The sequence below is a fragment of the Alligator mississippiensis genome, chromosome 10 (assembly GCF_030867095.1).
Source record: "Alligator mississippiensis isolate rAllMis1 chromosome 10, rAllMis1, whole genome shotgun sequence".
Taxonomy (NCBI): Eukaryota; Metazoa; Chordata; order Crocodylia; family Alligatoridae; genus Alligator; species Alligator mississippiensis.
The window spans coordinates 2,070,509-2,209,188 of record NC_081833.1 but is presented as its reverse complement, the minus strand read 5'-3'; the positions used below and the strand labels follow the sequence as shown (position 1 = coordinate 2,209,188).

Here is a 138,680-nt window from a genome sequence, read left to right as displayed (position 1 = left end):
TCTACAGAAGAGTGCCCATTGCAAGAGGCAGCCATTGGACTCCTGCCAACAGTAGAACTGAATGAATGCTTTTAGTGCATGAGTGTAAAAATCTTGACTTTTCAAAATTAATTCTTCAGGCTTTTAATCTGATATGTAAGCAGGCAGTATATTTCAAATAGATAGAAAGTGTAAGAGGTGAAGCTAAGCCTGACACCTCAGATTTTGTTTAAATCCAAAATTTGAGCAACTCAGTTTACTGCTGATGGTTTCATATTCCAGCTGTAGACATCCCATCCAAGTGTTCTTCTTTAATAGCTTATCAGTCCAAAGTATTGTTCGCTATTTTCTGAGTGTTCCAGCTCTAAGCCATCCACTCCCCTTTCTGCTCCACCCCTGTTTAGTGCGCAACACTTGCCTGAGAAGAAGAATGCTATGAGGTGATCAACACTCGATGTCTTCTGCAAATCTCCCTTAATTAGAACAACAAGTTACATCTATATGTCAGCGGTTGCCCTAATGCAACTATATAGCCAATGGCAGCTTACAGCCCAGAATGACGCCGGTCTTCACGCAGGTGGCATCATCACAGTGCTCACTGCAATATGATCTTTATTGAAAAACATCTCACAGAAGAGAAAGTGGCCTGAATAAAGTCTTCAGGGTCAGGATCCCTTGTGTTTAATCCAGCAGAGACAGAGAGAGAGAGAGACTTCCCAGTGCAAGGGTGGCACTCTGGAGTCCCAAAGTAGGACGGACCAGCGACTGAAGTAGGGGCCTGGATCTCAGGGGGAAGTCCTGGCCGCATTCAGTGGCGTCGAGAATTTATCCCAGGATTCTACTCTCTGTGCCTGTGTAACCCTGGGTAGCCATTTACCCTTGCATCTCCTTCCTTTCCCATCTGTGTTATTTAGACAGTAACCTTGTCAGGGCAAGAAACATTTCTTACCACAGGTTTCTACAGCTCCTATAAAACAAACCCTCAAATTTACTTGAGGCTTGCTGGCACAAACATAACAAATCAAGCTTTCATTTTTGTATAGCTATCCACGTTCATAAGAGATAAAACAGGTATCATGTGAAATAAGCTAAGTTTATTAGAAAAAGGAGTAAAATTCACCATGCTTTACAATACAGCCTAAGTGGCAATGACTCTAGCCAGCAGAGTAACTGCAGGACACATGTAAGACACATTATATATGAGGCAACTGATAATAAAAGCAGCATTGATCTGAAACAGCATGTTAGAAATTGTTTATTAAGCACCAGCTTAATATTGTTCACTTACAGGATTCAAGGGTCCTTTTGCTCCACCTCCCCGCATTGACTGACAGCTTTCCCTCATAAGCACTTATTCTTCCTTGGTACAAAACATGTATGAAGCAAAAGCAAAATATTTTTTACACCTTGCTGTAGACTGCTTAACCTTGTTGCCACTCCTCTTTGCTTCTTTACTGTCCTGGACCTGACAGGCTCTTATTCATGAACTGTCTCTTCACAAAGCAGATCCACCACTAAGAGAGAAATCCACAGTGAGATGATATACCAGAGGAGTTTCCAAGTAAGCAGTCTACGTAAACAAAGCAGGACTTGTGTGTTCTGCCTGACACCCACTATGTAAAAACCCAACTCTGCACAGACCAGGGATCCAGTTTTCAACAGTGGCTTTAACGAGTTTTAGGCACTCAAGGCAGGCAATACAGGATAATTCAGATTGTAACACTGGGACACTTGCATTAAAATACTCTTTAAGGTGGTTGTTTCAATGTTAGCTTCCAAGTATCTTGCTTATTTGGAAAAAAAGGAGAGACATACACACCTCAAAGTGTACTGCATGCAGTTCCAGTCTAGATCTGGAAGCTAAGCAGTATTTGGGGGGGGTGGACGTGGTCTTTAAAACTCTGAAATCTTTTCAGTTATTTCTTTCCCAGAAGTGGCCATTTAAGAAAGCCCCATACCAGTTGCTTTAAAAACATGACTCCTTGCCTTTGATGCACAAGTCTCTGGACCAGACTCTAGACATCAGGCAGTCAACACTCATTCTGAAACATAACTAGCTCAATAATATTGAAGTTACTGTTCAAAACTGGCCTAAGCATCTGAGCAAATATGCAAAATGCATCTACCCTAGGCTGTAACCTCTTCTCAGAAACGACACACCAAGGCAGGCAGAAATGAAAGGAAGGAGTTAACTCAGGGATGAGCGAAGTCTGGCCCATTCAGACCCATGGTGGACTCCCTTTTCCCAGCAGCCTCTGACTGCCTCACTGCAGCCAGTTTCCATGGAGACCCCAGAAGCAGTGGGTCCAGGGTTTCCATGGAGACCGCCAAGCAACACTGGCAGGGCAGTGGCTGGGCAGGGAGCTGTTCCAGGGCCAGGAGCTTGTGGCGATGCCTTGGCTCCAGCCCCCACTGTCAGAGCGGGGCATGCAGGTAGTGAATCATGGCTCTGCCCCAGTTTGGACCACGCTGTCACCACTGCAAAATCCCACCCCCAGCCCTGGAGCAGCTCTCTGCCAGCACTGCTTGGGCCGTCTGCATGGAAACCCTGGCCCCACACTGGCACAGCCCTGCCGCTCCCAAGATCTCCATGGAAACCGGCCCCAGCAACACTGGGAAATCTACTGGCCAGATCCACCGTATGGCCCATCCCTGCGTTAACCGATACATCCGTTAGCAAAGTGCTTTTCCCCACACAGGAAGAACTGCATCGCTCACTATGGAAGAGGCCAAGTACCCTCAGTGCCAGACGCGTTCTCTTCTATGCAGTTGAGTGTGACCAGCTGGGACCTAGCACTTTGCAGGACTGACCAACAAACAGACTGTTGCCTCTGTGTTCTTGGACAGGATGCTTCTGCCTGTGCAGCCTAGCCTGGCTTTTGCTACCATCTCACTTACAGACTCATCTAAATCACAGGGCGCTACCCTCCTATCCATCTCCCTGCTGCCTCTGACTTCCGTTCTCCAAACACATGCCTTAGGGAGCAAATCCAGAATTATTTTCTTTTCCCCTGAAGCTGACATTCCCCAAGTGTCCACTAATCAGGAAAAAAAATGGAGGCCAAAAAACTGGGATTAAAAAAAAGAAAATGTATTGACCAGTTTGTGAGAACAGCATCTTACCTTGCTAGGTTTGTCACTTTGGGGATCAAACACCTTTTCACAAAGCCTAAGTCCAGTTTCTTGTCTCAGCTGCTGTAAGTAGGCCCTCATCACCTCTGGAAGAGAGCATGGACCAATACAGATTGGAGTGTGCAGTGTTAGATACTGTCTAAGAATAGTTCTGGCAGCCAACAGCAAAGCCATCTGATGTGCTGGCTAAAGAGTGGATTAGCAATGTCTGCACCCCTAGCATCACCTTCTGTTTTCAACACTTGCTGAGCCAGGGTTGCTTAGTCCTGAGCACAGCAGGGTAAATTACCACAGTTTAGTTTCCCGTGTTGTGGGATTGGAGCAGAGCTGCTCACTTGACAGGATTAGCAGGGATACAGCATAGTAACTCTGTCCCAAACTCAGTCAGACTCCAGGTACACAGAGAAAGCAGGACCACTGATTCACAAGGCAGTTTGACAGCCACAGAAATAAAGCAGGCTGTTGGATCCATGCTGTAGCCTGAAGTTAAGTGACAAGGCTGCTTTTGTTCTTACCGTCCTCTTGCTTGTTGGAAGGTTTGGCATAGATGGCATTGAGTGGAAAGCCAGGCTCCCCAGGTATCGGGAAGTTAGTGATTCCCAGCGTGTACATTTCCTTTTCTCCTTGGCCTTTGGAATTACACTGGAAAAGCCAGGAAAGAGACCAGTTCAAACATACCGAGAGAAGCTGTACCACTTTAGATATAAAGTATGTAGCTTAACTAGGATATTGATACGGGACTACCCGTGGGAGAAAATACTGAAGGTGTCTTATGTATTTGTCCCTGATTAAATGAGAAGTTTCTTTACACAGTTTGGGGGCCCTGTGCACTTACTACAAAACAAAAGGTTTTCTGAACTACCAGGGGCTCTGGCAGTCGGGCCTGAAGCCAGCTGCACGTATAGACTGTACCGATATAAACCCTTCTTGGTTAGTAGTACAAAGTACTTTCTAATAGATGCACCAGTATAACCCCCAGTGTGAACTGTTATACTGATATAAAAGGAGCCTTATACCAGTATAGCTTATTCCTTTATCCAGATAATACCAGCAGAAACATTCTAAGGCATGTTTATAACTACGTATACACGAAGGGCTTGTAATGGTTTATGTATATTGAGCTAGTCTGTACCACAGAAGTTTTACTGCCTTGACAAGCCATAAAATCTAGTAACTTGCCCGAACACCAATGTGTAGCCTCTCTGGCTTACTTTGTGGTGTGTACAGACATATCCAAAGGCTAAGTGCAGCATGCAGAAGAAAGCAAGAGTAGAATATCCCCAGTGAGTCTTGAAGAGGAGCCCAATACTTTCAGGCTTGATGTGGGTGAGGAACAGGCAGAGAAAACCATGGTAGAAACTGATGACTAACAGGGTTATTCTGGACAGATGGGTTGGGGGGGAGGGGGAGGAGCAGCTGAAGAAAGGAAGTCAGAAGAGTTGATGAGACCAGAACTGATGATCGCATCAGAACTTCACGCTGCCTTTTGGCCCAACAGGGAAGGGATTTAAAATGAAGAGGAAGCTATGAGCATTTCCCCCCTTAAAGCAGCGCAGCGCAGTGCGGGCAGGCCCTCCTGCAGACACACGGCCTATGTCAGAATACTAAAGATTCAAGAATTACCACACCTGCAGGATGGGGTGGGGAGCACAGCACTTGGTCCCCACAGCTCCTACCATTCATTAAGGCTTTGCCCAGCCAATTACCATTTTTATAGAGAAGATAATCCTAACTAACCCATAGCCGAGAAGGGTGGTGAACATTTGGTGTCCAGGCACTAACTGCTAGCCAGCAGCATTTCTGCTTATGCAAGTTTTCCAGCTGCTTTAGGGCAACCAGCAGATCAGGCACGTTTTTGTTGTCATTTATTTTATTGCCCTCCTCCAGCTTAGCTCTGGGATCTTACCTTCTGCAGCTTTTTCAAGCACTCGGAAATGTAGAGAGTTATGTAGATCAAGGTTCTGTCGGCCTCATTCTGCAAAATAAAAAGCAGGCACAAGCCACCATTAGACCAGGGGAGGACTTTACAGTTGCCAGGAGCAAGACTAACATGCTCAGTCCCTAGTCTCTCACAGAGATGCACTGACAGCACTCCTGAGGAGTTTCCTCACCCAACTTCTTTTAGAAAGGAAAACAATTGTTTCTTTGCATTTTTACCATACACAAAAAGATATAAACTCTCAAGGGGGTCACAAGTGCTGCAGTGAAACAGTTCTATGTTTAAGTCAAGTCCCAGCCTCCACAAATGTGCACAATACCTTAAAGGTACATTTCTTACCTTAATTTCATAATTTTTGAAGAAGACATTTGCTTTGAAGTAGTAGATTGCTTCATCAATAATATCTGTGTCCTTTGCTAACAAGAAAGAGAGGGAAAGTTAACCAAGATGCAGGTGTACAGGACTGGCCGAGATGCACAGTAAAAATTCCACTGTTTCTTTTCACTAGTCTGTAGAAAAATAAAATCCTTACGAAATATGATGCTACAGATAACTTATCCCAGTTCTCAGCAAAGATTTGATAGCAGCGGTAGTGCTGTGGTCATGCCCCATATGACTAACGTGCCTTTATTTGCACGAAGGAGCACAGGCTACAGCCACTCACCACTTGAACAGCAATGAGTTCAAGCTTTGTACTTGCCCAAGTAAAGCAAGCAGCTTTGTTTTGTCCATTTTTGCCGTGATTGCTCGGTAATTCCCAATGGGTCTTTCAGTCGTTAGTGAGAAATAACAACAAGTCTACTATCATTACAAGAGGATGTTGGTTATAGCTATCATTATAATGCCCTCTGAGATCAGGTCTAAGGGAGGAGGGGAAGAAAAAGACTAATTTAAAATTAATCAGGAGAAACATAATCCTTCACCTTCCTCATTTAAAAAAAAAAAAAAGAGAGAGAGAGAGAGATAACAAGCAAGCTCATAACATTAGATCCAGCAGGCTTTGGGTTTCACCAGTTGACACAAACCACCTAGATCTAGAGGTTGGTCCCTTTCAGCATTGAAATGGTATAATGCTGTGGAGCAGTTGTGGAAAACAGAGACACAAGATAATGAAACAGCATTAAAACAAGCACTAAATAAAGCCTTCCCTGTGGTTTTTGAACAATTTTATCTAGACACCACCACTTCCGGGTTCTCAGTTCTACTTTGAAGGAAGTTACAACTACAGGGCCTGCCTCCCCCATTTCTCACTGTACAGAGCAGCAGAGGCACTCTTCAGCGTTGCTGCTTTTTTAGCTGAAGACTATGCTAATTTTTCACCCTCTTAATCTAAGATGCATTTCTCTAACACGACACATGCCACTCATCAGCTACCTAGTGAAAACCACACCCGAGAGGCCACAGCAAAACTTGTCCTCCTGCACGACACAGCAAACCTAGCTTGAAATGAATGAGAAGCTTAAAATACATTTTAAAAAGCAAAGCAATTAGAGAACCGAGAGCTGGATCTCCTTGGAGACCGTAAGCTTTGGGTCTTTGAAGGCATGAAGAGAGAAGACAAACCAAAATGGTTTGAGCATTTAAAAGACAGATGAGGAAGTCACTGCGTTCACTATTAATCTAGACCGAGAGGCCCCACTCAGTCAGGGCGACCACAAAGTTTGTTTCTACCACATTATTCATGCTGCCTGTGCAGCACACCTTGTTCCTTGCCGTCTACATCTACTGCAAGCTCCCTGGGACTGTGAATTCTGCATTTAAGCACCGCCTGGCAAAAATGGGGCTCATCTCAGCTGATCCCTAGACCCCACTGGAATAAGCAAGCGACATTCTCCCCCTCACGCCCTGATGCTACTCATGGTATAAAAAATACGCAGTTGTGGCCCCTGTCCCAGGGAGCTGGAAGGCCCCAATCCACCAACTGATCTGTGGAGGCAGAACCGTGTGCCTATCCAGACCCGTTAACACAGACGGGATTTCACATGGATCTGCCCACACAGATCTAGTTACAGCAGCAGAGCCCTGCCATCACCAGACACACAGACAGCCTGACAGAAGCCAGGCTGCAGCCAGATTTTGACCTGTAATTCCTAGAGGCAAGAAGTGGGCCTGAACAAAGACAGAGGGAAAGGAAGCAGCCATTCACGGGGAAAGGAACAACCCACGACTGCGGGGGGGAGGGGGGGTTTGCAGAAGAGTTAAAGCAAGGGGACGGTACGGGGAGACAACGCTCGAGCTGACAGCTAGACGTGAACGGGAGCTAAAAAGAGAAGTCAGATGAGCTAGCTCGCTGGTTGGAAAAGGACAGACTGGATCACCACCAACACACTGGCCCACGTTCACGTGTAGGGGGGTCATCGGCACAGTTCTGCTCCTGTTGTCCGCACACAGCGTGCGCCAAACCCAGGCATTCAAAGCTCATCTCAGTTTGCAAAGCAGCGGTCTGCTCCCTCGGCAGCTCCTGGCATCGATGAGGTTTCTTGCTGGCTTACGAGGCGCCTTGAAGGAGGCTACCAAGCGCAGCACCCATAAATGACGCAAGTCTCCGTGATCTCTCCTGGGTCGCAACCAGCCTGGAAAGGCTTTGCCCGGCGGCGGTTCCCCAGGCCGCCGAGCTTTTCCAGAGCCCTCAGCCAGCCCCACCTCCCACAAGAGGCTCGCCTTAAACCGACGCAGAGCGAGAGAAAGCAAGGGGCCGCCGCCGACCCCGCCGCAGCGCAGCGAGGGTCCAGCAGCACCGGGGGGAGAGGACGGCCGGCTTCTAGCCGCCTCTTGGGGGGCGCAAGCCCGGCTGCTCCCCGAAAGCCTGCGCTGCCAACCCGAGCAGGCCCGACACCTACTTTCCCGGGGCGCCGGTCCCTTGAACTGGCTGCGGATGGGCAGCAGGGCCATGTTGCCCACCAGCTTGGTGTCCGGGTCCATCAGCGTGGAGTGGTAGGCCTGCGGAGAGAGGCAGAAGCCGGGTGTGGCGGCGGCGGCAGGAGAGCCCGAGCCCGAGCCCCAGCCCCAGCCCCAGCCCGCCGGGGGTGGGAGCACCCGCGGCCCCCTCCCCGCACTTACCGGCATGGCGGGGACGCGGCGCTCGGAAGCAGGAAGTGCCGCGCCTGGAGGGCGGCCGTTTCCGGCCCCGCCCCGGAAGGGCGAGGGCGGATGCAAGCCCCGCCCCGTGGGCGGAGCCAGCCCAGGAGCGCGGGAGCCGGCGCGTGGGGGAGACCAGCGAAGGCTTGGGGCAGTCGAACAGAAAGAAGACAAGCAGGGTCCTCGGCTCTCCACAGCCAGAGAGACGAGCCTGATGTAGAGAGAGCCCTCATCTTCCACATCTAGGAATATAGTTCAATAATAATTACATTCAAAAAAAAAGTCTGGGTGAGACCTGGAAGCAGAGGGGCTGTTGGCCTGGCGGGAAGGGAAGGAGCGCGCTCTGGCCTGGCGTGGGTGCTGCGCCTGGGATGTGTCCACGCAGAAACCGTGGTTTAGTTTGTGTTTCTAGACAGCATCATGCTGCCGCCCTGAAGGCAGCCCCGGCTCTGGTGCCCGCACCTCCAACAGGAGGGGGAAGAAAATATTCATCGACGAGCGGAGATTTAACTTCTTCACGTTCCTGCCAGAAAGGAAACTAAGGGTTGCAACGGTGTCCGAATCCATCCTGGGAAGTTATCAGCACACCAACATGGACATGCCCGTGTCCTTGCATTTACAGTGCATAGACTTCATATTGGAAAGGCAAATGCACATTTATATTACATTTTTAAAAAACCCATTGGACTGCTGTATAATTCAAATTCAACATTTACTGTTTATTTGAATGAATGCCTTATCATTTCTCTCCTGGCTGACTCTCAGCAGTTTGTCTCCTGGAGATTTGTATCTAATTCCTGGAGACTCCAGGGCAATCCTGCAGGGTTGGCAACCCTAGGAAGAACTAGAGAAGGACAACAAGGATAATGAGCAGAAATGGAGGGGCTGCCTTTGAGGCCAGGCCTGCTCCACTTAGGAAAGAGGCTTGAGGGGGGCCAGGAGAAGGGTTTACAAACTACCACATGGAGAAGAGGAAGTGAATAGGGATTTCTCAGACTCCATCACCTGACAAGACATGGGGGTCACAACATGAAACAAGGTGGAAGTCGGTTTAAAACAAACACACATGTTCTTTTTTACACAGCGTGGAATTGAAGCGTACGCTCATGGCCACCAGATGTGGAAAGTGATAGTCTAGCTGAATTCAAGAAGGAACTGGACACGTGCTTCAAAGGAAGGGGCACTGGCACTGTTGCGCACGGCAGTGAGGGGCATGGCCTCTAAGCAGACCTTTCTGGGTCTTCAGTGCTGGAGATTGCAAGAGAGGAACAGAGGAAAAAACCTGGCTCAGACCCAGTTCAGTCTCTCTTCCAGCACCCACTCTCTGCCCCCGTGCAGCACAGGAGACTGGGCAAGACAGACCTATGGTCTGACCTGTTGTTTGCAGCTCCTATGTACTTAATCATTAATGTTAATATTCCATGCTTGTGGAAACACCATCCATCACGACATTGTGCAGTAGTCACCAGTATGGAAGAGGCGACCCAAGAATGATCCTACAGAAGCTGGAGAGGCTTGATGGGCGCAGTGGCCGGGGCATACAGAACCTGCATACAGGAAAGATGCACGGCCCATTTCTACACACTATGAAACTCTTAAGTCACTTTTAACCTGAGCAGTCACTGAGTCTAGGCCACAGGGATAAAGTCTGCTGCATACTTACATCTTTTTAGGATAAGGCCCTGAGATCTTATTTCTGTGCAAAGGCTCTGGAGGATCTGTTACACAAGGTTAATACAAACACCAACAACTTAAGAATTTTTATAGGGAGAATGATATGCTATAGTTTACCTTATTGGCTACTGACTTCCGGTCTACAAAGCACACCGTCTGCAGCTGGGATGATTAAATTATTTGAACAACGCAGTTTACCTTTTGGCAAATAAATTGTTTTATGCCGATTCTTCCCTCTATCATTTCAACTGTTAGTGGAAAGTTACTTTAAGCATTACCTTATTGGAGGGTGAGGGAAAGGCTGCCCAAAAGTGTTAGCATTACATACAGCTAAATTCAGCAGCTCCTATTCAAGTAGCATATGCATTGAGATCCATAGTCCTCTAAGGATTAGTCTGATCCTTAATGCATGAGGGAACATGTTAGAAGGACCACTATATACATAGAATAGGTCACTGGCTGGATTAAGCAATTTAAAAGTGACTTATAAAGGTCCCCTGTATGGATTTTAAACAAACACCAACTGCTACTCTATTCCTCATCCCCTGTTAAGATATGCCCCCGAAGTCTGAAAATAAGGGTGAAAACCTGGTCCACCAAGCTTCACAGCACAACTGCCATTATGAACACCCACTGTCCTATCCAGTTCTTTCCTTCCTCTCCCTAATGCACCTGACACTGGCAGAGCTGATTTTATCTAGCGCCTCATATTATATACAGATTCAAACATGCAATTCTAGCCTTCTTCCTACAACCTCCCTTAGTGAAGTGCAATGCATCGAGATGATATAAAGCAGGGGTGCCCAACCTGCAGCATGTACCACAAATGGCATGGGAGCCACTGTCTGTGGCACGCAACAGATCAGGGAGGAAGCAGGGAACACAGTGGCAGATGGGGCAGGGAGCAGAAAGTAGAGCAACAGGTCAGACAAGGGAAAGGGATTGGGGCGGCATCCAGGGAGGATGCAGAGCTCACTTTTTGGCAGATGTATCACAAAGGTTGGTCCCCACCCAAAAAAAGATGATCGACATGAATCTGAGGTGACTGAATTACTCACAAGTGGGAGAGCCACAAATGAGTTATGCAAGTCTTTCCAAACAAGCATCCCTGTCTCTCACCTGCTGGGCTCTACACAGTGCACGGGGCCCAGCTGGACAAAGGGTTTGAAAGCAGGGGGAAACCTGACTGTGATCCAGCAATCAGTGATGTGATCTGAAGCTCTAATGTTACACCCCAGGTAAAAAGTGTGAAGCCTAAATAACGTAATAGTATCCCTAAAAACATACCAGATAAGACTTATAGCTGTGTTAAAATGTGCAGAAAATTGAAATCTGAACATGAACAGCCGTAGTCTTACAAAACAGGTAGTTAAAAGGAGAAACAGCTATCACTATTTTTCCTGTACAAACTATATATTGTACACAACAGTATCATTATTCAAGGAATGAAATTTAGGACATCCCAAAAAAATCTTTTTGCACATCTACATATTTTACAGAACGCTACGGTCTCCTGCAGGAAATACTGCTTGCAACTTTCGGAACGGCTCCATAAATTTAAAATATCAAGTCAACTTTTTAAGCCAGATTTCTCTTGCAGAGAACTTACCATTAACTAGGGAATTTCAGAACATCTGGAAGATAGAGGAACACTGTCAAGTTGCCTAAATCTAAAATGTAGATTGTTTAAAAGAATAAAACTGGTGATGAATTAATAATATTCCATGGACCAACCGGCACCTGGTATAACCAGGGACAGCAATGTTGACTTCAACAGTTACATCTATTCATGCAAGATAGACTGATCACCAGACTCCTATTAGCTTCAATATTTTCATGATGTTTATTAAAAAAATGTTATTGGGGAATTAAATGCTTCCCTAAACTGCAACCCAAGAGCACTCAACTGATTTACGACAAGCTGAAGACTGAGAGAGACAACTCCATTCTAAGTTGTCTAAATGTAGCGAAATACAAGCATTGAACCAAAGGCAGAAATGGTTAAACCAATTATATTTTTTCATCCCTTGGTACAAGTAATTAGTTGGCTTGATAGAAGCTATTAAAAAAAGTCTATGTTTTTTTATTTTGACAGTGCTCCTTTACAACCACTATACTTTTCAAACAATTCAAGATTCTGTAAGAATGTTATTTATGCCAAAATATGTACATGCAAAAATGAAAACTACTTATTGATGTAATGATGTGGAAGATAAAGGATTAATTTCCAGCAGATTTACAAAAGTTTTCCACCACATATTTATATATTTAAAAAATAGTCTTACAAATATATTCTGAGATATATTTTTAACTTATATTTTACAACCAGGCGATTCAACTCCTCTTTTCAAATGCACTCTCTCTACTCGTCCACTTGATCTTGAAAATATTCATCAACAAGAGAAGATTTAACTTCTTCACAATCCTGCCAGAAAGGAAATAAAGAAGTTAACATTCAGTTCCATTTCCTTCTGTCGCTGCAGTAAATCCTCTGTTCCATGACATTTTTCCTGCAGTAGGAATGAATGCACTAACACAGTTCCACACCCCCACATTATAAGGAGCACTGAAAAGCAATTTGGTTTCAACAGTCAGCCTAGAAACACCTTGGTGCTAGTTACCATGGATCCAAATCTAAATTCAGGGATTCTATGTATTCAAAGAGTGCGGAGCAAATGGGTTTTTCTTTTGAGCGGAATAAGGTGGTAGGAAGTATTTGTTCTGAATAACAATGCAACTAGATATGGCTTTGGGCTGAGTCTAAGACACATGCCTTACTGTGTTTCGTACCTGGTTCTTCTTATTCAACGTCTCAGACAGAACTTGATGGACTTGTGGCAGAAATGATTGGGCAAGGTTGTTTGACCAGAGTCATGCAGGCAATCAGGAACAATGGCCACAGACTGACAGAGAGCAGATTTAGGTCGGACTTCAGGAAGAACTTCTTTACGGTAATGGTTGCCAGAATCTGGATTGGGCTTCCAAGGGAGGTGGTACTCTCCCCTACCTTGGTGGTCTTTAAGAGGAGGCTAGACATGCACCTGGCTGGGGTCACCTAACCCCAGAGCTCTTTTTTTCCTGTCCAGGATGGGGGTTGGGGGGGGGTGGACATGATGATCTACTGAGGTCCCTTCTGACCCAAACATCTATGAATCAAAGTACATGAACCTAATGGCCTCTTCCCTCTTCTGGCTTAAACATTATTCTGTGAACTTTCAAGCCCAGTAAAATGCAGTTTTCAGATCTGCAGAACGGTGTCAAAAAGAACGTATTTATATCCACAAGTGTTCCAGAGACCAAACGTTACGGTTAAGTGACTACATTCTTCCCTACTCAATGCTGAAAAATACTGGTCAACTTTTCCTCTATTTCCTCACCCCTTCTTGCCACCATCAGGAGCCAGGTTTTAAAATAACACCAATGCCTTTTAAATGCATATAAAAAGGCATGTTTTTAAATTTCAGATCTTAAGAAACAGATGTCCTTTACCTTTGGCTCTTTGAATTCTAGATCTTCCCCATACTGAATAGTAAAGTCTATGTGCTGCAGCACTATATTTATGCTTTCCTCATCAGAGCGGTCATAAGGTAAGAATCGGACCATGCTGTAGTCATCAATCTAGAGGAAGGATTTCAAACGTGTGGTTAGTAGAGGATGTGATGAATTGATTATTCCCTTAGAACAGTCAAGAACAACTAAATGTTATTTGATCCATGCGCACCTCTCTTAGGTAGGGATGCTAACGCAACAACCTTACTGGGCATGGAAACAAGATTCAAAGCCACATAGCAAATCAGTGGCAGATTCAAGGTGAAAATTCAGGAGCTCCTGGGCTGCCAGCCCTCTTTTCCATCTACAATACCATACTGCCTCTCAGAACTGTTTAAGAAATGAGGATCCCTGACACAACCACATTCACGTTGAATTGATTACCACATACTGGATGGAAACTCTGGGGCTGAATGGAAACATGCAAGAAAATTCAACTTGCTATTTTTATTCAAGAATTTGAGAATCCTCTAGAGCCCAGCAATACTAATACATCTGATGGGCTAATACATCATTTTAGAGAAAGACCAAGACAGACGTTCTGAATACTGTACATTATCTGCAGGGAGACAAGGGGTTGTATAATATGGGTTATAATTTTCAGCCCTTCACTATTGAAGAAGTCCATTTGTCCCAGTTAGGACTAAGAGAGCCCCCTGCGCTTACCAATCCACATATGGCGGTAGTCAGTTTCTTGAACATTTTGCTTTTTAGTATATTTGTGGAATCTTCAATCAGAGGATACATATCTGGATCCAAGTACCTGAAACAAGTACCGACATTAACAAGAATATCTGTCAAGGACTCCAAATAATTTGAGGTTCTTTCAAAAAACTGCCACCACTGTTTATGTTTTGAAATGTTAATGACATTAATTTTAGCAAGAAAACTTACCTGCCACCGTTATTTAAAAAAAAAGAAAAAAGATTTTCACACACACACAATTAGTTTAGATTATGATTTCTGGGAAGAGACTGCTGATTGTTTTCCCATTTCCTCCTTTTTCATAGCTTAGATTATGATTTTAAAAGTTTTGTAGAGAACTGGGAGAGAAATCTCTCTCTCGTGATTTTAGCTTAAAAACGATCATTGGCATTTAAACCTAAGGACTGTACTGTCAGCCGTATCAAAATAGCACAGAAGAATGACCTCTAGCTTTGCTTTGAACTAGAGGAGCTCAATTCAGAATGATCTTACTGTTTGCCAAGGCAGTTCTCTATAGAACAACACATGCATGTATATACCAGAAGTTAAATCTCAGAATGTTGTGAGACTGTTTTACAGTGTCACAGCCATTTAAATACAAGGTTCAATCTAAAATACCTACTCCCCACAGCATCCCAGGAAGGTGGATTTTAATGGTGGGAAGACATTGTCCCAAGACATCAAAACAGAGGACAAAATCCTCAGAACTTACTTTTCAATTTCTTTCTTAGCTTTCTTGCTTAGCAAATCCATTTTGGTCATGATGTTGACTTGTGGAATCTCCAACGATATCATTGCACTGAGGGCTGCCAGGACACCAGAGATAAACTTAAAAGAAAAAATGAAGAATGCCTCATTTAGAGACAGACCAACTCAAATTTAGCATGCAGCAATAACTGAGGGGTTCGAAAAGCATCAAGCAAGCACTGTGGTGAGGATCTTGTTCTCACATGCAACTAATAACCAACAGACTTAAAACATAGAAGGCATCTATTAGCCAGAATGAAGACATCTGCATGTCAAAGTCCCACATGTAAAACGACTACAATTTGCTCCTCAGAATATCCTACAAGGGCTGTTTCTTCTTTTCGTTCATTCTTCCTACACCCATTTTCCTTCCTCCCTTTTTCAGTATTGCATTTTAACCTCCTTCCCCATAATTGCTTTCCTTTCTAATCTTTTCCTACATACCCAGGCCGACATACATACATGCAGGAAACTTTAGTGGACAGGCAATAAACTATCATATGGAACACAGCAGGGGAAACAGCATCCAGGCACAGAGCCCAGTAAGATGAGTGTCTTTACTGGGAGAGGGAGGCATCTCCCAGGACCATCCACATGAATCAGCCTCTAATGGGAGCCTAATACATCTGAAGTTCTCCATACAAAACTCTCTCTCTCTGGACTTTTTGAGCACTAATTTTCTTCAGGTTACAGAAGGGAAGTGACTGACTTAAGGCCACATGGCAAGTCAGTTTGAGATGGGGGACTAGCACCCCCCCCGAAAAACAGTTCCCAGACACCCACTCTAACTCCGAGGCCACACACAATATTCCAGGCACAGGACATTAACAAAGCAGAAACACGCAGTTTTTCTCTGACTGAAGAGATTTCAGATTGCTTTGCAACATGGCAAGTCATTCCCTCAGATTTCATGGTCTTTTATTATTATAGTAGGGCTTTTTTCCCAATGTTTACTATAGATTTGAAGCCAATACCTTAAACGATTCCACCATAAATTGGGAATCAACAAGAAAAACTCCACAGACACGGAATTCCCACTGCTGCAGCTGCTCCACCAGCTGTTTCATCACTGGCAAGTGAGTATAGAGCTCAATCTGACCTAGGACACACAGTCATTAAAATGCAGGAATGTAACTCTAATGTAGAGGCACAGCAAGGACAAAAATACATGTCACGAATTATGTATCACATAAGCAAAATGTTAGCTTACCTGGGCAGTCAAAGAGTATATAGTCATCCTCTACGTGTCCAAGGGATTCCTCCAGCCAGTCAAAGTTATTGGCAAAATATTCCATGCAAAACACTAACCCTCCATTTGGACCAAACCTTAGAGAGTCGTCTTCCATAACATCATCCACTTCGATCAGCTCTCGGATATCTGGAACAAGAGCTATGCATCAAGGCTTTCTGTATGCTTACTACACTAAATGCATAAATTCCAAGGTAAGTTACTACAACACACGCAATTCTTAAAATGAACTCCAGATCTCATTGTTTTTAAAAACCTGAGTTAAAAGTAGTTTGGGACACTATAACTACCCCCTCCTCCCCCAGTCACCCTACATATGTTTCTGATTTTAAAACACCGCTTTTTTTTCCCCAAATGCTTTCCCCTGTGCTAGCACATGGAAAACCCCACCAGGAGCTCACTGACTACACCAGGAAAACATAGAAAACCAATTATTTCCAAGAAGCTCATTAACTGCTGCGCAGGCTCATCAGGAAAGCTAGTCTTGCAAATGATGCCTCTGTATCCTTAAGTAGGTACATGCACACCCCCCCTGAGAAAGTACACTTAAATTAAAACCGATTTAGAATCTGGAAGGCGATATCAAACTAGAATAGGCATTCACCCTCCCTTTCAGCATCCACCCTCCACTGCGTGACACACGTACTGGGCAGGATGGACCTACGGTCTGACCCAGTAAATGGTAATTCTTATGTTCTTATATAAAGCAAATTCAGGGCACTGAATGGGACTTATGCCTCATTAAAAGGTGCAAGAACTCAGTTCTAGTGAAGAAGGAATCAGTGAGTCTTGATTGTTTTTGGTGCTGCTGAGAACAGAGGAAAGACATGTGTGCCGCACAGCTCACCTGCCATGACGGGATAGTTGAAGTATTCTGCTGCAGGATCGAGATTAACCACTTGGACGGAGCGGTTCAAGGCTTCGCAGTGCTGGACCATGGTCGAACAGTATGTGCTCTGCGGGGGAAAGTCATGAACCGCTGTGGCACCCAAGACAGGAGGCAAGAGCATGATGGCGAAGCACAGGACAGCGATGACCATGCCCAGGCCCCACGTCTAGTGTCCTGGCAGCAACCAGTGACCAGTGCTTGCTTCCCCTCCATGCCCTGCTCCTGCTGCTGGGCAGTGGGGCCGGTGCTGCCCCTGCACTGCCCTCCGGGCTCTGCAGAAGGAAGGAGCTCGCCAGCCTGACTCAAGGGGTTCTCTGGACGAGAGCCGACTCCTTGCTCTGCTCTGCTCACCGCTGGCGCGGCCCCCCGCGTGGCAGCGCAGGCCTGCCAGAGGCCCTCACCCCTTCCTCACTGCCCCATTCCCCACCCCAGACACCCCACGCTTCCTCCCCCAGGCACCCCAGTCCCAACCCCGTCACCCCCAGGCACCCCACACCCCCATTGCCCGCAGACACCCCAACCCCCCACGCCTCCCTTCACCCCAAATACCCCAATCCCAACCCTGTCACCCCCAGGCACCCCACACCCCCATTGCCCGCAGACACCCCAACCCCCCACGCCTCCCTTCACCCCAAATACCCCAATCCAAACCCTGTCACCCCCCAGGCACCCCACACCCCCATTGCCCACTGACACCCCAACCCCCCACGCCTCCCTTCACCCCAAATACCCCAATCCCAACCCTGTCACCCCCAGGCACCCCACACCCCCATTGCCCCCAGACACCCCAACCCCCGCCTCCCTTCACCCCAAATACCCTAATCCCAACCCCGTCACCCCCAGGCACCCCACATCCCCATTGCCCCCAGACACCCCACACCCCCACGCCTCAAGTACCCCAATCCCATCACCCCCACTGCCCCCAGCCCCCCCACGCCTCCCCTCACCCCAAGTACCCCAATCCCAACCCCCCCAGGCACCCCCCTGCTCCTCCATGCACCCCAACCCCATCCCCCCATTGCCCCCAGACACCCCAACCACAGTCCTGCCATCCTCAGACACCCCGACCCCCCTCACCTCAAATACCCCACCCCCACCCCCATCACACCCAAACGCCCCCCCCGCGGGGCCGGCCCCACCTACCTTCCCGCTGCCCGCCGGGCCCATGACCAGCTGGGCATAGCGGGGCATGGCTGCGGGCTCCCCGCTCCCGCGGGCTCGCGAGGCGAGACGAACAGCACAAGTATGACCCCGCCGCTCTGCCGTAGCAGGCAGGACCCGGGCGACGGGGCGCCGCGAGGCTCAGAACGGCCGGCGCACGGAGCGCGCTTCCGAGTGTCAGCGGTCCGCGCCTGCGCAGACGCGAGGAGCACGTGCGCCCTGGTCCTCGCGCCTCCGGGGGAGCAGGAGCGGGGCTGGTGTGTTTAGAGCGCAGAAAGATGGAGCCGCCTGTTGCACTACTGGGTTTTGTTCCTGCAAAACTGATGGCTACATTTGCACGCTCTCTCTCGCCAGAAAACATTTGTAGGAACTGAACTGAAGTATTACATTGAGAAGTTTCCCCACGAGCACGCACTTCGGGAATTGGGCCCGGGAAAGCTTTGTTCGAATACGAACCGCCTGAAAACAGGAACAGCTCCAAAAGTTGCCCCACGTGAATTAAATCAGGGGAGTCCAGTGTAATCTCAGTGATGAAAAACAGTGCGTCCCAACCAGTGTTTAGCCAGGGGGATTTAATGGGCTGTTTGGGAATGATGGGCACCGCCTGCTAAGCCTGGTTTTGAAGACTGACAGTAGGACGTAGCATTACAGGTGGTGCGTCACAGGGCCTCACCGGCTTTCTTCGGTTACAGGCACCGTGCCAGGCTTCCTATGATATTTTGGGCAAGTCACATAGCCTAAAATTGAAAAAAGCATCTACTGGCGTTGGGTGCCCAGTGCAGGACGCTTGATTTTCAGAGGAACTGAGCACCCACAGCTGTGAGCGAAATCAATGGGAACTGCTGGTGCTCAGCATCTCTTCAAAGTCAGACCCAAGTGTCCTGGGCTGGATACCTACAGTTAGTGGACACTGCGTCTCAATTATTTCTCAGTTTAATGATCTGAACATGCAGCTAGCAACAGTTATCCATGTTCTACGGTGCTTTGAGATCACTGGATGCGAGACCATATATACCTGCAAAAGATACTTATTATTTACTGTAAGGTATAGGGCAGCCTCTCATGAAATCAAACCTTTACACCTTTCCAAAAGTAAAAACTATTTTGTGTATGCTACTTATCATACTGGGAGAAGCGTAAGATACGGATCTCTGGAGTCTTCTCACGCGTCGTCTCCGTTTCAGCATCCAGACCTCACAACAGGGCGCAAGCGCTATTTGTGCAGCATTGCAAAAATCTGCCACGTTGGTTATACAAGAGCATTAATGAAAAGACGTTGCTTGACTATGGGACGTCATCAAGCACAGGGAAGGGTACAGGTAGGTGTGATACTCACAAAGAGACACACTCTTCCAGGTGTAACTCAACTGAAGTCAGCGGAGTTACACAGCGAACTCTGCGTCCCCTGTTCTCTGGGAAGTTACTCCGTGTAATACTGATTTCTTGCGTGCATTGAAGGTCACCTGTCTTCTCAAGAAACGGCTCAAACAACAGCAATCATCGAGGCAACGTTAATGATAACGAACAGCAAAATATCCATTTAACAGTTAAATCAGCACCTTCTACACATCGAGCTGTACAGATGCCTAAAACCAAAGCTCCAAAATGGACTGTTCACGCACAAAAGGAAGAAACAAAGGACTTTTTATCTCAGAGAAAAATATTTGCTGAAGTTACCGGGCACAAAGAGTGACGGCTTGTATATGGCATATACACAATACACATTAAAAGATGTTAAACCACTTAATTTGACAGAGCAGCTTAAATTTTGCTGAAGTATTGTCTGGTAAAAGGTGGTCATAGTTTATGTGTAGGGTCTGATAATGACCTTGAAAGGAACAAGGGGAGAAATGTTAAATTTCTCTAGGATTCAGTAAAATGTGGGGCCAAACCTTGAAATCTTTACCTAGGTCTTAGGCAAAATTCCCATCAAAGCGATCGGCGCTTTTTTTGGAATGAAAACTGTTAGCACCTCAGGGTCTGAGTCACTGGACCCAATTCTTGGTACACTTTCACAGGTGGAAATCAGGATGTCTTCCACTGAACTCACCGGAGTTGCACTAACGTACAAGTAAAGCGTGCGACGGGAGGGTTGCACTCGATCAGAGGTAGAAGGGAAGCTCTTTTGCTGTTGTGCATTAAAGCCTTTTCCCCCACTGCTCTCACTGGCTCAAATCACCCTTTTCGGAGGCGAACCGAGCGACAGGCGGTCTGCGTCATACGACGAACGCGAGAGCATCCAGCGTCGCGTCCCACCTCGTGGTGAAAACCACGCGGCTAACGGAGCTGATCAAAATTTGAATCCAGAGTTTTTTTCCTGTACAAATGTCTTCTCACCTAAACGATAAATGTAAAGAAAAACCCTCCCTTTTCATCTGTCTCATGGAGACTTGAAACATTTCACAGAAAAATGTAACGTTTAATTTTCTAATGACTTTTTTTTTTACGGGGAGAAAAAAACCCTCAGTCATTTCCCAGCTGCCTCTGGCAGTGTCGCTGTTCAGGAACGACGCGTGTGCAAGCACGAAGGACTGCTGAAACCCGTGGGCAGGCGCTTTGTGGACCTGGGCAGACGAGGCTCTTCGGGGCAATCCGATCTCTTTCATTAGACCGACTCAGATAATTGGAAAACTTCTTCTTTGCAAGTTTTCGGGTACCAGTTGAGCCAAAGACACTTGTCTGCCTTTGTCCTCAGGCCCACACGCTTGCAGAGCTGGACCTCACTTGATGGACATGCCCCGGGTCTCAGCAGTGGCATGGAATTCCCTGCCTCAGTTTCCATCTGTAAAATGGGCACAGCCAGAGTTTGCTTGTGGGGCATTTCTCAGGGAGGAGCTGCACGTGGACAGGCTACAGGCAGCACGAGGGGCCCTGAGGGTCACCCCGCCCGCACTCACTGCAAGCTGTGCCCGGGCCTTCTTGAGGTCTCCCCTCCAGGGGAGGACCCTCCGCGACCCTGCTTAGCTTCATTTAGCCTTTCTTTTACGGCGGCCGCGTAGGCTCAAAACAAACCTAACCCAAGCGCCCTCAGCGCCTCCCCGAGCAAGCCTCTCGCTGACGTCACCCGGCCCCCTCCGAGCTCTCGCGAGAGGCCGCTGCTCTCGCGGGACGTCGCATGTGGTGCGGCGGGGTCCAGGCAGCCGCTTCGTCCGGTCTCACTGCGGCCTGAGGGGCCGCGCGGGTGAGCAGCCTCTGCGCGCCGGGCTCCGGCCTGGGACCCGCCGCCCCGCTCCCTGCCTGACCCGCTCTCGCTCCCGGGCCCATGGCGGCGGACGTGGCGGAGTGCGCGATGCCCGACGGCCGCGGGGACCCGCGGAGCAGCGCCCGGGCGGACGCCGACTGCCCCCTGCGCGTCCTTTACTGCGGAGGCAAGTCCGGGGGGGAGGCAGCTCGGCCGCACCCCACCACGTGGGCTGCTGCCCCTGGGGCCGGGGCCGTGGGTGGGCGTCAGGGCCAGAGAGGAAACGGGGCTGGGAGTGAGGTCATAGTTCCATACGTCGTGACGGTGGGAGTGAGGTCATAGTTCCATACGTCGTGACGGTGGGAGCGTGGTCATAACCAGCGCCTCCTGTGGCAGACAAGGGGGCCAGGCCCCCCGTGGGACAAGGCCCAGGCGAGGTGGTCAGTCCAGAGTTACATCGCCGCGACTCTGCGCCTGAAGGGGAGTCCCGTGCTCACACTTCTGGGTTACTTGCTCTGGCTAGGCCCGTGACACGCCAGGTTTCAAGGTGGATACCGTGCGTATAAAGCTAAGTCCAGACGAGCGAGGTTGGAGCTGCTGAATTCGTTCGGAGGAGACCCCCCGAAGTGAGGTTGCCAAGACTCGGATCCCGACTTAGTCTTACGCAGACGTCGAAGTTGTAGCAGTCTTGGGTGCCGCCTGCGCGTGAGGAAACCGACACAGCGAGGCTCGTTCCTGAAAACCTTATTAGCGTGCAATTAAGGAGGGCAACACCTGCCCGGGTCTCGCCGTCCCTTCTTGCAGCGCGCCGCTCTCCGTGTTGCAGTGCGCATCGGTTTCTCTGAAGGCTGAACTTAGGACCGTCAGATTGAGCAAATGCATTTTCATTAGAGCAAAATAGGGAAAGAGTTGCAGAGCACAGATTGTATCATCGCTGTCACTGGTTTTTTGCTCCTCTTACCCTGTGCTGCTACTACTGGGCTCCATCGACAAGGAAAGGTAACCGCTTGAATGCAAAAGACAGTGAAAATTGATGCTGGTTTGGTGAACACCTTGCAACACGAGTCTCATTCTCGTCAGGACGTGACTTAGTAGATGGTAATTCAGATAACTTCAGAGGGGCGTGAACTTGGGTAACTTGCCTTTTCCGAGGTACGGTCAGTACCGCAGGCCTGTGCTCTGCTTCGTTAGCAGCCCAGTGTGGGTAACGTGAGAAGGGAGAGGTAGGTAGTTGTGTTCAGTCCGACGCAAGTCGGAAGACGGGGTAGGTAGCACAGCACCTGGTGACGTGAACTTGAGTTCGCAAAAGCTTATGCTCTGCCTATATATCTTAGCTCGTAAAGGTCCTTCTCTGCCCTGCCTTCGAGCGTAAGAAGTCATGGTAATGGCGCGAGAAGCTGTCCAAACTAGAAGGATGAGGGGGTTGTTCTTAATACGCAGCAAGGACATTTCAATTTAACAATCTCTCTCTTCCTTCCCCAGTCTGCTCGTTGCCAACGGAGGTGAGTTCATTCAGTGTTGTTTGAGTTTGTTTTCCCCTCGGTGTCCCGACAGCGCTGCTTTGCCTACCGTACTTCCTCTTGATTTCCATGCCACAGCTGGTATCTGGTTGAAGACCATACAGATTTAGTTGCTGCTTTAGGTTTAATCGGTTAGCAGAGAGGCAGCTAAGCTGGCTGGCAAATGGACCTCTTGGTCTCTAAGAAACTCTCTGGCTTCCTGTGAGGTAGCACAAAGCCCCATCCCAAACGGGTTGGAGAAGCCCCGTGTTGCTAGTTTCTGTTTCCCATCCCCACATGCAGTCCGGTGAGAGAAAATGCTACCTGTGCATCATGCCGTGAGCCTGCTGCTAAATTGCCCGCTAACAGAACTGCTGCGTGTTTGTGCTGCGTCCTGTAGTTTCCTAGTTCACCATGTGCATGTGCCCTTTCTTTCCAGTACTGTGAATACATGCCTGATGTGGCTAAATGTAGGCAGTGGTTAGAGAAGAACTTCCCAGATGAGTTTGCAAAGCTTACAGTAGGTAAGAACATCTTTCTTTGTTTTCCAGGTGGGGTAATGACAATCCTGTTAGACTGTGGCACAGCCTGCTGCTGGCCCTGAATATTTCACTGCCTTCCTGTGATTCGCATAACTGTGCTGCAGTAACCTTGCACGTTCCTCACTGCCCTATCTCTTTCTATCACGTCTAGTCTAAAATACAGATCCTCTCTTTTGGAGACTGTAAAACCCCTTTTGGATACCTTACAAATAGTAGTTTGGCAACAGATGGGAGTACTTTCATTCTCTCATGTGGTCTCCGGAAGGGTTAGAATTTTCCTATTGCTGTTCATCATCTGTTCAGTTAAGGTCACATCCCTTAACCAGTAAGGGTTATTTAACCCACTTTAAATGGCCTTAGGTGGGAAATGGGAAATCCAACCTGTCTAAACAGGCAGGATTACAGAAACAGAGGGGTGTTTAAGAAGTGGTCGCATTTGGAATGACAATAGTGAACTTCTGTGTATCTGCTATATGAAGAGGCTTTTGGATTGGTGAATTTATCCTGAAGCTGAGGTGTGTCTTGAACATTGAGAATATAATTTACACATTATATCTAAAGCATCAGATAGCCCCAGTGTCTACAGAGGGGGATGCTGAACTAGTAGAAGAGGAATGAACATTTCTTACAAGACACACAATCCTCTTGCGGTTGCAGAATTTCAGGTGTGTGTTGGTCCACTATTAACTTAGGTTTTTTCTTTTTTTCTTCTTTTTTTATAAAGAAAATTCCCCTAGACAAGAACCTGGGGTAGGAGAAGGTCAAGGAACAGCAGGAGAAGAAGAAGAGAAGAAAAAGCAAAAGAGAGGCAAGGTCTAAGTAGCTGCTTGTGGTATTGCTTTATATGTGGTCGGGGGAATTCTGTCTACCCAAGGATGATTTTTTTGGGAGCTTCCCACCCTTTGGCCATTTTCAGACCTCACTGGGGCTGAGATGCACAAAGCAGATTGGAACCCCTGGAACTGGATAGCAGAAGAATTGTCTGCACAGTGTTGAGCATCTCAAAATTAAGGTAGTGACAATATCAAAAGACTCAGGCTGGCTTTCCTGACCATTCAGGCCAGTGCTATGACATTTATTCAGAGAAGACTGTTATTTAATATGTTGCCTTCTCTACTGGCATCTTAAGAATGTGTCCTGAAATATTCCCTTTCTGCTGGACTGTGGCAGTAGCTGAAAAGTTCTTGTGGAGAGTACAGCTAAACTCCAGTGTTGTCAATTGAGCTGTTTTGTTCCCAGCAACTTTATGGGATGCTTAGTGATGAAGTGTATGTATTAAGGATCCTAAATCCGTTGCCATGTACAATACTTGGGGAACTGTCTAGTGCCAGTTTTTGATTACTGTGGAAGGTCTGCCTAGCAACAGCTACCGCCTTCTTGAGACTTGCTGGGCAAACGTCTACTTTCAGGAGTTGGCAACGCTGCCAGCATTGGTTTCCTCCTCCTATGTGCCACGCAGGAAAAAAAATCCCAGCACACAATTCATATGTGCACATTGAATTGTTTAGCTTCCTGACTCGTTGACGTGTAATGGAATTACTTCCACTAACTGCAGTGTCCTTTTTTGGCAATACTAATAGCAGGCTCCCAGGGGCATCTTTCACACTTGAATTTGCAAGTGACTTAGACACTGATCTATCTGAATTGTCTACCCAAAATAATTAACATTCTTTCCATCCCAGATCTGAATAGTTATGAATACATATTTGCTTGTGAGGTGCCCATTATGGCTATGGCTCTCCATAAATGACCGCTAATCGCTCAGTAAGCTTCAGTTTTAAGGCTGAATCTGGTTGCAGATGTGTTGTTGAGTTCTCTGTCTTGCTGCTGTTAATGCCTTGGTAACCAGTCATGTTTGCCTCTTTAGAAGGATTTGTGGAGTGAAACAGTCCTTTGCGTTATGCAGGCTGGACTTTTCATCCACAGATTTTAGAGTACTTCTGCCCCCTGTATTAAATGAGCATTCAAACAATAGGGCCGTATTGCAATCCAGTCTTATTTTCCAGTGTGAGTGTTTTAAAATGCTTAGTTCTTTTCTTCTAGAATTTGAAATTTTGCAAGGAATTAGGATAATTGAGCTTGGGTGGGTCGGGCAGTAAGAATTGTTACTGGGAGTTAGGGGGACCAAAAAGAACCAGAAAAACAGAGGAAGAAGCAAAAGAAACCCCCCCGATGCGTGACACCTGGCTAGTTATTAGTCACTTATTATATGGTAACATCCCGAGGACCCCTGTCAGGACGGCTGCTCCTCTGTTGTGCAGTGCTGAGCACAATGTAAGTGGTTGGCAAGCTCTGGCCCAGAGAGCTTGGAGTTTCATAGATTTCATAGACATTAGGGCTGGAAGGGACCTCGGAAGATCATTGAGTCCAGCCCCCTGCCCAAGGGCAGGAAGTCAGCTGGGGTCATAGGATCCCAGCAAGATAAGCATCCAGTTTCATCTTGAAGGCGTTCAATGAAGGCGCTTGAACCACCTCCGGTGGCAGGCTGTTCCAGACCTTGGGGGCTCGGACAGTAAAGAAATTCTTCCTTATGTCCAGCCTGAAACGACCTTGAAGTAGTTTGTGACCATTTGACCTCGTCATCCCTTGGGGCGCTCTGGTGAACAAACGTTCCCCCAGATACTGGTGGTCACCCCTGATAAACTTGTAGGTGGCCATCAGAGTTAAAGAAAAAAAGAGCTAATGTGTGAGCCTTTGAGGGGAAAAAGCTTCAGAGACGCTTCCAAACCAGGGTGGTTTTTGTCACTGCTGAAGAGAGCAGGGCTGGGTGTAAAACCTGTTAGTCTCCCTCCCTCTCTAAGCCCCACAGGTTTTGATAACAAAAACCCTCTTCTAAGCCTCACCTTCTCTGGGCGGGAGAACTCCTGGACTCCAAAGACTGTAGCTACCTTGGCTTTGAGAGTCTGACTGAACCTGATTATGCTGGTGTCAAGCAGAATAACTCATTCGTGGTTGGGCAGTCGCACTGCGGTGGGTGAGATCGTACTCTGGCCCCAGGAGTCCTGATGGGCGGCGTGGACATCGTGTGCATCACTCAGCACCGTTAATGCCTGATGGCTCAGGTCTGACCTAAAAACAAACGGCAAATTAGTTGTAGAAGCCTGTAAAAGTTCAGCTGACTGGTAACTGGGGTCAGTTTTGAAGAGATGCAATGCTCTCGCTAATTTGGATTGGCGTCGGGTACTAGAATCCTGCACAGAAACATGGACCTGATGCCTGGACAAATGCACGCTTACATTGGTGTAGTTAACTTTGTTTTTTTCCACTAGTTTTCTCACCAGAGCAGATGGGCCAGCAGCTATCGGGATTACCTGCTTGCAGCCAGTGCTATTATGGTGCCTTGGCACAGGGGGAACAAGACATCTGTTAGAGCAGGGGTGGGCAAAATGTGGCCCGGGGCGTGGATACAGCCCACCAGGCCCATGGGGCCCCTAAAAAATTTAGAAAATCAATATTTATCTGCCCTGGGCTGCCTGTCATGCAGCCTTTGATGGCTTGCCAAAACTCAGTAAGCGGCCCTCTGCCCAAAATAATTGCCCGCTGTTAAGTTAGAGGGAAAGCCTAGGGATGCAGAGTCCACAGAAAGCTTACCATGGAGATGTGTTTTGATTTAAACTACTACTTAAGGGAAGACCAACATTAACCAGGTCTATTGAGTGGGAACGTGTAACGTTCCAAGTGACTATATGTGCCTGTAATTCACGGCATTTAAAAAACTGAGTAGTGGTGGTAGAAGTCTGCTCAAATCCCATTGTTAGGAACACCACAAATTACTTCTCAACTCTAATATATTTCAGCCACTGCACTGCTCTGAGTAGAAATAAAAAATTAAAGCTACAGCCTTGTTGCCATGTATATATTACTGTTTCTTATAATATTGCAGGGTTAAGAGTTGCCCATCGGGTGTCATACTATGCACACATACACAGTGAATGTAGATTTACAAATTCAAGTGAAGGGAGGCAAATTCTTTCAGCTCCCATGTGGGAAGAAAAATGGCATCTCAAACGCCTATTGTATTTAATGCACATAGAGCATTCTGTAGATACTGACCTAACTCTGTGTGATCTCAAAGGTGGCAGAGGTCAGATAAAGCAGAAGAAGAAGACTGTTCCACAGAAAGTGACAATAGCAAAAATTCCAAGAGCAAAGAAAAAATATGTCACGAGAGTGTGCGGCCTTGCAACTTTTGGTGAGTTGATTTTTGCCAGCTGGACACTTCCAGCGCTGCTGGCTTTGCTGTTTGCTTAGATTAACTCGGTTCTTCATGCTTTGTGAGTTAATGATGTAAGGGAAGAGATGGGTAACAGCTAAGCCATTTTCTCCTTCCCCTCTTGGTACCACCTCTTTCTGTACTGCTGTTTTTGTTCTCCTCTTGTCTCTGCTTCATCGCAGCCCTCCTTAAACATCAACTGCAAGCCAAATATTCTCTTTTATCTACGATGCCTGAACAGCAACATTTGCCTAGACCTGTCATGTTACCTTTTATGTTGACTTTGATCTAAGTGCTATGAGCATTTGTATGCTATAGAAAAGACTTAGTGTAAAGGGAACTAACAAGCCTTATAGCCTGCAGCTGCTTGCAAACAGGGTCTAATGTACAATTACAAAATCTTAGCAGAATAAAGGGTGTTGTTAATAATAACCTTAATTAAAATATTCTCCCTTCTCTTGGTATAACTTTAGTCTGTATAACAGTTTCTTTCTTCCTGAGATAACCTTTGTCTGTTTTAAAAGTCCTTATTTTCTTTGTGATTGTCTTTAAAAAGCTGATAGAAACAAGGATTCAGCTTCTCCTTGATGCACTTTAGTAAACTCAATGTGGCTCCCTTCTTGTTAAATAACTTGGTTTATGAGGGGTCAGTTTAAGTGAAGGTGACTCCATGGTAACTAAACTTCTTAGAAATGAATTCTTTGCTGCCACACACAACTGGTATGTCCCCAAAACAGGAACATCTCAAGGCCACCTGAAGAAATGTTGCATTTAAAATAGGTGTCTCTTGAAGAGCTAGGCCAAATTTGGGAATAAATGATCTTATATATGGGTGACGGAGTGTGGCTCTGCTTTGACTAGAAGTGGTGATGCAGGTTAACTCCAGAGCTGCCCCTGTTGCCTCCATAATTAAAGCAGGGTTTATATTTTGGGGGTTAAGCTCGAGAAGAAACGTGTATGATGCTGACTCTTATTTCTGCCAACTTTCTTATGTAAACAGAAATCGATCTTAAGGAAGCACAACGGTTTTTTGCTCAAAAATTCTCCTGTGGTGCCTCAGTAACAGGAGAGGACGAAATCATCATTCAAGGAGACTTTACAGATGACATTATTGATGTAATACAGGAGAAGTGGGCTGAGGTAAACAAGGATCTTGGTTTATCATTTTTCTTTTTTTTTTTAATCCAGATCCTAGTCTTCCATTCTGTAGCTGTGAGGCTGCAGCCCATGACTTTGATATATGAGTCTGAAAATTGTTTTCCATCCCCGCTTAGCCACAGAAATGTCTGATATCAAAGTAAGAGCCCGCGGTGGAGACTGAGAGACCACTTCTACGTTCATTGTAATCCTTCATAGACGCATGAAACCTAAGAATCTCCCCCAGCGTCCAAACCCCCCCAAAACACCAGCGCTTCATAATTTGGTAACACAAAGTCCTTTGGAAACTGCAGGGATGAGGGTCACTCCAGTACCTGGATAGATCTCCTAAACATCTCCCTGGTTTCTTTCATTCTGCTCATTAAATGCCAGTCTCCCCCTAAGTGATCTATAAGGTCATGCCCTATATATGACACGCTGCCTATCCGGAAAGGAGCTCATCTTCAGTTACTTGGGTAGAAAGCAGATGATGTGTTTTCCTGCCGCTTAAAATGCTTCCTTTGTCTTAGGTGGATGATGACAGCATTGAGGACCTTGGAGAAGTGAAGAAGTGATTTGAAAGACTACCTTTATTTAATTACGTGGTTACAGGCGACGTAGCCAAAGCGAAGCTCCCAAATGCAGGTACTCTGCAGTAAAGCTGTGGGGTCCTGTTGCCCTTGGCGTTTTCACCATTCTGTGTAGACTGCTTGATATTTTTTGTTCTGTTGTTGTGATAATTTGCCAAAGTTAAACTGGGGGTTCTTTCATGCTTCTGCATGAAGTAGAATTAAATAAAGTTCCTGTTCCTCGCTGGATAAGACTCTTGCTCTTTCTAGAACCGTCTTTTATCTTCTGCAACATCTTCTAAAGAAACGTGAGGTCTGAATTCCCACAGGGACTCTCGTCACTTCCTTTCTGATGATCCAAGAGGAAGTGAAGCCAGGCTGGCGTGCTGTCACTAGTAACGCTGTTGAGAGAGTTGAGACAGCCAAGGAGAGTCATTCCTCCCCTGCATTCATCTTTGCCTGGGGATGGGAAGTCAGACGTGGGCTTGAACCTTCCCCAGTTGGAGTGCTGGAACCTACCTCTTCTTCCACCTCTGCCAGCAGGCTAAGGAGGTGGGGGATCTTCCTGGATCTACCTTTTTAATAGCAGGTACAAAAACACTTTTTGTACCTGCAAAAAGTGTCTGTTGGATGCAAGATACCAAGCCCATAGCTGTACCAGCCACCCTTTCACCCAGATGTGGGTCCAAGGTTGGGCTCCATGCCATCCTCCTTGGCAGAAGTTTCAGCCCGTCTCCTGGACACGGAGCCTGTGCATTTACCCATCGTTCTACCCATTTCTGCAGCTGGTCCCAGAGCCAATGGTGGACTTCTGCTTCCTTAGGACTGAGAACAGCAGGGGGGGAAAAAAAGACAAGGCCCAGGGCAGTGGAGTTTGCAGGTTGGTTTTATTACTAAATAAATAGGTGTGTACAAATGTTGTGCAAAACGTGTGGCATCACCACTGGCCTTTGGGTACGTAATGGGTAAGGCTTTGATTGTCCCGGCTCCCTTCACACAGCCTCCCTCTCGGGCTGGGGCAGCGTTGTCTCCAGGGGACTGTGCTCAGGGCCAACAGGGTTTAGGGAAAGCAAAGCAGCTTCCTAAAAGCTTTGCAATAAACTCCCTGGTTCCTTCTGTACTTATTGCAGTGTCATAGACATCATCTGCAGGGCAGTGCTGCCCACCACTGGTCTCTTGCTGCTGCTGCCCGGAGTATCCAGCTCGTGCTAGCAGCCTTTGTGAAACACATGTCTCGCATCTCTCACTCTCTCTGAGCTATGGCTAGGACTTGGCCTAGGGGTTAGGGGAGCCACTTGTCCTGCAAATAATGCTGCTGCTACTACTGACCAACACCCTGTGAGACCTTTTCAACTGGGTTGGATGAATCCCTGAGGAACACACGGTACAGAACAGTCCTGCATAGGGAGCTGTAAAGGATTCAGGAAAGGGGCGGCAGTGACAGTCACTCCTGGGGTTGGGTGAGAGGATTTGTGATTTCCACAGAACAGACAGTACTGGCCGGGGCCGAGCGCAGAGACTTGCTGGGCTACTGCTGGCTGAGGGACTTGGCCCATTCATGTGGTGCCTTGCGCAGGACTGCAGCCCCTCAGGAACATGCACAAGCACGGGCGGACACGAGGACCCCGGGAGAGGAGAAACATGGTGCAAGTTCTCATGAGCAGCTCTCTGCACACATGTATGGGTCTGCCCCAGCATTTGCTCCATTGCAGGCCTGTGGGCCAGCTCCAAAGCCCTTTGTTGGTGGGGGGAACCATCCAGACACAGTGGAGGTAACGCCCGGTCAGTGACTGAGTGACAGTGGGAATTGTGTGTGGGGAGCCCCTTGTCACAGCAGGATGGGACCGGGTTGCAGGAGCCTTCTGGATGATTACAAAGCTGTAAACAGCCATCTGCTCGCAAGGAAAGGGGCTGATGTGTCCCTGCTCCCAGCAAGCAGTTCCTGGGAGCAGCGGGGCTTGGGAGGAGATGTAGCAGCAGCTGCTTGCCCTGGGATCCCACTGCTGCAGTGTGCAAACCTGGATGGCCTCCCCTCATCAGGAATCAATGAGGTGGCAGAGAATGGGGGATGTTGAGACCCTTGGCAGTGCCCTGTGATGCCATGTCATAGTGGGGAAAGGGGCAGCAAATTGCTGGAGGCAGCGAGCTGCAGCTGTGTTGCACGGCAGAGCCCAGGGTGGCAGGGAATGAGCAACAGGAACCGTTCCTGATTTGAGACAGAGTGGTGGGAGATGGACACGACATGACAGGGCTGTGCTGAGAGCTGGCAACATGCCTCCAACAGCAGCACGGGAGTGAGACGACTGAGTCTGCATTGGACAGACTGGTCCCTCCAACTGGAGAGCCCTGGGGTGGAGGGGTGAAAGCTGCTTGGGACAGTGGGAGGCTGAATCGGGGCCTGGCACAGCTGGTTCACTGGCTTGTGCCCTCCACAAGCAGGTGGAGAGCCTCAAAATCAGCAGCATAGTGCTGTGGGTCTTACCGGTCAGGTCCCCAGACACCATCCAGAACGGGCTGTGATCTGCAAGCTATCCTGGGAGTATCCAGGCCCCCAGCACCAGCTGGGCACAATCCACATGAGTTTTCCAGGAGTGCCCAGGGCTCAGGTCTGCTGGTGCCTGAGCCTTTGCAGACAGGGTTTGGCTTGAGTGCACATGCGTTTGCTGGTTGTCAGCCCCTGGCCCAGCCGTGCTGGTACCCACGAGCCAGCTGAATGCCGAGGAGCTCGTGCAGCCATTGCGTCCCAGCGGGCAGGCGCCAGGTTCTACACAGCTGTGGGTCTCGGCTCTCCTTGGGTCAAATGGTTAACTCTAAAGAGGACACAGGCCCTCAGAGATGCATTGTCGGACAGGCCCCTCTGTTGATCAGAGGCCGCAGCCTCACCCCAGCTCTGCTCTCCAAGGTGTCCTGGGTCGGTGGGCACAGGTGGGCAGGACTGTGGGTCCTGAGGTCAGACTCACTTCTGTTGTTGCTGCTGTAGCAGCCCGGCTGGCTGAGGAACCCATGGCCCTGGCCAGAAAAGCCCACTGTCCTTGCCTTGGGTCCATGCCCAGGGCTCTGGGAGATGCTGGGTCTCAGCTGCCTTAGTGTGGGGGCATGGGGTGCAGGGTGGGTGTTTCAGAAGCCCCCTCGCTGCTTGGTCCCTGCCGGACTGCTGTGCAAATCAGTTGTGCTGCCCAAAGGGGAGCCAGGCCGCGTGGGCACCCGCAGCTCCCAGGAGGCAGAGGTGGAGGCAGGCTTCCCCTGCACGCATGGCCTGCGTTAGATGTGGCACTCTTCTTTCCGACCGTTCAGGTGTCCCGGCCTCCGGTCGTGCTGGTTGGATGCCCCCATGCCCTCCAACGGCACCACCACCTCGTCTGGCTGGCAGTTCTTGTTCAGCTCCACCACGCGGGGCACCACAGTTGACCAGCGATCTGCAAAAGGGGCAGGGGGGGCATGGAGCAGGGAGACTCATAGCTCCCACCCCACAGCTCTGAGCATTGCACACAGACATCCGTTGCAGAAGCAGTCGGGGCAACTGAGCCCCTGGCAGGGAGGGTGACTCCAGGAGTCACGTTCTCTTTCCCACCCCCTTGTCCAGCCAAGGGAGCCCTGGGGTGACCGCAGGCACCGAGCAGTACTCTCACCTCTCCGCAGCCGGCCCACCGTGTGGGAGAAGCCGTAGTACTGGTAGGTCTCGTTCTTGCCTGGGTCCTCATTGATGATGCCCAGGTTCTGATTCCAGTGTGACCAGTTCACCTCGTCGACCCTGTGGGAGATAACGCACTCCTAGAGAAACACTAGAGCAGACTGGGGGTGTCCCATCTACTCCCCCGGAGCTGCCCACAGGCCCAGCAATCCCACGAGGTACTGAGCAGTGGCCCCCAAGGCTTACCTGAAACACCACCTCCGGTCCGGCGTCCCGTCGATGCCCTTCCCCACCGTGACCATCTCCCCCGAGCGGAAGGCTTTCCTCACGAACACTGGGAAGGACCTCTCAATATCCAGGATGGTGGTGGCCCACTGCAGATGGGAGCAGCTCAGTAGGCACCACCGGACCCAAAGCAGTTCTCCCTTGGGGGCTGGGCACCCTACCCTAGCTAGTTTTCCATGGGAGCTGGGCCCTAGCCTAGAGCATGGCCAGAGGCCACACTGGCTAGGTGGGGGTCATGGACTAGGTGGACGCAGACAGGCCTTTCCACATCCAGCCCTGAGCCAGGGGAAGGGATGTGGCGGTAAAGTGCCAGAGCCCCTTCTACACTACAGCTGAGCCCTAGTGTGCAGGCTGTGGACTCTTAGGAGAGGCCCAGAGCAATGGGTCTCAGCTTGAGGGCTCAAGCCCCATGAAGGCCACCGGCACCTCTGTGGGGAAAGGGCCACGAGCTACTCTGCTTGGGGATGTGGCACTGGAGGTGGAGCAGGGGGCCCTGGCGTGCGTGTGGGGCGCCAGCCTCTGGTGTGATGGCCCTGCCAGCGCCCTCGGGCCACGCCTCACCTGCAGCTTCCAGATCTGCTTGCTCTCCTTGGACACCTGCCCCACCGTCTCGCCCATGAGGGCGATGAGCATGTTAAGCAGCAGCACGAAGGTGAGGATGATGTAAGTGACCAGCAGGATGATGAAGACGCCGGGGTACTTGGCACTCTCGATCATCTCCAGGTCGCCCATGCCAATGGTGAGCTTGAAGAGGTCCAGCAGGAAGGTGCTGAAGGTCTGGCTGTCCCGGCAGGAGGGGTAGGCTGGCATCGTACAGTTGGACTGGTCCTTGCCGCAGGAGCAGGGGTTCAGCAGGGAGACCAGCGCTGGGGCAGGGCGAGGGCAGAGGCAGGGTGAGAGATCGAGGCAGTCGGCTGGCTCCTGTGAGCCAGGGCTCTGCTCACTAATACACTATTCCACTAATCCACGATTACATTCATAATGCATCTCCAGAGGATGCGTTAACTTGGGCACAGGCAGTCACAACACCACCTTCCCGGGACCTGGGACAACTGGAGAGGAGGGACCCCGGCCCCAGGCCCAGTTCCCCTTTCCTGGCTACGGAGCTGCCCCTTCTCCCAGCCTGTGCCCCCCACCCTGGAGACCGCACCCTCATCACACAGCTGGAGCCTGACAGTTGCCAAGGCAGATTTTTCCCAGATTTGTTCTGCAGCGATGCCATGGCAGAGCTGCTCAGTGCCACGTTCCCCACCCCCTGCACTGCCCCAGGCACCGGGCTTGCAGCTCCCCAAAACCCCACGCGGGCTGGGGCCTACCTGAGGCATAGCCAATCATGAAGAGCAAGTAGACCAGCAGGAACCGGAACAGGTCTTTGAAAAGGATCTGGACACCAGAGGCAGAGTCAGCACCTTGCCCCGCACAGACATCGACCCCACTGCAGCAGTATAGCTGCCAGGCTCATATCCACAGCCCACCTCAACCAGCGCCCTGTCCGACTGGAGCCAGCACCACCAAACCCTACAGTAGGTAGGAAGGGGCAACCTGTCTGGGTTCATCACTCAGTAAGCCATTGCCAGGGACAAGTCCCCTCCTTGCCTGACCTTCTGGATCATGATGCTGTAGGTCCCGGTGAGCTTCAGCCCCCTGGTGAAGTACAGCGCATTCATCCAGCCCAGGACCAGGGCAAAGACCATGACGGCCAGGTAGGCTTCGATCCCTGCCACATACAGTCCAGCTGTGACGATCACCAGCACTGAGTAGATGAAGCTGAAGGAGACAGAAGGACGTGGTTTAGCCTGGACAGGCCCAGCAAGGGGACGCATCGTGCCCTGGGCCACGCACCGTGCAGCAGGGGCTGTAGCCACATGCTCTGCCAGGGCAATGCCTCCAGCCACCTCGGAGGTATTTGAAGGCAGCAGCTAGCACATATTTGTCTGACTATGGGCACATGGGGCAAAGCCGCTCCTCCCACAGGCAGGGCCCCAGGGTCCGTGGGGAGCAGATGGGGCCAGAGACCCCCCCAGGACTTGCTGCCCTGAGCAGGGGATACAGCCAGGGCTCGCCTGACTTCTGCAGCAAGAGTGGGGAGGACAACTGCATTTCCCTTCTGCTCCTTGCACAGGGCATCAACTCGTGACCCCCCAGAGACACAGAGATGGCACTTGGTGCCCATGCCTGGGGACAGCCCGGTCAGCAGGTTTCTCCCCACCGTGAGATGGACAGGTCCAGTGCACACTGTTCTCTCGCGATGGGGGTTTGCCTCCCTGGACACTCCCAGGGGCCACAGCTTCAGTGCACCTGGCAGGCATTTGTGCTTACTAGAGCAGCTGGAAGGAGCCGTCGATGAAGAATGAGTTCACGCCGGGGCACTTCTTCATGAACAGGTCCTTCACCTGGGGGCGGCAGGATGTGGGTGGAACGGGAGTCATTTGACTGGGGGGTGAAGAGTGCAGGCCACGGCCCCCAGAGGACACAGCAGGATCAATCTCCCCCAGCTGCCCCTTCCCCACAACCCCATCCATCATGTACCACCCCCATACCCAGCACCCCCACAGAGCCCCGCGTCCACTTACATTGGTGAAGAAGAACAAGACTCCGGTGAAGAGAGTTATGACCTCCCCAGCCAGGCGCAGATAGTCAATGGTGGTCGTGTAGGGGTACGGGGGCTGCAGGGCAGGACAGGCCAGCACTGAAAACTGCATCGGGACCCCCCTATCCCATCCCGAACCTCAGCACCTACCCAGCCAGACTCCCCTGCAGAAGCCAAGCAACTGCTGTAGTCACAAAAACCTGCCGGCGCTCAACGGACACGGGGAAGCCTATGTAGGTACCCAAGCCCATCTAAGCCTGGTGCTAAGGCCACAGGGATACTCACGATGCCCTCCACAGGGCGGTAGTAGGCGATGAGGGTGAAGATGATCATGGCGCAGAGGTAGGAAATCACGCTGATGTAGAAAGAGACGGCCCCGAACTTCCGCCACTTGTCACGCAGCAGCTCGTTGATGGGCTCCACGGCCAGCATCTCGTGGCGGTTCTGCGGTGAAGCCAAGGGAGGGACCGCTGTGAGCTGGGGGGGACTGGAGAAGGGCACTGAGAGGGCTGGGCTGGCTGCAAGCATGCCAGGGAGAGATGAAGAGGGGCCTGGGCTGGGCTGGCCACCCCAGCGGCAGCTGCGTCTGCTTCCCGCTGAGATGGGCAGGTGCTCTCAGCCCCATGCTCACTGAGGCGTGCTGGGGACCGCTTCTCCTAGCAGGGGCTTTGGGGCTGAGAGCAGCAGGGTGTATGGCCGTGCAGCCCTGGGGCCAAATCCTGCCAGGCGCTGAGCACCGTCAGCAGCCTGAGGGAGCTACAAGACAGGTCCACCGTCTGAAGCCCAGGTCTGCTCTGCACAGACCCCCTGCCACGTACCGCAGCCCTCCCTGGCCCCCCCCGTGCTCACCTCCATCTTACTGTTGTACACCAAGATCTCCAGGACAGACACCTCCTCCCCACAGGTGTCCAGCGAGGACAGGTCATAGAGCGAGGAGTAGACGGGCCCATAGGCCCAGTCCTTGAACTTGCGGGAGAGGTGCCGGGCATCCTCGTCCTTGACCTCCCGGCGGATGATGTGCTGGAAGATCTGTCAGCAGGGCAGGCAGGGTGAGCAGGCGGTGCCACGCAGACCCCGCAGCTCTCCACGCTGCCAAAGGCAGCAGGCACAGGCGCTCCTCTGGCTTAGGGGCTGCAGGACCCGGGTGCCCCATGCAGGGCTGCAGCAATGAGACAGCCAGGCAGGGCCGGGGCAGCGGGGACGGCACCAGCTCTATTGCAGCAGTGCATGCGACAGGCTCCACACTGTCCTCTTGTCTCACTAACCAGAGCCCAGCTGTGTAAGCACAGCACAGCCCCGCTACCCCCACGAGGCAGAAGGAAAGGGAGGCAGCACAGCTAGGATGCCAGAGAGGAATTAGCCCAGCCTGTAAGAGCGCTTGTCTCTTAATGCTTCCTATGAAAGGATCCTAGCGGCTGCCTCACTTAGGCTGAGCAGCGCGCTGTGCAATCAGCTGTGGCCAGCAGGTGGAGAGAGCCACCAAACCATCAGACAGCGCCAGAGACCGGAGCAGCCGGCTGAGGGCTCCAGCGTGCCAGGATGACATGGTTTCAGCACTGACAAACTATATCAGCTTTGAGGAACCAGACCGCTGCCTGGGTGGTGGGTGGACAGCCCACTGGGGGTACAGAGACAGCCTTAAATTGCTCACACAATAACCAATCAGGACTTGTAGTAGAGGTGATATCTTTTATTAGACCAACTGGATTTTTGCAAAATAATTCTTTAATTGCAAGCTTTCGGGCACAAGCACCCTTCATCAGGCATTGGAGAAAAGAGTGTCAACGTTCTCCTGGGTAGAAATGCCCAGAAATACCCAGGAGAACTTTGACAATCTTTTCTCCGATGCCTGATGAAGGGTGTTTGTGCCCGAAAGCTTGCAATTAAATTTTTCTTTTTTTGCAAAAATCTAGTTGGTCTAATAAAAGATCTCACCTCTACTATGAGTCCTGATTGCTTTTTCCTTTGGACCGATACGGCTACAACCTGGATACCTGTCACACAATAACCTGCACACCTGAGCTGGGATTCTCATGTGCAGGGCTCCAATCTGCCCTGAAATCCCAGGCACAGGACCCCTGCTCTGCCTGCTGCTCCACCCATCTCCCCTCTCCACCCTCCTAGGAGGAGCCGAAACTCACTGGCAATGTGCAGCCTGACCCCAGACCCACAGTGCTAACACAGGAACAGGCAGTGCCTCCCCCCACCCCAGGTTGTCTCCGGGTCTCTGCCCTCAAGGTGCTTCACACCCATTCAATCCTCCATCCCTTCCCCCTCAGCTCCCATGAGCAGGGTCACTGTCATCTTCCCCCTTCCTGGATGGGGCAACTGAGGCACAGTGCAGGGCCACGGGGGAGTGAGGAGCTCTGCCTCGGGGGCCCCTTCCCCACCACCCTTACCCCGATCTTGCCGGTCTTGGCAGCCATCATGAGGGGCGAGAGGCCATCGTTGTTGAGCAGGGCCTCGAGGTTGGTGTCGGGGAAGAGCTTGGCACACTTGATGAGCAGCAGGTCGTACATCTTGGTGACGAACTTGGTGTTCTCCCGGGTGTTGTCAGCGATGGCGACCAGCGCGTGCAGCACGGTGTTGCCGCGGGAGTCCTGGCGCCGCAGGTCGGCCTTTTTGTGCGCGTTCTCCGCCAGGTAGTGGACTATGTGCGGCTGGTTGGTGCAGGCGGCCAGGGACAGGGGCAGCTCGCCTGGTAGGGGGAAGACACAGTGCCAGGCTGACATCAGCTCTCAAAGCCCTGCTCTCAGATCTGGGCACCATGCAGGAGGTGTCAGGGTCAGCAGGCTGAGGTGGGGGCAGCCCTCAGCTCCCACCGGGCCGTGAGGGGCACAGTGGGGAACTGTTCCCACGGTGGCACCAAGAGGGAGGTGTTGTCGCCTGCCCATGTCCCAAACCTTTCCTCCCACATAGTGCCTGGCACCACACCTGATGGGGACAGGGGTGTGATGGGCTGGCTGGGAACCTGGCCTGGAGCAACCCCCTGCCAGAGTGCTGGCACTTCATGCTGGGACGGCTTTGGTGGCATTGTACTGGGGGGCTGGGGAGGCTGGGCAGGGTGTTTCCTCAGTGTGTGGGTGCCCTGGGGGGTGCTGGCACCTGAGGGGAGCCATGTCCTGTCCCCTCCACAGGGTGAGGAGTCAATGGAGGTGAGCCAGGCAGGCTGGGACATCTCTGCCTGCTTGCCATGCCCTGGGGCAGGGAGGGGATGTCCCCCACGCACCGAAGTAGAAGTAGCCTCCCTCGTCCTTGGGTTGGAAGAAGCGTCCGCGTGCCTGGGCGTGCACGTCGGCCCCTTTCTCCACCAGCAGCTCCACGTAGTGCTTGCAGCGGCGCTCAATGGCGATGTGCAGCGCAGTCTGGCCTGGAACAGATGTAGCCCGTCAGCGCCCTGAGTAGCAGATCCCCACCTGGACACAGAAGCACAGCTGGCCCTTCAGCTCCCCCCATGCCTCTGCGGGGCTAGGCATGGCTGGCCCCACTCCCCGCACCTCGGTAGTAGACATCTCGGAAGGGCGAGTTCAGGAACTCCCGCAGATTGCCTGTCCTCTCGGCGATGTCCATCAGCAGGGGGATGGTGTCGTTCTTCCCTCCGGCCAGGTTCAGCAGTGCCTTGGGCAGGCAGGTCTTCCCTGTGGAGGGCTCTAAGGGGGGCAGGGGGATGGCAGGGCTCTGAGGGCTGGTCAATGGCAGCTCCAAGGTCTTTGCAAACCTCAGGAGGGGAGGCCAGGCTGGGCTGCAGAGGGAACCCCACTCTGGACCAGCGGTGGCCTGTGACACCAGCACCAGCTGTGGTTTGGGCTGGGCCAGAAGTACCAAGGCTCCCCGTAGTCCGGTCATGAGCCCAGGGACACCCCAGACTCAGCAGGAGGGGCCACAGCATCACCCTGCTGTAGTCCGGGCTCCCCTCCAACGCCGCGCTCGAGGCTCACCTCGGAAGTCCTCGTCCGTCAGGCGCTTCTTGTGGCTCAGCAGGAAGGGAAGGAGCCCATCCAGGTCGGCGGTGGAGCCCCGGGACACGATGTCGAAGAGGATGGGCCGGTTGAACACCTTGAGGATGGGGGGCGGGTTGGGGGCAGGCCCCTTTGAGCCCTGGCGCTGCTTCCTGCAAGAGAGGGAGCTGCTTTAAGGACGAGGGTGCCTGAAGGCAATACCCAGAGCACCAGCACCAGCACAGGGCAGAGCACCAGTGTGGCCTGACACTGCTGAGAGAGGAAGCAACGCAGCACTGTCCTGCCACGGGCATGGGGACGGGGTAGCCTAGGCTCCTGGCCCTAGTAGTCCCAAGGGGGAGCCACTCTCTGTCCCCTGGGCACAGCAGCGGTCCAGGGGAGACGGAGACACTGCCTCTGAGACCAGGAGTCTCAGCTCCAGGCACAACCCCTTCCAGCAAGTCAGTTCCTCACCCCCCTGCCTCAGTTTCTCCACTGATCAGACAAGGGTGACAATGCCACACCCCTGCCAAAAGTGGGCTTCATTGCGGACAGGAGGAAACCTCCAAGCTGTTTGTGCCCCCAATTCTATGGCAGCTGGGGACTTCATGACAAATCGGTCACGGACGGTCAGCAAAGGTGCCATGTAAACCGTTGTCATTCGGTTCAAGAGTCAACCTCTGCCTGGGAGAGGGAAGGGCTGTTCTGCTTACACACACACACACACACACACACACACACACCCTGCAGACCCAGCTGGACAGGACAAACCGGACAGCCTGCATGCCCCTGGCCAGAGATCCAGCCATGTGGGTGTGGGTAGGGCAGCTGCTGGCAACTGAACACAGTCCTGGGGCCCTGCAGGCTAACGGCATCAGAGGGCACTGGACATGAGCCACACCAGGAGGAAGAAGGCAGCTCAGCCCTACACAGCTGGCTGGGTTCAGCGAGCCCTGAGCTGCTAGACTTGCAGGGCCAGAGCTAGGGTCGCAGTCCCGGTCGAACCGGTTGGGGAAGTGGCTGTGTCAGCAAGGTGCACAGGCGCAGACAGGTTAGTGCCCGGCACTCACGCTAGCCGGAGCGGGCAGGCAGCCTGGTGGAGCCCAGCGTCACCAAAGGAATTTTTATTGCACTCAACTCCACGTAGGGAAGTAGTGGGATGTTTGTTCACTGTGATCCCCTCCCCAGGGCATGATGGAAGGGGAGGAGGAAGAGGAGCTGCCTGCTGGGATCCCAGCTCCCTGGTCCAGATGATGGCACAGCCCTCCCTTCCCACCCACTCCTGGTCAGCAGCCTCCCGGACTTGGGAGTGCATGCAGCCCCCTCCCAGGACAGAGCGGGGAGGCGGGCACCCTACGTGATCTGGAGGGATGATCGGTGACATGGAAGGGCAGCAAATCGGAGCAAGGTGGGCAGCGGGGCTCGGCGTGGACAGCCCTGCAGCTGCCCGGCTCCCACCCTGCTGCTCTACCCACCTGGGACCTTGCCCTCCTATAGCCGTGGGGAGCGTAGCACTCTGCCCCGGGTGGGAGACACTTTGCCTGCTCTCCGTGCCCGCTGGGAGGTGCCTGGGGAGGGGCCTCAGCCTGGCCAGTGCCCAGGTCCAGCACGTCCTGTGCACAGACGGGCACACTGTGCCCCGTGGCCTGGGCCTCTTGCCCCCCTGGGGGCTGTTTCCTGGCACAGGCAGGGAGGGCAGGGGTGGGGCAGGCTCCTGAAAAGCCCATTCATGCTGGAGAGAGAGCCCAGCCCCGCTCCCACCGAGGGGAGCCAGACCTCCCTGCCCGCAGCGGAGGTGAGACGCCACGGCACAGAGCCCTCTTTCAGGGGAGCCGCAGGAAGGGAGCAGGCAGCCGACCCGCCCGGCACAGCCTGGCCCCAGCAGCATGAGCTCACCAGCACAAGCCGACTGCTAACGGTCCAGCCCCGCCAGTGCTGCTCGGGAAGGGGAGGGCTTAATACAGTCATCCCTGCACCCTCACCCCCTTCCCTGATGCACACACGCACTTACACACCCACACACCTGCATGGCTCCCTGCAGTCCCAATGGCTTTGCCTGCCCTCCACTCAAGGAAATGCACCGAGACATATCCATCCCAGACGGTCGCATGCCCGGGGTTCCTCCCCATCAACCCTGCCCCCAGGGAACCTGTCCATCCGACGGGCCAGGCTTGCAGGTGGCTGGGCATGGCATACTCACTCCACGACCTTCTTGCGCCGGCGCTTGTTGTCGCTGGGGTGGTGGTGGTAGGTGCCGTAGTCGAAGAGCGAGTCCATGGGGGCTTTCTTGGGCGCGGGCACGACGGAGGACTCGTAGATGGTGGACTCCAGCAGGTCCATGGGGTTGGGCATGCCCTTGCGGAAAGCCCCCTGGAACTTCATGCGCAGGTTCTGCTTGCTGTCGCCCGACGCCGGGGTGCTGCGGGCGGCCTCCGGGGGTGAGACCCCCTCCTCGCTCTCAAACAGGTTGGCCAGGGATGAGAGGGGGAAGGCATCGTCCCCCTGGCCTTCGCTGGGCTCCCCGACCTGGGGCTGGGGGGGCTCCTCGGGGTCTGTCATGCTGAGGGCTTTACGGGGGCTCCCTGGCACGCGTTATGGGTCTGGAAGAAAATGCAAAGGCAGTATGAGGGAGCCAGGGGTGAGGGGAGCGCGTACATACGTGGGACGAGCATACACCCAGGGCTGATTCCCACACCACTGTGCCCTTGGGGGAGGCGCTGAGTTTGGGGCTCAGCGAGGAACGGCTAGAGCCCAGACCCCATGGCAGCCTTGTTGCATATTTGCCACCACGCTGGGTAAGGTGCAGAGCAAGGATGAGTGGGCTGCAAGCCGGAGGGCACTTGAGGTACACCATGCCCAGACCTGGGGATCTCACACTTGTGGGCTTTGCTGGCAGGCTGGCAGGACCCCCCTACACAGGACCCAGAGGCAGCTGAGCCAGGACCCTGTGCCACATGGGTCCCCTCACATCTGCAGATGCCCTGTCGGGCCCCATCGCATTGTGTTTCAAAGGGCTGCTATAATGACAGGGGCCGGCGGGCTGCATGCCCTGCCCCTCCCACATGCGGTGGTGCTGGGACCCAGCCCAGCACCGAGGACAGAACAGGCTCTTCTTTCACCAGCCCTATAAATACTGAGAAACCCTCAAATAAACCCCTGGGCCCTGGCTACATGCCCCAGGAGGCAGGAAAATCCAGGCCAGCAAAGGCAGGAGCTGCAGCCCTGGCTGGCAGGCTAGGGCTGGCCCCGGTGGGTGAGATGCCCTCTTGCATTAGCAGGGCAGTCCGGCCCTGATCTTGACCTCCTGATGGTTTCACCCCAGGGTGATGACCTTCCCCTCGGGTGGCCTGGTGTGAGCAGGGGAGACACTGCACACTGGCAGGGAAGGCAGCTGCACCCCTGATGTGAACGCAGGGGGTGGGCCATGCCACCCCTCCTAAGCAGGCGGGGTATCACAGGGAGAGCAGGGACCTGCGGCGAGGGGTAAGGATGCAGCCAGCCCTGCAGTGACAGAGTGACAAGGAAATGGCTCCCTGCAAGGGGCACCTGAGCGTGGGTTTTGCAGCAGCTGGAATTTCAGTCCCTGCCATGGGCCTGTCACAAACTTTGCACAAGACAAAAGGCAGGAGCGTTGGAGCAGGGGCCTAAAGCCAGGGACTGGCCGCGGAGGCCTGTGTCTGCTGGGATGCTCCCCACCCCTGCTGCTCTCCCCCAGGCCTGGGAGGACAGAAAAAGCAGCTGGAACATGTCATTTTTGACTTGGTTGCAGCTGTGTATAACAAGCCCTAATGTGGGGCTTGGCTCTGTGGCCGGGCTGGGCTCTCTGCTGGAGAACGTGCTTCTAATTATGCAGCATGTCATTACAAAAGAGCAGCCGGGGCCCAAGCCCAGCATGGAGCGGCCCTGTAATTTGCCATGCAGTGTCCCCCCCCTCCATCCGACTTTGCTCCCAGTGTGGGTGAGGGATTATCCCAGCACAGAGTGGATTGGATGAAGGCATCTCCATGGCCTCCAGGGCTGGGACAGAGGGAAGCCCCCCAGTATAGCCTGGAGATAGGGATGGGAGTGCAACCTCCTCTGCCTCCTCCCTTCTCCAAGGCGGTCCAGAGCTGGCAAAGCCCCCCAGCCTAGGTATTTGCCTCTGTGAGGCTCCCCCTTCTCATGCCATCTCCTGGCTGTGCCTTCAGTCCCGTTATACAGAGGGGAAACTGAGGCACGGTGGCAGGGGGACAGGCCTTGCCAGCTTGGCTCTGAGGGCAGCACCCACCCTTGAACCCCAGGGACCACAGAGACAGGCAAAACCCATCAGGATCCACAAACCAGGGAAGCATGGCCCAAACTCAAAGCTTTGGGGGAATTTGCAGAGGTTTGCTGCACACTGCTGCCCTTCCTCCGCTGCCTTTCCCCGTGCTAGAGAAGCTGAGCAAAGAAGTGCTGAGCCCCTGGGAGACAGGTGAGGGGTGTCCCAGCCCGGCAGGGATCCCTGCCCCAGGCCAAGCAGTAGGTGGGTGACAAAGGTGGAAGCAGAGCCCGGGGCTGCCACTGCACAGCTGCCTGCGCCTGCACCGTCCGTCCCCCACTCACCAGCACACAGACAGTCTCTGTCTCCCTGCTCCGGATTGTGTTTCTTGCTGCTGGCGCTGTCCGCAGAGCAGCCTCAGGTGCGTTCGACTGGATCCTGCTCACAGGTCAGGGCTGGGGAGCAATGCCAATGCTCTGGGAGAAAAAGGGTTAAGTTAGCATCTGCCTCCAGCCAAAAAGTCTCTGCTGCCTCGTTCTCTCTCATGCACAGTCCTAGACCTGTGAGCCGCCGGGTCCGGGGTCTGACCTCCTGCCTAGCACAGGTCATCGACTGTCCGGACGCGGTGCCCCCAGGCTCCTGACTGAGCCGCGGCACTTCTCCCCTCTAGACCCGAATGCTCCCAGGGATGGCGTTCGGTTGTTCTCATGGCCAACACCCTCCCCGCTAACAAACCACAGCCTGAGTTTGTCTAGCTCCAGCACAACAAATTCCACACGGCACCGCTACCCTGGCTTCAGGAAAGCACACACCCTCTGGTGAATGAATACGGGCCCTCCGCAGACCTGTTTGCACTGAGGTCATGGACTATGGGGGGGCTTCAAGGGGACCAGTGGGTGGCAATGCTGACTTTTAATGGGGCATAGGCAGCTCGCTACCGCATGACCGAGATCCCGGAGCCCCGGCACCTTCAAACAACATCCGAGCTCAGCGCTTTCTGTACCAAGTCCTGGAAAACTCAGCCGCTACGCTCCCCACTTAACACATCAGCTGACCCGAAACCTGCCAGTGTGAATGTAAGCACCCAGCCAAATACCACTGAGGGTTTTACAGCCCCCGAGCAACCTCACCTCCCGAGCATCTGTCCAGGAGGGACCTGCGGGGTGCAGGACAGGGGCTGCCGCCTGGATCACAGTCTGTTCTTCCATGGAAAGACGGGGCTGTCGGGTCAGTCCATGTCTCCCCTCCACAGTCAGCCACAAGCTGCCTGCCCCGCTGCTCATTAGAGAACTGAGCGGGGCTCCCTTCCCTCTGCGTGTCAGAGGAGTTGTGCGACTCTTTCCAGGGTCCTTCACACTCCCACTGGTTCGCTTAAAGGGAATTGCATCAATGTTTGCAAGCACTGTGAAGCAATCAGGAGAAAACCCTGCGTGCAGCATAGAAATGCCCTAAGAAAGCAGAAGTGGCCTGAGCAAGGGCACGTGGTGCAACAGAAGATGTTACCAAACACATCGTGCTTCCCTGGACCGTCAGGGCTACGACTGCGGTGCAGTGCCGCTAAGCAGCCGCAGCAGGAGCAGAGGACTTGGAAAGCACCACGGCTCCTTCGTTCCCTCCAGGCGGGAAAGGGCAGGCTCCCAGCTGGACAGGATTGGGATAGGACATGACCCAGACACATGGCAGCAACCCGTCTCTAATGGCCCAAGACTTCCCCAAATTTCAGGCCTCCCTGGCAGAAAACCATCACAGGCCTGGGCTGCGGCCCCAGGGGAAATCGCACGATTAGCAGCACCATTTCCACACGCAGTAAGAGCCACTGGGCTAATGGCTGGAGTCGGACTCGGGGTCCGAGTTTTGACCCTCTGGTGAAGCCAGTACCAGAGGGCCTTACCCAGAGGGCCAGGGCTCTGTTGTCCCCGGCCCCTAAATGCACGGTGGCAGCTGGGTCTCTCTGCATGACCCAGGCGGCTCGGTCGCATCCGTGATGTGGCAAGCGCATGCAGCAAGTCAGCCCCGGGCTCCTCTGCCCCCTCGGAGGACAGTGGCGCAGAGGGAGACAGACTAAACTTAGCGGCACCCGGCACAGAGACTAAACACAATTACGTCCCATAATCACTTGGCCTGGCAGAGGGAGCGGGCTTGTCGTGGGACACCGAATGGCTGGATGCATCGCATTTAAGAAGAGAAAACCCTGCTGAGACAGAAGGGCCCGTGCCTCCCCAGGCCGGCCGTGTTGCCCCCCCAGAAGAGATCTCCAGATGCCCCAAGGCAAGGCCATGAGATCAGGTCCCACCAGCTAATCACTGAGTCCCCTCTGCCCTGCTTGGGGTGAACACACATCCCAGGGTTACCCAAAAGGCCCTCTGCACTTCCCTGGCACCCCAGGGTGTTGCTTTGCTAGGGAAGTACCTGGCTCCTGCTTGCCCTATAGGCATGGGCAGGGGGGTATACCAACGAACCCCGCAGCGAGCCCCTGGGGAGCATGGCCGAGAGCCAGGGGCGTTCCCTCGTCGGGGGGCACGGCGCGGCAGGGACCGTTTATTTTCACAGCCCAGCCGCGCCAGGGCAGACAGAGCCCTCATTCAGAGCAGCCGCTGGCGGGTGCCCAGGGGAGCAGAGACTTCCCGCCTCTGCCTGCTGCCCCGCAGGTCTCCTGTGCGTGCCTGGGAAGCTCTCAGCACCGTGATTCACTCTGTTTCCTCTCCCTGCTCCCTCTCAGCTCGTCCCAGCTTCCAGCTCCTGTCTGGAAGGGGCACCTGCCAGCCCTGCAAAGACCCGGCCTTGACACCTTGGTTTTAGGGACCGTGGCAGAGGCGTGGCTGCTCGCCTGTGGCCTCCTCCATGCCCACACCCCAGGAGCCTCCCTCCTGGCATTGTCCGCACAGCTATGCAGGGCGCCCATTGTGGACGCTGCAGCCGCCGTTCTGACCCGAACGCAGCCTGACCACAGCCACGCAGCGAGTGGCCATGCCCTAGAGCGACGGGGCGTCATCCCAACACGGGCGTTCCCGCGACCCCCCCACGGCACCACACCGCACCACGGGGCAACCCTGCAGAAGCACCTGCACCAGGGCAGAGCATTCACGGTACCTCTCCTCCTGCCTGAGCTCCTCTGGCCGTTCACGGACGCGCCAGTGACCTGCGCGCTCTTGCCACGGGCACAGGGATGGGGAAGGGCCCGCTCAGTGCTGTCAGGCTTAGCTCCTTTCCTGCACTGCTGACCCCAGAGCACAGAGCTCCTTCCTCCTCTCACATAATGGTGGGTGCGGGTGGGAGGAGGCAGCAGCCTCTGCCTCAGGTCCCAACCCTCTGGTGAGTCACAGCCTCCCATTATGCAACCTGGAGTCTATCCTGCCCGCCACGCCCAGCTGGGGATCCAGGGGTCTCACGGGAGGACGGACCCCATTGTTACTAGCACTGGGTGGGTGCCCAGAGAGAAGGGCTGCAGTGCTGAGGTCACTGGCAGGGAAGTTCCCACTGCTGCAGTGGGACCTGGTCCAAGGGCAGGTCCTCCTATGGAAACAAACAGCCCTCCCAGGAGAGCAGAGGCAGGAGATGACAGACCCCCGGGTGTGGGGTGTGGGGCAGTGGCTGCGGGGCAGCGCAATGGTTCCTTGCTCAGGTGTGTGAGGTCCCAACAGAGTCCCCACAGGTCCCCTCTGTCCAGGGAAGGGGAAGAGCTGCCGTGCAGGGGCAGGATGAAGTGGGAGCCAAGAGTGGATCAGCCAGGAGAAGGGAGTCGTGGGAACATGCAGCCCGCCAGGGAAGAGGAGGAGGAGGAGGAGAGCATGGGGCAGCAGAAGGACCCCTGCCTTGCTGGAAGGGAAGGGGAAGGTGGCTGCAAACAAGCAAACCGTGGCAACTTCAGATCTGAGCTGGGGTCAAGTCTACCCCTGCGAGCCTGCCACGGGATCTCCCATCCCTCCCTTCCCTAACAGCACAGTGCCCAGAGGCCTCTGACCCAGAGCCGCTGCCTGGCTGGGGCTCTCGGGGTCGGGGTCACCGCTCCGGCACCACAAGTTGGGGTGACGGGGCACGGCCCAAGCATGAAGCAGCAGGTTAATGGCTCAGACAGAGCCTCTGTCCTCTTCCTGGATGGGAGAGCTCTTACTGCAGCATATTTTATTCATTGCACCACTTTCGGGCCGTGCGGCCTTGGGCATGGGGTAGGCGCCTCATCAATATTTATCCCGCTATTACAGTGGTTTCTCTCTTCTAAAAACAGACCTTGGGGCTTGGGAGGAGCCAGGCCACAGCACCGAGCCCCAGTCAGCCCAGGGAGCTCACAACGTGGCCGCATCTTAGCCCAGCCAGGCCAGAAATACACCGAGATGGCTCCTCTGCCGGCTTAATGATGGGGGAAACTGGAAGGCACAGCCTGCTGGCCTCTGATGTGGTGCCCTAGAGTTGTCGGTGCTGCGACTTGGCCCACCCAGGCTGATGACAGAGGTGTCCTTGATGTCTCTGGCCATGCTCAAGTCTTCCTTCTCTGGTACTGTGGAGAGGGGGGTTGGTGACAAGCAGGGTGGTTATCAGGGTGGAGTGGACCTGCAGCCCGTGACTGGTCATTTCCAGCAGGCAGTAGCACCTCTAGCCTTGGCCATGTGTTGGAAGATCTTGCATCCTCTCATCCTTGCCCTGCAAGCCCTGATGCTTTCCCTCGGCTGGGCTCTTCCAGCTCACGAAGCAGGGTTCACACCAGAGCTTGGAGCCACGCGCAGGCTTCTTTTGGCATTGGCAGGACTGTCACGGACATGTCTCCACTGTCATCCAGGCTCCTACAAGGGGGGTGAAGTCAGGGTGAAGCCAGGTACTGATTCTGAACGCAGCCAGTTAGAGGATGATTGGTACCAGCCACCCTCGGTGCAAGGTGTCACGCTCACCACCTGTCATCACTGCCACCATGCAGCAGATTGACCGCCAGGTGCCTCAAGGGAGCGAGTCTCTTGCCTCCAGTCTCACTGGAGCCATTTGGGATGCACTCCAGGTCTAAAAGAGCCAGCCCTTTGCTCTAACCACTACCTTGCGCTCCCTCACGCTCCTGACGAACCTGCTGGTCCCCCAAGGTCACAACTGCAGTGATGCTCCATGGTCTGCTCCCGGGGGGTACTCCCACTTCACAAGTTAACTTTGTGTTCATGTGCACAGACAGGTCTTCATAGACATCAGGGATCCGGATGACTGAGCAGCCCGGGGTTTTAGTGACAGCGGCCCTGAGGTTGCTTTTTTCCCCCCCCGGATCTATTCCACAAAAAGAGAGACACATCTGAACAGCGTGGCCAGGTCAGCCGTCCACCTTCCCCGCCAGCCTCATGCCTGCTGGCCCCTGAGCTGTTTCATGCCTCTCTGATGCCCTGGAAAAGTCAGATCAGAAGAGGATGTGAATCCAAACAACTTCCCTGTGCGGCGCAAACAGCCCCAGCTGTATTGACTCTATGTGGTCATTTGTACTCAGGAAACAGAGGATGGGATCGGGCAGGTCAGAGCCAGAGTGAGAGGCCTTGGCTAGAAACAGGTCTACCGCCCCAGCTGTCCCTAATTGTGGTGACAGATCTCATTAGACGTAAATATCCCCCCGGACACAAAGGCAGCGCAAGGGACCCAGGACACTCAGGGGAAACCCATCCATCTGCCTGGTGTCAGGGCTGGCACTAAGGGCAGACCGCGGGCCAACGGCCGGGGTGATGGAAAACTCAGGTAAGCAGTCTGGCCCTGGCGTGGTGTTAGTGACACAGGGTGGAAATTTGCGTGGAGAAATAGGTAATTATTAGCTGGCCCCAGGAAGCGAAGGAGCCCAGAGCAGCCTGTAGGCAGAAGAGCAGCCTGGTGAGGTGATGTGGAGTGGCTCTGATTTGGCTTTTTGTTTATTTGGCTTGTCTTCCCCCAACTTCCCCACCCTTCAGATCCTGTTTTGCGAGCCAAGCCCCAGCTTGTACAAATGGGTAAGCTTCAGGCTTGCTCCAGGCCCGGCTCGGGAGAGAGACATCCAATTCCTGCGCGCTCCCTGCCGTGCTAGCGCGCTGCACAAAGCTGCCCTGTGTTCCCCGGCCATGTGCAACCCCGCAGAGGGTGCACGGAGCCGGCTCCCTGAGCTACAGCAATCCCTGGCTAAAGGCTACTATTATCGTATGTGCTGGGGAGGGAGTGCAGCCAGGCTGCTCCAGGCAGTGATTTCATCAGCTCTCACGGGCGAGGCGATGGCAGGGCCGGCTGTGCTCGGATGAGGGTGTTTCAAGGAAAATCCAGGAAGTGGTGTACGCTTTCCTCCAAGGGCTTGTCTACACGGTGACACTCGCTCGACATATCAATCTGAATTAACAAAGGGTCTGAAGTGAGAGTGAATCAACTCAATCACACCAGACCTCAATGTACACACGGCCGCGCTCAGCGGGACTTAAATTAATTCAGCTCAATGCACTTCTAAAATAGATGAAGCTAAACTGATCAAGGCCACTCTGACTGGGAGTGAAAGAGTCCACAAAGGGATTTAATGTGGTTTAACTGATCTACTCATCGGGGTCCCTCTCCCCAGCGTCCCCAGGCAGACATGCCCTGAGTCAGAGTCGAGCCCATGCTCCCAGAAGTCTGCGAAGGGGGCTCTGTGCTACAGAAAGTCCCGACCACTCTCCAGAGCAGTGCTAGTCTCCATATCCTAGCATATTTCCAGGTCAGGGAATGATATCCCAGACCCCTAAGGCTTCCCCTGGAAACTCCTCCTGGAAACAGTCCTCTTCTTTGCTTCCCATCGCATGCAGTGAGGCTGCGAAATAACCGCTACATTGCGCCCCCAAGATAGGTGCATCCTCAGCACACATACTGCATGCTGCGCAGCGTCTGTGAAGTGCTTTTGGACCTCCTGGGCTGAAAGGCACTGTACGAAACATGACCATGTCCATCACGAATGCACGGCACAGAAAACATTCAGTGGGAGGGGATGGGGCTGCTGGCACCCTGGCTCCTCTGTGCCCAAGACCAAAGTCTGGCACAGGCCCCTACACTGCATGCAAGTCCATGCAGCGATGCTATAAGAAGGCATATTTCTAAAGCCTCCAGCCCCACAGCCTGTAGGTCACATTTTGCATAGTGACTGCCCCAAGAGAGGAACCATTTCCCTGCACTCCAAGCAACATGAGATGCCCCCCACACATCCCATGTTTGCCCATGCTCGCTCTCTGAGCCCTTTTTTCCTTTTCTTCCTGTAAGTCTTTCCTCCGCCAGCTCACGGTCTTCACCCCGCTCTTGCTGAGGCACTTGTCCACGTCCATCTGAGTGCCTGTGACTAGGAAACTGCCACCTGGCCCTAGGGATGGTGGGAGGATGCTGGAGGGCGGAGGGGATGCAATCTCCACTGGCAATGCTGCTGTCCCATTCTTCTTGGCTTCAAGCATCCGAAAAGGCAGACAGGCCAACGCACGTCGAGGGATCTCTGCTGTGATCCAACCTGCGAGGCAGTGACCAACCCCCTCCCAGGGAGTGCAGGCAGCACACAAGGCAGGCTCCTATTTCAGATCCAGTATAAAAGCACCTCTGTGGTCAGCCTCCCCGGCGCAGGATCCACCCCACCCAGGGCCGTGGGAAGCGGGCAGACCACAAGGACACTGAGGAGTCATTCAGCCCACAGCACAAGGCAGGAAGGAAGGGGAGTGCAGACTGCACATCACTGGTCCTGGGGACACCCAGATTGGCAAGGAGAGGAGAGTCCTAGAAAGCTAGCCCTGTAAGCTATCCGGGCCACAGGCACTTTGCCCTCAGCGTTCAAAGCTCTGCTCCTCTCCCAGGGCCCCGAACGCATTTCCTCTTTGGAAACGGTTGGGCACAAGGGCTCCTAGCACAGAAATGCCAGACTGTCGCATAGCAGATGGCAACATGCTTCATGCCGGAGCTGCCTGATGGCAATTCAGAGCAATACCAAGTCCAGCTGCCTCCTGCTCTGGGTCTGACCACCCCACCTGGCAGGACTTGCCTCTCGTGTCTTGCACAGCTGGACACTCGCTCACACAGCGCTGGAATGACCAAGGACCAGAACTAGCTGGGTGTGCCATGGCCGTAGGGCTTAGTTAGGCGTCCATCACCAGCATGTACTCTCTCGATTGCTCTGCTATCAGTATCTGCAGGGCAAAGCCCCTCAGCTCAAACAGCAACTCTTTAAAAGTTCAAATAATGGCTCAGGAGAGGGAAGTAGAAGCTTTCACTTCCAAGACAGGGATTTCAGTTCTGCTGAAGCAGCGATCAGTGCAGCCCCGCACGACAGCTGCTCAATGGTCTTTGCCCTCACAGAACCCACCTCGTCACCCCAAATCTACCATCGCAGCGGGAGCCCGTGCGGGCAGAGATGCTAAGTGCTACCGGCTAAAGTCCCTCTTAAAGCCCTGGCCACGGTTCCAGCCTAGGCATGGGGGTAGGGGCTAACACCTGCAACCCCGGGACCCCCGGGACTCTGGACAGGCAGGCACCTTATCACGGAGGCAGGTTGGATCCAGTGATAGCACACGCCACCCTAAGCTAGTCTCCCCTGCCAGTAAGCAGGATCACTTCCGATTCGAAAGCCGCCCCTCCGAATGCCGAGGACCGGCTCTGCCAGCAAGCTAAGACACTGGAAGATGAGACAGCCTGGCTCCTACCTTCATTTCCAAACCAAATCATCAGGTCCCCAAGCCACCCTCCTGATCCGGTCGCAGCAGCTGCAGGGTGCGCCAGCAGGGACACAAATGCTTTGGACACCGGCCCACTGACTTCAGTATCGTGGAGATAATCCGGCTACTTTCAATGGTTGCTCAAGAGCACGGGGTGTGCGGGGGAGGGCAGGCTGCTAGCCAGACGGATGCATAAATTAGAGAGAGGTTTCCATTAGGGCACTAAGAACTGAAGAAGGAGCCAGGACACTGATGGGGTGGATGCAGCAAGGTCTACGCTGCTGGGGTAAGGCTGATAGAAATGGCCAGATGCCTTCAGGATCCTCTGCTGTAAGGGCAAGGGATCATGACAGTGTGCGCCTGGAGCCCCTGGGCAATGCAGAGCCCCCCTGAAGCCCCGCTCGGAGCTGAGAGTTGAGCCTGCCAAGCCCTCTTGGGTCCCCACCACCCCCCGAATCTGACCACCATCAGGGGAGCACACCCTCTCCACCTGCCTGGCTTACGCTGCCTGCGCATTATCAGTAAAGCTTTTCCCCCCTGCCGTTGCTCAGCCGCCGGACAGACAGCTTTCCCCAGGCCCCCAGGCTGGGCAGGATGCAGCGGATTCAAGAAAGGGCATGGTGCGGGGAGCATTCGCTCAGCATTCACCGCCAGGGCGTGGAGCTTGGCCCTATCGATGGCAGCGACATTGCCGGCAGACCCCACCGTGCTCTCCACGCTGCTGGCTGCGCTGGTCCAGGCTGGCCCCGCCGTCCTGGCTGTGCCCACGGAAGTAACAAACTCCGGGTGGAAGAGTGCTGCTCACGGATGGCACCGTGCCCCGCGCCAGGGCTCTGCCCCTTGTGTCTCGGGGCCTGGCCCAGGCTCTGCGGTGGGGCTGTCCCACCCCAACGCCGCTGTCATCACCGCAGCGCTCGAGACTCTTTCAGCTTAATGTCGGGGCAGCGGCAGCGCGTTATGCTCGGGGTTTCTTCCCTCCACGTGTGCCCGGGGGGCCCAGCTCGGTGAAAGCCGAGGGGTCCAGGGAACCACGGGGCTGGAGGGGCCTGGGGAGGCCACGTCGGCGCTGCCTGCGGCAGGATCATCCTCCCCAAAGCCATCCCGTGCAGGTCCGAACTCTTCCCAGAGCCACAGGCCAGTCCCGCCACGCAGCCCTGCTGGCCCACGGCGGACGCGGGGCGGCGGCTGGGCCCCGGGGCTTGTGGCACGGAGCGAGGTGCCGGTGCCGGTGCCGGTCCCGGAGCCGCGCTGCGGTGCTGCAGGGGTCCAGCCTGGGGGGCACACCCAGTCTGGGGTGTCCCACACATAGGGGGGTCTTGCACACACACTTCACGGTCCCACCCCCCCTTGTGGCACACATGTGGAGGGTCCTGCACACACATGGGGGTCCCACACACACACCTTGTGGCACACACACGTGGGGGTCTCACACACACATGTGAGGGGGTCTTGCACACACACACCTCCCTTGTGACACACACATGGGGGTCTCACACTCACACCTCAGGGTCCTGCACACACACACACCCCCGGGAGTCACACACCCGCCTTGTGGCACACACGTGAGGGGTCTTGCACACACACATGGGGGTCCCCCACACACACACCTTGTGGCACACACCTGTGGGGGTCTCACACACATGTGGGGGGCCTCGCACACACACCTCAGGATCCCACCCCCCCTTGTGACACACACGTGGGGGGGTCCCGCACACACACCTCAGGGTCCTACACACACACCTCAGGATCCCACCCCCCCTTGTGACACACACGTGGGGGGGCGCCGCACACACGTACCTGCGGCCCCGCGCTCTCCCGCTCGCGCCCGGGCTCGGGCTCCTCCCGCGGCGCCGCCCCGCGCCGCCCCAGGAGCGGGGGAGCCGGGCTGGCGGCTGGCGCTGCGGGGCTGCCCCGACTCGCGAGCGCTGCGGGAGCCGGCCGTCGCTGCCGCCGGCATCTGCCCGGCCCGGCCAGTCCCCGCCGGCTCCGAGCAAGCCGGTGGCGGCGAGCGCGGGCGCAGGGACGCGCGTCCCCATCAGCCAGGGCATCTGCTCGCTCTTCCGCGGGCGAGGAGCGCGGAGGGGCCACCTCTGGCCCCGGCCGGCGGCCACACCACCCCTTGCCCCGGCAGAGGCTGGGCACACCCGGCACCTCCGAGCGTCAGGTGTCCGAGACGAGCTTCCTACGGGCCGGCAGCTGCGGCCGCGCTCTAGCTCAGGGCCGGCTGTCCGAGGGGGTGCGTGGCGGTCCGGCCGTGGGCCAGGCAGACCCCCTCCCGCTGCGTGGCAGGGTCACCGCTGCAACGGACAAACACGCCGGGCCTCCCCGAGCCTCCTCCAGCAGTGTAAAGAAACACTGGAAGCACAAGATCGCTACGTATACACCCGGCAGACAACCTACGGGGCTGGGCACGCGGCACGTCGCTGCCGGAGAAGCTTCCAGCGGCCGAGCGTCCGCCGCCTGCTGCACCCTCTGTTTGCAAGCGGAGAAACGCCGAGGACCACGGGGGATCCTTCCGTCTGCGGCACTAAAGGACCAGGAGCGTCGGCACGGACCTCGGGGTGTCCGAATGCGGTGTGCCAGGAGCTTGTACGGGTACCGCCGGCCCCTTCCTTTCTACCGCTTGGCTCATTGGAGACCGTCGCTGAAAGATCCCAGCCCCGAGCACCTCTAAGGTGTTAAGCAGAGATCAAATGGGCATTGGCCAGATCGTAACCAACCTTTTTTTCCTTTTAACACCAAACATATAGTCAGGAAAAAGAAAGCAGAAACTAGTTTTTGATTAAGAAAGAGTACCCTGCTGTCATGAGTCACACGTAAGGCATCTCCCTGGAAATATTCCAGAAACAAGCTCGCACTTTGTACCAAGTTTTCGGCAGTAAAAATGTTCCAAGAAGGACACAGGCAGGGGCGGCCGTGGGACGTTGTACGAGGCTGTGAACCGGCCCGTCTGCAGCTACTCCCATTATTCTGCCCTTCAAAACCACCCGCAGTTCAAGAGCTCAGCGGCAGGGAGATCAATAACTCAGGTTTAAATAGGAAAAAGGATGAATGGGTTGGTTTAGCTTGGACTCGAGAAACAGCCGAGAGCCCCATCTGGCGGCGAAGTACAAGGCCGCTGCGTTCGGAGTAGAGTCGTCCCTCATCCAGTGACTGCAAAGCCCTGAACTGCACGTCCCGGCTCTCCAGGTTTGCAGGGCGAAGCTTTGAGTTGACATGGCAAATGGTCAGTCAGTGCTGAGGAGCCTTTTATACATCACACCTCAAACAGTAAGAGGGGAAGACAGAGAATATCACAACAAAGAGCACCCAGAAGTGAAGGTTTAGTTTCCAACATTTATTTCAGTCTACTTCCCCACTCCCGTTACCTTAAAATAAAGCCCAGCTCTGCCATAAATTACTATTAAGGCTTTTTTTTTTTTGTCTCAGGAGCAAGAATTAAAAGATTTACAAAATTACAGATAGTTTCAAGTTAGTTATCCAGAAGAAACTCTTCCCATAGGAAGATAAAAAACATAAAACCCCCTGCAATTACTAAAAGATTAAAAATGTCATTTGGGAAAGTCACTGAAGCCTGGTTTTGTTGCAAACACCTTTCTGGCATTCTTGTGAAAGGCTCTTACCGTGGCCAGGCGTCCAGTCAAGCTATGCTACAAGAACGGCGTTCACACCACTACTCTTAGCACATGGCATCTGCTGCCACTGCAGCCCAAGCGCATCACCGCATCTCAAAATACAGCACTCGTGGAAGGACACATTCTTACCAAAAACTGAGGTAAAGCCAGAAAAATAGCATCAGCTATACATTGCCAATGGTATCTCATTTCCCCAGACATATTTTCAAGCAAACAATTAAATAAAGACTAGAAATAGTTTTACCATTCTCCAGTTGGTACAAAAGTGTGTCAAGTTCCAAGATCTGGGAAACGATCGTTGTATTATATTGCTCCGTTTCTATAGAAAACTATTCTTTTTTTTTTTTTTAAAAGAACCGCCCCCAAGCTATGTCCTGCATATCCATGCCAAGAATTAAAGTCACTTCATGAATGGCAACAAGCCTAATGCTCCCACGGATTAAAATTTTGGGAGCATTTGTTGTCCTTGGCTGCAGGAGTCCAGTGCAAAGGTTAAGCTTTGTAGTTCAGTTCTGCATTCATTTGTATATACATGTCATAAATTGCATCCAGAATAGGGGTGGCTTTTGCTAGGAACTGATGGATCTTCTCTAGACTCTCTTCCTCATTCACTTCTTTGCCCTTCTCTAGAGCCTTCAGCAAGTCCGACTTGTACGGAAGAGCATAGACTGAGCCCTAAAAGAAGGGAAAGAGCATTTAGCAAAAAAAGGTGAGACCAAGCCACCCCGGTTGTCTTACTGGTGAGGAAATCCCCAGGTCCAAGAGCCCAGCCAGAACCACTCTGTGCACACAAGAGCTCCTGAATTCACTGTGCTTGTCCCAGCACCCCCCAGGGACCAGCCCTCAGCCACCTCCCCATCCTCCCATGCTCCTTTAGCACCGTTTACGCACTGCTCATGAACACACAAGGGCACTTTTGCTCAAGCCTTGGCTCTGCAAAGATGACCAAGTTCCTGAACCAGAGGGTAAGTCTTCCAGAAGGAAGGAGCCTGTTAGGATTGCATGACAAGCCCCAAAGGCTACCATGAATGTGGATCCCTTGGGATCCAGCCTTCCAGCTCAAGGGCTGTTGGGGCTCCATCACAGCAGGAACTGGCTAGAGTTTCCAAGAGTGGCTGCTGGCTCGGAGGGCCTGACAGACATCACTTTATGGGAGCGGGGTATGGGAAGACCGGGACTTCCTGGAAACAAAATCAGAGCCTTGCCAGGCTTCCAAATCCCTTGTCACTGCAGAAGCTGTAGGCCCCCAAACCTAGGAGAAGAGGCAGATGAACCTTCAGCCCTGAGTTCTGAAGACAGACGAGGGTATTTGGAGTGCCCATAACCATGATATTTAGGCGCTGAACCAAGCCGCATCCAGAAAGCCCTGGAGGGGCAAGCACTGACCGTGAAGAGCTTCTGGAGCATCCAGCCGTGATACTTCTTCAGTGCGATTTCATAAGCCTTCATCGCATTGACTCGGATGTGGTTCGGATTTGCCTCGTCTCTCTCGCCATCAGAGATGCTCTGCAGCAGAACCTGTATGAACTTCAGGCCCCTGCAAAGAAGGGAGCACGTTAACCACGCAGGAGGTCTGCACTAAATGCCTGCTCATCTCATCAGACACATCCAGCACCCTTGGACAGTTACGACTGCAAGGAGAAAGCCTGCGAAGCTCTCTCTCTGCAAGCATCTGCAGCATTAATGTCTCCCTACATGAAGATCAGTGGGCTCAGGCCTCCAGAAGCACAGCTAACCAGCTGGCCAGCCTGAAAGCAGTGGCCCAAGACTGGATTTCCTGCATTAGCAGCACAGGTAAGCAGGTGACCCTCTCCAGTGCCTGAGAGCTAGAGAAGGGCCCATGAAGCCACACGTCACCTTTTCAGCCACATGAGCGCCAGTGTCGCGCCAGTCTTTGGCCATGCCGATCCATACATTTCCTTCTCCACTTCCAGAATGTTCTGCAGCGTTTTGAACTTGGCAGGATTGGATTCATACACTGCTCGGATTTTCTGAAAGCAACCAGAGAGCATAATGTCAGGCTGCTGGGAGGAGAGGATGGGGGTGCAGGTTATGATGAGCGCGCTGACCGACCCTTGCACTCTTGCTTGGGTCGGCTTACAGAAGTGCAGCAGCACTGCCGAATGGGAGAATAACTTAAGTCCTTGACTAGAGCACCACCGAGAGAATCCCAGGCGGGAAGGACCCCAAGTATCACCCTGCCTAACCCTCTTGAGAGATGCAGGGGGCACTGCAAAACCATCCCAGACTGATGCCCATCCAGGCTCAGCTTGGAGACTTCCTAGTGAAGGAGATTCCACCGCTTCCCTGGGCTGCTGGCTCCGCTCTCGTCCTGCTCTTAGTCGGGAAGTTTTTTCCTGAGATTTGATGGGAAGCTGCTTTGCTGCAGTCTAAGCCCACTTCCTTGTGTCCTGCACAAGGCAAGGGACAACAATATTTTGCCATCTTTGTGGCCGCCTGTCACATATTTGAAGACTCATGTGCCCTGCTAACCTCCTTTTCTCCAAGCTAAATGCACCTAGTTCCTTCCACCTTCCCTCAAGAGATGGGCAAAATTCAAGGACGAACTTGCCAAAGAGCAGGTTCACTCAGGGCCCAGTGTCACAGACCGGCAGCTCTCCATGCTTGTTCAGGAAGAGACTGCTAATTTATGGCTGCAAAGATGTAAAGCAGTAAGGACACTTCCTGGCTTGCTGAAGGCACAGCCTGGAGCTCCTCTAGCAGCATTAGTCTTGATGTCCTAGGGTACGTGGGCTGCACGTGAGCTCAGGCACCAGAAACCAACTGAAGCAAGGATGCAATGTGCGGGGATAAAACCAGTGGCGAGTGTCAGTCACACCTGAATCTATCCGTGCAGCTTGGGTAGAAGAAACCCTTGAACTGCATGCAGCAGGAGATTTTTTGGGTCGGGGGGAAGGAAGGGAGGAAAGGGGGTGATCCTTTCCTATTGCCTCCTTGAGTCATAGCTTTTAATTTGGACAGTGACTTCCTTTGCAAGGAATTCACCACAGATTTCCCTATTTCCCCCAGTGCAGGATCAGCTGTAGCAGACAAAGCCATTAACCTGTGGGTGGGGGAATGGGAAGGACAGAGTGTACACACTGCCAGAGCTCAGCATTTTAGATCTGCCAGCCCCTTCCTACCTTGATGTTTCCAGAGAGATCTGCTTTGACTGGTGCGTACACGATCGGTGCCCCAAGGCAGTCTAGGAAGAAAGAAAAGAAAGCTTTTATCAGCATGGCCCACAGAAACAGCTGGCTCCTAATGCCGGAGACCCCTGAATCAGAGCAGCGGACTGGCTTCCTTTGAACTGCAGGCAACAGGCATCGGCTGCAGAACGTCCCACGTGCACAGAGCCGGGCTGAAAAGGGGCTGCTCAGCTTGTTTCTCTTCTTGGTTTTAAGCGTTAAATCTCTAGAAACAGAAAAGCTAGAGGGGAGGTTGCTCGTGAAGGCACCCGGTGACCACACGGAGCAAACGCTTGCTATCTTTTTCAAAGCACTGAACAGAGAAGCCCATTCACTTTTGCGTCCCAGCAGCCAGTACTAAATTATCGAGGGGGCAATGAGGGCAGAACAGGCAGGGAATCTGTACCACCCTCCCCTTACAGCCTCCCTAGCCTCAGCGTCACTTCTCACCCTACTCAGGCACTTAGAAAGCTTACACGTGTCCCATCCAGAACATCTTGATCAAGAACTGGACCTCCCAGTCCACTGGCTTTTAATAAGCATGGCCTTGTGGACCCGCAGAAAGCAGTGTTTAACCTCGGGGGAGCTGACACATGAGTTATTCTGGGATAAGCGCCTTCACTGTGTGTTTTTCTCTTTACTACCAGGTAAACTAGACAGGCTCAGCTCTACAATCCTGCTGGACACTGGTCTGATGGCAAAACTGGACACAGCCTTCTCTTGAGACCAATTCTACCTTGGCTTAGTGCCCACCTCACCACCTTTTAAGCAGAAAAGATGAGGTCAAGCTGGGGACGAGATGGGTCTCTGCGGAGCTTCCTCCCTTAGGTCTCAGTTAAGGGCAGGACAACTCCACCTACTGTTAACTGATGTGTTTAAATTGGCTTCCCAAATTCCCCCCGTTTTCCAAATGTGCTGTTAAGAGAAATCCAGAGCCCCATCTGCACCGGCAGCAGGCTGGCGGGAACACCTGGATCCAGGAGACAGCCATGGCATAGGTCATGGGCCTGGATTCACTATGACCCCCTGATGGGGCTGTGGGTATAACAGACACTAACAGAGGCACCGTGCAAGGAAGGGAAACCCAGCAGCACAGAGAGGCCACAAAGGACCACAATGGGCCATCTCTGACCTGTCCAGGTGCTCCCACCAGGCCACAGGTGGGAGTGCATCCATCCTGAGGAGGGGGTGAAGGCGCCGTGCACTGCTGCTGCCCCTGCAAGGTCTGCTGGAGTTACGTCCCGAGATAGGAGAGGACTTCTTCACGCTTGTCCCAGAACATCTTGCTTCAGCAAGGAGTTAGAGAGAACAGCGACACGCGGCGGAGCACGGGCGGCTGAACACCTTGCCAGCCACAGCCGAGCACGCAGCACCGCCAGGGTACGTGTATTGTGGGAATCAATTCCACCCCATCTCACGGCTTTACCCATCTCCCAGGGCTCTCAACTTACTGCCCTGTTACTTTTCCAGTTAAAGTTGCTAAGATTAATGCATCTCGGCTGAGAAACAGGGCAAGTCATTTGCACCAGCTGGCAGCCAAGACAGGCACTGTGCTTGGCTTGGGTGAGGGGGCTTTTGCATGCGAATGCCAACATAAAGGCAGACATTGTGGAGACAGAGCCACTCTGAACGGCTCTCGCAGCACAACAGCGCTAGCTATTGTCTTACGCGGACGTTTCATGGAGCAACAGATTCCTTCCGTACATTGGAGGGATGGACGTGGCCTGAGAAATGCTATCTGACATCACACTGTGGGGAGGGAGTTGATTCGGTGCTCTGGGTTTGCCCAGATCAGCATCAACACTTTGTCCTCAGAGGAAGAGAAACCAAAGGCAGGCAACTTCCCCACACCCGGATTCAGGGCATTTGCTATGACATCCTCCCAGCTAGCACCGCATCCCCCACACCATTATACCCAGGGGGTTGGGAAGACTACGTACAGAAGCAGCAAGTTATGTCCCGAGACCCCCCTCACAGATGGAGTCTATGAATGGGGTAGGGAAATCCTACTAGCCTGTAGCCTGGGAGAACCAGGCATGCAGACAACTGGGCCTAGCAGAAGGCAGCTGACCTACCCTGGACCCAGAGCGCACGGATTGATGCGACTTACTCTGTATGTTACTGTAGAGCCCGTTGGCTCCAGCTAGAAACAGGGCATCACTGTACTGGATGATCTGTGGACAGAAGGAGCAAGGCTTGTTTTCAACCCTTGAGGCTGAAAGCCAGAGAGGAGGCATCAGATAGGGAGATGGGGCAGAAGCGGAGGAAGAATTTCAATCATTGACTTCAGGAAAGCAACTGAGAAAGGAAAAGCAGGAGCGGGGCAGGGATGCAGAAGGATGTGCTCTGTCTAGGAATCAACTCTAGGGGAAAACCGGGAGGGAGACTCCACACAGCCAGGGGTAGACAGGCCAGAAAAGGGGCATCTGGCTGCTGCACTGAGCATACATCAGGGGGATCAGGGGTCTCCTTGCAGATGCCTATGAGGGGCTGGGATGTGGCTCTGCCTCCAACCTGCTACTTTGCTAACACCCACCTGTGTTAGCACTCCACCAGAAACGCTGGCGGGGAAGGGCTGGGGCTGTCCAGAAGGCAGCAGCAATCGTTGACAGCCACAGGGAGATGATCCTAATTGTCTTCAGGATGTGGATCATGTCTTCTAGTATCTCACAAGCATCTTGCTGCCGGAGGTTTTTTTAAGATGCCAACTGCAGCAGCCCAGCCATGAAAATAATCAGCTCATGGCCTGTCCTGCAGATGCAACAGGATTTCCTATTCCCACTTTACCAGCTCCAGCTCAGTTACGTTGCAGCTCCCCAGAACGAGCTCATTGACCTGTGCTGGCTGCCTCACTAATGGCAGTTTTTACACTACTTGCAGAAAGATCCAACTCTTTCTTATTTCAGTTTGGGAAGAGAGTCCAGAGAAACCTGAAGGCGAGGAGGCAAGTCAGTCCCACATCCAGTCTGTGCAGTACTGGATGCTCAAGGAGCTTGTAGCTTAAACAGCAGAACAAGGCACCTAACACTTTCTCCCAATGCCAAACACCCCTACCCAGTGACACCAGGATGTACAGGCTTGTCTGTACAGTTATAAAGTGTGAGACCCGCTCCAGGGCATCTGCCCTCTATTGTAATCCGAGCTAACTCTCAAGCGTAGACAAGCCCTTGCATTACTCTGTGCATGCATGGGTACTCATCAGGTAAAATCCAGGGGTGTGACAGCCAGAACCAGAGGGATTAATAAGCAATAATGTGTGCTTCTTGGAGGCATTTGGTGTTTTGCCTAAATAGGTAATATTAGTTAATATAAGCTTGTAAGTTTGCAAATGTAACTTGTCTGTCATAAGTTTAACCAAACTGATAAATTAACTGTTCATGGAACTGACTGGGCCCCATAGGCAAAGCTGTAGCTCTGAGATTAGCTGGCCTAAAGTTTTTTTGCTCAGGGTTCAGCCTTAGCGATAAAACCTGGCTCTAACTGCTAGGCACACCCAAACACATTCCAGGAGGAGGTATCCCAAGAAAGCATATTCAACTGAAGCCTAAAAGGGGTTGGGATTTAGGCGGAGCAATGTCAATGTCAAACCTAAATGTGCTGCATCAGAATTTGCTTATGGGATAAACCTGAGTCTGGGTAGTAACCTACAGCAAGATGATCCCCAAGCGAGGCAAAAGAGGGAAAGGGGCCAGGAGGCTTCCCTGGCTGACCACAGAAATCCAGGGCAGCCTAAGGGCCAAAAGGGGAGCACATAAAAAGTGGAAACAGGGAGAGATCACCAAAGACGAATATACCTCCTCTGCTCGTGCTTGTAGGGAGGCAGTTAGACAGCCCAAAGCTACCATGGAGCTGAGGATGGCAACCCAAGTAAAAGACAACAAGAAATTGTTTTTTAGATATATAGGGAGTAAAAGGAAGGCCCAGGGAGGAATAGGACCCCTGCTAAATGGGCAGAAACAATTGGTGACAGACTGGGGGACAAGGCTGAACTCCTCAACGAGTTCTTTGCCTCAGTGCTCCTAAGCGAGGGGCACGACAAGTCTCTCACTGAGGTTGTAGAGAGGCAGCAGCAAGGCGCCAGACTTCCATACGTAGATCCTGAGGTGGTGCAGAGGCACTTGGAAGAACTGGATGCCTTTAAGTCGGCAGGCCCGGATGGGCTCCGTCCGAGGGTGCTGAAGGCACTGGCCGACGTCATTGCAGAGCCACTGGCGGGAATATTCGAATGCTCGTGGTGCATGGGCCAAGTCCCGGAGGACTGGAAAAGGGCTAACGTGGTCCCCATTTTCAAAAAGGGGAGGAAGGAGGACCCGGGCAACTATAGGCCAGTCAGTCTCACCTCCATTCTTGGCAAAGTCTTTGAAAAAATTATCAAGGCTCACATTTGTGAAAGCCCGGCAGAACAAATTATGCTGAGGGGAAACCAGCATGGGTTCGTGGCGGGCAGATCGTGCCTGACCAACCTAGTCTCTTTCTATGACCAGGTTACGAAACGCCTGGACACAGGAGGAGGGGTGGATGTCGTATACTTAGACTTCAGGAAGGCCTTCGATACGGTATCCCACCCCATACTGGTGAACAAGTTAAGAGGCTGTGACTTGGACGACTACACAGTCCGGTGGGTGGCGAATTGGCTGGAGGGTCGCACCCAGAGAGTCGTGGTAGATGGGTTGGTTTTGACCTGGAAGGGTGTGGGCAGTGGGGTCCTGCAGGGCTCGGTCCTTGGACCGATACTCTTTAATATCTTCATCAGTGACTTGGACGAGGGAGTGAAGTGTACTCTGTCCAAGTTTGCAGATGACACAAAGCTATGGGGAGAAGTGGACACGCCGGAGGGCAGGGAACAGCTGCAGGCAGACCTGGACAGGTTGGACAAGTGGGCAGAAAACAACAGGATGCAGTTCAACAAGGAGAAATGCAAAGTGCTGCACCTAGGGAGGAAAAATGTCCAGCACACCTACAGCCTAGGGAATGACCTGCTGGGTGGCACAGAGGTGGAAAGGGATCTTGGAGTCCTAGTGGACTCCAAGATGAACATGAGCCGGCAGTGTGACGAAGCCATCAGAAAAGCCAATGGCACTTTATCGTGCATCAGCAGATGCATGATGAATAGATCCAAGGAGGTGATACTTCCCCTCTATCGGGCGCTGGTCAGACCACAGTTGGAGTACTGCATGCAATTCTGGGCGCCACACTTCAAGAAGGATGCGGATAACCTGGAGAGGGTCCAGAGAAGGGCCACTCGTATGGTGTGGCTGCCTATAAGTTCATCACAGGGGCACAGAAGGGAATTGGTGAGGATTTATTCACCAAGGCGCCCCCGGGGGTTACAAGAAACAATGACCACAAGCTAGCAGAGAGCAGATTTAGACTGGACATTAGGAAGAACTTCTTCACAGTTCGAGTGGCCAGGGTCTGGAACGGGCTCCCAAGGGAGGTGGTGCTCTCCCCTACCCTGGGGGTCTTCAAGAGGAGGTTAGATGAGTATCTACCTGGGGTCATCTAGACCCAGCACTCTTTCCTGCTTATGCAGGGGGTCGGACTCGATGATCTATTGAGGTCCCTTCCGACCCTAACATCTATGAATCTATGAACCTTTTATGATGATTTTGACACCTTTCAATCCCATAGGGTAACAGCTATAGGGCAAGATGGTGAGTGGCCTTGAGGCCAACAGATTAGCATAAAGCTAGGTATAAAAAACACATGCATCAGGTAACCAGCAGGAAGGAGGGAACAGAACGGTCATTTCTGTTCCACGCCTGGACCCCGGACTCCTGGTGTGAGTGAGGATTGGCTCCTGAGCAAGGGCCCTTCCCCGGTAAGCCCTCTGACAGTGTTGATCTTCAGGGATGCCTGACTTCGCTGGAAGCACGTGGCGCGCACCTGGCATTGAGGGACTATCAATAAGCTGCCAACCCATGTCTGTCTATTTGTTGTTTTGAACACCCCAGTGTGGCTAATACCCTCACAGTGCCCAGCTGGCCTGTGACACAGGGGGGCTACTACTATTTCCACTCCTGGCTCTGTTGGGTGTTTGAAGCTGAAAAGGCTGTTCCAGGGATTTAGCTGGGGCTAGAAGGACAGGAATCTGGAGGGGGGGAGTTAGAAACTCCTTGGATTAACAACGTAAATGAACAGCTTCAGACGAGACAGATTTAGCAAGCTCCCTTCTCACACCAGTATCCCAACAAAGTCCAGCTCCTAGCGGGATAAGTGAGGACAGGGCACCTGAAAGGTCCTGAAGTTCACTATCCAGGACTGATGACCTAGGGAGCGAGGAGCTGGAGGGTTAAAGCACTAGAGTAGCCTGATCGAGAGTCTCTTTCTGGCACTTGTGCAAGCTTCCCACACATCTGTGGGTAACTCACGCTCTCCCTGCTCCTCTGCTCCCTGTCTGATGTGGCTGGGCCAGCCCAGGTGGATCCTACAGCGACCAGCTTGGCTCCACAGAATCTGAACTGGATGTTTCAGCAGTTTTGTGTCTCGGCTGTTTAGCCGGTTGGATGGGATCTTTGCTAATCAACTTTTTTTTACAGCTCAGGTTGCTCACTGACGCAATTCAGCCGCTGCATTGCAAGCCAGGCAAACCTTCTGCAGGACGAGCCTTTTGGAAGAAAGCTGTGGTTCTCGTAGGCACACGCTCCCCAAACCAAGGATCCATTGCTGCGTACAGGTGGTTTGTTAAGGCACTGGTTTTCCAGACAGTCTCCTGAACTGTGGCAGGGGACAGCTTTGCAAACACCACCCCCATGCACACACTTGTGCTCACAGCTCTGCTCTCCCTTGAACTTGAAGTCAAATCTTTAAGTACGTTTCAGAGTAAAAACTATTACACAGCTCCGGGCAGGAAACAGTGCTGAAGCCTGTTTTGGCTCGCAGACAACACTTAACTCGGCGCTCATTACGGGGCCAAATCCTCCTATCATTTACGCCATCATGGCAGAGTTAATGACCAAAGGCAGCCAGCTCCGTGCAATGAAGTAAAAGCTGCCCCAGGCCATGCTGCTCCAAGACGGGTAAGCTGGGTGAGGTCAGACTGCAGCGTTACAGGTGTGTACGAGCTCCCGTGGCACCGCCGCAGGTTGACTATAGGTACAGGGATATTCCGCCCTGCGAGCCAAAGCCAGGGCACTCAGCCGAGTTTTTGTTTGACACCATCCATCTTAAAACAGAGACAGAGCAACCTTTCAGCAGCACCATCAATGGTGACAAACCCGACCAAACACGACCGCCCGTCTGACTCCAAACAGCAAGCTGTGGGCTGAACAAGGAGTCGCACCACAACGCCTTCTCTGACGCAGCCCCGATGCTCTTCCAACGAGCTCTGCCCAACCGCTGGTGTCTACATGACAGGCATTCAGCATTTCCAGCACAGCCAGCCAGGGCATGCAGCAAAACCCAGGGAAGCAAGCGCAGGACTCACAGCCAGCTGGTCCTGGGCGCTAACCTTGGCTCCAGCATCCACGGGTATTTGGCTTCAGACAAGTCGTTTGCTCTTTAGAGGCAGCCCTTGCCACAGCATTTGGGGTCTACAGGCTCAGATCGGCCTGACACCCTAGTCTTCCAAATCAAAGAGATCTCCACACAGCGGTTTGGGCCAGCTACCCTTTCAGCAGTGCTTTGGGGGTGCAGGCTCTTCCTTGTGCTGCTCCCTATGCTTGCCAAGCCATTCAAGGTGAGGGATGCCATAGCTCTTGCACCAGATGTTGCTCAGCTCCCTGCCAGTTACTGCCTATCTAAATTGTGCTAAGCGCCCAAATCAGAAGTAAATTCAAGGCTGGTGGCACCGATTTGCGTGAGAGTGCATGGGCTGAGCCCTGCAGCTCAAGGAGCAGTGACAGCGGGTAGTTCACAGAGCCCCTTCCAATCTGAATTCGGGCTGAGGATTGAACTGCCTCCACCGACAAGCTTTCCAAAAGACGGTCACTGCTAACGCCACGTTTTGCTGTGCTGATGTGGTTTGTTTTGGACCAAGGGCTACATCCACGTATATTTCTAGGTAAGAGATTGATGGAGACACCCACTACTCCGCTGGAAACCACCCCGCTGGGCATGGATGTAATTTACCTGTCAACGGGCTGAGACAGGTGGCAAGATTCAATTACGCTCATTAAGAATTACGCTCTCCTTATCTGAAACCCTGGCGATCCGATTTCCACCCTATTACGTTCTGCTTTCCCCTACCAAGCAACGTGCAGGAGATACCACTGAGCGAGGGCCCAACTACCTCTTCCAGCTGTCAAGCATTTCTATTAAAAGCTTTCGGGTCTCTGCAATGGGGCAGGGCAAATCTCTATGCTGCGGGCAGACACCTTTCCAGGTGAGTGCTGTCGGAGAATCCAAGCTTTCACTTTGGCCCTGTGATTGCGAGGATAACCCTGCCAAGGTGAGCTGAGGGCAAGCAGTGCAGTCCCAGATCTCCAAGGCCTCGGCAGAGTGAAAACCAAACCACGCCTTGTCAATTTGATTGCTGCCCGTGCCACGGCTCTGGGAGGCAGCGAAACCAAAGTCAGCTTCCTCAGTGCTGCTGAGGAGAGAAGTGGCACAAGGGGAATTACTGGCAAAGTCGTTAGGGAGACACATTAGCAGTCACCACCTCCATTGCAAAATCAAGGCTGTTGCTGGGGAGAGACAGGGTGGAACAGCACATTTGCCCTCTCACAAACAGCCTGGGAAGGAAGGGGGCACAGAAACGGGTTCCTCGCCTAGGTGTGGCCCAGCACACTGTCTCTGGCTAGTAGGTTTAGCCCTCTGGCTCTTGGGTGTGTGGAACAATTGCTCAACACGATGTGAATGTGAAAGGCGGAGGATGCAGGGGCTGGAAAGACTGAGATTTTTAGATAAGTCAGATCTATCGAGGGATTGAGCAACACTGCCAGGGAGCATGAGAGAGAGGAGCCGCGAGCACGGACTCAGGTTAGGGAAAGACAAAGGGCAAAGGGACACGGAGAAACCGAAGACAGTCACCAGAGACAATGCGCCGTGCTATACCGTAGTAAAGCGGAGTCTGCCCACATCACCCGTGTGCAGCCAGAGCAGAGCCTCGGAAAGCAGATGCACATAAGCAAGTCATGAAGGTTTATTCCAATCACTGCTTTAGGCTCAGCTGAGGCAGAAAGCTGGACTCCAGAGCCCCCAAATCTTACACAAAGTCTGCAGCAGGTATTCAGCAAAAAGCCTATGCCAACTGCAGAAAGGGAGTGAGCGGCTTAAACCCAGTCCTAGAGACCAGGTCCTGGTCTCTGGGGTCTCCATCCCTGCAGCCACAAACACTGAGCCGGGTGTGCCTCACACCTCCAGCACTGCAGCAGAGGAGCAGGATTTTACTCTCCAGAGCCCTGCTTGGCTGACCCTGCTCGAGGACTGTCCTGCTCACCACGAGCGCTGGGAACAGTTCCCCTCCCCAAAATAACTCCAGTGCACATTCGAGTGCGAAAGGGAAACAATTCTCACATGCTGCTGCCCTGCAAGATGCTTCTAGCTTGTCTACTGCCAGTGGCAGCGCCTGCCTCTCCTGTACCCCAAGTTGACGCTGCGTTGCAGCCTGGTGCTTGTGGCTGAACGGTCTCAGCTACAAGAAGTTTGAGTGTTTGCAGTAGATTATGACAAGGAGGAAAGGAAGCAGAGAGCCCATGACCCCATATCCCTCTTTCTCTGATGGGCACAGGGCAGCTATGAAAGAAGAGGCTGCTGCCTCTAATACAGGGGTGGGCAAAATGCGGCCCGCCAGGCCATTCTTTCTGGCTCGCAGGGCCCCTACAAAATTTAGAAAATTAATATTTGTCTGCCCCTGGCTGCCTGTCATGCGGCCCTCGATGGCTTGCCAAAACCCAGTAAGTGGCCCTCTGCCCAAAATAATTGCCCGCCTCTGCTCTAATAGGACCTTCCAAAGGGCCCAAACGATCATCCCCAGGCCCGTGGTGCTGTCAGTCGTACTGTTCCCGATGTGCCACAAGACAGTACAAGCTCTCCTAGGAAGCTGGGCTGCCAGCAGACCCAGCACCCTGTCTGCCTGAAATACTCCTGGCACGCTAGCTTCGTGTTAGTTCAAAGGAGCCGTTCAGCAGAATAATTTCTGGATTTCTATCCACCACAACACAGGGCACTTAGCAGCTTCTCCCCTGAGCTCCTGTTTCATACAACCAGAGAGAAGTGTTGGAACAACTTACCTGGAAAGAGGGCACCTGCACTTTAAAGATGCTGCACTACATCTCTGCACACCTGAAGCGTTACCCCACATTCACATGCACCCAATCGATGGGGTTAGCGCCTATAAAAGCCTCGTGTACATTAATGAGGCATCCTTCTAGGAGCTCTGGTACGAAGAACGAGGGGTCGTGGCAGTCACCCCATCACTAAAAAAGCCTTCTTCGCAGGAACAGACTCCGAGGCAGGCAAGTGGTTTATGTAATGTTAAGGGTGTACCACACTTTGCTGTCACGTCCAGCCCATTCCTAGGTGGACTCACCGCCTCCCAGAGCTGATCACAAAGGAAGACCGGCTGAAAGAATCAAGAATAAAATGCACGGGGCTCTGCCCTGGTCTATACAACATCTGGGCTGATAGAGGCAGAGGTGACTAACACCTCATCCCCTTCGGGGTCGATTCCTACACCAGCATAAGGCACCTTTTACCATTATGAATCCATCCACACCGAGGTGGAGAGGGATGTTGTGTTTATCCCTACCACACTGCCCTGTTCGGTCAAAGCAGCCAGCCTGCATGTCCGGACAAACCCTCCGGCAGCTGGGTGCCTGGTGCTCAGTCCTTTTTAGCACCGGAGAGGGACATGGTCCCTTTCGGCGTGCAAAGGAAACAGGCGGGGAGATGTCTGCTTTGGGATGTCTGTCCCGGGGGTGCTGGCAGCTGCTTGGGCTGGGAGGGAATCCCCTCTCCCCCCTCCTCCTTTCTGCTACAGGTCTCCCCCTGTACTAACCACCGAACAGCGCAAGGCACTAGGAAACAGGCTGAAGAGCTGAACTACTCTGGAGTTGCCGAGCAAAGGGGACAGCAGTCGCAGCTGGCAAAGGATGCCACAGGAGGCATTTCCAGCACGGCCAGAAGTGCTGCAGCAAGTTCGGAGCAGTCTGGTTTCTTTTTCCGGAGACTGGTTTCCTCTCCCCACTGCCAACAAGCAGCACATCTGACCCAGGGGTGCTCTCTTGGGCACCAACATCTCAAGTGCCCGGAGCCAGACTTTCTTCCCCGGGACGCGTTGGGTGCAAGCCCCCTCCTCCCACCCGGGCTCCCTGGGTCTGCTCGGGGCACGCCAACCCCTCCAGCTCCGGGGCTCACCGAAGAAGGGTGGCAGGTGTGTCACGGCCTCCAGGAAGGGCTCGGTCTCGATCTGCTTGTCGGCCGGCAGCACCTTGAACTCATGCTCCAGCAGCAGCGCCATGACCGGCCCGGGCGGGACTGCCCGGCAGAGCAGGGGAGAGCTCCCGGGGAGGAGGCGGAGGAGGAGGCGGGATCGGGGCGGGAGCTGCTGCAGCCCTAGGGGAAGTCCATCCTGCTCTGGAGGTCCCTCCCCAGGGTGCTGTCTGCTGCAGGGCCGGGAGGGAATCCCCTCTCTCCTCTCCTCCCTTCTGCTACAGAGGCTGGGGATGGGGACCCCATGCCAATGCTCCTGCTGGGGCTGAAACTCCTGGGGAGAGGGTCAGCCACATTTGGGGTCCCCTCTTGGTCCCATTGACATGGACTTAGGAGCAGGGATGTGTCCGAGGAGAGGGGGCACAGCTTTTACCTGGGATCTCTGGAGCATTTATTCACAACCTCTTACCCAAGCAGGACTGTGGTGGTCTCCCTGTGGCAGGACAGCGGGTTATGTCTTGACACTAGTTTTACTTGGGGGTGATTTGTACAGGATAGTTAGGACAGAGCTGATCCTGCCTCAGGAGGGCCCTTCCAGCCCCAGTTCTGTGATTAAATTGTTAAACTGTCGTTTGTGACTGAGCTCCCACAATATCTTTCTCCTAAAGACCCACCCTCCCCTTCCTCGCTGGATGCAGGGATGGCACAACCCAGCTGTTGTGAACACAACAAGGGAAACAATTCTGACGGCACAGTCGCTCGGTCGTGGCTTGCATGCGACGTTTAGCTCAGTTTGAGCTACCTGCTTACTCTACAACCTGCAGGAGTTTGTATTTGCTAGGGGCTGGATCTGTGTTTTCTTCGTGACATGCCCAGCAAAGGTGAGAGTGGCTGGAAAAAAAAAATGGAGGAAAAACTAAGACTCCAACGTACAGGGTCTTCATAAAGTCCTTGTGCACAACCAAAGTTATTCAAGTTTACAAGTGCACAAGGACCTTATGAAGGCCCTGCCTTTGGAATATGCTTTCACTTCAAATAATCCACTGATAAGTTCTCCTTGCTCGCCTAGGATGTATGCACTCTGTTCTCTTTGACAATTTAATCAGCCAGGTCAAAAGTTCAGGTAGTTCATTATTATCGTGCTCATTAAGGCGTTCCTCTTGCTTGTATTTTGTACCTAGAACCTGCATTACGCAAAGAAAAGTTACGATACTAATATAAAGGGAGTTAATTTACACTAGTTCGGTGTTTTGCTGGCCTAGCGTGTATACAGACACATCTGAATAATTAAAAGTATGCGAGTGACTTATATTTCGACTGTGCTATGACCAGAGATGAGAACATCCACTTTTTAAAAATGCATCCAGTTAGTAACCTTATCTCCATTAGGCGTATACCTTTGTTTTGCAACATCAGGAAAACCTGTCACCCCTGGAAAATGGAGTCAGAACAGTCTGTCCAGCCTTCGTAGAGATGCGGTAGCTCAGAAACTTGCTACCCACAATGTACTGTCTAAAGACAGGGCAGAGCATCTCACATCACTCCCCTCACCCTCCACCATAGTGATGCTATCACCTGAGCTCTTACCGTGTGCTTCCACTAGGCCCGAGACTCAACCAGAGAGAGACCGGTTGCAGGATGTGTCCAGCACTCATTGATTTGGATCACTGGACTTCAGGTTCACACAGGGACTGGATGATTTGGGACCGGCTTGATCAGCATGGGCTCTAGGTCCTTCACCCTCAGGAGCTGACCCCTGCTGCAATACTGATGGCACCTGTACCTGTGCCACAGTCAACAATGCACTGCTAGGCCCCCGTGACTCTTAAGCCAACTCTAAAAGGCATTGCATTCCTAATGCTCCACGTAGCACTTCTCCTTAATTCCACTTCCAAAAGCAAACCCCAACAGCACCTCAAATGCTCAGAGCAACAGTGCATCCAATTAAGATGCAGCAGTGCCAGATTCGTTAGAGCTACCTGTCCCAAGTGGGGTTTTAATAACCTGTGCGTGGGAGGGCTTTTTGTGCTTGTGCCATATGGCAAGCTTTTAATATCCTCCAGATCTTCTCTCCCAGACGTTTGCAGCGCGACAGCTGCAGCCCCTTCGAATTCTAGCTCATTTCCAAAACCTAAATCTGTTCTGTCACAGGACACGGCAGGCCGCCATTTGATAGTATATGGAGAGAAACAGTATAAGCAACATAAAAAAAAATGAACAAGTGCAGGTTCGAGAACCGCTTATGGCCACGTGCAGCGCCAGCACAGCACGGGGACGTGTGACATGCAGACCTGAAGAGCAGGTAGGCCCGAAGCTCTTTCACAACTACGCAGTTGATCCAATACAAGATACCCTCAAAACCCCTGGTTTCTCCCATATTTCCTAGACCGCCACGGCTAGGACTTAACTCCAACCTAAGACCAAAACAGTTGCAGCTCGGTTCAGCCTAGGGCCAAAGTCCAGGTGTTGCGTTTAAGAAACAACTTGATAAAATTCTGCACCTGTTTCTCAAAACGCCGCTCGGCCTCCTCCTGCGCTCGGGGCAAAATGCCCCCGCGGCATCTGCCGCTCACACAGGGCGGCGTCCGGCTGCGCCGGGGGGAGGAGGAGGAGGAGGTTTCCTGCTGCGGGGAGGCAGCGACCGCTGCCACCTGCTCCGCTCAGAGGACCGCACCGGGGCCGCGCAGCGTCGCTCGTCCGCAGGCAGACCACGGCTGTCCGGCGGCGGCAGGGCCGCGGGCATCCACGCGCTGCGATTCAAGCAGGCGGCGTCGACCGGGGCGCCTGCGTCGGCCTCCAGCGAGGAGCCAGGCCCCGGGGGCGGGCGAGGATGCGGGCTCAACGCCTAGCTCTTCGAGGCCCTTTGCGGGGAGCTGCGGTGGCGGGGCTGCCTCGGAGCCAGGTCTGTGCGGAGGCGTCCGTGTGCCCCAGGCGCGATGCTCCTCGTGCCCCAGGCGCGATGCCCTGCTCTGGGTCCCAAGCCGGATTTAGGCTGAAGCTACTTCAGCTACAGTTTAGGGCCGCACAATACGAGGGGCCTTGTTCCAATATGACAAAAATATACATAGATATGGCTCTGCAGTTATTATTCATCTTGAGTTTGTATATTTTGTGCAGAAATAATGATAATTTATCTTGAAATTTCATTAAAATCCATTTTTGTGGATTACTTTTATCAGCCCTCTTAAAACGGGCCTAGTCCAGGCGCCTCAGCACCTCACACCCCAGCTCTGGTTCCAAGTGGGGCGACTCCGCGGGTGGCGGCAGTATGTCCCTCGGCGGAGCCCGTCCCCATCCCATTCCGGAAGCGTTGCCATGGTGCCCGGAAGCACCGGCGCCCTGAGGCGGCGGGCGCAGAAATGTGTCCCTCGAGGGAACCCGTCTCCACCCCATCCCGGAAGCACTGTCATGCCGCCCGGAAGCGGCTGTGCAAAAGCTTGTCCCTCCCCATCCCATCCCGGAAGCGTTGCCATTTGTGTCCCTCGGCAGACGTCGTCCCCATCCCATCCGCGTTGCCAAGGCGCCTGGAAGCGTTAGCGTGGCAGCGTGTCCCTCGGCGGACGCCGTCCGCGCCCCACCCCGGAAGCGTTGCCATGGCGGCGGGCCGTTAGGCATGGCGCTGGCGGGCGGGCGAGCGCTGGAGCGGGCGCTGTCGCGGCGGCGCGAGCAGGAGGCGCGGCGGCGGCAGCAGTGGGAGCTGCACCGGCGCTGCCTGCAGCGCTGGGGGCTGTGCAGCGCGCAGCAGGCGCGGTGGGGCGCGGGGCGGGCGGAGCGGGCGCCGGGCGGGGAGGAGCGCGCGTTGCGGCTGGCGGAGCGGCGCGCGCGGCTGGCGCGGCTGCTGGCGGCGGAGCGCGAGGCGCTGGCGGCGGAGCTGCGGCAGCGGCGGCGGGACGAGGCGGCGCCCGAGCGGCTGCGGCAGCGCGGCCAGGCCCTGTGCTCGGCGCGGGAGGAGCGCCGGAGGAAGGTGCGGGCCCCCCCCCCCCCCCCCACCCCGCCCCTCCCCCCCCATCCCTCGCGCCACGCGCCTCACACCGGCTCCCGCTCTCGTCCCCGCGCAGGTGGCCGACGACCGGCTCCGCCAGCACTGGAAGGACAACAGCGCCCGGCTGCGAGAGGTGCCCGCCGTGGGCGAGCGCAGCGCCCCGCGCCGCCCTTCCTCCAGCCACGCTTGCGCCCTGCGGCGGGGGGCGCGTTGTGACCGCGGGTTTCCCTTTCTCCTTTCTTTGGCGGCGCCCCGCGGGCTCGCTGCCGCAGGTGGAGTCGGAGCTGCACAAGAAGCTCGTGATCGACGCCTGGGGCGACCAGCTGAAGCACAAGCGGCAGGTACGGTGCGACGTCTCCGCCTCGTCCGGATCCTGCGTCCACGTAGTGATTTGAGACGTTGGAGCAGACGTGATTTTTATGTTTCTGGGACTGCTCGTTTTCACTGACTTCCTCACGGGGCCTCTTGCTTTCCTGTAAGGATTTGCATGCGCGTGTGGGAGGTAGGTTTGTCGGTTCAAAACACATCCCAGATATTCTGGCTTGTCCCCAGTTGCCAAGGAAACGAGGGCGTTTCGTTACATCCCGAATACATTTATGACCTTGCCGCGGCCACGAGGTGACCAGAATTGTTCTTCAGGACATTTCAAACGAGCAGTTCTCCGTCAAAAAAGGCCCCCCAAAAAACAAACCGTACACCAAATTTACGTTGTGGTTTGTTCGCAACATAAAGTTAGCGATACGGTGTATTAAAACTAACGTATTGGATGGTTTTGCGTGGCGCTAAGGCATCCGTCCGAGACGGCTAATTGCAACAGACGACTACGAATGCACGGCTCTGAGAACTTGTTCCCTCGTGTCGAGCCGAGGAGATACGAGACACCGGGTACCATAAAGATTAAAGCCTTAACGGTTGTGGAGATATTCTTCAGAGTAAGCTGCAAAGCGTTCCTGGCAGCTGACTATACGTTGGCTGTGAACGTGCAAATAATGAAGAATTTCAGATACCGTGGCTGCAGGGGTTTGGGTTGTAGCCGTGTTGGTCTAAGATAACATGGCTCTGTTTTAGCGAAGTATTTTTGATCTTTGAAGTAGGTGATGTTTTGATACTAACTTTAAACCACTACAAATCTGACTGAAGTCAGTAAAAAACCAGGCATTTTTTTTTGTATTAAAAGCCTGATACACCAGTCTCTTAATAGATTTTATATAAAACGTCATTAGCTAAAGTACGCGTGACTTGGCCTTGGATTACAGCAGAGTTATTTCTTTAAATGCGTTGTGTTCAATCAGCAAGAGGCAACTGAAAGAGAAGAAGAAAAGCGTTTTGAAAACGAATACGAGCGCGCCCGAAGGGAAGCGCTGGAACGAATGAAACGGGAGGAAGAGAAGAGGCGGCTGGAAGAGAAGCAGCGAGCGGAGATGTTGTTGCAGCAAATGGAAGAACTGAAGCTGCAGGAGATGGAGGTAACTGTTCAGCTTCCCCTGGTCTGAAGCTGTGTGCGACTCAAATCTTTAAGGCCAGAAGAGGGAGAAGAGCCGGTTCCCACTCAGGAATCCTAGAAGGGAAGAGGTCAGGTTGCGCCCTCATCCCTCTTGTCTTCCCTTCTCTCTGGGTGCGCTGACTGTGAGATTCAGTGATGGGCTTTTGTTTGTTCCTCCTGAAATACCTGGGCGCCCTGTTCTTGGTGCTCGCATCTGAGAAAGGAGGCTGGTTTTAGGCACCTGGCTAGGTGCGGCAGCCTTCAGGCTTTTTCCAGCCAGAGCTCTTAATTAGCTCTCCAATAGTCTATAGAGCATGGCAAGGTGTGGGTGAAATTAATGTAGGCCCTAGGAGATTAACTGGGAGGAGATTCCTGGCGCCCATCTTGCTGCTGGCAGTAAAACATGCTGGTACAAAGGCTTCCTTCTGAGGTGCTGCTTTAATTGTGGAAAGCTGGAATTTGGCAATACCTGAGAAGGCGGCTCGCAGTGAGGTGAGTCACTGGGTTTCACTCCCTTGCTTCCTCATGGGGATCCCAAGAAACGGGTTTTGTTTCCGTCTCAAGTGCTGCAGTACAGGGAATTGGCCAGTCTTCTGTAGCAGATCCTGATTCAGCCAGTGCGGTTGCTTTTTCACGGTGGCAAGCACCTTTGATGGATTCCCCTTTCCTAATCGCTCTGAGGTGCTGTTTCTTTCATTAACAGGCAACTAAACTGAAGAAAGAGCAGGAGAATTTACTGAAGCAGAAATGGGAGCTAGAAGAGCTAGAGGAAGAAAGGAAACAAATGGAGGCGTGCAGGAAGAAGCTGGAGCTCGGGTATGATGTGATAGTGTAGTGCCAGGGGGCCCTGACACAGGCATGGGTTGTATCTGGGGCGGCACTTGCTCTGTGTGGGGAGTCATCGGTGCTGCTGCCGGCTGTAAATGCAAAGGGAAGGCAAGCAGTTTAAATATCGTAGAAAAAACCCAAATGCTGTATGAAAGCAGCATGGACTGTATCCCCTTCTGTCCTGTCAAACGCTGGTAGGTGGTAGCACCCTGGTCACCAATCCCATCCTTGAAGGTTACTGAGTAAAAACATGGGGCGTTGGGATTGCTTTATCTCTCTTTTTTTTCCCCCCCAGTCGCTTTTTGAGACATCAGTATAACGCCAAATTAAAACAACGTGCACAGCAGATACAAGAGGAACTGGTAAGAGAAGACCTTTCTTACCTCATATCTGTTACATCCACCATGTCCTGAGTGCGCTGAAAAGCCCTCTTCTTTCTGCATGTTCGTTACTTGCTTGGTTTGCATCTCTCTCATGTGTCCAGCATTTCGGCAAGCTCTGTCCATCTCCTGGTGGCAGAGCTGGAAGACCAGCAGATCAGAGCGGTGGCGAGAATGTGATGTTGCAAGTGTCCCGTCTGTGATCAGTCTTGGCGCTGGGACACTGGCAGTTTGTGTGTGTAGGGAATCTACTTGTATGCTGGCTTGACAACTTGTTGTGCATACGTTCTTCTGGCTCGTCTCTAGGAGATGGACAGACAAATACTTCTAGCCCTCCTTGAGAAGGAAGATGAGGACCAGCGCCTCCAGTCTGCCAGACGGGAGCGAGCTATCGCAGATGCGGCATGGATGAAACGCGTCATTGAGGAGCAGCTCCAGTTAGAGAGGGAACGAGAGGCACACCTGCAGACCATTTTTAGGTGAGTGCAGTGCACCTCCTGCAGGTTGAAATGGGCTGAATGTATCCTTTACAGTCGGTCACCCTGGTTGGAAAATCTCCAGAAACATTTATGTAGGTGAGGAAGGGGAGGTAGAAGAAGTCTGCTCATAACTGCATTACTGTCTGGTTCCATTTAGTTTTAAAAGAAGCTATTGAGTTTTTTCAGTGTAATACAAGAAATGGCTTTTCTGTCTCCTTTTCCATTCAGTCAGGATGCAGACACAGACATTAGGGTCCAAAGACATGGAGCTCTTTTAACAAAGGCACCAAGACCAGCTGGTTGCTTTTCAACAGGCTTGTGACCAGATTCTGTCATTTGTGTGTGTACTTTTAGCTCTGGTAATAAGTGCAAAGTGAGCACCTGTTTTTCACAGTAATTGGTCTGCAGCTGTGTAGGGAGGTGGGCCACATCTCACTTGGACAGTGTCGTGGTGTTCACCCAGCTCTAGTGATAGAGGCTCTTGAACAATCCCAGATCAGCAGCCAATGAGCTTTGTGACCTAAGTGACTTCTTACAATGCACGCTCTCCCTTTCTCTGTCTAAGGAGAGACTGAGGACTAAGGGGAGTCTGCTGTCACCTTACTGACCTCAGCAAGGCTTTATGGAGTATAACTGGGGGGCACAGCTTGGCTCAGGGAGAACACTGGGTGAGCAAGGCCAGTGAAGCCAGTAACTCCTCTTCCTTTGGCTGCATGATTCCTCCTGCCCAGGGTCAGGCTGGGAGGGGGTTTTCTTGCTAAACACAGTTGTGCAGAAGCAGCATTACAGACTCCAAATCTTTTCAGCGGAGCCCTGAGTCCCTCGCCCTGTGTGAGGCAGGAGATCTCTGAACATAATGCATAGGACAGGCAGGCTGTTGTCTGGCATGCCGCTCTGTGGGTGAGTGAACCAGAGAGGTTGTAGCCTTCACAAAATGCAGGTGTGGTGTTTTTGTATCAAGGAGCTGAGGAGCCAGAGCTAATGTTGAAATCAAAAGGCACTTAGAAACAAGTGGAGACGACGTGGGTGCTCTGTGCTCTGGTGTTAGGTTGCAGCAGTTGGCAGTCTTGGGGTTGCCTGCATGCCAGGGCATGGGGAGGCTTGTCTTTTCCCACGGACTTTGTTGGTTTTACATCATAAGCAACAATGCTGGATTGCTTGCACGCTCTCTCTACCCCCCTCAGGGAAGAAGCCAAACAAGTGTGGGAAAGGAGAGAGGAAGAATGGGAAAAAGAAAGGAAGGCCAGAGATCGACTGATGAACGAGGTGATGCCTTCTCTAACAAGGTTGCTCTCTTGTCCGAAGCACTGGCTTTCTGCCTCAGGCTCTGTCAGGCCTGCTGATTTGCCCTAGTGCTAGGGATGAGCTTTTCTGTCTCTTGGCTCAGAGGGTGCTGGAGAATGGGCTTGACTTTCTGCACTGAGGTTCGTTTCCACTTCTTTACCATGTTTCTTGCCTTCCCCGTTTCCCACTCCACCCATCCAGGTCCTTGCAGGCAGACAGCACCAGATCCAAGAGAAGATGGAGCTCAACAGACGTGCCCAAGAGGAATCTGTAAAACAGCGGGAAGAGCTGATCAGAGAGCTGGAGGAGGCAAAGGAGCTGACTCGTCGGGAGAGGGAGGAAGAGAAGGAACTGAAGACGGCTCGCAAGCAGGAGCTAGAGGCTCAGGTAGAGCCCAGCCTTTCTCAGTGTGTGCGCCAGGCTTTTAGGATGCCTATAGCTAGCTAGGCTTGCTTTACTGCTATCTAGAAAACATATGGCAAGGGGCCTCATTAGTGACCCACCTGGGTGTCAGGACAGGGTGTCTGTCACTTTCTACTACCATTTTCCAGAGGCTTGCTGTTAGAGGCTGTCCTAAAGCCCAAATAAATGCAGCAGGCATTCGCAGAGGAGATCACCTCAGCAAAGCATGCGATTAACTAAGATCAGTCTGACTGAGGCAGGCACCTCTGCTCTGGGCCTGGCCTGAAGGACAGTCAGGGTCTGCTGCAGCACACTGCACAGAAGCAGTGCTGACCCCTGTAAAGCATTGCCTAGAAGTGCCAGTGTGGCTTCTCTGGCTGGCTTGTGCCTGCTCGGGATTGCGCTCTAACAGCCTGTGTTCTCACAATGCTCAGCTCACAGAGCGTCGCCTCCAAGAGCAGGAAGAGCTGGAGCGTCAGAGAGCAGAGGAGGAGGAAGAGAGGCTGGCAGAGCAGCGCCACGAGGAGTTGGTGCAGCAGGAGGCCAAGCGCATGATGGAGCAAGGGTATCGCCACAGGGTAAGGAGGAACTGTGTCTGAGCAAGCATGCCTGGCACAGAACACCCTTCCCTCCCCAGCTGGGTTCCCAGTGGGCGATGGCAGAGGTCAACTTGCTGCTGAAAGTAATAGCTTGGCACTGGTAATTGTCTAAGCACAGCTCCTGGGAAGAGCCGGAGCCACTTTCCATGGGGATCAGTGTTTCTTACACTTCTTGCTCTCTCCACAACGCTACTTGTAATGCAGCTCTCTTGGATTATCAACAGGGAAAGCTCAGTCTTACAGCCTGGTCTCCTTCTCTGCATCTTAAATCAGTTCTTTAGAGCTCCTCCACACATTCTAGTTAAGGGGCCCGAGGCTTGGGTGATGCAGTGCTCCAGAAAGCTGCAGCTCTGCATGTCAGTGCTGTCCAAGGCTCCAGCAGCATGGGTACTACGTCAGCATTATGGAAGCCAAAGAGATGGCTTTGACTTACTCTTTCTGAAAAGAACATTTCTTATGTGCCCAGAGCCACGTAACACCCATTCCATTACAGGTCATAGTCTGTGGCATAGAGTGACTTCACCCTTAACCCTCAGCACTGCTGCTTCCCTGGCTCTTGGATCTTACTTCTCCAAAAAGAACTAGGACAGTGACCTTTCCTGAGGGATTCTCTCTTCTCCTTTAGAGAACAGTTTTCTTTACAAACCTCCAGTCTCCACCATCAGTTAAAGGGGCTGGCACACTGAGTATCATTCTTAGGCCTTTAATTTGGGATATGAGTGCCTGTCACTTCCTTTTTTATTTTTCTTCCAGCCCTATGCTCGTCCGAAAACAGCATGGACCTGACCAGCTGCTCTGCTGCTGCGAGGCGTGAGCATCTGACAGACTTGAAATAGGCTGTTTGTCTGTTAAAGGACATCAGGTTTTGTTTTTGGGCTTTGTTTTTGTTGTTTTGCAGTCATTTGTAGACCAAGAATCAAGAGACTTCTGTACTGAAATGGGTGGGTTAGTACACAGTGGTGTTGGGCTGTGTTCAGAACGACTGAAGGGTGGAGTTTTCAAGTACTTGGCTTTGACCAAACTCTGCCCCATTGAAGACAAGGTCCATTTTCACTGGCAGAAGGGTTTGGCTGGTAGAGCATGCATTGAAAACGCTATCCTAAGTGTGCCAATGTTTCTGAAACATTCTAGGTACTTCAGTAGGAGCCACAAAATTATGCAGTGTAGCCCCCAACTGCAGTTCAGATGGGAACAGTTATGGAAACAAAAGCACACATTGGCTTTATAAAAGAGTGAGAGTACTTGACAAATGCAGGACAGCTGAGGCGACGATATGGATCCAATGCCTGTTCTTGTGTACAGCCGAAAGTTTAAGAATCAGATTCTCTGCATTATTCCAGGGAAATAATGTGCATCTAGAATCACAGCTATTTCTTGCCAGGGGCTGCTTCACGCATTGGAAATAAGAGTAGGAACAAGGGGGTAGTGCCGTAAGTGCATGTAAGAACTGATATACCATCTCACTTATTTTTTTTTTTAAATTTCAATAAATTTTTTTTGTTTTTTAACTAGTGTCTTGAATGTCTACTGTTCACTTAACTTGCAGTTTGCGTGTCTAACTTGGTTTTGGAAGAGCAGTTGCTGCAGTAGGTGTGCTTGCTGCCCACTTTGAGTGGTGGTAGTGAACTGTCACTAGTAACTTTAAACTACAATTCTTGTGTTTCTGGAACGCTGTTGTAGTTCTTGCCAAATGGTTAGATTAAATCAATTTGCCTCCTACTTGGACAAACAGCATACTTATTAGGAAAACTCTAGATTCTCCCATAAAAGGCTTATTTTTTCTTAGGCATGTTATGGCTGGTGTAGAATTAATGCCAAGACTGTAGATCAGCATACTGGTTAATTGAACTCTCTCTTCACACCATGGTGTTCACCTGATAACAATGGATATCGTTATTAAAACTAATAAACTAATTTCCCTGATGTGGCAGAAGTTCTTACCCAATATATGGTAGGGAAATAACTTGAAGTGCTCCAATTTAGCCTGTACATCCTCTTCTCTCAAGTAGACAGCAAGCATTCCTAGCATAGTGCAGATGAGCTGGATTGATCCCAAATGAAAGCAACACCAGCATTTCATTCTCTGCCTTGAAAATCTAACATTGCCCTCATGAATATTTTAAACAAGAAAACCATCAAGAGCTACTGTCCCCTAAACTGTACTCTTTATGCAGCTGAGAAGGGTGTCTGGCTTCATTTAAAACAGCAGTTAACTCTTAGTCTTTTATGTAAATACCACTGTTGTGGCAGGTAATGTATTTAAGCTGAAACTTTTAAATAAATAGTTCTACCATTTTAACTTGATGCAGGCAGTTTGAGACATCTAACAGAACAGGCTACCTAGCATTTAAAAGACTCTAGTTACATACACCCATTACTAGACAAATCCTGTAGTATTCTAGTAGAGACTTCCCCTCTATTAGTATTAAGGTGGTTTTTTTTAAATTAATTCAAGCCAAGATCCCATGGCTTCTTCAGTTTCTGACCAGCGGCAGCATCAGCGTAGGTTGGCATGTGGAAGTCCAGGGACTTTCCATGAGGCAAACATCACACCAAGTCGTGAAAGCTTATACTGCATGTTTAGTCTTATGCTGAAGCATGAGTGTGCAAAGGCAGCTTAACCAACCATAGCGAAACAGCAGCTACTGTAGTACCCTTAGATGAATTCAGACATCAGATGGAGGCCAGATCTGCACTAGAAGTGTCTGCCAGTGGCACTGTACTAGCAAACTCCCAGTTGCTTGCAGTTTCTCAGCATATTGGTTACCAACATCAGCACTTGTTAGTAACCTTTCTTATGTATACTTTCCAACTGGCTGATTTGTTCTGAGGAGGCACTGCAAGAGTCTGTTTACTGCATAATTAGGAGGCAGATATTCCCAAATGACTTTACCACACTTAAAAGCTTGTACAATAATTTTATAGTTATACATTAAACATTAAAGGCTAAGTCATGAGTACAGTACAGACAGAATGACACTGATAAATACAAGTCCATAAAAAGGCATTTTGACTTTCCTGTGCAGCATTTGGAGAGAGGGTTATACTTCAATAAGAGCACTGGGGGAGGAAATACACAGTTTCTGCTTTTTGTTTTTTGGAAAGTGGGAATCTAGCCACAGGAATAAACTTTTTTGCACAACTACTATTCTAGCTTCTGTAACTCCTCCTGACTAGGGGGCATTAACAGTTACACTAGCTTTGGGCCCAATTTACTACTCTTTGGCAAACCCAAAAATGGGTGGAGTAGATCATGAACACATCCTTGAGCTAAAGGGTTTGGCGAAGTGGAGTCGGCTTTTGCTCAAAGTGCCATTTCCATAAAGTGCACCTGTCCTATTGGTTTCTTGAAGAGAAATACTGTACTATAAATGCTGCAGACATTGTACCAAAAGTACACCACCTCAGTGCAGTGATGTGCTGCTACCCTGACAACGCAGAAGGGAGAGAGGACTGTTTAGAGAAGGTGCAGTTTACCAACAGGACCATAAAACTGGTGTTTGACGTTTAATAAAAGAATCCGGCTCTAGCATATGAAGTGGGATACACTTGAGTAGACTTGTGGAAGTTCATCACACCAAGAGGCTGATGAACTGGATGTTTGTAAATCCTACCACTAGCAATGCCGAGGGAGGATGTGCCGTCATTCATACGATTTAAAGGCTTTTTTTACATTTTGGCACAGAGCAAAACTTTGAACAATCCATATCCTAACGATCTACTTCAGGAAGTGTTGTTACACTGCTCGACTTCCCACGCAGGATATGTAAAAACCACATGTAGCAATGCCCCAATGGCCACGAACAAATGTCACGCTGCACATTTCTTTTAGGCTGGTTCAGAGGAGGTTCTTGAAGGACGTTATCTCATTTCATACAATACCTTACAAATAAGTGGTTTCATTTGAAGAATACTTGTTATAAATATCTGCTTTCAGCACTAATCTCAGTCTGTCTATATGCCTTTTTGTGTCCCAGAAACAGTCCTATGGTGCAGGAGAGGGGAAGGCAAAAATACAACCATGTATGGTGAGGGTGAAACTGCAATAGGATTATCCTACTTGTTTTTCCTTCTCACCCCGAAATAGTACTATACTTTAAAAAGGCAATTACAACATAACATCAGCATCCAACATTATGGCACTTAGTCAGTGTTTATATATACATATAAACACATGATAATTTTATAAGGAAGGAATCTGAAGGGCTAATTTGTTAACCTGAACAAAGTAAAATTTTCACCAAAAAGCCCCAAGTGATGTAGCAAACAATACTGCAGATCTGTTTACAGAACAGCAGACAGCCTCCTACAATCTGGCATTTCCAAACCAAACATTTCTGTGAAGACCAGATCCAGCATGTATTTATCTGGACAAACCATTAGAGGATGACTCTTGACCAGTAATACCCATTACATTACAATGCTTAAGCAGTAACTGACTGGACAACGTACGACAAGTGTATGGTCCAACAGTTTTGGGGGCGTTCAAAGGAAACTGCATTGTCCCATTACTTTTTAACAAGGTAAGCTGATCGGCCAGGTGGGAAAATCCATGCCTTTGCAGTTCACAAGTTTCCCCATGGTTTTATACATATTCAAATATAAAAAAATATGTAGGACTTTTATAAAAATCTCACTCTCATGTTCTAACACGGTGTGAGGAAAATACCTATATTAACTGTGATCCTGGTTTGAAGAGCAGCTAACTATAACATAATCTGCTCCCTCTTGGCATTCAGAGTCCATGTTACTTCAGTACTAAAAATAAAGCTAGCTCCTTTTTCTTCTCAGCCCTACCCGTCTGTCTAGCTCCAGGGAAGCGAGGAAAGGCAAATTCAGTCTCACAACTTCACGTGATTGTTAGCAAAGACCAGATTTCATCCTCACTGAGACGCGGAGCCCTATTGCAGACGTTAGTATTGCACAGGTGTCTGAGTCCCACAACAGTCACTCCTGGAAATTCCGTCCGAGTTGAAGCACAGAAGGATGTTCGCATCTCGGGGGGATATTTTAGGACAGACTTGTATGTAAAAATGGTTTACACATAAACTGAATACGGTTTTTTAGTCCGAACATGAAGCCTTAATTTCTTTTTCATAGATTTGCATTAAATAGAAAAGTGCTTTGAGAGACTACCAAAAAGAGGTCAATTTTGTCAAGATGGGGGAGGAGCACGGAGAGGACATTTTCAGGTAGCCTAACACAGGAACCTAAACTCCTATTTTCCAAAGGTGACTTAGCAGCCTACCTGCCATGGATTTTCAATGAGCTCCAAAAGTACCTGCCGCCTTTGGAAACAGGGACTTCACATTTTTAAAGACCAAAGGTAAAAATTTGAGAGTGAAAAAAGTACTAGAATTTGAATGGCGCACACATTAAAGTGGTTGGATTAGCATATGGTGGGGTGTGGCCCTTCCTGTACAGGTCCTTCTGGATACTGTCCACAGAGTTTGGGAAACTTTCATGAGGTGTCTTCTCAGTACACATTTCAATGCAGATGTGGTGCACTGCCAGACTACCTTAGAAGTAGCCTTCTTTCTCATCTTCCGTTAAAAAAAAAAGAATCACAACTCTTTAGTGAAATGACACCTCTAAAAGATTAAAAAAAACCTGCTGCAAACAAGATATTGCTTGAAGATGATACTGAGCGAGAATACGTTCTGTGGGAAATTTCAGAATGAGTCACTTATATCAGAGATAAAAATAACGGCATGTTTTAACCACTAATGCCCTTTCTAAAAGTAACATCAAATGTAAAAACTAATGGTATAGTGACAACTAAAAGAAATAACTACTACATTTCATGCTTCCTTCCAAAATAGATAAAGTGACAAAGACCTTGTATAGTTACCATTTAATATAAGCTTGGATGCCCACAACTATAGTTTTAGCAAACTAAGGAAAAATATTATTGCACAACAGTTCATATGGGAACAGGTAATATAACCTTTGTATTCCATTATCAGGAAGACTATAAAATTTCATCCTACTGTCCAACAGTTACATTCCTGGCGCCTCCATAGTCCACTGCTCTACTAACTGCATCCAGTACTGGGCGCCGCACTTCAGGAGGGATGTGGCCAGCCTGGAGAGGGTGCAGAGGAGGGCCACCCGCTTGGTGAGAGGGCAGCAGGACAGGCCCTGCGAGGAGAGACTGGGGGACCTGAACCTGTTCAGCCTCAGCAAGAGGAGGCTGAGGGGGACCTGGGGGCTGCCTACAAGCTCATCAGGGGGGATCAACAGCAAATAGGCAGAGCCCTTTTCTCCCCAGCACCACCCGGGGTGACAAGGAACAATGGTCATAAGCTGATGGAGAATAGGTTTAGGTTAGAGATCAGAAGGCAATATTTTACAGTTAGGGTGGCCAAAATCTGGAACCAACTTCCTGGGGAAGTGGTCCTCGCCCCTACCTTGGGCATATTCAAGAGGAGGTTGGATGATCACCTGTCTGGGGTCTTGGGAACCCAGCATCCATTCCTGCCTGTGGCAGGGGTCAGGCTAGATGATCTGTTCAGGTCCCTCCTGACCCTAGCTACTATGAAACAGAGCAAGGTATTCCATGGGATTCCCCCTGCAGACCAAGCTCCAGGATGTACAGAGCGAAGGCGAGATTCTGCCCTCTGATATGTGCATTTGACTTTGATGGAAGCTGTGCGCGCAATATCTGAAAGCAGAATATGGCCACCAGGAATCTCCTATAAGAACTTGTGATACAACATTGGTTTGTTATATTGGCTTGACAGCTATATGCAACATACTATAATCTATAACTAAACTGGCAACACAGGCACAAAAATAAGGCAGTGGGTTAAATTAATCAGTGAAAATTCTGTTAGAAAACATGCAAAAATAATACTGAGCTTTTAAAAAAAGTTTCTTGCCCCCCTTAATTTTCTTGTAAAAATCTGAATAGTTACATGTCTAAATTTTAAATCCAACCTTTATAAAAGCAAGACTAAAAAACCCAACCGGCCTCAGTTGTTGTTCTCTTTGGTTGTGATGGTAACCAGTTGCTTAGCAGCCTTAGCAATGTCATATGCACACTGAATAACTTGCTGAGTGACCAGCTGGATGTCCGTGGTAGGGCAGGGCTCCACAGGAAGGGTTTTTTTGCATTCTGACTGGAGTCTGTAGGCACTAGATGTCAGCAGGCGTAGGGAAGTCCTCACCAGCTCAGATCTGGGTTTCTGTGAAGGAAAAAGCAAACAAACCTGAGTAGGCCAGCGAGCAAGGATGCTAATTGTTTTGGGGCCACTTGGAAATCAGGCGGCTGTCTGCAAATGCTCTTCAGTACTGTGACAGGAGAGCCTGCATTGGTACCTTTCCCCCCCACAAAGTCTAGAAGGGAAGGGCTCCTGGGGTAGCTCATGGCAGGGGAAGGGAGTTCTTGCTCTCTCTTGGCTTGGCTGGTCCTAGGAGCTGGCAGTTTCATTCTTACTCCCTGAGGCACACTGCATCTTTGCTCTGAGGGGGAAGAGCCCTCTTTCAGCTGAAGTCTAGATACAACCTGTCCATTACCCCCGCTCCTCCTATGAACTGCTGCATCTCTCTGCTGCAAGCAACCATTCTCTTGCATTTTTCCTCAGTGTTGTTACTTTCTCCCTCCACTTATAATTTCTTTTAAAAATTCAGAGTAGCAGACTGGGCTTGAGGAGGGCAGCCACCCTCCAAAATGCTCATCCATCCTTGTGAGGTATAATGCTCTTTTACAGTACTCCAGCAGCAGTGCATCCCCGCTGCACTGCTATTCAAGGCTAGCCTATCCTTTCTGGAGGGCACATTCTGGACAGATTCCCTGCAGATCAATGTCCCATTGCAAGGCTCTCTGCATGTTGGGATCTCTTGCCATGTGCTGTGGAATGCCTTCTAAAAGCCACTGAAACCCTGAGAGTTGGCAGATTAAATCGAACAAAAATATTGCCATGATTCCTTTTCCAGCATTCAGCAAGTTTTTGCGTGCCATTTTCAAACCAGTCCAGGAGCACAAAGGAAACTCCAGAACAGTTTTTTGGAAACGGGCATGCACCCACATCTACTCTAGGAAAACTGATTCCAAAACTGTATTAAATTAACATGGGTTGAGATAGGAGATGATTTTTAACAAATTTGTTTCAAGGTTAGGTATGGGTATGATCAGCCCCTGAAAACCACTGGCAGAAAGATGACCTGTTAGAATTCACGGAGGTAGACAAGTATGAGCACCCAGAAAGTTGCCTATTACAAGATTCAGGAGTAGCTGAGTGATGGATGTGTCTGCAGGAACCCCAAGATGACCGACCAGTCAAGGCACAATTCTGGTACAGCCACGTGGCTGTTTAAGCTAGGTGCAAGTGCCCTCAGGCGTTAGGGAACAGCACACCTTTTTTGTTTTTTATTTATTATTTTCAAATGTTCCAGCTCAACCAACTTGTAAGTCCTGATTCATCATCAGTTAACTCCACACAGCTGGCAAGCTGATACAGAGAAAGGAGTCAGAGATGACCAAAGGTACCAGTCTTGTTGAAAGTACATTTCTCCCTCCTATCTTCCTCCTTTGCTTTTTGTTCCCAGCAGAGAGTCTACAGCAACGGAGGAACCACTGTAGTGAAAAGGAGCTAAAGCTACTATGAGCAATAAGGAATTTAAAATTCTTTATAGATTTCTTGAACCAAATCAATGCAAAGATGACTCCTGTCCCAGCAGAAACATTTAATTCATTCCACGTATCAGCTTTTTTCCCCCCAAAGGTTCCATTTCTACACAACGTAGTGATTAGTGAGATTGAGCACAAAAGACATTTGAGAAATATTAGCATTGTGGAAGCACTAAAAAATACTTACTTTTGGGAACAAAGCTGCCATTTCTGTTACTGCCACGTGTATTCTTTCTGAGCATGGTATATAGCTGCAAGAAGATGCAACAGATTATTCAGAAGCAACACCTCTCCTACAACTTCCTTTAAATTTTAACTAGTTAGTAGTCACTTCTCCACAAACCAACCAGTTAAAAGAAAGGCGCATCATCTTTCAACATTTTCTTGGCATAGCCTCCCAACGACAGACCACATCACACAACATGTTCTAGAGAGAGTTATCACTTATTCAAAATGCAATATTAAAGAGTAAGAGTGTGTGGGGGAGGGGGCTTACTGCATTACACATGTGTAAGTGTGTGTACAATAAATGTTGAGAATATAATTGCAGATACAAAATAAAAATGAGAGATTCTGAAGTCTGAGGGGTATTTTACCTGGAAACATCATGAAAAGTGCGTGACAGTTTGCTGGGCTGACAGCATATGGATTTAACAAAAGGAACTTTCTATACAACCCAAGGCGCTAAGAAACCAATTTTTTTTAAGCCAAAAAAAAGTACTTCAGTTACTAAAGATCTATGTAGACTTAGACCTTTGAAACTGCTCCTTCATAACATTTACACGTTTCAGTTTTGAAGCCTTCACATAAAATATTTTGTCAACAGTTTGGGATGGGAAATGAGAGAAGAGACTGATGAGGCTGTCTTGTCCACACTGACATAGCAGCGCAGTCTGCTTTCCTACACTTGATTTTCCACAGCTAGTGCTGAAGTTAAGAATTTCTTCAAAACAGATTAATCATTTAGCTTTATGTGGAACCTGCAGAAAACTATTTTCAAACGCTCTTCACCCCAAGCTTTGAATTCACACACACAAGATCAAAAGCCTGGAAACTGGATAGTATACTTGAACTGAGCCCGAGAGGATGAGAAATGACGCATGCAACCTCAGCTCACCTGCACTTTCTAGCTGTTCTTCCCCTTGTTGTATACTTAAGTTTGCAATGAGGATGCTAACCAAGGAAATATTTCAGTTCAGAGAACATTTATTTCCATACCAGTCAGTCCATCATGAACATTAGGGGCTAGAACCTATTCCACATATTAGGCACCTAAGCATGATCTTATTGCATCCTGCTGAAGTCCTTGAAAAATGTTAACACATTTATTACGTGGTGTTCTCTTAGCTTTAAGAGCAAGTCACAAAAAAGAAGCAAAATAAGGGAGGATGACCCATCAACTTTTCACACTGACTATATTTCAGGAACTTGAACACGGTGGAAGATTCAAGCCCTAGGTTCACAATGCAATATTACTTACAATTTTTTTCATGACATAAGTAAAAAACTAGCTATTCAAAGAGCTTCTCTGAAACCTATCCTAATAAAGATTGAACACCTTGCTTTTTTTTTTTAAATATAGGCTTTAAGACAGTAAAACATCATCAGATAAACTGAAAAACAAAACAAAAATGGAAAATGCCTGACCTGATGAATTTTGACACACAGTAAATGCACAATACACAAAATCACCAAGACAGCAGCTTGTAAATGCATGCATCTATCTCAGCACTGTTAACATTTACTTTTATAGTGCAGAAAGTATTATCTAAATTTCAATTATTCAACTGAATTACAGTATAAATGGTAACCATTGATCACAATTTTAATAATCCGTTTAGCTACTGTTGTCTCATTAATTATGCAATGAACAAAACATTTAAAAATCAATATTTAATCTCTGTTCAAAGCTTCTGACTAATGGTTATCTGAAGCCAGAGAAGGAGACTTGATGGAAAGCTAAATTTAAAGCTTTATATGCTTTCAAAAACTGTAATTTATTTGGTGATTGATAGGATAATTAATGTAGCATGTGCTTCAAGCTAGTGTTTTTACATTAGTTGATCAAGCAGTATCATTCAAGAGATTTTTTTTTTGCCGTAATCTATATATATACTAAAAATCACTGCCATTTCAGGCTCAAATCAGTCAATCATTTTATGCAGTTAAGTTGCAATACCAAAACCATGTGAGTTACAAATGCACTGAAAAGGAAAGCAACACACGCAGGGGTCATTTGGGTTATGCAGGAAAGTTGCTACAAAGGGGGACACCTTGGTGTGTGCCACGTTCCTACAAGTTCTTCCACAGAAAGTGTGACTTCTCATCATTACAAGCTTTTTATCAGAATTTCATTGCAGCAATTCCTGCTGTTAGAAAGCAGGATAATGCCAACTCATTCTCCGAGAGCTAGACTGAACAGTAAAGAAACTCAGAAAAGACCAAAATAAAAATTACAGAATGAATTTTCCTGTGCAGAGCATAGTAACAGGCCACAGTAGTCATCTACATGTCAGAAAGCAAAAATTAAGAGATATGACAGTTAGCTGCATATTCCTTAGCTCTTAGGCTTATTGCATCAATGTTTTCAATAGGTATTTGAGGAATGTCTCTATTGATGTAGGACATTCAAAATTTAAGTACTTGTCACTAGATTTGTAGTTGCTATTTTAAGACAGCTAACCAAGATATGAAAGGTCCTTTAGGTCATGGGGTAACGTAACTAGCTCCCTAAAACCTGTGTAGATTTACGGAAAGACTAGGAAATCCATTTCCAGGTTAGCATAATTTGGGTATGGCATTTGGGGGTGGAAGAGTATCTCCTCTATTGCAGAAAAGTACAAGAGACCTTCCAGGTAAACCTGCCTCCCATTTTGGTATTTATGACTGGCCATGCTATCTGGAGATAACACCTGGAGAAATTTTACAGCCCATAAACATTGTTTCTTTTACAGCCCATAAACATTGTTTCACTTAAAGCTTTCACATTTCATTTGCAGTAGACTTAAAGAATGGCCAGTATTTTGGTCAGGTTTGGAAGATACTGGCAGAATCATTAGATACATTTTTAAACCTAAAGTATAGTTTTGGTGGGCATCCATCCAAGACATAAGAACTAGGCTCTTGTTTTAAATATTAATTATAACTAGCAGCTTGAAAACATGCAAAATGAGGTGTGTGCACCGTTATGGACTGCATCAGACCTGTTTAACTTGGGACCAGCTGTGGGCTGCACGGGGTGGGGTGCCTGTGTGCAGGCCCCAGCTTGCACACTGCATGGCTACATATTGTTGGGGGGCAGTCCCTCTGGGGGGCTGCATGCAGACCCCTGGGCTCTTCCCAGCTGCGTGGGCCAACTGTTTCTGGGCTGTTATGCTAACTTGTTTACGGGCTGCCAGCTGGGCAGCCCTGACCTACATAAATCTTGCTAGTTCTGCACCAACGCATAGTTGCTGGCATCAATAATCACATTCGAATGATCTTGGCAGACACTGATCAGAAAGGAATCTCTGCACCCCAAAACAGCTGCATTCCGAGGCCCCGGTTCTGCTCCCACTACAAGATGCTACGAAATTCAACAGGCAAAGTATTGGGCCCATCATCTTTAGTTCCTGTTTTCTTTAAATTCTTTCATGCATAACCTCTAACAAACCCCTGTGTGAATGTGCGTGAAGAGGAAAAGGCAGGAGAGAGAAAGAGAAAAGGACACTGTGCCTGGAAGGCAGGGACAGAGGCCAGAGTACCAGGAGGTAGGATCAGGCTGCTGGATGGTCAAAGGCTGCAGGGGCGCTCTCTCAGCCCAAGGAACCAGTGTACTGAAACAGCCGAGGCTGTGTCTGAGCCTGAGCGTGCTTGCACGCTCTAATGGTCTGTTTAGTCGGATGAGCACAGGAAAAGGAACAGAATAGAAAATAATGAGAAAAGAAAGGAGTTTCATTAAGACAATGCAAGAATATTAACATTTGTGTTCAGCTTATCTATACAGCAAGTCAGTTTTATCCATAGCCTTCCAAACACAAGCGTGCAAGCCATCTTGTTACAGCTCTAACACGCTCAACTCAAGGGCAGTATAGTTGCAATGGGAGGTTTCTAAGCACCTTTGTTTGAACCAAAACAAAGATTAATACGTTTGTTCCATTGTTTTTCTCAAGTTGCTTGGCTTCCTCTACTGCAGAGGTGTCACTATTTAGTGCACTATAAGGGAAAAAGCCATACAGTGGGGAAACAACAGTATTTGCATTTCTGTTCATGAAAGAACTACTCATTTACAGGAAACATAAGGTTCACTTATGTACTGGTAAACAATGCACCCCATTTGAAGCAGAGGAAAAAAAACTGAGAGGGGAAGAAAAACATTCTTTATGAAATGTATCTTCATTTAATTTGGCAGAAAGAACTCTGTGCTTCAGGTGCTTTTGTTTTGTCTCAAATATTGTTTCTGGTAAAATACACAAATAACCAAATCCTCTGACCTCATACTTCTCTTTCTGCACCTCCCTTTATATGAACCTGGAGAAGTAAGTGACAAGACATGTTAGTGGAAGTGAGAAAATGCACTGACATCTCCACTCAGGATCCCAAAGGAGATAAGTGTGCAACACCCTCCTAGCCAAAGGAAGGTTCAAGGAAGAGAAGCAGGCTAGAAGGAAATAGAAGAGGACTCGAAGAGCATTTTGTTGCCCATTTTTGTACAGGCAGGAAGTGAGCTGGCACTCACTCATTGCTCACTCGCTCATATAGGCAGGAAGTGAGCTGCCATGCATTCACTCACTTATACAGCAGTCAGCCTATGAGCTGTGAGATTTAACAAAAGGCTGTTGGTTGTCTTTATAGATGAAGTGGTGTTTGGTGCTTCAGTTGAGACAGTAACTGTACCCCAATATGGATGCTGACAGCAGAAAGGCTCTCCTGGAGCCCAGGATCACCCACAGCTAACAGAGAATGCACTCACATGCATTAAAACTGTTAGGTCTAGGCTGGCAAAAAGGTACTTTGGAAAAATACTTAGTTTATGTACCCCAAAGTTCTGCCACTGACAAGACCTGGAAATTTAGCAGTGTTTTTGGTCACATTAAGCACAGACAGCATAGGTGCATTGAGGCTGAGCACAAGCTGATGTGCAGGCGAACTTGCCATCTGGATTCTTAGCACTGGCATGCTTGAGAAAAGCTCATTTATTTATTTATTTGCTCCCGTCTAATAATTCAAAACAGCTTTGGCTACTGACTTATCTACAGCTTTATAAAACAAATCAAGGCTGCTGCCTGCATAGCAGGCCAGAGAAAAAGAACAAAATACACGCAGAATCAAGTCTAGTGTTGCAGTTTGAGGGCTGAAACCTCTATAGATCTTTTAGAGGTTAGACTCGGTTATTCTCACACGCTGGACTACAAACACTACTGGGACTGAGCACAAATGGGTACATCACACTAATCCCAAGATTTCCAGAGCACTCCCTTGACTTCTACACTTTTGGCCAAAGGACTCCCAGGGGAACCCTACTCAATGCTCTCCACGCCTTGACTACTACCTCCTCTGTGGCATGCAGAATGGGAGGTGTTACTGCTCCAAACCAAACCAAGCCAAACCTAAACCTAGTACATTTCTCTGGGGTCCCTATCAGATGTCTAGGAAAGCAGGTCAGGGTTTGTTGGTCCAGATGGAAAGAGCATGCTAGAAAGATGTTCCTCCATGCTGTGTCAACTGCCCCAGTGCTGCCAGCTGTTCCAATCCTCTAGGGCCCAAAAAGGGCTCATTTACACAAAGTCATCGTCTCCAAGTGCAAAGGTATTTCAGCATCCCATATTTAACCTTTCAAAAGGCACTTTCACTTGGAGGAGTCAGAGCACTTAGAGGCCTCTCCTTACCTGTCATGCTTATTTTCTTGTGCTGCTCGTAACAGCTCCTGGATGTTCTTAGTGATCTGTTCAGTTTTTCGAATAACATCTTCTGTGCTGGGCAGGGTGGAGCTTGGGGCTGCGTCTGTGTCGGTGTTCTCAGGGATAGACCCTTCCCCCTGCCAAATGACACTTCTCTGCCTTCCTTTTCTACCTGACCTAGAAAAGAGAACATTACAGTTGTCATTGGGCTATCGAACACTGTTAGTGCTTAAGTAAGGCTTTGACACTTCTACCACTGTCCAGACACAAAGATAAACTTGCGTACTTAAACATACATACCCTGGTTCATCCAGCTCCAGACTGGGGGTGGGGTTATCATAGTCACTTTCAGGCATGCTATTCTGTTTCTCTAATTTTGATGCCTGCAACAAATAAAGATTAATTTAAGTATTGTGCATAAAATTTCAGATCCTTCCCAGGAACATGCCAGGTGAACTGGTTTGTTCTCTTCATGATTTCAATCATGTCCTGCATCAATATTTTTGTTGTTTTATATGATGAACCTTTCATAGCCACAAACTATTGTCCTATGCTAGGCTGCACTCATTCATGCATTTTAAGCGGATATCTTTGAGACTGGGCGTGTTCATGTCCCTCACCAATAACCAACTTACATCACGTGAGTTTAGAGGATCACGCAGCAGCAGCTATGCAGAAGTTACCTGAGTACTAAAGATTTTCCTCTACCACTGAAAAAAAAAACGTTTCCCTAGTTAGGTATGTCCTCTCCCCAAAGTACATTCTATAGCTCAGTGTATTATTGTTCTCCAGCTGTTATAAGCTGAGAAGTTTTGTGAAAGCCTGCGAGGCATGGATTTCTGTGGAGTCTGACGCAGTCCTGCATTCCTACCATTTAGGCACTGGTGTACTTCCCCACTGCCATTGCTCAGGAGGACTGTCCCAATTGCTGTGACATTCATAAAGGGACACCACATAATGATCTTGGGATCATGCCTGAAATATGAGGTCCATGCAGTTTTAAGCGACTGAGGCAATGCACTTTTGCAGAAACCCCGAAGAGTGGAATTACCTGACAATTCCCAGATAGCTGTAAGTTTTATGCCTCCCAGTGCAGCATAACTGAATCAAGCACAAGGAGGGACCATCACCCAGTGTTGCTTTCAGCCTTCCTCATTCTAGCATACTCAGTATGCCCCATGTCCCTTAACAGATGGCTAAAGTACAAACTCACTTACTAGTATTTTTCTGACTTAAATTTTTTCTTCCTGCAGATTCTATACCATGTGGACTTCTACACTCAAGATTATTCATGAAAAAATACACAGAATCATATACAAAACAATGGTGTACTCCCATCTCTGTAACCTAATCAGTCCTTCCTGTGCCTTTTATACTTAGGGCAAACAACAACCAGAATTTCATATCCATATCTAGTTTGAAAAAAGAAGTTAAAAAAAATTCCCAGAAACACAAGAGATTGAGGAACATAATGCCAATGCAAGCAAAAACATTATATTCAAGCTCTCTGCCTATCCCAAAACAAGATTTTAATTTTCTTCTAAGTCAGTCCCAGGGTTCTTTATTAATTAAGCCTGTCATGATGTTATTAATTAAACTTCTCCCAGTGATGCCCAAGCCAGACTAATCCATGTTAATATATATTTCCTCAGTGGACAGACAACTGCAACTGTCCAAATTCTGAACATGCCATGGTAATATCACTATGATGCTCTGTCTTTTACTGCGGCGTGTAGATCCTGAATCAAGGCAAAACTGATCCCAAAACTGCTCTGAGATTGTACTGCTCACCTAACAGTGTTCTTCCCACTCCCAGTCAAGTCATGTTCCCACCAATCTTTACTAAAACAGCAAAGTGAGTTCATGGGACTCTTGGCTTCAATAACCATGCATAGCTATTCAGAACGAATTTCCAAAGGTCTGTTCTCCCGGAGCCCAACTGAGAAGTAATAAAGCTGGGTGAGATACAACAATACTTGCTGAAGATGACAGATGAAATGTTAAATACAGGACTGCAATTTCACTGCTATGTCAGACATATGGAAGGGTTGGACTAAGAGGGAGAAAAAGTCTTTAAAGAGAGATCTCCAAAAACAGCTGAATTTTAAATGATCAATGAAAGCTTTTCACCTAAAATTCTCCCCCAAGAGTTCTGCTTTAACACTGAAAAAACAAAGAGAAAAAAACTAAAACAACCAACCAACCCCCTCCCCCAAACCCACAAAGTTTAAACCTCTAACACTCAATACTACGAAGCGGATCCAGATACCCAAAGTTGTAAGAAACTGACCATAAAAGTATAAGAATACTATGAGTGTGCAAAGGAGTTTCTAGTGATGACTGGTAGATCCACTGAGGACGTTCTGTAACTGTGGATGGCCAAGCTATGGAAAAGAATCTGCAGTTTATTCATGGTTATAACCCAAAGTGGTTCAGCTCTCATTTTGTACACATAAGGCACAAATATGGTTCAATATGAACATAAGGTTCAATATGAACAAAAAGCAATGCAAGAGATTAGTTCTTCAAATTATAAACTCATTATGCTAAAATGTACTTAAAGAACCCGTGTATAGTGTGGATCTATTTGTTAGAAGTGAAGCTCTTCTGCAGCAATTACAGGAAACACTATTTTGTATTTGGAATAGGTTCGGAGAGACTGTTCTGCATGTATACCAATAGGTTTCAGGTTCTTTCGACATACAGCTTATAACCATTTCTAAAATCCCATAAAAATGTAAAGTCTAGTGGAAATACTCAGTCATGACCAGTTTGGTCACCTCAGCATACTAAAAGACTATCTACCTAATTTGCAGTTCTGTAAAATGGGATTTCATGCTGTACTTCTATTAATTGTGCTGGCTTGAAAGATTGCAAGGGAAAAGTTAGATGAAGAAAGAGTATATCTGTTTCCCATTTCAATGTTTTCATAAAAAGGTGCAGGGTGCTTCCATGAATCCTACAGACTCCTGGCCCAGAACTAAAGCTGTTAGTTTATGAAAAGCAACAATGCAAACAGAGGTGTCTTTGGGGACACCATATGGTTTATAGTGCTATTAATATTGCCTAGTAATGCATTGACTTTTTAAAATCAATTTAGGAACTAACAAGGCCCTGGAGACCAAAGGCTTGTTTACTTTCAGGAAGCATCACTATTCAACCCACACCTGAACAGAGTGTACTGCTAAAAGGGAGCTCTGCCTTCACAGTCATTCAATCCGTGTCCTTGTTGTAAAGACAGTCAGCAAGAGTTAGTTAATAATAAATGAACTGATGGGCAAATCACATGTTCTTTGCTAAAACAGGCAAGCAGATCACACTTTATGTCAAACAAACTACTGAACAGCTGCAAGAAAAATCTGTCAGTCAGTACCAACCTGGACTGGATGCAAAGTGGCAGCCCCTAGAGAAAACAGGCTTAAGAGCATTTTACTAACCCACTGAGCATACCTGTGCCCCATGCAATGCATTTTAGTCAGAAAGGAAAAATATGTATTGGCTTATGAAATATCAGTAAATGCCTGCTAAATTACTTCTCACCAGCAACTAGCTCATTTTCTTCTGGTCATTTCCAATAGCATTTTGTGCAAGAAGTGATTTGAAGCAACTTTTGCACAGTGTTAAACGCTACAGGTGTTTTAGTTGATGTGAAGTTAGATAAGAGTGAGGCGAGTCTCCACAGCATGTGAAATAAAAACTGAAGAAGCGATGAAGTGTTGCTCCATGCAGGGATGAAGGGCTAGTTAGCAAAGAGGGGAAAGGACAGAGGCACAAGGCTGCCAGGGAGATTGCCACCTCCTCCAGGTAGAAGACCAATTTGGAAGGTACTTAACCCTTCGTGTGCTTTCATCCCTTGACCAGGAAAGCGTGGAGGGGAAGGAAGGCAGAGATGAAGAGGAGGTCACAAACGCACTCCTCCCGATCTAAAAAGGGGAAAGAGAAAAACACTCGGGAAAACTAAAAAAAACCCAAAAACACAAATACTCTGAAAATAGCTTTAAAACAGAAGCACATTTTCAAGTCAGATAATTAATGAAGGGACTCATAGCAGGAATGATTGAGAAAACGCAACAGAACAGTTGGAGATGCTTCCTCAGAGATCTCTGCACCAATAAAGGTGGATGCCAGTGAGTGTAATGCATGGCGAAGAGATCACTCTAGATGTATCCAGTTCAATGCTCTCCTTCTAGAGCATCCAATTCGGCCACTGTCAGAGGCAGAATACCGGGCTGGGTAGGCCACTGATCTGACCCAGTCTGGCACTTCTTATGTTCTTATTAACCTGGGCTGGACTTTTAACTCCTGCAAAACAATTGTTCTTAAGCCAGTTCTGATGTTAAAATTAAAAGGGTGTTGACCTCCAGAGCGCAGAACTTCACAGAGCAGTGAATATATTAAAAACCAAAATCCCTCCTCTTCTGCAAAAGCTCTCACTTACTGGTTATACTGCACTAGGGTTGTGTAGAAAGATTTTAAAGAAAAAAATTTGCACAACCAAATCTCACACAAAAAGCTCTGCCTTAAAACTGCCAGTTCTATACCAATTTTGTCACAATTCAGGAGCCCAGGAAACTCTGTTTTCAATAACTGCTGTCTATGAGCATGTTCTGACACTATCAGGTACTGCTGCATATCAAAACCATCCATAGCAAGTCACTAGCACCCACAGCTATATAGTTTTTGCCATCTAGTTGAACATTTCTCAAATGCACTTAACTTGTCCAAACAATTGGAAGAGTTCCATATTTGTTAACCTGAGTGAAAAAACATCCAAGCTTGTGTGTTACTGCCTGGGGGGGTTCAGTGTCATCTGACAAAAGTGATACGTCTTGCCAAAATACAGACATTTGTGACTACTGCTGGCTAGGGTGGCCATCATAGAGGACATTCCAGTTTTCTGGTACTCTGTCCTCTACTGATACAAAACCCAATGCCTTCCCATCCTCTATTTTTCTCTTGAAGAGAAAAAGGCGTCGGGTTTCATATCAAAAGGGGACAGAGGACAACCAGACTGTCCTCTATGATGGCCACCCTACTGCTGGCAGTGAGCATCTCCCTTTAAATCTATGCCAAGTAGTTTTTTTTCAAGCCGGGGAAGAAACTTGAACTCAAAAATATATTTGAAAGATTTAATTGCATAACTGGCAAGAGAACGCTGAGAGTCTTGTTTGTGCAAAAGTACTCTAACAATAAGTGAAAAATGTTAACTCGCACCTAGAAGGAAAATGGTCATATATTCCCCCATATCTACAGCAATTATAAAGATAAAGTGTACTGAAGGATTGGAGCACTTTGTCTTGTATGTCTGGACTACAACCTCGTAAGGGATAGGATCAGTGTCTGTCTTATACAAACCTGACCATGCTATTTTAGCCCTTAAAATTTCAGGAAAATTAAAAACCGGGAAGGACTTGCTCCCCTAAGAGGCCTAGGTTGCAAACACCAGAGTTGAAAATAAACTCAAAATAAGTTTTCAAAATAAGAGACTATTATAGGCTTCACTGCAGAGAGGTCCATAGAAGCAGACTTGTATCCAAAAAGAAAAAAAAAGGTAAGGACAGTTTTGGGTACCATTTTTGCTCATAAGCAACATTCAGAATTAACTCCTACTATTTCTGGACTCTAAAAATCTGCACATAAGGACATATCTGTATCTCTCGAAAACAGAAATTCAGAAACAATACCTACCTTTTAGGAGCGATGTTCCATTCACTCCTGCTTTTAAAGCCTTCGTGCATGGATATTTTGGCAATACGTTGTGGTTAAAGGAAACAGCTGAGCAGAAGCCAAAAGCTCCAGTTTACATATCAGAGAATTATGCTACAGCTTTAACATTTCAAAACATCAAGCTCCTGCAGACATGTTAATACAGCAAACAGTGACAATTCTTACTGATTAACTTTATTAAGAAGCAATCTAGGGATTTTGGAAAACACAGAGTTGGAATAGAAAAAGCTGACAATACAGAAGTGCAGAAGCATCAGCAATTTTACTTACATGTGGAGGGAAAGGCTGTAGTCTTGTTATGCTCTCTTCTGGGTATGTGACCTCTCCTATAGGGAGGTAGGGTTTCTGACCTGATCCAGTCTCATACATAGACATAGGTCTGCTACCCCGGGCAGATGGTCGTCGCTTTAAAGAAGAATTGTTGGTGGGATCTGTATATTCAGAACCAGTTTGGACCTGATATATATTGGTTGTGGCCTGTCTTCTGAGGTTTGTATTTTCACTCTGTAGCGTTTGAAGCTGAAAAAAATGTTTAGCAGTGGGACTTGGTTTTTCTACAGCCAGCATCAAAAGCAAACCAACTACACAAGTACATGCTTGTCAGCTTGACTAATAAATTCAGTAGCAGAGTTGGAGTTAATTTTAATGGAATTTTAAAATTTTGAAATCTACTTTGCCCGGTATAAGCTGCAAAAAAAATGTTTATATTCCAGATCTGGTAGATTTGTAGGTGTCTATTTCAAATCACTTATGCAGTTAGGAGGCAAGTCAAACTGGATCTTAAATTTAGTTGTTGCAGTTAAAAGCATTTGTTTTCCAGTGTAGCTATGCTTATTCATAAATTCCGCTCTACCACAAAGGCTGTTTGAACAAAATACAACACAGCATTATTTACAAGCAAAGTGCTTTAGTTTAGCAAACAAACAAATCACTAGAGTAATTTAAAGAGGACTTAAATATAGGTTTGGGAAATTTGCAATTGCCAAAATTACAGCAGACACCAGAGGCAGCCCAAGGAGAACTAGTGCTTGCTTTGCAAAGCAGGAGGACAGTGGAGTTTAGCTTGTGAAAACAGGATATCAGCTACCGCTTTCTAGAAAGCAAACAAGAAGTTATTTTAAAGCTTTTTATTGCATACAATTTTTGAGTAGCAAATGCAACACTTGTAATAATTCATTGTAGAACTACTCAGTCAGTTTGCTATATTAACACATCATAAAAAACACATTAATATTGAATTATGTTCACTTTCTTAAACAATAGATGGAGCATTTTGTTTCAGACAGCTGATGATCTTTCATCAGGAAACAGTAGTAGGCATGTCCTTGAAACTTGTGTTGCCTCATATGAACCTTCAAGAACATCAGTCTGTGCTGAAAAATTCTAGTCTGCCTGGTGCTTCCCAGGATCCCAAATCTCGACATTCTGACTAGCTGGAAGTCAGTTAAGGTGATGTTTTTCCCCCTGCTGTTTCTGTCCTGTGACATGTTGATTTGTGTGCTAAGGTTTCAGGATCAGCAAAGAACCATACTATTCATTGACATTAGCACAATTATTAAAGTTAATTCTGCACAATATTTTACTATATCTTTTGTGTGTGGTGGTGGTGGTGGTATCATTTCAGCTAGTAGCTGTTGTAATATTCTGATCAAACTTTCCACTACTGCCAAGATTAAGGTTTTCTTTTTGCTTAGGGAGAACCCATCCACAAGTAACACATATTAATAGCAGCTCTGCCTGTGCACTTCCTTGAAAAAGGTGCCTTGAAGTGAGAATGATGATTAGAAACGTAACACGCTATTAAGTCAAGTTTACAGAAACATAATTTTTTAGCTTGTATATTTAAATTTAATCTATCCTTTAGAAAAAAAAAATCATATAGATCTGTGTCAAGGCATGCAGGCTAGCCTCTCAAATGAGGCTAGGTTCCTTTGTATTGCTCAAGTAAAGCAGATGAGTTGAATTTTGGCTGCATACGGCCAGCAGACAGTTCCCCTAGCAAAGGGGAACTTCTTATTCATCTAAAGTTAATGCAGTTGGGTTCTTGGTCATCCTCTCCTCCCAGAAGAAGAGGTGGGAAGGAGGTTATCATGAAAGGTGAGGTTTTGGTAGGCCTATCTTTCACTAACATAGGAGTCATTAAGGACTATAACTAACTAGAGCGGGCCCACAACTGTCCTAAGCATCACTGGGGCCAAAGCCAGTGCAAAGCGACCTGGAGACTGAGGGAGATGTAACTGGATTTTGACAGATCTTGTAACATGTTGTGAGGAAGTGCTGTCGTAGGTGAGAACAAAACATTCTCTCTCCTCTTGCTATGGCCTTATCAATGTGCCAAAGTCCAAATATGCCATGGTTACCTACAGTACACAATATCCCTTTTCAGACACCTACAAAACTAATAAGGAAGTCCAATAGGTGTCTTAGATGCTTCTATATATTGTGGGTTCCAGCATCTCTCTCAAACACATGCACAATTTTTACATGTTGTTAATCCAGTTTACTTGACAATGTCTGTTTTATATCTGCCAAATCAGTCTTAACAAATCCTACCATGGGCATATTAGGACCTCCAAGCAGCAGCAGAACTTTGGAGTTTCGCTCTGCCAGCAAGACACTGGGGAAAACAAGCAAATATTCCTGGCACATGCAGGAAGCTCTCTCAAACAAGTCCACCTCTGGGAGTGAGGGGAAGAGGGCACGGCTGTGCTGGCAACGGCAGGAGTCCAATGGCGGCAAGTGCGGAGCTCCCGTAAGTGTATTTAAGATGTGGGTTTGGCATTCACAAAATACGTGAAATCGCGAGTGCCGAACCTGTGAATAGCAAGGGTTTCCTGTATTCACCAATACCACACCTTTTACTTTACTCTAGATAATGCTAGCCCTGAAGGTTGAGAGCAGCAATTTAAATTTAGCATGGAGGCAAGATCTTTTTTAAAAAGAACTCCTCTGATTCCACAACCTATTTTAATTTCCACTTTCAGATACAAAATCAAAATGCAGCCAACAGTGCAGTTAGGCTCTACACTATATGAAGCATCAATGCCATATTGTTCTTCAATTCCTCTTTTCCTTCCAACATAGAATGTCATTTCCACCTTCCCCCTAGTCCTACTAGCCTTAATAATGGGATGAAGTAGTTAACTGAATATAAGGTAGAAAGTGTATTGTGTATACATCTGCTGTCAGCTGTTTCCTAAGCCCCAAACAATTGCCATTTTGCAGCAAGACAGAATAAGAATTTTGTTAAAAAATGGCTGGGGAGGAGGCGGGGGGGAAAATCAGGAAATTTAAATTCAATTGAACAAGACAGTTCCCCAATAATACCTTCTATGAAACAAAAAGCAATAAAAATTGCTCTATATAGAGATGTTTGATTGCATCACACCAATTCCAAACTAGTTCTAGTTTTTAAAAAGATTTAGGACTCTGACATACAGTGCTTAATTTTGTACATCTCGTGCAAATAAAACAAAATCCATTCAGCTAAAAGGATTTTACATTTGCTAATGTTACTGTCCTGTTACCTTTTTCTGCATAATTCTCAGTTCATCACTCAAGTTGATGTTCACCTTCATTAGCTGTTGTATCTTTACTTCAGAAGCCATCAAGGCATTTTTAACCTGCATATATTCTTGTGCTGTGACTGGCCCATCTGACAAGTCTGAATCCAGGCTCTAGAAACAAAAAAATACAAAAAAACTACCATAATACTGAAGAACACTCTGTTATAAAAAAGCAATATGATAAAAGTTTTAACAGGTTTCTAACATCTATTGCTAATGAAACACAGAAAACTAATAAAGTTCCAGGTATCATTATTTTATACACCGGTGGTTTTCAAATTGTGTTCTCTGGAACCCTGGGGTTCTGCAATAGGTCTTGCAAAGAGATTGAGAGTAAGAGCGGAGCAGGTCAGGAGGCAGTGCATCACTATTGCCTGGCCAGGTCACCTGGCTCTGTGGATACAAGTATGGGTTCTATGGCAGAAGAAGTTATATGAAAGGGTTATGTGACTTTAGGGTGTTTGAAAACCACTGAGAATGTGTGCGTGCTATATGTATGAAAAATTAGGCTCTAGATATTGAATAAAGTTTTTTTTAAGAAGCATGCAATGAACACAGCATTTAATATAAATGCTTATTATTCATGTCAACTTGTATAAAGGGAATACGATTGGAGTAGATGGCAGCAGGATTTCTGGGTACTGCTGCTTGCTTCCCGTCTGAATGAATTGATCTCAGGAACTAGTTCACTACTCAGCCCCCAATTACCCCATCTGTGCTTGTTACCTCTCAGAGAGGCAGTGAAATAGAATACACGTGAAGTACTTTGAGATGACTGATAAAACTGCTGTAGCGCTTTTCCATTTGAGCTTTAGAGGTTTGCTTTCAAAGAGTGAAAACTTGTGTTGCTCATTTTTATAATTTTGGACATTTAAGATATTTTAAGTCATAATATTTCAGTACTTAAAGATTTTGCAGACTGACAAACAGAACTGAAATGAAGTTGAAATAGGCCATTAAGGATTTAATCCTATGAACACTTACACATGCTAAATTTCATTCAGATTAATTGTTCCACTGACTTTAATGGGCTACGCACATGAATAAAAACTAAGTATGTACATAAATATTTGAAAGAATGGGACTTTGAAGTCTACATCATGAGTAGAACCCACCTTCTGCCTGCTTGCTTTAGCTGCATTTGTTTCCAAATCTGTATCTTCATCTGATGCAACACTGTCATAATCAGGCTGGTCAATATCCTGGTTCTCACTATTATGACGGCTGTTGATAGCTTTCAGTATCAGTTCCACGTTCTCTATAAATCAAAACAGGATATATTAGGATTTGTATGCAGGGGTTGGGGGGCGGCTCAGTTTAAAAACAAAAAAAGAGCATTTCAACCAGATGGAAAGAAACAATATTAGAAAGCCATTTGAGTAGTCTTAACAAAGAAGGAAAAATATTAATTTAGCGCCATCTAGTATGGCTGATTTATCACTCTGTGTAAAATATTGACAAAGTTCTATGGGTAGATGTGATATCTTTTATTAGACCCACTACATAGTTGGAAAAATAGTTCTTTGCAAGCTTTCAGGCACAAACACGTAAAAGATTAACTCAGCACAAACATGTAAAAGATTAACTCAGAAGACCTTAATTTTAGTCTTCTCTTCCTTTAAATGTGTAGGCAAACTCGACCAACTAATTACAATAAAGTATTACCAGTTTAATACAACTGACAGGGTGAACGCTGTCGAAAAAAGGTACAAAACAAAATGCAATTGCTGTTACATGTGTAGCACCATTCCGTTAATACAGGGAAGCTGCATAGTGAAACATGATTCTTTAGTATCCCTTTAGAGAGGAAAGTGCTGTATTTAATTGTTGTTGCAGTTCTCTAAAACTAGAACTACATATCTGAGCTTCTTGGATGATTTCTGATTTAAGTGGCTGAAATTTAAGATATGCTCAAATAGCACAGAATGCATTTGCCAACAAATTAGCAGCAAGTCCTAGAGCACTGCATCCTAAGTACAGTGGAACTGCTGAAATACTGATTTGCATATAAAAATTAGACTGTCAAAACAATACTTACCTTTAGAACCCGTGACAGAATTTCCTTGTTGTCTTCGTTTAGCATCACTTAAAATATCTATAACTAGCGTAGCAAATTCATGGGCATTAAACCGGGCCAGTTTCTGTCTTCCCTAAATTACAGAATGATGCAAAATGTTGTTTACATAATGTCATAGGTGGACATTATTTAAGTAGTCATAACAACCACAACAACAACATTATTCCCAGTCAACAACAAAGACAAGTATGTTCATAATGCCCGTGTACTCAAACAAATACAGCAATAAGCCGCCTTAAAACAGCATCATTTTTGCTCTCTGGGTTTCCTGTAAATGTTTGCTCTAATTAAGATGTAGGCAAAAATACCCAGATAAGACCAATACTGGTGTACATTAGTTAAACAGTGACATCAGCAGCTTAATTACACTTGTGTGAAATGTACTGTACTTTTTTTTTTAAGTCACATGCACGCACTGTGCACTTCAGAATACTACTACAGTATAAACTCATAAATTCGGATACCAAAAATCCGGAATTATCAAAAATCCAGCACTTGACCCCGTTGCTCTGGGACTAGTCACCGCTCCCCCAAGCCCTCCCAGACACGGAGGGGGAAGCTTGTACGCGGCGGTTGTTGCTGCCATTCACCACCCCACACCACCGCTCCACATGCAGCTGTTGTCCCAGAACCGGCCGCTGCTGTCCTGTCCTCCCCCCGCAACTGGCTGCTGCGCTGGTTTAAAAAAATCTGGCATTTTCAAATTTCTGGCAGGTGCTCAGTCCTGAGCACACCAGATTTGTGAGTTTATATTGCATCACAAATACCTCCATTCCCCACAGCTCGATTTAATTGATTTTATTGTTTTCTTTTTTTAGCTAGCCAATTACTCAGGTACCTCTGCTTTGCAAAAGACACTAATTTGAACACCTGGACTATGTTAACAAAATGCTTCTAGAAAACAGGCTAACAAAGTTACGTACCTGATTCCTTGTTGAGGAATATTCGGGATTTACAGGAAGAAAAGGGACAACTGTTTTCTCAGTCACCAATGTGCTGTGGTTCTGAGTAGCAAGCCAAACTTTAGAGAAAAACCAGACAGGCCCAGTTTTAGAATACCCTCCTCACTCCATGTAACATTGTCAAAAGGGTCAAAGGATCACAGGCTCAACAACAAAAGGCAATCAAACTCAAAGAAAATATTTGGTGAGAGAAGAAGATATTTTAAAATCTAGTACAGAGTTTAAGGCATTACATGTAACACAAGCCAAGAATTTACAACAATCAAGAACTACTAAGAGTAAAATTCTTCCCTCTAACATGACATTTCAAAATGTACACTATTGCAGATAGTCTAGAAAGTGTCGTTCACCTGCATCTGTTTCCCTCCTGTCAACTTCATCATACACATCCATGGCAAGTTCTTCAAATAGATGGTTACTTAGCTAAAAAAAACCCAAAAGAAGGAGGTGATTATGACTTAAGAGCAATACAGCAAAAAAATTAAAAAACCCCAAACAAACAAAAAAGAAAACGTTCTTCTTTTACAGAAAGCAGAGGTGCACTCCTTTGCTTAAAGGAGATGTTACTTTGCAATCCAGGAGGCAATACATTCTTTGGCTATTAAAAAGTCTGTGAAGCCAGGCATACCTAGTATCCTAAAAGCCAGCTCTAGAAGGATCAGGGTTGTTCCAACACCAACCAGTGTATGTAAAAGGAGAACGAGTAATTCTTTTTTTTTTGGACCTTATAAAAATTCTGATTTTCTCAGCACTCATTGGGGGAAGGTTAAGATTTAGAACCCAAATCCAAAGACCAAGATAGAGACCCAGATACCTTTTTGGGATGTGAACGTAAATGAGATTTAAGTAGTGACTTATTCTAGAATTAATTCCTAAAGCAATTGGTTTGAGATACTTGTGTTATGAAGGACTGAACTAATGAGAAATCAGTTGTGGCACAGATCAAAATGCTATGTTATTCAGGCATTTCATTTACTGATAGAAGGTACTTTGGGGCTTAGCATAAGGCAGAAATGTATACTGCTAACTAAAACTGTAATATTTTTAATTACACTCTTCCACCCTTCTGTAGGACAAATCACACTTAATTGAAAAAAGATTAATACCTTTCCTGGGTTTGAGTTTGTATGGAACACAATGTCATGAAATAATGAAGATCATGACTTTGAAACAATACAACTGTATCTAAAAACAAACAAGGGCAAAAAAACCCCATTATCTTCTCTCAGCCACCTAATATTAGGCTTGTGGGCTGTGCCCTGCCCTTTTGGGTCTTCCATTGCTTCTTTCAAGTGCATTAGTTACCACAGAAATGGTTTCTGTACAGGCAGGAACTAATGGCAGCTTGTCTGTTATAAAGTCTACAACAACTTTAGAGATGAAGTATAGGCTGCTGACCACATGCAGTACAGCACAGATTAAGCAGGAGCTTTACTTACAGACTGAAGCTTCTTCTTAGCTGCTTTTGCCAATTCAGATAAATCTAGACTGCTATGAAAACAGAAAGCGATCACTACATCTACATCACTGCTGTTCATGCTGTTCTTACCAATTTGATAGTTTGCTAAATTTTCTCCAGGAAAATCTCATTTTGATACTTCTGAGATTCTAACAAAGATTAAACTGCCATAGATGAAAAAAATTTTAAATTCCAGAATAAACAAAATCAAAGAGGTCACTAGGAATCCAAGTGAATATTTTGTACATCTCAGAAGGCAGAACGGATTACAGGACAACAAAATGGTTTCTGGAGGGATATAAGAACTGCCCCCAAATAACAGCTGCAATCAACACACAAGAATGATTTCACTTGATTAGTCACGGAGTCAGGTAGCATCAGGTTGGCCAAAAGGTTGATGAAATAAGGCCTCACACCTCAAAGTTACCCACAGCATGTCATTGACTAGTCATGGAGCAATCTCCTCTATTAGTTTCCTGAGTCAAGGTTGAGACACAAATTGCAAGTTTTTGTGGTTAGAACAGAAGCAGAACTAAAAAGTGGAAACCAAAGGCCCAGCAAGTTGACAAACTGTGAACACGTATCACTAGGGGCAATTCCTCCCCCATTCAATATAGATGCAATGTTCTTGCAGCAGGAGCTCTTCTAAGACAAAGACTCAATTTAGGCTTCAATCTGAACGCATTAGATCACAGGGGAAGTTTCTATAAGCAATCATCTTAGACAAGGGCAAAGGGGAATAAGGGCCTAACCCTAGCAGAGCTGAAACATCACAATTCTACTGCATGCTGTATGACCCAATGTGCTGAACAAATCATATCACCTCTCTGTTCCTCGATATGAAATGAGGCAAAATGATACCTATTTTGCTTTCCTAAAATGCTCTGAGTACTATAGAAATCTTAGATAGGAGCTACACATAACCACTGAAAAATTTTAAAGTGTCAGAAAGTATTTTACTAGCTGCATACATCAACTGTATCTTTAACTGAATACCAGCTGATTTTGACTTGTTTTCTTAGCGTCATTGCAAACAGAATGAATTTAACAAAATAACTGAAACCTACAACAGTTTACTTACAGTCGTCTTGTTTCCAATTGTACAGCAACGAAGGAAAAAATACATGGACTTATGATTTTGTTAACAATTAAATATTTATTTTAAATAAATATGACTTTACAGTTCATAAGTTCTAAGTGCTAATACCAGGACAATTAGGAGTGCAAACAATTGAGCAAAAGTGCAATATTTTCCTGAAGATGTTAGTCATATTTGCATATCAAGAAATTTAGAGTGATTACTGATTATCCGTAAATTTGCTTATTAGCAATTTCTCTGTATATTCCTTCACTTATCTAAATTAAAAGTGTAAAAGAAACCAAAATCTGTCAAAATTAAGTTCTCTAGTCTCCCGCATGACATTTTAATGTTCAACTGCAGAAAAGCTTGCAAGATGAGCAAGCGTGTCAAAAAGGAAAAAATGCCACATAGAGAATAAAATGCCATATAGAGAATAAATTGAAAAAAGTCATTTCAATAGGAAATTCTAAAGTAAAGTATCAGTTATTTTGATGTTTATTTTAACATGTGGTACTTAACGACTGTCTTACCTGTCTGCCATTTGAGGTATAATAAAATGTTGTCCATTTTTGTGATCTGAAATTGGAAGGAAGGCTAAATGTTAGCCTTAGGAAGTGTACGACACATGGCTACAGACCTAGTTTTCAGTGTTGTTAGACACTTAAAGTCAAAACCTTAGTTCTGCAACAAACAGTGGCAAAGAGAAGCCTTGCTTTAGGCAGATGTGGGACACTACGTCCTTAAATCTCCTAATTCCCAATAAATAGAGATCAGTTTATCCTGAAACAGGACATTCCTTACACAACGTTAGCACTACTGGAAACAATGTATAGTTCTGTTACACTTATCAGTAACCCACTCCTAACAACTTGTCACCCTGATCTGCAATATCCATTTGGAGATGGACAACTAGAACTGCTGACTACTTTCCATGAGGCCACACTTTTTATTTATAGCAAGGCATGTTTTCCCATATTCTTCTCAGCCCTATTCTTTTACTGCTATAGATGCATGTTGAGCAAAAGATTTTAGATCACTAAAAATACTGATAAGAGTAATGTTAATGGCATCTGTAAGTGTTATACGCGTTCAGTTTGTATAGTTAACTACATTTGAAAAGCACTGGTTTCAGTGTAATTTAACTTACCCGGTTTTCTTCCACAAAGATAGAATGCAAGTCTGTCAGTAAGTTCATACTGTATTTCTACAAGGCGCTCTGCCAGATCATGATGCCCACCTTGCCTATTAAGCAAAAACCAGAAAAGAGCAATTCCTAGCTGCAAAATGTAATGGTTTGAAAACTGGTCAGGAAGATATTAAATCAACACACCCCTGATTAATTTTCAATTTGAGACCTTACATAAAAGATGCCGGGTAAATTTTGAAAAATAAAAACTAAAAGGCAATGGTTATGGTGAACTTTTTCTGAACACATCAAGAAAATATGAGGACAACTTTGGAATAGTCTTGCTTATCGTTTATGAAAATAGCAGATTCATAATTTATCTTAAAAACACAAACAAACAAGCCCCAAAACCCCCTCAGAGTTTTCTTTGCAGTTTTTGAGCTGGTATACTGAATTCATCCTGTATCAAAATCTGAACTATAGCAGTGGCAACAGCTCTGCTGTAGGGTGCTTGATTCCCCATGTGATTTGTACAGTCCCCATGCTTATAGACTAGGTTCTAGAAGTTCAAGCATAGAGACTATACTCCTAAATTTTGTAATTGTACAGCATACAGACTTACTTTGGTTGCAATTTTATACTCACAACACATGTAAAGTCCTAAATACTCTATTTAGATGTTGGCCATACTGCTGCATTTTAAGGTGGAGCCTTCCTGAACATCAGTGTCTAGAGAAAACTGTGTTTGTGTATATTTGCTCTAAGTTGGGAAGGACACTCATCTGATGAAATCCTAGGTCAGGGTACCCAAAGACCCTGGCATTGGAGCTTATTTATGATTTTATAAACAGTTAATACATGAAAGTATATAATGACAGAAGTCAAAGCTTTGCATACCTTGCATAGTCTACCGGAGTTTTTCCATTGGAGTCTTGTGTGCCAGGGTCAGCACCGTAGACTGCTAACAACTCTGCCTGTAAAATCTGTCCTGCTTTGGCAGCAACATGAAGTGGGGTGTTTCCTTTTTCCTAAAAGCCATTAACAAAAGCACATGGTTATATTTAATAAGCAGTTGTGAGTAGAAGAGTGAAATAAATGTGTACCAGCTGAACCAAATATAAACATTGACAGACTAAGGACTGGTCTAATATCAAGGTAATGAAAAAGTTTTCATACGGGGTGAAAAAAGTTGGCTTGGGCTCCTAAAGAGAGTAATCTCAAACATGTCTCCAGATTCCCTGTCCTCACACTGGAATGGAGTTGCTGAAAAACAGAAGAAGGATGTTCATTAAAAGTCTATATACAGGAGAAAGTAGAGATAAAAAAACCAAAACAAAACAAACAAAAAAACCCCACTGACCCCTTATTAGGCATATAAATACCCAGACACACACATCCATCCATCACCACTATTTGCAAGTGCTTTACTTTCCAACAGTGTCTAATAATGTGATTCAGTTATCCTACTATGTCTGTATTTTTAATACCTCTTCATAACTCTCATTACCATAACAAAAAATTGCTGAAAAGTGACTTTTTTTAGGTGCAGAGTGCTCTACAGTGGGGCACCAATTATCTCTCAGATGGTCACAAACAAAATAACTTAATATTATTCAGATTTCAGTCTTACAGTACTTTGCAACACAACACAAAGCATATGATGCAATTTGGTTCCTGTCCACAAACTATAAGGAAAACCCACTTACCTTACTAAGGTCTTTGGCAGTAACGCTGTCATCATCTCGGCATGGCAAGCGATGAACAAATGCTAGCATTTGATATTTAGCTTTAATGAATTCTGCTTTGTTGGGACTGTAAAAGAAATTAAAGCAAAGGACTTGCAAAATATATCCACTGTAGAATTACACAGACATTTATTTGTCAGGGGTAAGAAAAAAAATATCCTTTTTCCCCTCTTACATGTAACAAGGAACTGAAAAAAGGTATTAGAAAATATTTTCACGCAATACAGAATTCAATTCAAATTTATCACTTTATTGAAGGGTACTGGGAGTAACTTTCACAATAATTATAGCTGATTGGAAAGTGACTCATTAAACTCCCTCAATAAAAACCCCCCAAAATAAGAAAAATATTTTTTTCTTCAAAGCCAAAGTGATAAAATTAGCAATTAAAAAAAGCAGCTCTCTATTTAAAAGCACTTTTCCCTTAAAAATGAATGTTTAAAATAAGTACATTTAAAATTAAATTTAATAATTATGGCAACCTATTTTAAAACTGCTGAAGCTCTAATGCTCAAACCACCACAGTAGTGGAAGTTCCTGGCTAAAACACTGGGAACAAGTTTGCTGAAGTATTAAACCAGCTTTGACAACAATAGTTTCTTATGCGGATGCAGAAACTTTTTCTTCAGTTTAGTTTTTCAAGCAGTTCCTGTTCCATTCAAAGTTTAGAAAATCATCTGGGAGCTAAAAAAAAGGAGGAAATCATATTTTTCCTTTTCTAGTTTATGAATAAAAAGCAGACGCGAGCAGATGACCTCTCAGTTCTAAAATCTGGAGATCAGTTCTAAAAAATAAAGTAACATTATTTTCAGTTATACTTTTAAACTTAGCACCTGTCCCAAAAGGTTTGGAACACCCTGAACATCTGATTTCATTCTGAGCTGTAAGTGCTTAATACCATTCAGATGAAACTGTTAAACTAATATACAAAATTATATTTAAAAAAACCCCTACTTTTTAAATTACATAGCTGACATTCTGTAAATACTGATTGATAAAAGGAGAGCAGAAGATGGTTGTGGCATGAAATATGGTTTGTTTTTTTTAAAGGCACTACTCAACTTATGACAGATGGATACTGTTAAGGCATGCCTAAGAATGAAAAGATTCTTCACTCATATGTGAACATTCACTTCAAGGTTTAGGTTGCAAAAGCTTTGAAAGATGCTTTAGAATTAAATATGTTTAAACCACATTGCTCACAGCAAAGTTGATTATTTGATCATCAAGGTTTAAAGATCAATGACTAAGAGAAGACGGAACTTCTTCAGACCTGTTCATATAACAACACTTTCAACCATATTTAAAAACTGAAACAAGATCAGCTTCACTTGCCCTTTTGCCACCTTTGTCACAGCTGGTCAAAAATAACTGCATTTTTCCAAAACGTCTCCTGCAACTATAAAGAGAATTTTATAAAAATATTCAACTTACTGGACTTTATCCTGTGGGTTAGCTTTGCGCCTTCCACTCATAACAGATGCTGGGTCTAGCAAAGAATGTTCCCATATGGAGTTAGCACCATTATTATACAGTGTTTCAACCATCTGAAATTCAAAACATGTACAACAAGCATTAAGTATTTTTACTGCTACTTGCACAGACAGGATAACCAAGACCACACAAATTTCCCAGTACTTTGCCAGTACACTTCCAGTGCAGGCATGCTATCAGCAATATCTTATTTTTAAACCTATTAATTGAAAAACTCTTGGCATTCTTTAGGGAAAAAAAGATGAACAGGATCACGTGAACAGACCAGAAGAGTAACAGATTTGTCCAGTTCTGTGCTAACGTCTATGACTAAAGGGAATGTCAGGAGTGGCTCCTTTGCATTCACAAGTAAGAAGCCCTTCCTTCAAAGGCCAGAGATAACAGGCTGTGCACATGAACTTAGATTTTCTCCAGACAAAATTGCTGAAATCAACACATTTTTCCAAAACGTTTTATTCTGGCAGAAACAACATTTTTAATTTAAAAAATAGACCACAGAATTCCTGATCTGCAGACTCCAAACCGCTACAATATGCATGCTGTAGAAAAGTGGTAAATTCCATATATTTAACCACCTGCTAATCAGGCTACAGACCACAGCCAAACTGTCTGGATTAATAGTGTATGGGTGGGGTTAGGGTCAAGGTAAGTTTAAACTAAAAGAACAAAGCTGCATCTGTTAAAGTGCTGGTAAAGGATCTTTTAGGATATATAAGACAGAAGCAGTGAGAAAGCAGAAATGAAAACAGAAAGCCTAGAATTAGATCCTCCCCCCACAGCAGTGAAGATTTATGCTCTTGCCAACAGTAGCTTTGGGGAAGAGGAAGGGTTGCTGCATGTTGATAACTTGCACTGAAACACCTGCAGTAATCTAAAATGGCTTGAAAGCTACTCGCTAAACCAAGAGAATTTTAACTGTGCTTCAGACTTTCCATTTATCCTAGATGCAAGTCAAGAATTTCACAGGTAACATTTACTTTAGTAATGCACTACATGGGGTGTTAAACTCACTCTGGGCCTGGAACCAAATCAACTACACAGCTCCTTCCAGGGCCAAATCAGGAGGCTGCGTTCAGGTAGCAGCATGGGTCTGGTCTGTGGCAGTGTGGATCCAGGACCATGGGACTGCAGGCAGCTGCATTTGGGCAGTGCTGAGCCAGGGGCTTGAGGAGACACAAAATCTGGCCAAAGGCAGCTCCATACCAGTGCACATCCCTGGCTCCATGCAGATGCCCAGCCGAAGCTCTGTGCTGCTGCGTACTCTCAACTCCACGCTACTGCACACCTCAGGCACTTGCAATGTGCTAGTTCAGCACTGCTGCTCGAATGCCTGAGGCTGGCAACATTGCCAGGGGTTCACAACTGTGCAGAGCTGAAGGCATGCAATTCTGTAGCCTGCTGGACTACCAGTGGGCTGGATGCAACAGTTCTGCAGACCGGAATCAACCCACAGGCCTTGTCTGACACCCCTGCACTACAGGAAAGGTAACAGAAACCAAGCATCTTTTAAAAAAAAGCTTAAGGGAGCAACCATCCTCCCAAGAAAGTTTAGTTATTACAGAATTCTCTAAAATAGCAAGTCTCATCCTTTACCTGCAGCAACGTTGGAGGCCATGGTGTGTGTTTGAGATGCCTCACTTGTGAGATATGACGCCCCAGGCTCCGATGCACGCTACAGCACTCATCACAAATTAAAATCCCCCGGTTTATTGATGCCCAACAAGGGTCTGGAAAAGAGTTACACATGTTATAACACGGAGACAAACAAGTTCAATGGTAAAATGCTACTCCTGGTTTTCTAATTTATTTGCTATATGAACTTGGGCAAATCACAACCTTCGCAGACCTCAAGATGTTGGAGGAAGAATGGGTCTTGTATGTAAAGCGCTATATTGGGTTTCAGGAGATCTGGGTTTTATTTCAGCCTGCCACACACTTAAGACCTTGAAGAAAACCACTCTGTGGCCTCAGTTGCTCATTTGTAAATAGGACCCCCTGTCTTCCTCATATCAGATCCATTGTAAGGCTAAAACTAAGCAGTTCCCAGATACTGCTGTGATGAGTTCCAAAGAAATGCCAGTAAAGAGCAAATTCCTACCCTGCTATCACAGGAAACTATATCACATAATTCCCTTAATACACTTAACAAGTTCCTTAAAACCAACCAGATTTCTTGCCTTATTATTCCTACTAGACAGCTACTGCTGCAAACCATTTGCAAATTGTTCACTCTTATAATTGAACATATTCAGCTATCACTCAATACTGGCCACTTGGTCACCCCTGGTTGAGCAAATAACCCTCACAATTCATGGCACAAGTAGATTTTAGTAGAGATTTGGAAAAAAAAATCCTACTGAAAACTGGTAATTTAGAAAATGCTATCTATGAATGAAAAGTAGCGTTAATGAAAGCAGGCAGACATTTTTGGTAGAAGTTGTCAAGTATTCATCAAAGCTTTGCATCAGTGGCAGAGGAAAGGAGTGATTTAAAAACTGAACCTGATGCAGTGGAACCAGAACGAAAGTGGAAGGATTCAAACAGGGGACTGTCATGGTAGCACAAATGAGCCAAGGCGACGTTCTTTGCAACTGATGAGTGTTGGAAAGGTCAGACAGGAAATGGACACAATCACTAATACATGGACCTACTTATGGGCCCAAATAAGAGCTTGAGAGGACTGAAGTGTTAGGTCTGGAAGTTTTTGGAAGGAAGCATCAGGATTTTCACAAACCTGGATGTGCCAGGACCAGGAAGATGGAGGAGTGGGAGAAACACTACAGGTAAAAGGCCTGAATCACTAGTAAAAGGGGAATTGATAGCATGTGCTGAGAAAAGAAATGGTTAAGAATTTAATTTGCCTTAGGAGTTACTGGATTAACTAAAGGTGTTACTTCAAACAGATATAGTTAAAAATCACACACAAAAAAGAAGCGCTGCCTTTTAAATTCAATTTAAACACAGTTTATACAAGTTATCTTAAGCTTGGGGGACAGCAAGTCCCAGGCAGGCCACAGATAAGAGGTGGAGATGTCAACTTACACTAAACAGATAAGTGAGGTTTAAATTGATTTAAGTGTCTACACCATGTCTTGCTCTCATTTAACAAACCTGTTTGGGGTTTTTTCCCCTCATTTAATTTACAAACAGCCTTGAACAACTTTAAAATTCTTTTGATTAAACACTGGATATAGACAAGTTTAAATTGATGGCAAGATATTAAGGAAGATACAGTGGGGGAAGAGAGGGCAAGACAAGTTCTGCTATGCTTTCAGTAGCACTAGAGAAGAATTCAAAACAGGAAGTAAGACATGATCAAGACAAACTTGCTAGTTGTTATCAACAGACTTTGAAAAGTGAATCGTACGATTATACAGAATGCAAAGTGTGCTGATAAAGGACACAGCATCGCCTCATGTCAAAACGAACAAGTAGGGATGGAGTGTTTTGTGGCCACGATTAGCCAAGAGATATGCAAGAAGCAAGGTTTTTTGGGTGATAGCTTTAATTAGATTAACTGTACAAACTTGTATACAGCTGGTTCAATAAAAGATATCACCAAAAACATTTGCTTTTTGCCGTACAAATGTAAGATATTATTTTGAGGGGTTTATAAGGCATGAGTGAACAATTATTTGTCAAAACTAAACAAAGGAAAAATGGGCCAGGGAAAAAACAAACTGCTGTACAGAAATTCAAGCAATACTGTGGTAGTGATAAGTCCCTCTATGTTCAATACATTTAAGCAGCGTAAAAGCAGCTTTACAATAGAATTAGGATAGGACTGATAACATGGGACATATGGTTGTGACATTAATTACTGGGTAAGAAGAAGGGTAGAGTTGTGGATATATCAACTCTGGAATCTTCATTTATGATGCTAAGAAACTGAATACAGTAAATCCTATTTTCCAGAGTCTTTATCACCTAAGGAAAATGGAGATTAACCCAGGGGAAGAAGGTGGGCATCCATTTGTTTTTACAAAACTTTTGAGTATTCAGTGTTTACCTGTATAATATAATCTTGTAATTTATTTTGGTGTTACATCTGTCACACCATTGATCTTGAAAGAAGCACAGCACAACACAAAACACAGAGCATGAACTGCATAAACCTGAGAAAGATGATTTATAAGCTGGGGTAGAAAAGATTATTATGAGTAGATATAAATGAAAGAATGACAAATATATCTGAAGTTTAAAAAGAGAGCGTGCCTTCTGGCATTCTAAAAATCGTTTTTAAATAAAGTTTTCAGAGTTTCCCCAGTTAGTCATTTGGACCAGTCTTCTGACTTATGTGCATAGCTTTACCCATTTGAGTTGTTTTATTAAAGTTAACAGGACTGCCCAAAGTACAGCTACACATGTACATAATTACTTGCAGGACTGAGGCCTAGAAGTATTTCTAAATATTCCAAAAGCCAGCTCAGCTAAGGTGACTTGAAGTCAGCATCACTAGTCTAGTGCAGGAATCCTCTCCAGCAAAACCAAGAAGAAACTGACTAATCTAATGTCCCTATTCAAACCTCAATGAAATGTAACATACACCACAACAGAATCAACTCATTTAAAAATTGAGACTCTTCAGTTTTAACAATTCCTTTTGCTATTAATGTCACTGAATATGTTAATTTTATCTTGCTGATGCCCCTTAAATAAAAAGTACTCAACTATGTAAAACACCACAGCGCTAAAATTAAGCAGATGTCATCAACCTGCGACTAATGAAATCCAGAAATCCAAGCATAAATTCAATAATTGTAAACTGCAAGTTGTGTTAAAGGGCAACAGCTGTCAATAAATTCTTTGTTCCTGGATGCAAATTCAGTGTTTATCCAGTTTGCAAAGCAAACGTCTCATTCCAATAAAGGATGGAATTGCTGGTGGAATATTCGGATTTTATAGAAATTAGATTCATGTTTAAAAGGAAATTCAACAAATCTCATTGTCATTTCTAAGCTCACTATCAGAGGGGTAACTCTACGAATAATCTCTTGCTATGCTAAATACCAATACTTCTGCGCTGGATGTTATTTTAGGCCATCTCACTTGCTGGAACACAACTCTCCTCTGTGCTTGCTCAGCCTTCAAGTCTATAGGTCACTAACACACAAAATGAGATACAGCCCACACTTGTTTTAAAGGGACAGTGAACAATACTTAGCACTCTTAAAATTAGTGGACCCCTCAATTGGAGCTACAGGGAATATTGCTGGAACTCACATTTTCTGATATTTTGAAGCAGAAATTAGGACTATGTATTAGACTCTGGAAACCTTGTCAATAAACCTGACTAAGGGATCAGCTTATTAAAACACTGCCCTACATTATTTCTTTTCTAACTAGTGTAGGAGAGACACCATGACAGAACACTGCCAACAAGCTCCTGACCACGCTGAACCTCCATCCTATGAATGCTGAAATTCACCTCCAACAAAGCCCACAGGATTCTGGCCTTTTTTCTTACAGTTTGACAACTCACAGATGGCTTATCATGCCAGTCATGTATTTAACTGAGTTGTCTAGAAGTGAAACTCTCTTGAGCCAGTACTGACACACAGGAAAGTGCAAAAAGGAAGCACAAAAAACAAAAAGTAAGATTACAATTCTAAAATTCTTCCATGTTAATACTATAAACATTTTAAACACAGGTATGGGAATGCACTGAAAAGGGGGACTTATCTGGACAGCATCCTTATAAGAGGAGTCACAGAATTAATTGTGCCATGATTGTTTAAACGGTTTGGTAAATTCCACTTATATCCATATTAGATAAGTGCAAAACTCCTTTAAGCGTATAACATGATGCCAGTCTTAACATTCATCCTAGCGCTTGTATTGCAACAAGCACTTAACATCACTTATCTGCACAGGTCAGCACAAGCAGCACTTATCTGTATACGGATAGATGTGTAAACCCACCAAAGTCCACAGGAACTCTTCAGCGTTGCTGTCTGTTTTGACCTGGGACTGCGTTTCCTTTCCTGGCATCACTGAACTGGGAGTCACCAATTCCCAGGCCTCTTCTTCTCTCCTATCCTTCATTTCCCCCTTTACACATCATTAATGTGGCCGAGCCACACAACTGCTTTATCACTGACGCTTCCCAGGTCCTCATCCTGGTGTGCGGGCGCGCTACACACGGGAGGAGTGGGTCAGCAGATTCACATATTGGACTATCCTTTAAACCAGTGGTTCTTAACCTTTTTTGTACCAGGACCCATTTGTCAACGTCGACGGTCAATTCTGACCCAGTACCTCTGGGGCAGGGAGTGGGTGTGTGGGGCACGTGGGTCCACAAGCAGCCCTCCGCAGCCTGCGAGGGAAAAGCCAAAGCTTCCCACATTTTTCCCCTTTAAAGGAGAATCCATTTTAAAAGTTTGCATGCAACCCTTTCGTATATTCTTGCGACCCAAGCCAAACTTATAAGGCGCGGCTCCGGAGCAAATCCCGTTTCATTTAATCCACAAGTTGCGGGGCAGCTCGTACGCGGGCTGAGGACGATTCTCCTCTCCAGCGCTTTGATCTCATCCCGCTTACCGTGGTGTTGCTCAAGCGCCCCTAGGCCGCTGCGTGCGTTGCACGTGCCCGTTTTGGGTGTTTACGCCTCACGCGGCTGCGTTTCTTAGCGATTTGTATAGGGCGCGCTCACTCTCTGCTGTCAATTGGACGCTCTTTTAATTGCCGTTTGACTTCTAGAGTCTCTCAGACGCTATATAAAGTGCGCGCGGTACAGCCTCCACCCCGATGCTGTTTTAATTGCCGTTTGCCCTGCACGCTCTCGCTAAACACGACACAAAACGTGCGTGTATAGCCTCCACACTGGGAACACTCCTTTAATGAGCGTTTTACTTCCATATTCGCACTCAGCGCTGTATCAAGCGTGCGTGGTGTCGCCTGCACACGGTCCGTGCTCTTGTACTTGCATTTTCTCACGGCGCGCACACCTCGGCCGGGCCCTGCCGCCGCGCCCGGGCTGCGAGCTGTCGCGGGGCAGTGGCTCCTGGACCCCGAGTCTGGGCAAGCGCCCCCGTCCCCCCGCCACGAGCGCGGGTGCAGGGCAAGCCCGGGAGCACCGTGCTTGGGCCGTTAAGATGAAGGCGTGGTTGTGTTTGTTTCGGTGAGAAGGCAGGTGAAGCGTCCCCCAGGTGTGCGGGCGCGGGCCCCCCCGCTGCAGGCCGCGCTTGCCTGAGGGGAGCTGAGGGAAACCCACCTCCCGGCACTTGCACCACCCCCCGCGCCTACCCTGAGCGCTGCAGTCGGCGCACACCTCGCTGCTCCTCAGCCGCTTCGACATGCCGGCGCGGGCGGGTGGCGGGCGCGGGGTAGGGGGGGCTGGGGCCGCTTCCTGCCGCCCTCACGGGGCCCGGCCAGCAACAGGCCGCACTGCGCAGGCGCACACCAGCGCCGCCATTCAGCAAGCCGCTGGGGCCGGTGCGCGCGCGCGTAGGGCAGGGAGGTGCTCGTCACGTGACAAGTGGAGGGAAGGGAGTGAGGCGACTCAGGAGCCATCTTAGCTCCTGGCACCCGCGTAAGTGGGGCAGGGGGAAAACCGCGGCTGCCCTCACCCAAGATGGCCGCCGAGGCGCTTGGGCGAGAAGGGCCGCCCGGCCCTTATTCAAAGAGGCTGTTAGGAACTTGCCCTCACCCAAAATGGCGGCGCCGGCCACCCGGAAGTCTTAGAAAGGCGGAAGTAGCCGATGAAACCGACGCTTGGGTGCGGGCGCGGGTGGGGAAGCGGCTTCCGCCGCGGGCAGTTCCCTTGGGGAAGTACAGCAGGGTGACGAGCTGCCTCCCTCCCTCCCTCCGCCCGCGGGCAGCGCCGAGCACTGATTCCTCTTTCCCTTGTGGAGTGGAGTGCAGTGCGGGGCCGGCTATGGCAGCCGACGAGGGCCCCTCGCCGCGGGGCCCGCTGATTCGTTCCGGCCCCTGCCCGGGAGAGGAAAGTTAGACGGGGACAGGCGGAGGAGGGGGCTGGGGGAGCCCCGGGGGGGGGTGTCTCTGGGGGTCCCTGAGACGGGGGGGGGGGAGGTTTGAGGGTGCCTGAGGCAGGGGGAGGGTGCCTGAAGTGTGTGTGTGTGTGTGTGGGGGGGGGGGGGTCTCTGAGGGTGCCTGAGGTGTGGGGGTGCTGAGGCTGAGGGGCCTGGGTGCGTGTGTTTGGGGAGGTGAGTGCAAGCAGGGTGTCTGCCCCCCCTCCCCCCGGCCAGGGCTGGGGGTGCCAAGCAGGGGAGAGCAGGGCCCTCGGGAGCGCCAGGCAGCAGGATGAGTTCGCCGGGCAAAGCCAGCAGCAAGTACCCGCTGCACGTCTTGGTGTGGAATAACGACTACCGGCGGCTGGATGCGGAGCTACGCGAGCAGGTAACGAGCGTCCCGTGACGCACCCTCCCCGGGGACGCGGCCGGGTAGCGTAGCGATGCGTGGGACCGTCGGGCTGTTGGGGCTGCCGACGCACTATCGGTGATGAGAAGGGGCCGTTACGGGCAGGCACCGAGAATATGTCTGCAGAGATATCGCCGAACTTGTTAAATGCCGTCTGCTGATCTTGGGTGGGGAGGGTTGGGCTTGGACCCGGAGCCAAAAAACACACAGATGCGATGGGCCTTAATGCTGTCTGCTGAGAGAGGGCCACCGCAAGCCGTGCGCGGCGACCGGTCTGCCGGGACCTGAGCAAAACTTTTTTTTTCTCGGCATGGCGTGCCCGGGCAACCAGTAGCTCACTGAAAACTGCTGCTGTTTTCCTCGCACGCTCTTGAATCGTTCTCTGCCCTCCTCTCCACTGATGGATGCTATGATTTTTGTTTTGCAAAGTCAGTCCTTGCAGGTTAGAATACAAACGTCCCTTTTTCAAGCGTAGTTCTTTGAGCTTTCCAGGTGGAGACTTAGGGTCTCAATAGCTGAGTATGTTTGCTCCGGTGACAAAACGTACGTGATCGTCTTAAACCACCCAAATCTGGTAGGGCAGGTGTAAAGTGGGCACACTATTAGCATTAAAATACAGACAGAAATGGGTTCGAAATCTGTATCGGAGCCCAAGCAGTTGAAATGATCCAGTTGTTGAGTTCAGATATTGCCATTACTGAATTCCAGTGCAGCTCCAAATACTGAGATATACTTTATTAATACACAGCTAAACAGCTGGGATTTGTGGCACGGGGCACCAGTTGGCAGACACATAGCCTGTTAATTGTATTGTTCCTGATACAGTGGGTCCATGCACCGAGTGTCAGACAGTGTCACCTTGTGATGCTAATTAGGATGATTGTCTGCACTTTGCTGGTGCATTCTGAAATGCTAATATTTGTGTAAAGCTTGCTTAGGTCGTCTTTTTTTCTTCTTTCTTTGAGTGACTCTTTAGGATGCTGTGTACTGTATCTCTAATTCTTATAATCTTCAGTCTGTCTGCAATATTTCTTTTACTGACACATTGGTTAGGGTGCTCGTTTCTTTATGTTTAAATCTTTATTAAAATAATGTTACCGTCTTTTAAACAGTTGTACCTTAACTGGGAATATTTTAGCGCTAGTTTATTCTGGTGATTTGCATCGTTGTAATTATGGCAATGCAAGCAGGTCCAGCTTCCTGCCCCCAGTGCTCTACAGCGCAAGTAAATGGACTACATTTAAAGGAAGGGAAAGAATACATGCACTAAGCTTGAAGTGTCTTCTTTAAATCAAAGATGTCACTTCTGCATCCTCTGTTCAAACTGCTTCTTGTATGGGACAGATGTGCTGTGTGTGGCAGAGGTATTGAAGGAAACTCTAGCCAGCCTCATGAAATGACTAATGCAATGCACAGTTCCAGGTTAACAGCAGAAGAGAAATGAAGATAACTGATCCAGAATCCTTGTTTTCACTGCATTAGGCACTACAGCTTGGAGAAACTGAGTGAAGATCGCAAGGGCTGCTGTACTTAATCACAGCAGCGAGAGATGAGGATGCTGTAATTCAAACTTTCCTTACTCTTCGATCTTGGTGTTTCAGACTTAATGCTGTCAGATAACCATTTCAATTTGCATAATATTCCTATCTTATTCCACTATTGACTTTTCCCCTTTTCCTTTAGTTATAGATCTTCTTCTGTTTCAGATCTCTAAAGCTAGTAGTGAAAAATAGAAGTAAGGTATGAGTATGTTGTGCTTGCATGTTTTGGGTATTTATGCCTCATGTGGTTGCATTTCTTAGTGATTTGTATAGAATGCACTCACTCTCCATTGTCCTGTGTGTCTCAGTCAAACTGATGCTCTTTTAATTGCCATTTTACTTCCATATTCTCACTAAATGCTATACAAAACGTGCATTGTATAGCCTATCACTCACTTCTGTGATTTTTGGCTGATTTAATGTTTTGTATGTCATGATACCCTCTAGTGGCCACTTTAACTGGTGACTAAATAAATCAAAGTTACAAAGTACAGAGAATGGAACCCTGCCATTTCCTGAAAAAATTGTGCCTGCAGATCAGGAGGGGGGAGGAACCTCATATAGAGCTGGCTGCTTTCTCTGCCTCCCAACACCCCCTTTTCCTCTTACTCCCAATCACTTTTAAAAGAGTCCAGTCCTATTCCAATTGGATTTCTGTGAAAGCCAGGCTTGTAAGAGGACAATTAGGCAATTCAACAGGGGTATCAAAGCAAGTCATATAAGATAAAGTGACTGCAAACCATGAATGGTTCTGTAAGAATACATAATGCATACTGACCCATTGTAGCTTATCGCTGAAAAGCTTTGTATTATCTGTCCTTGGTGTCTTCTGGTGATGGGGTTTGATTGAATGGTCTCAGCATCATTTACCTCTTGGTTGTTCAACAGGATGTTGATCAACGGGATCCACGAGGCCGGACCTTGCTGCACCTTGCTGTTTCCTTGGGATACATAGAGTCTGCCAAAGTCCTCCTTCGACACAAGGCAGATGTTACCAAAGAGAATGCCCAGGGATGGACTGGTAAGAGATTAGATTGCAAGTGGAAATTGTCTGTTAATAACCTTTGCGTTAAACCCAGCACCTCTGAAATCTGGCCCTGTGTGTGTCGTCATGGACGTTGCATGGCTTGTCTGCAACATGCGTGTTGTAGGCGTTCTGCTTTTTGGCTAAAAACAAAAAATGCACCCACCTCCGTGTTTGGGCTTCTTTCAGTTTTGCATGAGGCTGTCAGCACAGGAGACCCAGAAATGGTACACATGATTCTGCAGCATCGGGACTACCAGCAAACCTCAATGACACTTGGAGGGGTTCCCGAATTACTCCAAAAGATTAATGAGGTAAATATTTAATGAAACCTGAGTTGCAGGCTGGTCAAGTGCCCTTTTGGGAGCTGCTAGTTTGGTGTCAGTTAACTTAAATCAGCTTGGGGATCGGAATCAATTGATCTTAAGTCAGGATGATGGGCTATTCAATTCAAAATTACCTCTCCATTAACTCCATGTAAATCCGTAGTAACTTAATTAAGATGGGTACAGTGGAAAAGTGTTAAACTATTGCAGGACAATGTCTTGTTGTATGCCACCTTATTTTGATTAAATGTACTGGTAAGTTTTATCTGGGTAAATGTCACTGTGGGTGTTGTCAGTGACATCTCAGCCTCAAATGTTTCTTCTTTCTTAAATGTATATGACAAGTCAGAGCTAAATACTGAGTTAATATTCTCTCCATTTTTGGCTTATTTGAAACACCCATTTTTATGCTAGACTCCTGACTTCTACGTGGAAATGAAATGGGAATTCACTAGTTGGGGTAAGTGTCTTCTACAACCTCTCTTACCTCTTGTAACCAGTAGAAATGCATGCGAGTTTCAGACTTGTTGAAGTAAAAAAGTAGGTTTGCAAAGAAAATATGTATGTAGAACCTTTACTTTCTTCCTTTCTCTCAAAGTTTGTTAAGCATGAAAGATTTCCAGCCTATTTTTCCTGCTATATAAGCTGTTAGATCTTTGTTAATGCCTTTTTTTTTTTAATTGAACCCTATGGCACTTATGTTGGTGGTTGCTGAAGCTTTTCTAAGGATTTAGCTGTCCCAGTGCTTCGTCATACATAAGGTGATGAGGCAAAACTTATGTGGTGGTGCCAACCAATTTAGGAAGCAGTTTATTCCTTCCCGTTGCAAAACTGATTATGTGCATTATGGGTGACTTCTCTTTCTTCCCAACCACTGAGTATTCACCATTGCTGGACAGAGGACAAAAAAATAGCTACAATTAATTATTTTATTTAGTGTCTCATGTCTTGCCATGTTCACCATAAGTGGGGAATCAATTCTGATAGTTCCTCTGTTCTTTGTTTAGGTATCAAAAAACAAACTAAACCAAGAAAGACAGAGGTTCATAGCTCTTGGGACTGAAAGGGATCATTTTGATGATCTACTTTGACCTCTTGTGTAATGCAAGCCATAAAATTTCTTTAAGGAATTCCTGGATCAAGACTAGAACTTCTGGTTTGAGTTTGATCCTCCTACTCCTTTCTTTTCTGCTAAGGAATTTTACATTTGAATCTCTGTCTTTTTCTTTATAGTCCCACTGGTTTCCAGAGTATGTCCAAGTGATATCTGCCGCATCTGGAAAAGTGGTGCCAAGCTTCGAGTTGATATCACGTTATTAGGCTTTGAAAATATGAGTTGGGAACGAGGAAAACGTAGTTTAATTTTCAAGGGAGAAGGTGAGTATTTTTAGCCTGTCTCATTTATTGACTGTCAGACAGCATGAGGCCTACAATATTTTTCAGAGTACATGTTATAATGCTCAGCTTTATTTTCACATCTTTCACAGACTTCTTCATGCTGAGAAGTGCTCCATCTGGCATTTCAAGTTTCTAAGCAGAACAGAAGGGCTGAATTTTCCTTCACAAATTCTTCTGGAGCAAATATAGGAAATCAGATTAAAACTTAACTTTAGAACCACAGAAATAAGCATTCAGCTACATTATAGATAGATATATATATTTCCCAAATGTATTAGGGTCTTTTAATTCTACTTTTCAAATTACTCTTAAAAATGACTTGGCCACCTACATAATCTGCTCATCCATCCTTACTAAGATCATAGTGGTACTTAAACAAATCTATCACTTGTCCCAGACAAATGCAAACCTGACAAAGTTTCCTTTGTCCTCACTTTCATCCCTTGTGTGAGTCCTGGATACCTCTTTACTGAAAGTTTGTAAAATCTAGTCAATTATATCTATTCTTTCAACAGATACTGGAGGCTGGGCAGAGCTAATTGAGATAAACCATGATGATAAGGTTGTCACAACAGAGCGTTTTGAAATCTCCCAACAAATGAAGCGTTTGACATTGGGCTCTATGACTCCAAAAAGGAAGGATGTGGAAAGACGCCTTACATCTCCTATTATTAATACTTGCCTTGATACAAAAAACATTGCTTTTGAAAGGTAAGATATTTAAGCTTTTCTTAATGAACAAATCCTCCACCTATGCAGGATTATGCTTGCAGTATAACTTTAAAAAAAGAATCTTGTAATAGATTATCTTGGAAGTAACCTAGAATAATACCCTAAACTGCATATTCCATTCTGTAGAGAATGAGCTGAAAATCATAACATTTACTTCTGGCCTTGCAAACGGTTTCCATTTGGTGAAGAGTCCTTTTGCACTGTAACACTTGCATTTCTACATTAATGGGGCCAGTTTTAATATCTTCTGGTTTCAGAAATATACACTTAATTGCCAACACAGCAAGAACGAACCATATGTGCAGTGCTGACGCTAGTTCACAGTCTGTGGGCTGACGTTGAGGATCCAATAATAAAGTTTACAGCTTCAGTTTTGACTTTGAGCTTGATTGATTTTTAGCTTAGTCCTATGTAAATGATAGTAATAACTGTACTAATACTGATAGAGAAGATACTAGTTTGATAGTAGAAGCACAGGAGCTACTTCAGTGCTGCACCTTTTTGGAGTGTTATGGGGTATGACAATACACTTAAGTATTGCTGTGGGAACATTGATTAACTTCAAGGCAAAAGTATTTATTAAAACATGGTGCAGAATTACAGCCAGTGTGAAAGATCAGCTGTCAAAGCTCATTGCTTCATTCTATTGGATGTGTGAAGATTTTCTTCCTTGAGTGCTACTTGGGGAATAAAATTAAAACAAAAAAGCCTCCAAATCCTAAGTCCTGCTAAAAGCCAGTGAATTTTAGACACGCCAACATTTACATTGTTTGTGAAAACCACCCTAAAGCTTACTGACAGCAATCAGCCTGGCTTCCCAGTTTCCAGCTGCAAGTTGCCAGATAAAATTAAGCTAGCATTGACTCTGACAGTTGTTCAGTGGTTCAGGAGAGGATGTGATGCTATCCAGAAACTCCAGTTCCTTGTGGCTCGAGCTTTCCTGTTACAATCAGCCTGCTAAATATTAGCCTCTGCACTTCCATGGAGATATGAATAAGAACAGAAATGGACTCAGACTCATTTTTCGGCCTTAGATTGGAGAAAGATGTTTGTGTTTGTTGTACCTGTTTTCTGGGGCTTTGTCTAGTATCTTGCAAACACTGTTTGGCTGAAACATCATTAGAGAAAACATGGGTTGGAGGATAAATAGATATGGCAAGTTGTATATAGATACTTGCGGTGTTCACTTTTTATCAGAACTACATCTGGATTCTGGGTATGGAGGACAGAGAAAGCAGAAGGTGTAAATGGTTATGAAGCAAAGGTAAGAATCAGTTCTTTACAACTAAGAGGTCTAAAGCTAATTGGAGTGCGAATGTGATTGTTCAATATTCCCTGAGTATCTTAGCGTTAAAATCTTCCTTTAATGTCCACAACCGTCTTGATTTGCCACATAAACTGATAGGGTGTGAGACATTTCAGATGGGATGCCAAATACCCAGGAGCTTTGCCTGTGGTTGGGGATTGAAACAAGTGCTGGGAGGTGGGGATAGTGCCAAAAGAAGACGGGGGGAGGCTGGGAGGGATGTGGGCAAATGGCTCTGATCACAAGAGCGTTTCCCTCCAGAATGCGGAGCTCAGCTATTACTTTAGAGTCTCAGCATTCTCACAGTGTCAGAAAGCAGTAGAACCCATCAGCAAAATGTCATCGCTAGCCTTTTGCTGTTACAAGTTCCTTCAGTAGCTCTATTAGAGTAAGACCGGCACGGATCTAGAGTTTGTCTTTCCAATGAGCCATATGGGGGGGAGGTTAGCATGCTTCCATATGATGGAATTCCCCCCGCTCTGATTTTAGTTTCTCAGAAGTTAGAAATACCAGGTCCTGCGTGACCTTACTTCACCATTTTGTGCATGTACATTAAGACATACTTTCTAATTACATGATCAGCTGTACTCTGGATATGTAAATTGCTAAAAACTTTGAGAAGCTTATGTTTTGTTTTTTCCAAATTGGACATACACAGTCAGTCAAGGTGTTTTACTTTAATCTCTGGTTTATTTGCCCATGTGAATAGACATAACGATAACACCCACAAAGACCCTTCTCATCAAGGCATGGGAAGGGAACTTCTCCGGTGTTTGTAAACAAATTGGGCACTACAGTGAGAGCACCACTGATCTTTAAGACAGCTCTGTTTAGTGCCAAGTGGGAACCATGCTCAATGAATCATGGAAGGAGGTCACATACTGAAAGATGAAGATAAAAACAGGCATGGGATACATATGATGAGCACCCTCCAGCCTATGCGCTGACTGAAGTGGGGTCCTGTGCAAAGAGGGGGATCATATGTGATCATATAAGAAGGACGTACCATGATGCATATGCACGAGAAAACAAATGTAAGACCCAGAGGCAACCTTAATTCTCTTGTTTCCTAACTTCCGAGTGCTTGGTTCTGCACCCCTGCTTCTCTTCTAACATGATAGAGGGGTGGTTTGTTTGTCTTGTAATATAATAGTTTGTCCAACTGTTCAACTGACCTGTGTGAAACCAAAGTTGCATTGAATGTCTGGCATGACCAAAGACCTACACAAATGACACCATCTTACTGAGTGAGCCTGCTTTGCTTTGATTCAAACCTAGGTTTTACTGTTATTAGCCCTGCAGAACCACTAAGTGGAGGATCTCAAATTCTTTGTGGCTCTGCCTGAGGCACCTTCCGTAGCCTGCCTTCCTCCAAAGCAGCCCTGGCATGGGGGGTTCATCAGTAAGGCCGAGGCAGCTGCCCACTTGTCAATCGAAATAAACATGAAATCCCTTTACAAGGAGCTAAGGCCTCTCCAGTATTGCAGAGGGCTCAGTCCCATTCCAGTTGAAATCAGCGGGGAAACTTCTTTGACTGCTGGTGGTGTAGGATTGTTCTGAAATGTCTGGAGCCAACTAGTTTCTTTATCATGTGATTCCAGATAGTCTCTTGTAAGTCTAGCAGCCTGCCCAGCAGATGGCTGTCTCGTCCAGTTTTAGCACAGGACTGTTGTCAGGATTCATGACGCATAATACTTTCTGCACTTCAGAGCTGAAAAAGAATCAGTTAAATAGTCACATTGGACACTTTCCCCTTGGTCTCTGATATGGTGAAGGTGGGCAGATTCTTGCTTCTCCCCCCAGTTTCTTTTAGGTTTTGTCCTTGGTGTTTGGGCTTCTTTAAAGATGTCCTTCTTTTTTTCTTGGTCTCTTTTATACATATTTTTTCCTTTTCTTTTATGAAAAGGTCTATACAGCAAACAATGTGAATGTAGTAACACGGATCCGAACAGAGCATTTGACGGAGGAGGAAAAGAAAAGATACAAAGGTAATTTTCCCAGCGGTGGCTTGAAACTGAACAGAACCTCGTGCTGCTTTTGTGCATTGGGTGGCATGTGGAGTAATCAGCCTGGCTAACGAAAGCATCTTGCTTGCATTTGAGCCTCCCCTGCCAAATAATACGTGCTGTGGGCTCCTGGGGGAGGGTAGAGTTCTTACCTGGTTCTGAAGTAAATCCAGATGTAAATAAGGATTACTGTCATAGTCTTGATTCCATTTGATGGGAGCAAGTGTCTGGAAAACTTGGTTCAGTTTTTTGTGTGAACTCCAGAAGGTGGAACCCTATTTGCACATTCATTATCTGTCCTGCTTATTGCCTGCCCTGACAGCCTGGTCAGACCTTTACTTCATGCTGGTTTCCCTTTACACTGGCTAAAGTTGCAAGATGCCCAGTCTGGTTTTGTTTTTTAACTCTTGAGTGCCTACACAGATCACAGTGGAGGGTGCAGAGAAGCCAGCTTGTAACCTTGCATAGGAAATGCCTGCTGCTTTTCGCTCAGCACAGTCTTTATAGATGCCTGGAAACGAGGCGTAACATTTTGTTGTCATACAGGCTCCTGTTAGTGATTTTGGAAGTTCTTCTCTTGTCCTGCTCTTCTCTTGTATCCCTCGTGTTCCTCCTCCATTAGCTCTTGGGTTTATCTAGTAAAGTGCTTAGAGGAAGCTTGTCTGGCCTTGAAGATGATGCCCTTTGATTGAGCACTACAAACAAGACCATCTTCTGCCTGTGGAACTAAGGCCTCCCTGGCCCTGCAGTCTTGTGTATGCTTGTGCATTACTGTGACAAGTGCCATTTTTAATAAGCCTGTTTGTTTTTTTTCCCCCTCTTTCTCCTTAAGCTGACAGGAGCCCTCTGGAATCCTTCCTGGGTACAGTGGAGCATGAGTATGGGGCTCAGGTGAGCACAGTGCTTCTCTTTCCATTGATTTCAAAGAAGATCCCTGCAGTGTTGAGTAACTGATTTACTGGGAGTTGTGTGCGCCTTATGGAAAAGCTTCCTCTTCCTTCACGTCCAGAAACTTAACTAGTTCAAACACCAGCCTGTAGATGTACCTTGAGCCCCACCTGTTGCTGTAAGACACAACAGAAAAAATGGCTTTGGGGGCAGAAATGCTTTAACAGCCGCACACTGACTCTTGAGGGTGTTGAGAGGAGAGAAGTGTCCTGGAGTTCTGCAGGGTATGTAGTGTTAATGTTGGTGATCATGCTTAACAAAGATGCTCTAATATCTGTATAGGCATAAGGTGAATAGGGACTAGGCTTACCAATGGATGGCTCTGTTTCCTGACTCTCTTATATAAGGCATGTGTATCTCTTATTGATTTAAGTACTCTCACCAGATTGGTGTCATCAATGAATGATGGTGTGTGTAGGTAGCATTAGCACATGCCTATAAGACTGGGTAGTTTTTAGCTTTCAGTATTACATCTTCATAATGTATGAGTTAAAGTGTATTTGGAAGCAGACTCTCCTGTCTAAAAAAAGCTCCAGATGAACATGCACGTTCATCCAAAGTATAGATCTCAAAAAGTTTTATAATCTGTCCTGTTTTTGTGAGTACACATGTCATTACTGATTTAAATGGAGAGAGAGCCGTGTTACACAGCTGCCAGTTACTGCTCTAGAATCTGAGATGTAGGCTCATGCTTTTTGTAATAGTTACCAGGTTTGTGGTGTTTGATTCTTACAGGATCTCACCACCGAGTATGCCACAATAAACAACCCAACTGCTATTACTCTGGAGGAATACTTTGATCCAGAATTTGAGCTGAAAGACAGAGACATAGGAAGACCCAAGGAAGTCACCATTAGAACACAAAAGTGAGAAATAATCTTGTCTTAAATGCTTACTGTTTCATGTCTTCCTGCTGAATCTCCTATTGTTTTGCATTTAGAAGATGTGTGAATTTTTAGAATAAAACTCCCCCTTTTTTCTTCAAGTGGGGAATAAATTAAGGGTGGCATTTTAAAATATGCTCAGTTGTCCTAATTCATGAAGCCAGTAGAAGCAGAGTTGGGCTAACACTGTACATGTCTTGAAAATCTCACCCGTAATACAAATTAATAATGCCAGCCTTGAGACCCATTTAGTGCTAAAGCCTTGTAATCCATTCCAAGATGCTAGAAGTATTGTCAGATAATGCTAGGTATTTTGCTGTGCTGTGTTAAAAAAGTTCCAATCTTCTTGAAGCCTTCCTGTGCGACTCTGTTGCAGGTTTAAAGCCACGTTGTGGATGAGTGAGGAGTTCCCCCTTTCTCTTGTGGAGCAGGTCACTCCAATCATTGATCTGATGGCCAGAACTAGTGCTCATTTTGCTAGACTGAAAGACTTCATCACTTTGGAGTTCCCACCTGGATTTCCTGTCAAAATTGGTACTGCTCAGCAGCCTTTTCCCATGTATTACCATTGACAATCACACAACACTTAAAAACTGGACAGAACTTGACACCTGAAAATGCCACCTGTCATCTGACCAATCTCTTCATAGGCAAATCTGGGAATATAGCCAAGCCTACCATGTATGCTGATAGAGTATAGAGTGAGCTAGTTAGCTGGGTTAGTGTGAAATCAGGCTGAAGCTATGGCAGGGTGGCATCTTAGAGGCCAACCGGTTCAGAGAACTGTATATTGACATTATCATCGTTAAATCCACACTTTGAAAGTTTACACAGGGAAGTGAATTCCAAAGGCAAAGACAAACCACTAAGAATTAGCAGTTGTTAGCCTCTTACTAGCCCAAGTGCTTTCAATATGTTGTAAAATATTGTAAATGTTGTAAAATCTTAGGAGGCAGTCTGAGATTTAGGACCTAAGCTGCTGTGGCTTCGTAAGTCAAACACAATTGTAAACTTCATTTAAATATCCATTGCAGGACATGGTGCAGAATACCAGGTGCTCTCTTCATGGACATGTTGCTTATTAAAGAGACTGCTGCATTTTGCCTTAGCTGCAGTTTCCAAATGATATGAAGGCATGTCCCTGTCAAGAGTGCAGTATGAACAGCAACTGGTACATTGGAGAGACTTTATCCAACTTCCATAGAAATATAGTGAATGTCCAGGAATTGCATTTGTGCAAGACTAAGTGTGTGAGAGAGACTGCCTCCAGTTAACTTGACTTTCTCATGGACTGATGTGCAGTTCGTTGTCTGTGGAATGTATCTGCTAAATGTGTAAAAATGGCTAATACTGCTGTAAATCAGATGCAGCAGACCCCACATGTTCTCACAGAAAGGTTGTACTTCTTACAGAAATTCCCTTATTCCATGTGCTGAATGCTCGAATTACGTTTGAAAATGTCAATGGTTGCAGGACAGCTGACAAAACTTCATCGCAAGCTGCCGGAGGTGATCAGTGTGATCTGGGTAAGGAGTGTAAAAGTGTGGTGGGTATACACAATGGCTTCTTTTGTGCACTTGCTATAAATAATGGTGTGGGGTAAAGCAGACCTGTTACCTGGATGGAACTAAAGCTCAATCTACAGTAAATTGTAGTTCAGTCTGTACCAATCTGGAAAGCGTAATGCACGAGTATCCCTACGTATCTGGAATGTATGTTTGCTAAACTGATTAACCCTGTTTGTCACTCAACGCCCTACTGAGATGCCTGAACTTTGGCCCTGGCATGTTTTCTAGATTGTTCTGTTAAGTGTAAATCCTTTGGATTTGGAATCAAGTGCTGTTGCCTCTCTTGCTAATGTGGAACCTGTTTGTGTGAAGTAGTGTTAAGGCACTATCAGGATTGGTAATGGGGAGCACTGGATATGAATGCTGAGTTGTTCTGTGGGCATGTTATAAGCTGTTTTGTATATGTAGTCAGTGGGCGACTTGGCAAGTGGCTTGCTGCACTTCATTGCTGCTTATTTTTTGCGGGCTTGCTTTGCTCTCTCCCCCACTCCTTCCCAACTTGTCGAAATCCAGTTCAGCCTGCTTAGTTCTTTGGCGCCACATATTGGCTTTACTGGTTGTAAAATGTTCTGACATCAGTGTTAATCTGTTTTTCCCCTACCTGGTGATAGCAAAGTACTTGTAGTTCCCCATTCTGACATACTTTATGGGTGGTTTGTCTTAGCTTTTTGGGGGTTGGTTTTCATGTATTAAATTAAATGCAGATGGACTTTGATAACTGACTCTTGGATTAACAAGCAGTAAGTGTGCAGTGACTGTATGTATGTTTCTGGTTTGTACAGGCTCTAATTTTGAGGTTGACCAGTCTGTGTTTGAGATCCCCAAATCTTACCATGTTCAAGATGATGGTAGAAACATGCATGTGCAAGATGAAGATAATGAGATAATGCAGTTCGCCATTCAGCAGAGTTTGTTCGAGTCTACTGCAAATAAAGTAAGTCTGAGCAGCCAGCTTTTCAGTGTCTGTTCTTTCATCAGATGAAGTATAACATCAGGCCTGGGTTTGACTTGTAAAAAGTTACATGGTGGCCTGTTCACCCAACAAATCATATGCCAACTCAAAGATAGCATCTCAGTTCACCTTTGTATTGTGCAGCAAAGCAGTATCTTAAATATTTGGACGTGAACTGCGTGTAGGAGGATTCATCTCTAAATCTGTACCAAGGTGCGTGTGTGTATATATATCTCCTGTGTGAATCTTTGCAAAAAATTGTGGGAAAGGCATTTGAGAGTGTTTATCCTCCTTGAAGGTTCTTTTGAAACTTCTGAAATGGGTCACAGTAAGCATCAATAAAAGTCATATGTGACTTATGTAATTCATATATGAATTTCTAGCAGATCAGTTAATCATGGTGGTATCTTTTCCTCTAGGAAGCTTTGGGAATGCACTCCAATGGAGCAGTTGCTTATTCACCGGAATTTAATATACAGTATCAGAGGTAACTTAATTTAATTTATCTAAAATGTTTAAGCTTGTCATGCCAAATCATGGGTCAGTGTGGAAAGCAGTGCAAAGGAATACTACACTTCTGTATGTAAATATCAGAAAGCCTGAGCACTTGAGGCTGCAAGACTAGATGCCCAGATACCTGCTTTGTGATGCAGCTTATATTAACAGGTTTAAGAAGCAAGAACATAGAGCAAAGTTTCCCTGTATAACAGAATTTGGCTTTGGTAGCTCAGTGCTAGGACTGGAGTCTTTCTTTGCTCAAACCATGATCACTTTTAAAACCAAAGTTTCTTTACTTTTTAAAGACAGTTCAAGGTTCTTTACTTTCCTTGCAACGGCTGCTAATGCAGTACCTTTAACATTTTGATTCTGCTATACTGACTATTTGACACTTAAAATGTTTTGTTTCTTTCTTAATACAAGTTGTGTGTCCTATATAAACAGAGGAGCAAATTTCTATTGACCCTCTGAAAACAGGCTGCGGTATATGCGGTTTCTTCCTCTTGCAAGCACAAAGAAATATTTTGTGCATGCCTTAAAAATGTTATCTTCCTGCCTATTGTGTACTGGCAGATGGTTCTGCTTATAAATGAGGTGTGTGCTTTAAGAGGCCTGCTGAAAACTGAGCCATTACCATGTGGCACTTTCAGAGAGAAATGGATTTTGGATTGGAAACTTCATGACTCCTAGAACATGCTCCTTTCTGTCATTGTCCTAGCAATTGCTTCCTTTTCCTTCAGTAAAGGAGCCTATTTTGCTGTTAAGTCTCTTGGAGAGAATGCAAGGAAAGACTCCATTCTAGGAAAAAAATGAAGTAAAAGTGGGATATATATCTCTTGGAACTTTGTTTCTCTCGCCAGGGCACTGCAGGAGAGCTATCTGACAAGTAATCCACACTCCAGCACCCCTGTCGTGCCTTCCAGTTTTGACAAAGACTTGCAGCTTGCCATGGAGTTGTCTGTCAAAGAACAGGAGGAGCGGGAGAAACGGCGCCATGAGGAGGAAGATGCAGAGCTTCAACAAGCTTTGCAGCGTTCTCTCCTGGAAAAGTAGGCTCTCCCATGGATCTTCAGAAATAGGGATGGCCAAACTGACAGCCACAGCAGATTGGAGCCTGAGGGTCACTCATGGGTGGCATCAGTCAAGGACATTCTCACCACCTTTGTCATGTCTTTAGGATAGCAATGTGGCTCAGAAAGGCTTCCAATCTCTGCATGCAGTTCTCCATCTTGATCCAAGTCCCCAGAGCATCATGCATGAAGATCTATAGTTTCTTTAGGCTGCAACCTCCATGATTCAAGGTGAAAGCAGCTGGAGAACTTGGGGATCTGCATGTGGCTCCCAGACAACACTGTCTTGACATTTCTTGAAAGAGAAGAGTTGCACTTAAATATATTTATCCAAGAACAGCTGGAGACTTGGTCTGGGATTGGGATGTAGAAGTGCAGCAGAGTTTCACAACTCGCTGTGGGGGGAGATCAGAAGGATGATTTCCTCATCACCTACCAAAGAAATATTAATTTACATAGTCTCTTCTGAGTAACTCAAGGCCATTTGCTGTTTGTCTCTTCCAGTTCCCATAGGGAGGAGAATGTGAGCAGTACACTTTCATACTGACAGGTGTTTTCCATTAGGTTTGGATACACATGGCCTAGAGAAATCTCTCTTCTTCAGTCACTGACAATTTAACATGCAGCCATGCTTATTAATAGGGATGATATCTAAACTTGAAAGAGTTAATCCAAGCTAAAGGGACTCATTCAAGATTAAGCCAAGGCTTTCTTGCCACAGGCAAAACAGGTAGCTAACAGAAATTTTATATGGTAAAATGGGACCATCTGTCATAGTAGCAGTTTCTCTCTCGTGATTCAAGACCAGCTAGTTCACACAATCAAAGAGGGCAGCAGGAGAATACATAATAGAAATAGGTGCTTTTTTAAGATCCATTTTTTTTAGTTTGTGCAGGCTGAATTCATATGGCAAGAAATGAGATGAAATTTTGATGTACACCTATTAGTAAGGAAGTTAATAGTTCTTTGTCATCTGAAAGGGAAATGCATGTTGCTTTTTTAAATTCAAATGTACATCCTTCATGTGAATACATATATTTTTTTAACTAAATCTTTTTATTGATTTTAAGACAAGCCAGTACAGTTACTCATAAAAATGGTATCAACAACAATACAGGAGTATATTTTAGCCAACTTTTCTCAGGTCTTTATTCATATTGTATATTTTTAGCTATTTTGTTTGCACTTTGCTCAGTGTACACAGCATTTGTGCTGTGACTGTCAAACACATGCCATCAATACACACTGAACACCCTTAATGTCTTAGTGTAGTCAAACATATTACTGAGCAATATTTGCTACTTCTGGCAGGCAGAAGTGCAGAGGGCCTAGGGTATGTGTGATCTGATTCTGTACTTGTTACTCAGACAAAACAAGGCAGCTGGATCAGGTTCTGTGTGACAGACTATTATCCAGTGTAACTCGCAATAGAACAGACATGACAGTCAGTGGTTAAGAGTTGGTTGGTAACTTCAGACTCTGTTTTAACCTTCCTAATCATCATTTCGGGTAACAGTCTTACTACAGTTCCTCCTATGTATGCTAGGACCCATATAATCAGCACTATGTTGTTTCCAACTACGCAGCTTTCAATTTGTAAAACTAATTTCATCCCTAAATAGCATATTTGGTATTGGCAGTTACACTGTAAGTCATTTACTTAACCATAGGCAGCAATATACATTGGAATGATTGTTCCTCTCTTGGAAGAGAATTACTGTGCCATTCACAGCTGCATAAAAGGGACTAAGCCTTGTGTTTGCATTTTTGACAAGTCACAAAGTATCAGATAAATTTTCCACCTCCTTACACAGAAATAAAAGCACTACTCTCTTTGAAAGCATTTGTCTGGTTTTCTAATGGGTTGTTTCTGATAAGCGCTTTGGTAGTTATAGGGAAAACAAGATTCTCAGTTTCTGAAGTGAAGAACAGGCAGGCAGAGTTGTTGAAGCAGAGTTCTCCCCTCGGCCCCCGAGAGGAAGGGGGCCTTTTGAGTGGGGGTGGTGGGAAGACCCAGCCAACGCTGTTCTAACAGGAGGATGGAGCAGCAAGAGCCCAGGAGCCCCGGATTGACTCCGTGGCCCGTTCCCTGCCTGTGGAAACTGGGTCTGCTCCTCTCCTTCCGTATGGTTCCATAATGGAATGGTTTTTTGTTTGCTTTTAAAAA

General features: G+C 48.1%; 8 protein-coding genes and 1 long non-coding RNA gene across 17 annotated transcripts in view; 4 read left to right on the top strand and 5 right to left on the bottom strand.

Annotated features, from left to right (window-relative positions):
- LOC109282997 (uncharacterized) overlaps positions 1-650 on the top strand; it is a 1,698-nt gene extending 1,048 nt beyond the window's left edge. Inside the window, exon 3 of the long non-coding RNA XR_002090039.2 lies at positions 384-650. This is a non-coding gene — a long non-coding RNA (uncharacterized LOC109282997). The remainder of the gene's footprint in view (positions 1-383) is intronic.
- A 566-nt stretch (positions 651-1,216) lies between these two features.
- ARPC3 (actin related protein 2/3 complex subunit 3) lies at positions 1,217-8,206 on the bottom strand. Its single transcript, XM_006272820.4, has 7 exons — positions 8,111-8,206; positions 7,891-7,990; positions 5,390-5,466; positions 5,018-5,086; positions 3,627-3,753; positions 3,103-3,197; positions 1,217-1,493 (listed from the first exon to the last, which is right to left on the bottom strand). Exons 1-7 carry the CDS (start codon positions 8,114-8,116, stop codon positions 1,431-1,433), a joined length of 537 nt encoding a protein of 178 aa, XP_006272882.1. The 5' UTR covers positions 8,117-8,206; the 3' UTR covers positions 1,217-1,430.
- A 3,594-nt stretch (positions 8,207-11,800) lies between these two features.
- GPN3 (GPN-loop GTPase 3) lies at positions 11,801-18,214 on the bottom strand. The gene is made up of 8 exons (XM_014594808.3): positions 18,085-18,214; positions 16,900-17,008; positions 16,014-16,181; positions 15,778-15,902; positions 14,769-14,884; positions 14,018-14,114; positions 13,292-13,420; positions 11,801-12,227 (listed from the first exon to the last, which is right to left on the bottom strand). Exons 1-8 carry the CDS (start codon positions 18,130-18,132, stop codon positions 12,165-12,167), a joined length of 855 nt encoding a protein of 284 aa, XP_014450294.1. The 5' UTR covers positions 18,133-18,214; the 3' UTR covers positions 11,801-12,164.
- A 2,995-nt stretch (positions 18,215-21,209) lies between these two features.
- On the top strand, positions 21,210-29,495 carry DENR (density regulated re-initiation and release factor). The gene is made up of 7 exons (XM_006272819.2): positions 21,210-21,470; positions 22,766-22,785; positions 23,222-23,306; positions 24,049-24,132; positions 27,400-27,516; positions 28,538-28,677; positions 29,205-29,495. Exons 1-7 carry the CDS (start codon positions 21,365-21,367, stop codon positions 29,247-29,249), a joined length of 597 nt encoding a protein of 198 aa, XP_006272881.1. The 5' UTR covers positions 21,210-21,364; the 3' UTR covers positions 29,250-29,495.
- Positions 29,496-30,111: 616 nt separating this feature from the next.
- On the bottom strand, positions 30,112-54,446 carry TRPV4 (transient receptor potential cation channel subfamily V member 4). 5 transcript variants are annotated; one of them, XM_059713248.1, is made up of 17 exons: positions 54,358-54,446; positions 44,272-44,403; positions 41,888-42,287; positions 39,688-39,860; positions 39,247-39,399; positions 38,979-39,119; positions 38,149-38,447; positions 36,599-36,778; positions 36,035-36,193; positions 35,733-35,825; positions 35,479-35,552; positions 34,761-34,926; positions 34,476-34,542; positions 33,721-34,025; positions 33,121-33,248; positions 32,873-32,994; positions 30,112-32,659 (listed from the first exon to the last, which is right to left on the bottom strand). In XM_059713248.1, the coding sequence occupies exons 3-17, from the start codon at positions 42,244-42,246 to the stop codon at positions 32,505-32,507; spliced, it is 2,574 nt and encodes an 857-aa protein (XP_059569231.1). In that variant the 5' UTR covers positions 42,247-42,287; positions 44,272-44,403; positions 54,358-54,446; the 3' UTR covers positions 30,112-32,504.
- Positions 54,447-55,876: 1,430 nt separating this feature from the next.
- Positions 55,877-70,840, bottom strand: GLTP (glycolipid transfer protein). Its single transcript, XM_006272814.4, has 5 exons — positions 70,682-70,840; positions 59,339-59,400; positions 58,053-58,186; positions 57,582-57,732; positions 55,877-56,870 (listed from the first exon to the last, which is right to left on the bottom strand). Exons 1-5 carry the CDS (start codon positions 70,782-70,784, stop codon positions 56,688-56,690), a joined length of 633 nt encoding a protein of 210 aa, XP_006272876.1. The 5' UTR covers positions 70,785-70,840; the 3' UTR covers positions 55,877-56,687.
- Positions 70,841-74,134: 3,294 nt separating this feature from the next.
- Positions 74,135-81,641, top strand: TCHP (trichoplein keratin filament binding). The gene is made up of 11 exons (XM_059713341.1): positions 74,135-74,660; positions 74,755-74,811; positions 74,951-75,019; positions 75,971-76,144; positions 76,865-76,977; positions 77,285-77,351; positions 77,676-77,848; positions 79,033-79,114; positions 79,334-79,519; positions 79,969-80,112; positions 80,887-81,641. The coding sequence occupies exons 1-11, from the start codon at positions 74,310-74,312 to the stop codon at positions 80,917-80,919; spliced, it is 1,449 nt and encodes a 482-aa protein (XP_059569324.1). The 5' UTR covers positions 74,135-74,309; the 3' UTR covers positions 80,920-81,641.
- Positions 81,642-83,037: 1,396 nt separating this feature from the next.
- On the bottom strand, positions 83,038-121,239 carry GIT2 (GIT ArfGAP 2). 5 transcript variants are annotated; one of them, XM_006272809.4, is made up of 20 exons: positions 121,127-121,239; positions 115,475-115,608; positions 113,822-113,934; positions 112,349-112,454; positions 111,819-111,905; positions 111,540-111,670; positions 110,664-110,758; positions 110,047-110,092; positions 108,416-108,467; positions 107,327-107,399; positions 106,938-107,035; positions 105,976-106,087; positions 105,053-105,195; positions 103,899-104,048; positions 100,642-100,890; positions 98,478-98,567; positions 94,945-95,027; positions 94,633-94,821; positions 88,953-89,016; positions 83,038-87,320 (listed from the first exon to the last, which is right to left on the bottom strand). In XM_006272809.4, the coding sequence occupies exons 1-20, from the start codon at positions 121,176-121,178 to the stop codon at positions 87,108-87,110; spliced, it is 2,280 nt and encodes a 759-aa protein (XP_006272871.1). In that variant the 5' UTR covers positions 121,179-121,239; the 3' UTR covers positions 83,038-87,107. The 5 variants fall into 5 exon arrangements, with proteins under 5 accessions (XP_006272871.1, XP_006272872.1, XP_006272873.1 ...); XM_006272810.4 differs by having other exon boundaries at positions 108,416-108,464; XM_006272811.4 differs by lacking the exon at positions 98,478-98,567.
- Positions 121,240-121,990: 751 nt separating this feature from the next.
- On the top strand, positions 121,991-138,353 carry ANKRD13A (ankyrin repeat domain 13A). Its single transcript, XM_014594784.3, has 15 exons — positions 121,991-122,239; positions 124,690-124,822; positions 125,015-125,139; positions 125,566-125,611; positions 126,385-126,528; positions 127,065-127,260; positions 128,479-128,545; positions 130,494-130,575; positions 131,426-131,484; positions 132,277-132,407; positions 132,802-132,959; positions 133,838-133,951; positions 134,776-134,927; positions 135,365-135,432; positions 136,304-138,353. The coding sequence occupies exons 1-15, from the start codon at positions 122,144-122,146 to the stop codon at positions 136,494-136,496; spliced, it is 1,764 nt and encodes a 587-aa protein (XP_014450270.1). The 5' UTR covers positions 121,991-122,143; the 3' UTR covers positions 136,497-138,353.
- Positions 138,354-138,680: the final 327 nt, after the last annotated feature.

Excerpts from the sequence above, each read along its gene's own strand:
- TCHP (XM_059713341.1), top strand. The coding sequence starts at position 74,310 with ATGGCGCTGGCGGGCGGGCGAGCGCTGGAGCGGGCGCTGTCGCGGCGG. Across the intron at positions 76,978-77,284 it reads AGGAAGAAGCTGGAGCTCGG|TCGCTTTTTGAGACATCAGT; the intron begins GTATGATGTGAT and ends TTTCCCCCCCAG. Across the intron at positions 77,352-77,675 it reads AGCAGATACAAGAGGAACTG|GAGATGGACAGACAAATACT; the intron begins GTAAGAGAAGAC and ends GCTCGTCTCTAG.
- ANKRD13A (XM_014594784.3), top strand. The coding sequence starts at position 122,144 with ATGAGTTCGCCGGGCAAAGCCAGCAGCAAGTACCCGCTGCACGTCTTG. Across the intron at positions 126,529-127,064 it reads TTTAATTTTCAAGGGAGAAG|ATACTGGAGGCTGGGCAGAG; the intron begins GTGAGTATTTTT and ends TTCTTTCAACAG. Across the intron at positions 134,928-135,364 it reads TCGAGTCTACTGCAAATAAA|GAAGCTTTGGGAATGCACTC; the intron begins GTAAGTCTGAGC and ends CTTTTCCTCTAG.
- TRPV4 (XM_059713248.1), bottom strand. The coding sequence starts at position 42,246 with ATGACAGACCCCGAGGAGCCCCCCCAGCCCCAGGTCGGGGAGCCCAGC. Across the intron at positions 34,927-35,478 it reads GGCTCCTTCCAGCTGCTCTA|CTTCATCTACTCAGTGCTGG; the intron begins GTAAGCACAAAT and ends TGTCTCCTTCAG. Across the intron at positions 32,995-33,120 it reads GACCGGAGGTGGTGTTTCAG|GGTCGACGAGGTGAACTGGT; the intron begins GTAAGCCTTGGG and ends TATCTCCCACAG.
- ARPC3 (XM_006272820.4), bottom strand. Across the intron at positions 5,087-5,389 it reads TCAAAAATTATGAAATTAAG|AATGAGGCCGACAGAACCTT; the intron begins GTAAGAAATGTA and ends TTTATTTTGCAG. Across the intron at positions 3,754-5,017 it reads GCTTGAAAAAGCTGCAGAAG|TGTAATTCCAAAGGCCAAGG; the intron begins GTAAGATCCCAG and ends TGGCTTTTCCAG.
- GIT2 (XM_006272809.4), bottom strand. The coding sequence starts at position 121,178 with ATGTCGAAGCGGCTGAGGAGCAGCGAGGTGTGCGCCGACTGCAGCGCT. Across the intron at positions 107,400-108,415 it reads CTAAGAAGAAGCTTCAGTCT|CTAAGTAACCATCTATTTGA; the intron begins GTAAGTAAAGCT and ends GGTTTTTTTTAG. Across the intron at positions 98,568-100,641 it reads TACAGCCTTTCCCTCCACAT|ATCGGGAGGAGTGCGTTTGT; the intron begins GTAAGTAAAATT and ends TCCCCTTTTTAG.
- GLTP (XM_006272814.4), bottom strand. The coding sequence starts at position 70,784 with ATGGCGCTGCTGCTGGAGCATGAGTTCAAGGTGCTGCCGGCCGACAAG. Across the intron at positions 59,401-70,681 it reads ACACCTGCCACCCTTCTTCG|ACTGCCTTGGGGCACCGATC; the intron begins GTGAGCCCCGGA and ends CTTTCTTCCTAG. Across the intron at positions 58,187-59,338 it reads ATCTCTCTGGAAACATCAAG|AAAATCCGAGCAGTGTATGA; the intron begins GTAGGAAGGGGC and ends GGTTGCTTTCAG.
- GPN3 (XM_014594808.3), bottom strand. The coding sequence starts at position 18,132 with ATGCCCCGCTATGCCCAGCTGGTCATGGGCCCGGCGGGCAGCGGGAAG. Across the intron at positions 17,009-18,084 it reads GCCCGGCGGGCAGCGGGAAG|AGCACATACTGTTCGACCAT; the intron begins GTAGGTGGGGCC and ends TTTCCCCCGCAG. Across the intron at positions 14,885-15,777 it reads TTATGGTGGAATCGTTTAAG|TTTATCTCTGGTGTCCTGGC; the intron begins GTATTGGCTTCA and ends TTTTCTTTTAAG.
- DENR (XM_006272819.2), top strand. The coding sequence starts at position 21,365 with ATGGCGGCGGACGTGGCGGAGTGCGCGATGCCCGACGGCCGCGGGGAC. Across the intron at positions 21,471-22,765 it reads GCGCGTCCTTTACTGCGGAG|TCTGCTCGTTGCCAACGGAG; the intron begins GCAAGTCCGGGG and ends TTCCTTCCCCAG. Across the intron at positions 27,517-28,537 it reads GTGCGGCCTTGCAACTTTTG|AAATCGATCTTAAGGAAGCA; the intron begins GTGAGTTGATTT and ends TTATGTAAACAG.